Genomic DNA, 143,116 nt, shown 5'->3' with positions numbered 1-143,116 from the left:
TTTTTTTCCAAACTGAAGTCACTGATTTTTTGAGTAAACAGGTATTTCTGATTTCTTAACCATTTGACTTGTGATTTCTCTTGCCAGTAAAGATGCTATCTGCAGGTGTGGCTGGCAGGAGACAGCCCCTACCTGTTTCACAGTGTTCACTATCTGTTACATGATCACCAGTTCATGTCTTCAGCTGCTGGCTTAGAAGGCCACGCCTTTCTCAGCTTGCACAGCCCCAGTGCCAGGGACCCAATTTTCCATCTCTCAGATAGAATCATAGAATGGTCTGCATTGAAAAGGACCATAAAAATCATCTAGTTTCTGCCCCCTGCTATATGCAGAGTCACCAGCCATCAGACCAGGCTGCCCAGAGCCACATCCAGCCTGGCCTTGAATGCCTGCAGGGACGGTGCATCCACAGCCTCCTTGGGCAACCTGTTGCAGTGCTTCACCACCCTCTGTGCGGAAGAACTTCCTCCTGATATCTAACCTAGGCCTCATTTGTCTTAGTTTAAAACCATTTCTCCTTGTCCTATCACTATCCACTTTCATAAAAGATAGAATCTGATAGATCTGTTCTCCATGCCATGGCTGTGGGCAGGTTTGTCTCCTCAAGCTGAGAGGAAAGCCATATAGGCAGCAATTTGCTGTTTTAGGTTTTGCTCCACTGCATGCCATGCCTCACTGACTTGTACAGCTCTTTTCAGGCACTTCCTCAAGTTTTAATGTGGCACCACTTCATAATATGTAATAAGCAGCACTGAGGCTGATAGTTCAGTTTTGAACAGAGTAGATGTAGTGAGATCCCTGTTGCTGGAAGAATAAATAGGCTGAAAAATCCTCTGCACTTCAATATGCAGTATTGATTGCTGCACTGTGTCATAGTGTCAGCTGAAGCCTGCCTTCCTTCTCAGTTCCCACACAGTAACACTTTCTTTGAGGTGAAAACCAACTGCCTGTAGTTTCTGCAGAAACCACTCCCAGCTGAGACAGGTGCCTCCAGGGGCAGTAAAGGGAATAGAAATGAGAGGCAGGTGTGCATGGTTGTCATATCATCTTGCAGCATCTCTGCAATGTTGCAAATTCAGTCACATGTTTCTGGGTTTATGTTAAGTTTGTAGATCTGGACTGTATGACTGGCACCTTCTCTTGGCACGTTAATTCTGTCTGCCTCTCACTTCTACAGAGCTGGTTGTGCAGATGGAGGTACAGAAATGCTCTGCATCGGCAGTGAAGTGACCACATCTGTTAAGGAAGTTTTGAGCTCTAGGAGTCGCTGTGCATGGGAGGATTGAAAGGGTGTGAATTTCCCCCTTTTATTAACTCTGCTTTTCTGAAAGAAGTCAGCAAAAACAGGTACGGAAATAATTCCTTCTGGAGAGGGGTATTCTGGGCTGATTTGTCAGCTAATTATTCTGTTCTTTTTGGATACAAGCACATGTTGCTTGGCAAAATGTGTAATTAAAGGTCAGGATGTTTTGAGAAGGAATTAAGTCCTAGGATTAGTTAGCTGATGATAGAAAGAGTCATTTCTTTAATGTACTTCAATGTCACTGAAGGCAAGTATGGATTTGCATTTCTGAAGTCCTTTTGCACTTTTTTTTTTTTTTTTTTTTTGAAATGGTGCTGACTGATTTTATTTTTTTCTTCAAGAGCAGTAAAATGATGTTTATTCAGGGCTTAATGTGGCCATAGCTACAGGTTAACACACTGGAAATATCTTCATTCTGTCATCTCTCTGCTGCTCTATGGGGAGAGCAGGCTGATGTGGTTATTAAATCTGGCAGCTGTGTTGTGTGCACATAGGAATTGAGCAGAGTACAGCATATAGAAAACCAGTGGCTTCCTTTCACTGCTATGAGGCTTGAAAGGCAGACTAAAAAGCTTTCTCCTTTTGTAATCACCAGTTGCTGGAACAGAGCACAAATACTACAAATACAGTGGCAAACGTAAGTATTCTTTGCTCGTGCACTGCTTTCAGATTGCTAATGGGGGATTTCTATTTTGGTGTTCTGCTTGAAAAAGCAGAGGGTTGAAAGCTGAAGCCATCCTGAGAGTGAATGGTTCACTGCAGTTTTGTTTTGTCTTTCAGTGGAGGAGCTGCTGAGGGGAAGGGATGTGTGAAAGTTTTGCAAAAGAAATAGTTTGCAGTTGTTTGTTAAATAAAATGACTTTCGTTTGCTGTGGGAGGGTTCTGTCTTTGGGCTGATGACCAGGCAGCCTCTGTTGTTGTGTTTTGTGACTTAGAAACTTGCTAAAGATACACTGTAACCCCAGTGATATTCTCCATTCAGCAGCAGTGTATTAGGGCAGTGACTACCATGGCAGCTCCTGTGATGTCTACACAGTATTTGGAAGCTGTGACTGGGTCAAGTCCAAAGGAAGCCTAGCTCAACCTTGTGATCTGTGAGACTTAACTGCCCAGGATGATACAGCTGTTAAGCCTCACACTTTCAACTGTCCCCATCTGTAAACTGAAACCCAATGAAGTCTTAATTGGTGGTGTACAAGCTGAGAGTCATTTAAAGAGAAATTAGAAACTCTACCTGTTAACTTTCCTCTGTTTGTTACATTTGCAGATTGATCTTCTCATGCCTTTAGTTTTGTCTGTTTTAACTTTGCATATTAGTAGTGTTGCACTGCTGTCTATGTGCATCGATATATAGTTAAGTTTTTCTGAATGAGCATGGGTCAGTTCATTTTGCCTGATGTTTACGTTGCAATCCGGAATTCTAAGAAGAGATAATGTTATTCTTGGAAACTGTGACAGAGAGATGAAATAAATTTGTTGAAGTATTAATAGAATGTGAGGGGACATTCTTATTCCTAGGAGTACAGACTGCAGGTGATGGTTTTTTGTTTTTTTTGTTTTTTTTTTTTTTTACCTCCAAACTCTGTCTTGTCATACTTTCAGCTCTGGTTATAATTAATGTTAATGTTATTACCTCAGCTTGTGCAGTGTTGACTGGAGGCAGATTCGAGTGCTGATGCACAGTGAAGTCAATTTTAATTAAGCATTACAGTGATGTTTCCTGTCTGTATGGAATATGGTTGAACTTTTCATAATTTGCAGGTGAGGATGTCTTTTCCCCTCTGTGGAATACTTGAAATGCTGAAATCAAGTACTACAAGTATGTAAGGTTAATATGTAAGAGTACAAGATTGTCTGTATGAAGTTCCAAAGTTCAGCTAGCCCAATATCCTATGTCTAACAGCAGCCAACAGCAAATGCTTATTTAGGAAACATCAAACAAGACAAACTTGTAGTGTACATTTCACAAGACATCCTTCTGTCCTTGAAAAAGCTGCAGTTCAGTGCCTGGCTCAGCCTTAGAGAGCTCCCTGTGTTTAGCAGCCTTCACATATGTAGTAACTCTTTTTCAACATCTGTAGATTTAGTTGAGCATAAAATCCTGTGGTATGTTAATTACAAATTGCTTGAAGATATGAAGATGTTCCTTAGTTCATTTTGAGTCTTCTATCTAATGTCTTTGTGTGACATACATAGGAAGCGTGTGACATTTCATAGAAAAGAGGTATAAATTAATCCCTTGTTTATGTAACAACCAGAATTGGTCACCCTCATGGTAGAACAGTTAAGGAGAAAGAAACTTGCTCACTGAGTGTTGCTTGTTTACTGGATAAGTATGTAATGTAGGATATACAGATATCTGGGACTCAGTCCTGCTTCTGGGAGGTGTTTTTGGTTCTCTGTAACATTTAAAAACAGAACAGATATTTTTATTGTGGTCATTTTCAGAGGAAAAAAAAAATCAAAGAAAACAATATTTTAAAACGAGCCTGGCCTGAGAGACCTAAACCAATATTCTAATCACCTTCCTCTTTCGGAGCAAAATAATTGAGATTAAGCAGTAGTATGTGATTTTCATATAGTGAAGCTAGCAGCAGCATATTGAGACCTACTTTAATTCTGAATGTCTTTTGATATTTTTTTACTGTATGGTTTATAAATGTTTTGCTGTACTCTTCAGTTCTTGGAATCTCCAGTATTACTGGCACATAGGTGTTGATGGGATTTATTTTTTTTTCTGTTTAGAAATGTTTCAATACTTTCTGAATAGTTCAGTAGTGGAGGATAAAGCATTGCTAAGAAAAACATCCATGCTTCAGTCATCACTAAGTATTGAGAGTTCTGAGCTGTTTCCAGTTGTCTGCTCTGGAGCCAATACTAAAATATCTGCCAAGAGGTGCTCAGTGTGACTGCAGTGCTAAGCAGCTAGTGTGCTGTAAGCATCAGCTGCTGCTCCTGTACAGACACTTAGTGAATCTCTACGTGGCTCTGTGTATGGAATGTAGATGCCCTAATTACTCGTTTGTTGTATACACACAGACACTGTATAGAAAATGAGTGGCTAATGTGTATACCCAGATTTCTCTTTTTTTTCTGGTGATTTTTTTCTTTTATAAGCCACTGTAAAACTGATTCATTAAGGTATATAAGATGAAATATCTGTAAAAGGATAAGATGGGACTTGAAATTCTGGATACCTCCTATGACATTATTGGAAATGCAGTAAATGAATTATGATTTGTTCTTAAATCTTATTCACAGATACTTCTGCAAATTGAAGATAGCTCTTTCAATTTTTTTTTTTTTCAGTTGCAAAATTACATTCCTGCTAATCTACACATGAACTGTGAAAACACGAGGATTACCCCAAAAGTAATGGCAAGGTAATGGCTGTTTTAGTGAGGATCTCACGTGGATCGACTGCAACAAGGGATCTCGGCAGAGAGGTAAACAGAACCAACCCCCTAAGCTGCGGTGCTTGGTCAGCGCGGCAGCCCCAGATCCCCTCCTGGTCAGGCAAGAGCCGTGCCTGAGCCGGAGCGGAGCTGGGAGTGATGGCAACCAACCCTCTGCCTGTATAAAAGCAGCTCCTTTTAGGGAGCGCAGCAACACAGGAGCGCTGCTAGCAGGCTGTGCACACAGGGCGTGCTTGTCAGACAGGCAGTTAGCACAGGCAGTTCTCGCGGGGGGGAGGGGGGGTGGCGAGCAGGGAGGGGTCCTCTCCTCTCTTCCCCTTTTCTCTTTCCCCTCCTCTCTACTCCTTTGAAAACTCTAAAATGTGCTGCTGCCTCTTATAATTACCATCGTGGGCACCTGACACAGCAGCTGGGCTGAGGCTGCAATCCAGACTAAGGGGGGGGACAGCCTTTATGGGCTCGTGTGGGCATCCTGAGGGGGGAAGGGGCAGTCCAGACTGACTGTGGGGATCTCTGGTGTCTGGAGTTCCCCCTGGGTCCTGAGGGAGGGGAGAGCTGTTGTGAGTGTGGGTATGTTTATGTGTGCTGAGGGAACTGACAGGTGATTGCTGAACTGCTCTCTGTCATCTTTGACAGGTCTTGGAGAAAAGAAGAGGTACCTGAAGACTGGAGGATAGCCAGTGTCACTACAAAAAGGGCAAGGAGGAGGATCTGGGAAACTACAGGCCAGTCAGTCTCACCTCTGTCCCTGGGAAAGTGACAGAACAGCTTGTTCTGGTTGCACCTCCAAGCAATTGGAAGAGAAGGTTATCAGGAGCAGGATGGATCGGGATCAGCGTGGATTCACCAAGGGGAAATCATGCTCAACCAACCTCATAGCCTTCTGTGATGGCATCTCTGGCTGCGTAGATGTGGGGAGACCTGTGGATATTGTCTATGTTGATGTCAGCAAGGCTTTTGATACTGTCGCCCACATCATCCTGATAGTGACACTGAGAAAGTGTGGGATAGATATGTGGGCAGTGAGGTGGATTGAGAACTGGCTGAGCTCAAAGGGTGGTGATCAGTGGTGCAGAGTCCAACTGCAGACCTGTGACTAGCAGTGTTCCCCAGGGGGTCAGTGATGGATCTCATCTTGTTCAATATCTTCATCAATGACCTTGGTGAGGAGATAGTGTTCACTCTCAGCAAGTATGCTGATGATACAGAGCTGGGAGGAGTGGCTGACACATGTGATGGCTGTGCTGCCATTCAGCAAGACCTGGATAGGCTGGAGGGCTGGGCAGTAAGAAACTGGATGAGGTTTAATAAAAGCAGGTGTTGAGTCCTGCACCTGGTAAGAAATAACAGCAATTATCAGTACAGGTTGTTGCATGACCTAGAGAGGAGCTCTGCGGAGGACCTGGGGCTCCTAGTGGACCAAAGGTTGGCCATGAGGCAGCAGTATGCCCTTGTGGCCAAGAGTACCAATGGAATCCTGGGGTGCATTAAAAGAAGCATGGCCATCACATCAGGACAGGTGATCCTCCCCCTCTGCTCTGCCATGGTGACGCCTTACCTGGAGTGGACAGGGGAAATGGCTGTTAACTGGAGAATAGGAAGTTCTGTGCCAACGTGTGAAAGATGGAGGGTGGTGGAGCACTGGAACAGGCTAACCAGAGAGGCTGTGGAGTCTCCTCTGGAGGCATACCTGTGCAGCCTGCTGTAGGAATCCTGCTTTTGCAGGGGGGTTGGACACAATCTTTAGAGGTCTCTTCCAACCCCTAGGATTCTGTGGTTGTAGACATTAGGTGAGACAGTGATATTTGAATTGCATAAGGTGTAAGGCTTCTTCCCAGGTGATGTTTGAAGTTTCTGAGACCAAATTGAGATCATTTTGGATTTTGCAATAGAACCTATGTATCCAGTATTCTTGTTATGTGTATCTGTATGCATTTGTTAATAAAGTCTTCATGAGTTTGAATGATCTCCATACTTGTACTCAATCAATATCAGCTTGAAGAAAATCTGGCTATACTAATTCTGACATAGGGCTGTTTCACAATATGTACTTACTGCTGTTGAAGTATTATTGCTGAAGCTTAGACTTTTCTGCATTGCAGTCCTTATCAACCAATTTGCCATTACAAATTAGTAAATTAGTTGAGAACTGGCATGTTGTGGATTCCCATCTTCGGCACACACCACCACTTGCAGAAGTTGCCACTACTCAAATGTGTGAGATTGAGATGCGCAAGACCGTGTAGCATTTGTCTTGACAAATGTGACTTTGAATGCTAAGCAGAGGACCATCATGCAGTAGTGCAAAGAGTCTCTGTGCAGTGATTGTCTTCTCTTTCTATGTTTTGATAGGGCTGTATGCTGGCTGGGACCTGCTGGACTTCTTAGCATTTCCTCCATATTGCCTTCACATGTGAAATGGTAGTTATGGACCTCCTAGATTGTCGAACAAGTGGTATTTTTATTTGAAAATTTGGACCTAATTTTCATTATAATTTGCTCATTCTATGCATTGTGCAGCTCCTTTTTTTGCAAATTAGTCTTGAAATAGAAATTTATCTTCATATGCTCTCAGTGCACAAGCAACACTAAAGACACAGTGTCTACATTCTGAGTACGTGCATTATGCTGGATATATCCTTACAGCAACTTTTCTCCTAAGAATCGTTCAGATCTCCTCAGAGAGAAATGCCCTTAAAGCAGTGGTGTTCAGAGAGTATATTGGTTCTGTACAGGTTGTTTACAATTTAGTGGTCTGCCAAAGAATTCTTGGGAAGTTTTATTCTCTGAAATGTGGCTCAGTGACCTGCTATGCTCTTGAAATTCAACCGATGAGTTACTGCTGTGGTGATGCATATAGGTACTTTATTCAATCACTGATTACTTTATGAAGTCCTTTAGACTTACAAATAATAAAAGTCAATGAGATTTTTTGTTGTTTGCAGATGCTGAAAACTACTGTAAGTTGCATGAATAGTAACAGCCATATGTGATAGAATTAACGCTTGAAATTGCTTAAAGTTTCCTTGTACAATTAAACCTTAAAATAGCTTTATTGCTGGAGAGGGGAAAAAAAGCAGGCAGAATACTACTTAATTTATCCTAGTTATTGTGCTTTTGTCAGTATGGCTGGAATTGGATTCCTTTAGGATGAACTTAAACTAGAAGACAAACTCTCAGGGTCTCATCAGAGCATGAATCAGTTCTGACTGTAATGCATAGCAGAACTGAAAAACAAACAAAACCAGACCGCAGCAACAAAAAGATACCTGTACAATTGAATATAGGCATTGTCTAAAAGACATTGCTGGAGCTCTGAAACTAATCATTAGTGCAATAATCATATAGGATGTTATTCTTTCTTACAAATATCAAAGGTAGAACTGTCTGCTAGGGTCTTGGGAACAATCAAGTGAAAGTGACCTTCTGTCTCAAACTGTGATCATCCTATTCACAATGATAGCTAAGACTTCAGTTTGTCACTTACTTTCTATTATTCATTTAGCTGTAAGAACAAAGAAACTACAACTCTGATGTGACTTTTGACTCTGGATGTTAGAAAAACATCAGCAAATTGTTCCTGCCAAACGTGCAGAGTCTTTGCTCTCAGAAGCTATAAAATGTCTTAAGACAGACTCTTTAAACTCTATTGAGTCAGTGGGAAATCTCACTGCAAAATTTAAGAAGCCTGATTACAGTGCCCTCATTACTTGAGTCTTGCAAGCCAGACAGTTCACAGGAAAGGGACAAAGAAGAGGTCTAAAAGGATTACATTACTTTTTAATTGCTCTTTGTTATGCCTGAGGGAATACATCCTATCTTTAGAAAGACTTTATCATTCTGTGAAGGTTCAACTGAAGATGTACTTGTGTTGCACAACAGGTAATAGCACTGTGGCTTTGAGATGCCTGTTCTTGCCCATGGTTTAAGTGGTCTTAGGAGAAGGACAAAGGTCTTGAGACATCTTGTATTTACTGAAAGGCTCTTTAAAGGTGAGTAACCCAGCTACTCTATTTCAGGGCACAAACAGTTTGAGCAGCAGGACAGGGTTAAAGTTGTGAGGTTCAATCAAGTAAAGTGCAAGGTTTTGCACCATGGTTGTGCTAGCTCTTGCTATCATTATGTGCCAGGGGATGAAAGGATTTTGCACGGCCCTGTGAAAAGGATTTGGAGGTACTGCTGTACAGCAAGCTGAATGTGAGCCAGCAATGTGTCCTCACGGCACAGAAAGCCAACTGTGTTCTGGGCTGCATCAAAAGAAGCATGGCCAGCAGGGAAAGGGAGGTGGTCCTGCCCCTCTGTGCTGGTGAGACCTCACTTGGAGTCCTGCATCCACATGCGGAATCCTTGGTGCAGGAGAGACACGAACCTGTTGAAGCACATCTAGAGAAGGGCCACAGAAACAATCCGAGGGATGGAACACCTCTACTGCAAGGACAGGCTGAGAGAGCTGGGGTTGTTAAGCCTGGAAAAGAGAAAGTTCTGAGGTGACCTGATAGCAGCCTTTCAGTATCTAAAGTGGGGCAATGGGAAATAAGGGAACAGACTCTTTGGCAGGGTCTGTTGTGATAGAAGAAGGGGAAATAGTTTCAAACTAACAGATGGATGTAGATTGGATATGAGAAAAAGGTGTTTTAAAATAAGGGTGGTGAGGCACTGGAACAGGTTATCCACAGAGGTGGTGGATGCACCCCATTCCTGGGGACTTTCAAGGTCAGGCTGAACTGGGATCTGAACAACCTAACCTAGCTGTGGGTATCTGTGTTCATTGCAGGGGAGCTTGGAAGTTCCCTTCCAACTCAAATGATTCCCCTGCCAATCTATGCACTTGTCTTCCCAATAATAGTTCTTATGGAGTAATTAGCATAGATAATCATCCTCCAGAATAACAGCTATGTTCTATTGGTTCTATTTCTCTACTTTTCCAGAGTTCAGGTCTCTAGAGAAGAGCAAGAAACAAATAGGAAGAATGATAGGGTGACAATGGAAGGAGAAATCATTGCTGTTCTTCAGTATCAAGCTATAGATGAAAAGGGTACAGTCTTCTCTTGTGACTTTTCTGTAAAACTACCTGAGCTCAAGTAGGTGTCATTGGAGTGAACTACTGATACTACAGCTCTGCTTTGAAGCGCAAATAAGGCTGGGGCATGCCCTTCACAATGAGTATCTCTGTGGTAAGTAGGCAATGAATACTACCAGAATATGTCCAAACAAACCTTTAAGAGTTAGGTTACTGATTAAGGCAGCAACATATTCTAAAAGTTTTTGGGCAGAAGTTGATCTAACGTACATGACTGTTAAAGACCTGAACGCTCTTGAGTATTATATATTCATGCAGAATGGGAGCAGACCTTGCTGGATAACCTGCTGGTGCCAACAAGATCCATTTTAAGAACTGAATCATTTATATTTATTTAAAGAACTGTACTAAAATATTAAAATAAACTTCTCATGATACTGTACTAGAATACGTTCCTCTGTAAATGCACTCTGGAGTGCTTGCCACAAACTAGCAATGCCAGTTAATTTGAATACCAGAAGCATGCATAGACGTTGTCTGAACTTTCTCTCAGTGCCTAATCCGAGCCCAGCTGTGCTGCCCTGGGTCTGAGTGTTACCTTACCTTCTGCTATTCATCTAGCGGGCTGTTACTTTGTATTTTGATAGTGTTCAACAGCAAATTCTGCTGACAACAACCGTTACATTTTAACATCTTTCCCAACACGTGCCAGACAGTGCAAAAAAAAAAACCCAAAAAACAAAAGGCTTTTGAATTTCATGCCACTCCAGTGGATTCTGCTATTTTTTTTAATATCAAATTAAGACTGTAAAGTTCCATGATTTCGCTGGCCCCTTGTTTTACTTTGGTTTGTGATTGCCCTTGAGCAGTGAAGGTCAGCATATTTGTTGCTGCATTTCTTATTTTTCTTAAAAAATAAAAGCATTTATGTGGATTTCACGTAGTAGTGGAATTGACAATCGATGATTTTGTGATTTTCATATCCTCTAAAGAGAATTGATATTGTCAGTGAACACGTGCTCAATGTTGCCATTTGCAGGTAAAAGACAGGAGGGTGATGATCACTGAGCATAAAGGATGCTGATGTATTCACACAACATTGTTTTGAAAATAATATAAGAATTGCCATAAGCTAAGCTTCAGAAATGCATAACATCCTTTATCTTAAGTTGGATAACATTGTTTAACAAACTTTTTACAGTTTTGTAGGCGTCAAATCCGGAGATGTTTCTGCATGTGTTTCTGTCTCTCCGGAGGTAATTGTGCCACCATTTAGGAAACACCTGCTACTCTGCAACTTTGGTTTGTTTGTACAGATTTGTGCATTGCTTTTGCACCGGAGATTCCAGTGGGTTTGTAATAATTACCACTTCTGAAATCGTGCTCTGTGCTATAAAGATACATCGTGCTTAAAGGAAGAAAAACAGTTTGCATAGGGCGAGGAGCCTTATATACAGCCTATACTTTTAAATGGCACTTAGAAAACTTTTTTTTTTTTTTTTCTGTAAACAGGTAAGGTATAGGATAACTTGTCAAGGAAGTTTCTATAATTTTTGGCCTTAATGCTAGATAAGATCAAGGTAAGGGGGAACCAAAAAGGGCTTTGGGCTAAGGGAATCACCAGAGGCTTCTAACAGTTTGGTTAGCTGCCATTGACCCCAGGGTGCTTGCAGCCTTCAGTACAGCTTGACCCTTATTCGGAAGGGTTAAGCATCCTCTCATTTGGCCCTAGAGAGAGGCCTGTACATAAACACAGCATGCAGTGCAGCTCCCAGGCAGATGCAGCAGTTTCTGCTGCAGCTCATGCTTGTTGTTGAGCAGGTGTCCCTGTCAGGGAAGAAGCTGTGACCCAAAAAGGGACCCTACAGGAAGACCAAGTGACATGTGGCTCTGTTACTAATTGATACAGGACCCTTGTGATGCAGAACAGCAAAAGGGCTGAGTACTGAATGCTTCCTTCACTCAGCTTTTTACTTTGCAAGACTGCCCTCTAGAAATTATCTCAATGGCAGTAAACAGGGAAGAGGAAAAGTAAACCTCTTCAGTGTTTCTTTATACACAGTGATGTTGCTCTAGTAAAATGCTCTCTGGTGCAAGCCTTCCTTTACCACTTATTTTACAAATGCACAGAAAGTTCAGCTGTTATGTACATGACTCCCAGCTGAGTCATTGCTGCTGCTGCTACACGCTGTTTCGGCCTCGGTGGGGGCCACATATACTCTGTATCCACTGTTGGTCTCTTCCATACTCCTTGTTTGTCGCACTGCTACAGTGAGAAAGCACGCAGCTGGGGGCAGAAGGAAGGGAGCTGAGCAAACGCTGCAGAGCGCAGCCATCAGGTGAGCATTTCAGCCCCGGTGTGTGAACGAGGTACAAAATAGAAGCAGCTCTGCAAAGCAAGAGCATCATGAGCTGACAGATCAATGGCATCCTGTGTACAGCTGCCGGCTTGTTTCACCCTTTCCCTTGGTAAAGATATTTCTGAGCTCAGAAGGGGTTTGTGCTGTAGGGGCAGATGGGAGGGGTCACAGGGAAGAATTCCTTAAAAAGATATAAAAATATTTTAAAATTAAGTCGGTGGGGATCTGTAAGTCAGGAAGGACTGCCTAATGTGTATATGACTGTTAAAAGCAACGCTGAAATGGAAGGAACGAGTTCCACAGGCAGCTCTGCCAGGTGTGGGGCTGTGAGCTGAGATCACCTGTGGGGCGGTGCTACCCTGAGGGGCCGGGCGGCCACACCTGTGAGCGGGGCCGTGACCTGCAGGTGACCCCGGCCGTGACCTTCAGATGACCCCGGGCCGGCCGCCGTTAGGAAGAAAGGGCGGGAACGTCGAGGGGGACAGAGAGAGAGCGGCGGGAAGAATAGCGCGGGAAGCGACAGCGGCGTTCGGGGCTCCTATTGGCTGGCGGGCTGAAGGGACAGCTATAAAAGGCGTGCGCGCGGGCAGGTGGGTGAGACGCTCTCCACAGCGCGTGAGAAGAAGCGGCGTGTCGTGAGGGAAAGGCGGCGACGACGGCAAGCGGTCTCCAGAGCTGAGGTGCGGCGGGGCCAAGGTACGGCGGATCCGAGGCAAGGCGTAGCGGGGCCGGCGCGGGGTGCGGCGGGGCGGGGGCCGGGGGCCGGGTCGAGGGCTGGGTCGAAGCGAAGCGGGGCGGGGCGGGGCGGGGGACGCCGCCGCCGCTGCCGCGCGGGCTCCGACGGGTGGCAACCGAAGCCGGGACCGCCGCGGGGGCATCGATGGCGGGCGGACGGAGTCGGTGCTGGAGCCACCTGTGGGGCTCCGGTGGCGGGAAGGAGCCGGGGCTGGAGCCGCGTCTTATGCTCCGCTGGCGGGCGGGCAGAGCCGGGGTCTCCGAGCCGGCACCGAGTGCAGGGAGATCAGAGCGCGCTCCCACAGGAGGGGCGCAGGCGCGACGAGAGGGGCGAGTTGCCACGTGGAAGAAGACGCATCGAGGCAGCGGCGAGCAGCAATAATAAAACAATAATGACTGCTATTGCGGTGTTGAAGTGCGCGGCTTTTACTCTCTGCTTTCTAATGGTGTGGTGGAAATGAGGGAGGACACGAGAAGTGCGTTCCTGATGAAAAGGGGGAAGAAGCAAAGCAGTGTTGTTCTGTTTAATAATAGAAGTGTGTTAAAGAATCTCTATAGCAGCAAAAAGGTAGATGCTAAGACAAAAATTTAGCCTTCAGCTCCAAATTTTGTATTCTACTTTAAGATAATCCATGGCAGTAGATGTTATAAGCTGAAAATTCTGTTGTAACTTCACACCACTTATGGCTATGAACTGGTGAATGAGAAATGAGATGAATTTATAGCAGCTGGAATCTCAAATCAACCAGAAGAGGAGAGAAACACGAGGCAAAAGAACCTCCTAAACAGATGGAAAAGATTGACAACTCGGAAGTGACAAGACGGCACAGTGGTTGACTTTAGGCAGACCAATAAATATAATAAAAGCTGTTGTATTTTCAATGAAGTTAGAGACTGGGGGTCCACTGTAAGCAGGGCAGCTGACTCTGTGGCTGCTGCTATGTGTATTGCCAGATAAACATGGCCCACTCTGCCCAACTCTGTGATCCCCTGCAGCACCAGCTGGAAGCGGACCTTGCTTCAATGAGGTGAGAAAAGCTGCTCTGAGTAGTTTTTTTGGAATGAACGGGTGGGGCCGAAGGGGGCGGGGCAAAGGAAGGCAAGGCCTTTCTTGCCTGGGTGGTGACATGCTGAATTCCTCTGTGATGCTGGGTTTCCCGTTTCCTTCCGGTGGTGTGCAGGCTGCTCTGGAGGTATAATGGTGTCCCCGCTGATGTTTCAGGAGCTGCTGTGGAAGGCAGGAGCAAGCAAGAGGATGCGGAAGCGTGCAGACGCGGGGGGGAAGGAGAGGCACCCTGGGCAAAGCACCCGTCCCGTTAGCGGGGCCGCAGTCACATTTAGTCCCATTTGAGTTTGAGCGTTGCCGGCGCCTTGGCCGGCTTTGTGCTGGGCGACCTCCCTGTAAGCAGGGCTCGGGTCTTTGCTTTTGCTGTAGTTGGCCTTTTGCCTTGCTGCTCCTTTGGCTGCCTGGGGAGCGTGGCCCCCTGTAACGCAGGGCGCGAGCCACCTCTCCGCACCTGAGTGGGAAACGGAGCTCGCCGGACCCCGAGGCCACCCTGTAAGCAGGGTAGTGCCATTTCCCCGCCCCTCTTCCTCCTCCGGCCCCTCGGCATCGTTGCCTGGAGGTGGCCTGTCCATGCGACGGCCCCGTACTCGGGGTGTGCGTCACGGCATCTGGCCTTTGGCTTTAGCTGGGAAGCCCCTTGGCACGTTGAGGTCTGTGGCCTCCGTGCAGGCTAGGGACAGGTCACAGGCTCTTGTCTGTTGCCCGCGGTTGTGGGTTTATTCCCAGGGTTTGGCTGCGCTGGGTTGTCCTTCCCTTCGGGAAAGCCGCCTCTGTGTGTGCGTTGCCCTTCCTTTCCTTGTTTGTGTTTGTGGAGTGAGAGAGCGACTGAGCTTTCCCTTTAGGCCCCCACAAAGATGGCTGCGGCTTAGCTTCGACTTCCCTGGGGGGAATGGAGGACTGTGGTGCACGCCGCAAAAGGGGTGTTCCCTCTCAGTCCCGCGAGCGCAGCGAGTGTCCTGTCTTCCTCCTTTGTACTTGGTGTAGATCAGGGCCACGTGGTAGTTGTGTGGCCGAGGCCGCCCTGTAGCCAGGGCTTGGGCCTGTTCTTGCGTGGGCGCCTGTTCCGCTGGCGGCGTGACAGCCCCGTACCCGGGGCGTGTGTCCCAAGCTGCGGAGCCCTCTGTCCCCCGAGCGGCCCGCCCGCCCTGTAATCAGGCGCGGGGAGGCTGCGGCGTTGCAGCCGGCTGCTCTAGCCATCCAGCTGGTGGGAATGACCCCTCCCTGTCCCGTCAGAGGGTGCAGGTTGAGGCGCTGCTTTTGCGTGTGGGGCGACCTCCCCGCTCGGTGGGTCGAGGTTGCTCCCTGGGTTCCCAAAGACGAGAGGTTGGTGCTGTTGTGCTGCTGCCGGGCGGGCCCGCCTGTAGCTCAGGCGTTGGCGGGAGCCTCGTGCTCCGCGGGGCTTCTTGGTGAGGGTGGGCAGCGGGGGCACCGTCCTGTAGGCAGGGCTGCGCGTGCCCCCCGCGTGTGCTTGCTTGGTGAGCTGCGTTGTGAGAGACCCCCTGTACTCAGGCGGGAATGTGGCCCCGGCCTTTCAGAGGCACGGGGCCGCGAGACGTGGGCTTGGGCTTGCGCCCTCCCCGGAATCAGGGCTGGGGTCCCGACCGCGGCATTTGGCCGTGCCGCCCCGCTGCCTGGCAGCTGAGAGTCGCTCCCGCCGCTGGGGGGGAAACCGAGCTCTGTGGCTCCAGGGGTGTCGTCCACCCGCCTGTAATCAGGGTCTGGGTGCGCGAGCGCTTGTGCTCAGCTGGCAGCCTGTGTGGGGTGACCGCCCCGTTAGCGGGGTGCGGGTCCAGGTGCCCCCGGACTGGGAGAGAAGGAGCCTCCCGCGGCCGCTAGGGATGGGGGCTGCCCTGTAAGCCAGGGAGCAACAGTGCCCCGCAGTCCCAGGCCCTTTGCAATGGAGGCAGTGGCCGGGGGTCCCCTGTAAGCAGGGAAGCTGCCTCTTTGGCCGCTGCTGTGTGTGTGTGCCCAGCTTCATTTGCCCAGTCTGCCCGCCTCTGTGATCCCCCGCAGCACCGGCTGGAAGGGCGCCGTGCGTCAGTGAGGTGAGAAAAGCTGCTCCAAGTATTTCTTGCTGGCGTGAACTGGGGAGGGGGGATGCAAGGCCTTCCTTGGCTGGGAGGTGGCGTGCCGAGTTCCTCTGCCATGTTGGGTTGGTTTCCCTTTTCCTTCCGGTGGGGGGCTTGCCGCTGCGCGGCTCTAACGGTGTCCCCGCTGATGTTGCAGGAGCTGCTGCGGAAGAGAGAAGGAGAAGCGGCGTGGGGACGCGGGAGGCAGGAGCGAGGAAGCAAGCAAGCAAGCAAGCAAGCAAGCAAGAAGAGGATGCGGAAGCGTGCAGACGCGGGGGGGAAGGAGAGGCACCCTGGGCAAAGCACCCGTCCCGTTAGCGGGGCCGCAGTCACATTTAGTCCCATTTGAGTTTGAGCGTTGCCGGCGCCTTGGCCGGCTTTGTGCTGGGCGACCTCCCTGTAAGCAGGGCTCGGGTCTTTGCTTTTGCTGTAGTTGGCCTTTTGCCTTGCTGCTCCTTTGGCTGCCTGGGGAGCGTGGCCCCCTGTAACGCAGGGCGCGAGCCACCTCTCCGCACCTGAGTGGGAAACGGAGCTCGCCGGACCCCGAGGCCACCCTGTAAGCAGGGTAGTGCCGTTTCCCCGCCCCTCTTCCTCCTCCGGCCCCTTGGCATCGTTGCCTGGAGGTGGCCTGTCCATGCGACGGCCCCGTACTCGGGGTGTGCGTCACGACATCTGGCCTTTGGCTTTAGCTGGGAAGCCCCTCGGCACGTTGAGGTCTGTGGCCTCCATGCAGGCTAGGGACAGGTCACAGGCTCTTGTCTGTTGCCCGCGGTTGTGGGTTTATTCCCAGGGTTTGGCTGCGCTGGGTTGTCCTTCCCTTCGGGAAAGCCGCCTCTGTGTGTGCGTTGCCCTTCCTTTCCTTGTTTGTGTTTGTGGAGTGAGAGAGCGACTGAGCTTTCCCTTTAGGCCCCCACAAAGATGGCTGCAGCTTAGCTTCGACTTCCCTGGGGGGAATGGAGGACTGTGGTGCACGCCGCAAAAGGGGTGTTCCCTCTCAGTCCCGCGAGCACAGCGAGTGTCCTGTCTTCCTCCTTTGTACTTGGTGTAGATCAGGGCCACGTGGTAGTTGTGTGGCCGAGGCCGCCCTGTAGCCAGGGCTTGGGCCTGTTCTTGCGTGGGCGCCTGTTCCGCTGGCGGCGTGACAGCCCCGTACCCGGGGCGTGTGTCCCAAGCTGCGGAGCCCTCTGTCCCCCGAGCGGCCCGCCCGCCCTGTAATCAGGCGCGGGGAGGCTGCGGCGTTGCAGCCGGCTGCTCTAGCCATCCAGCTGGTGGGAATGACCCCTCCCTGTCCCGTCAGAGGGTGCAGGTTGAGGCGCTGCTTTTGCGTGTGGGGCGACCTCCCCGCTCGGTGGGTCGAGGTTGCTCCCTGGGTTCCCAAAGACGAGAGGTTGGTGCTGTTGTGCTGCTGCCGGGCGGGCCCGCCTGTAGCTCAGGCGTTGGCGGGAGCCTCGTGCTCCGCGGGGCTTCTTGGTGAGGGTGGGCAGCGGGGGCACCGTCCTGTAGGCAGGGCTGCGCGTGCCCCCCGCGTGTGCTTGCTTGGTGAGCTGCGTTGTGAGAGACCCCCTGTACTCAGGCGGGAATGTGGCCCCGGCCTTTCAGAGGCACGGGGCCGCGAGACGTGGGCTTGGGCTTGCGCCCTCCCCGGAATCAGGGCTGGGGTCCCGACCGCGGCATTTGGCCGTGCCGCCCCGCTGCCTGGCAGCTGAGAGTCGCTCCCGCCGCTGGGGGGGAAACCGAGCTCTGTGGCTCCAGGGGTGTCGTCCACCCGCCTGTAATCAGGGTCTGGGTGCGCGAGCGCTTGTGCTCAGCTGGCAGCCTGTGTGGGGTGACCGCCCCGTTAGCGGGGTGCGGGTCCAGGTGCCCCCGGACTGGGAGAGAAGGAGCCTCCCGCGGCCGCTAGGGATGGGGGCTGCCCTGTAAGCCAGGGAGCAACAGTGCCCCGCAGTCCCAGGCGCTTTGCAATGGAGGCAGTGGCCGGGGGTCCCCTGTAAGCAGGGAAGCTGCCTCTTTGGCCGCTGCTGTGTGTGTGTGCCCAGCTTCATTTGCCCAGTCTGCCCGCCTCTGTGATCCCCCGCAGCACCGGCTGGAAGGGCGCCGTGCGTCAGTGAGGTGAGAAAAGCTGCTCCAAGTATTTCTTGCTGGCGTGAACTGGGGAGGGGGGATGCAAGGCCTTCCTTGGCTGGGAGGTGGCGTGCCGAGTTCCTCTGCCATGTTGGGTTGGTTTCCCTTTTCCTTCCGGTGGGGGGCTTGCCGCTGCGCGGCTCTAACGGTGTCCCCGCTGATGTTGCAGGAGCTGCTGCGGAAGAGAGAAGGAGAAGCGGCGTGGGGACGCGGGAGGCAGGAGCGAGGAAGCAAGCAAGCAAGCAAGCAAGCAAGAAGAGGATGCGGAAGCGTGCAGACGCGGGGGGGAAGGAGAGGCACCCTGGGCAAAGCACCCGTCCCGTTAGCGGGGCCGCAGTCACATTTAGTCCCATTTGAGTTTGAGCGTTGCCGGCGCCTTGGCCGGCTTTGTGCTGGGCGACCTCCCTGTAAGCAGGGCTCGGGTCTTTGCTTTTGCTGTAGTTGGCCTTTTGCCTTGCTGCTCCTTTGGCTGCCTGGGGAGCGTGGCCCCCTGTAACGCAGGGCGCGAGCCACCTCTCCGCACCTGAGTGGGAAACGGAGCTCGCCGGACCCCGAGGCCACCCTGTAAGCAGGGTAGTGCCATTTCCCCGCCCCTCTTCCTCCTCCGGCCCCTCGGCATCGTTGCCTGGAGGTGGCCTGTCCATGCGACGGCCCCGTACTCGGGGTGTGCGTCACGGCATCTGGCCTTTGGCTTTAGCTGGGAAGCCCCTTGGCACGTTGAGGTCTGTGGCCTCCGTGCAGGCTAGGGACAGGTCACAGGCTCTTGTCTGTTGCCCGCGGTTGTGGGTTTATTCCCAGGGTTTGGCTGCGCTGGGTTGTCCTTCCCTTCGGGAAAGCCGCCTCTGTGTGTGCGTTGCCCTTCCTTTCCTTGTTTGTGTTTGTGGAGTGAGAGAGCGACTGAGCTTTCCCTTTAGGCCCCCACAAAGATGGCTGCAGCTTAGCTTCGACTTCCCTGGGGGGAATGGAGGACTGTGGTGCACGCCGCAAAAGGGGTGTTCCCTCTCAGTCCCGCGAGCGCAGCGAGTGTCCTGTCTTCCTCCTTTGTACTTGGTGTAGATCAGGGCCACGTGGTAGTTGTGTGGCCGAGGCCGCCCTGTAGCCAGGGCTTGGGCCTGTTCTTGCGTGGGCGCCTGTTCCGCTGGCGGCGTGACAGCCCCGTACCCGGGGCGTGTGTCCCAAGCTGCGGAGCCCTCTGTCCCCCGAGCGGCCCGCCCGCCCTGTAATCAGGCGCGGGGAGGCTGCGGCGTTGCAGCCGGCTGCTCTAGCCATCCAGCTGGTGGGAATGACCCCTCCCTGTCCCGTCAGAGGGTGCAGGTTGAGGCGCTGCTTTTGCGTGTGGGGCGACCTCCCCGCTCGGTGGGTCGAGGTTGCTCCCTGGGTTCCCAAAGACGAGAGGTTGGTGCTGTTGTGCTGCTGCCGGGCGGGCCCGCCTGTAGCTCAGGCGTTGGCGGGAGCCTCGTGCTCCGCGGGGCTTCTTGGTGAGGGTGGGCAGCGGGGGCACCGTCCTGTAGGCAGGGCTGCGCGTGCCCCCCGCGTGTGCTTGCTTGGTGAGCTGCGTTGTGAGAGACCCCCTGTACTCAGGCGGGAATGTGGCCCCGGCCTTTCAGAGGCACGGGGCCGCGAGACGTGGGCTTGGGCTTGCGCCCTCCCCGGAATCAGGGCTGGGGTCCCGACCGCGGCATTTGGCCGTGCCGCCCCGCTGCCTGGCAGCTGAGAGTCGCTCCCGCCGCTGGGGGGGAAACCGAGCTCTGTGGCTCCAGGGGTGTCGTCCACCCGCCTGTAATCAGGGTCTGGGTGCGCGAGCGCTTGTGCTCAGCTGGCAGCCTGTGTGGGGTGACCGCCCCGTTAGCGGGGTGCGGGTCCAGGTGCCCCCGGACTGGGAGAGAAGGAGCCTCCCGCGGCCGCTAGGGATGGGGGCTGCCCTGTAAGCCAGGGAGCAACAGTGCCCCGCAGTCCCAGGCCCTTTGCAATGGAGGCAGTGGCCGGGGGTCCCCTGTAAGCAGGGAAGCTGCCTCTTTGGCCGCTGCTGTGTGTGTGTGCCCAGCTTCATTTGCCCAGTCTGCCCGCCTCTGTGATCCCCCGCAGCACCGGCTGGAAGGGCGCCGTGCGTCAGTGAGGTGAGAAAAGCTGCTCCAAGTATTTCTTGCTGGCGTGAACTGGGGAGGGGGGATGCAAGGCCTTCCTTGGCTGGGAGGTGGCGTGCCGAGTTCCTCTGCCATGTTGGGTTGGTTTCCCTTTTCCTTCCGGTGGGGGGCTTGCCGCTGCGCGGCTCTAACGGTGTCCCCGCTGATGTTGCAGGAGCTGCTGCGGAAGAGAGAAGGAGAAGCGGCGTGGGGACGCGGGAGGCAGGAGCGAGGAAGCAAGCAAGCAAGCAAGCAAGAAGAGGATGCGGAAGCGTGCAGACGCGGGGGGGAAGGAGAGGCACCCTGGGCAAAGCACCCGTCCCGTTAGCGGGGCCGCAGTCACATTTAGTCCCATTTGAGTTTGAGCGTTGCCGGCGCCTTGGCCGGCTTTGTGCTGGGCGACCTCCCTGTAAGCAGGGCTCGGGTCTTTGCTTTTGCTGTAGTTGGCCTTTTGCCTTGCTGCTCCTTTGGCTGCCTGGGGAGCGTGGCCCCCTGTAACGCAGGGCGCGAGCCACCTCTCCGCACCTGAGTGGGAAACGGAGCTCGCCGGACCCCGAGGCCACCCTGTAAGCAGGGTAGTGCCATTTCCCCGCCCCTCTTCCTCCTCCGGCCCCTCGGCATCGTTGCCTGGAGGTGGCCTGTCCATGCGACGGCCCCGTACTCGGGGTGTGCGTCACGGCATCTGGCCTTTGGCTTTAGCTGGGAAGCCCCTTGGCACGTTGAGGTCTGTGGCCTCCGTGCAGGCTAGGGACAGGTCACAGGCTCTTGTCTGTTGCCCGCGGTTGTGGGTTTATTCCCAGGGTTTGGCTGCGCTGGGTTGTCCTTCCCTTCGGGAAAGCCGCCTCTGTGTGTGCGTTGCCCTTCCTTTCCTTGTTTGTGTTTGTGGAGTGAGAGAGCGACTGAGCTTTCCCTTTAGGCCCCCACAAAGATGGCTGCAGCTTAGCTTCGACTTCCCTGGGGGGAATGGAGGACTGTGGTGCACGCCGCAAAAGGGGTGTTCCCTCTCAGTCCCGCGAGCGCAGCGAGTGTCCTGTCTTCCTCCTTTGTACTTGGTGTAGATCAGGGCCACGTGGTAGTTGTGTGGCCGAGGCCGCCCTGTAGCCAGGGCTTGGGCCTGTTCTTGCGTGGGCGCCTGTTCCGCTGGCGGCGTGACAGCCCCGTACCCGGGGCGTGTGTCCCAAGCTGCGGAGCCCTCTGTCCCCCGAGCGGCCCGCCCGCCCTGTAATCAGGCGCGGGGAGGCTGCGGCGTTGCAGCCGGCTGCTCTAGCCATCCAGCTGGTGGGAATGACCCCTCCCTGTCCCGTCAGAGGGTGCAGGTTGAGGCGCTGCTTTTGCGTGTGGGGCGACCTCCCCGCTCGGTGGGTCGAGGTTGCTCCCTGGGTTCCCAAAGACGAGAGGTTGGTGCTGTTGTGCTGCTGCCGGGCGGGCCCGCCTGTAGCTCAGGCGTTGGCGGGAGCCTCGTGCTCCGCAGGGCTTCTTGGTGAGGGTGGGCAGCGGGGGCACCGTCCTGTAGGCAGGGCTGCGCGTGCCCCCCGCGTGTGCTTGCTTGGTGAGCTGCGTTGTGAGAGACCCCCTGTACTCAGGCGGGAATGTGGCCCCGGCCTTTCAGAGGCACGGGGCCGCGAGACGTGGGCTTGGGCTTGCGCCCTCCCCGGAATCAGGGCTGGGGTCCCGACCGCGGCATTTGGCCGTGCCGCCCCGCTGCCTGGCAGCTGAGAGTCGCTCCCGCCGCTGGGGGGGAAACCGAGCTCTGTGGCTCCAGGGGTGTCGTCCACCCGCCTGTAATCAGGGTCTGGGTGCGCGAGCGCTTGTGCTCAGCTGGCAGCCTGTGTGGGGTGACCGCCCCGTTAGCGGGGTGCGGGTCCAGGTGCCCCCGGACTGGGAGAGAAGGAGCCTCCCGCGGCCGCTAGGGATGGGGGCTGCCCTGTAAGCCAGGGAGCAACAGTGCCCCGCAGTCCCAGGCCCTTTGCAATGGAGGCAGTGGCCGGGGGACCCCTGTAAGCAGGGAAGCTGCCTCTTTGGCCGCTGCTGTGTGTGTGTGCCCAGCTTCATTTGCCCAGTCTGCCCGCCTCTGTGATCCCCCGCAGCACCGGCTGGAAGGGCGCCGTGCGTCAGTGAGGTGAGAAAAGCTGCTCCAAGTATTTCTTGCTGGCGTGAACTGGGGAGGGGGGATGCAAGGCCTTCCTTGGCTGGGAGGTGGCGTGCCGAGTTCCTCTGCCATGTTGGGTTGGTTTCCCTTTTCCTTCCGGTGGGGGGCTTGCCGCTGCGCGGCTCTAACGGTGTCCCCGCTGATGTTGCAGGAGCTGCTGCGGAAGAGAGAAGGAGAAGCGGCGTGGGGACGCGGGAGGCAGGAGCGAGGAAGCAAGCAAGCAAGCAAGCAAGCAAGCAAGAAGAGGATGCGGAAGCGTGCAGACGCGGGGGGGAAGGAGAGGCACCCTGGGCAAAGCACCCGTCCCGTTAGCGGGGCCGCAGTCACATTTAGTCCCATTTGAGTTTGAGCGTTGCCGGCGCCTTGGCCGGCTTTGTGCTGGGCGACCTCCCTGTAAGCAGGGCTCGGGTCTTTGCTTTTGCTGTAGTTGGCCTTTTGCCTTGCTGCTCCTTTGGCTGCCTGGGGAGCGTGGCCCCCTGTAACGCAGGGCGCGAGCCACCTCTCCGCACCTGAGTGGGAAACGGAGCTCGCCGGACCCCGAGGCCACCCTGTAAGCAGGGTAGTGCCGTTTCCCCGCCCCTCTTCCTCCTCCGGCCCCTCGGCATCGTTGCCTGGAGGTGGCCTGTCCATGCGACGGCCCCGTACTCGGGGTGTGCGTCACGGCATCTGGCCTTTGGCTTTAGCTGGGAAGCCCCTTGGCACGTTGAGGTCTGTGGCCTCCGTGCAGGCTAGGGACAGGTCACAGGCTCTTGTCTGTTGCCCGCGGTTGTGGGTTTATTCCCAGGGTTTGGCTGCGCTGGGTTGTCCTTCCCTTCGGGAAAGCCGCCTCTGTGTGTGCGTTGCCCTTCCTTTCCTTGTTTGTGTTTGTGGAGTGAGAGAGCGACTGAGCTTTCCCTTTAGGCCCCCACAAAGATGGCTGCGGCTTAGCTTCGACTTCCCTGGGGGGAATGGAGGACTGTGGTGCACGCCGCAAAAGGGGTGTTCCCTCTCAGTCCCGCGAGCGCAGCGAGTGTCCTGTCTTCCTCCTTTGTACTTGGTGTAGATCAGGGCCACGTGGTAGTTGTGTGGCCGAGGCCGCCCTGTAGCCAGGGCTTGGGCCTGTTCTTGCGTGGGCGCCTGTTCCGCTGGCGGCGTGACAGCCCCGTACCCGGGGCGTGTGTCCCAAGCTGCGGAGCCCTCTGTCCCCCGAGCGGCCCGCCCGCCCTGTAATCAGGCGCGGGGAGGCTGCGGCGTTGCAGCCGGCTGCTCTAGCCATCCAGCTGGTGGGAATGACCCCTCCCTGTCCCGTCAGAGGGTGCAGGTTGAGGCGCTGCTTTTGCGTGTGGGGCGACCTCCCCGCTCGGTGGGTCGAGGTTGCTCCCTGGGTTCCCAAAGACGAGAGGTTGGTGCTGTTGTGCTGCTGCCGGGCGGGCCCGCCTGTAGCTCAGGCGTTGGCGGGAGCCTCGTGCTCCGCGGGGCTTCTTGGTGAGGGTGGGCAGCGGGGGCACCGTCCTGTAGGCAGGGCTGCGCGTGCCCCCCGCGTGTGCTTGCTTGGTGAGCTGCGTTGTGAGAGACCCCCTGTACTCAGGCGGGAATGTGGCCCCGGCCTTTCAGAGGCACGGGGCCGCGAGACGTGGGCTTGGGCTTGCGCCCTCCCCGGAATCAGGGCTGGGGTCCCGACCGCGGCATTTGGCCGTGCCGCCCCGCTGCCTGGCAGCTGAGAGTCGCTCCCGCCGCTGGGGGGGAAACCGAGCTCTGTGGCTCCAGGGGTGTCGTCCACCCGCCTGTAATCAGGGTCTGGGTGCGCGAGCGCTTGTGCTCAGCTGGCAGCCTGTGTGGGGTGACCGCCCCGTTAGCGGGGTGCGGGTCCAGGTGCCCCCGGACTGGGAGAGAAGGAGCCTCCCGCGGCCGCTAGGGATGGGGGCTGCCCTGTAAGCCAGGGAGCAACAGTGCCCCGCAGTCCCAGGCCCTTTGCAATGGAGGCAGTGGCCGGGGGTCCCCTGTAAGCAGGGAAGCTGCCTCTTTGGCCGCTGCTGTGTGTGTGTGCCCAGCTTCATTTGCCCAGTCTGCCCGCCTCTGTGATCCCCCGCAGCACCGGCTGGAAGGGCGCCGTGCGTCAGTGAGGTGAGAAAAGCTGCTCCAAGTATTTCTTGCTGGCGTGAACTGGGGAGGGGGGATGCAAGGCCTTCCTTGGCTGGGAGGTGGCGTGCCGAGTTCCTCTGCCATGTTGGGTTGGTTTCCCTTTTCCTTCCGGTGGGGGGCTTGCCGCTGCGCGGCTCTAACGGTGTCCCCGCTGATGTTGCAGGAGCTGCTGCGGAAGAGAGAAGGAGAAGCGGCGTGGGGACGCGGGAGGCAGGAGCGAGGAAGCAAGCAAGCAAGCAAGCAAGCAAGAAGAGGATGCGGAAGCGTGCAGACGCGGGGGGGAAGGAGAGGCACCCTGGGCAAAGCACCCGTCCCGTTAGCGGGGCCGCAGTCACATTTAGTCCCATTTGAGTTTGAGCGTTGCCGGCGCCTTGGCCGGCTTTGTGCTGGGCGACCTCCCTGTAAGCAGGGCTCGGGTCTTTGCTTTTGCTGTAGTTGGCCTTTTGCCTTGCTGCTCCTTTGGCTGCCTGGGGAGCGTGGCCCCCTGTAACGCAGGGCGCGAGCCACCTCTCCGCACCTGAGTGGGAAACGGAGCTCGCCGGACCCCGAGGCCACCCTGTAAGCAGGGTAGTGCCATTTCCCCGCCCCTCTTCCTCCTCCGGCCCCTCGGCATCGTTGCCTGGAGGTGGCCTGTCCATGCGACGGCCCCGTACTCGGGGTGTGCGTCACGGCATCTGGCCTTTGGCTTTAGCTGGGAAGCCCCTTGGCACGTTGAGGTCTGTGGCCTCCGTGCAGGCTAGGGACAGGTCACAGGCTCTTGTCTGTTGCCCGCGGTTGTGGGTTTATTCCCAGGGTTTGGCTGCGCTGGGTTGTCCTTCCCTTCGGGAAAGCCGCCTCTGTGTGTGCGTTGCCCTTCCTTTCCTTGTTTGTGTTTGTGGAGTGAGAGAGCGACTGAGCTTTCCCTTTAGGCCCCCACAAAGATGGCTGCAGCTTAGCTTCGACTTCCCTGGGGGGAATGGAGGACTGTGGTGCACGCCGCAAAAGGGGTGTTCCCTCTCAGTCCCGCGAGCGCAGCGAGTGTCCTGTCTTCCTCCTTTGTACTTGGTGTAGATCAGGGCCACGTGGTAGTTGTGTGGCCGAGGCCGCCCTGTAGCCAGGGCTTGGGCCTGTTCTTGCGTGGGCGCCTGTTCCGCTGGCGGCGTGACAGCCCCGTACCCGGGGCGTGTGTCCCAAGCTGCGGAGCCCTCTGTCCCCCGAGCGGCCCGCCCGCCCTGTAATCAGGCGCGGGGAGGCTGCGGCGTTGCAGCCGGCTGCTCTAGCCATCCAGCTGGTGGGAATGACCCCTCCCTGTCCCGTCAGAGGGTGCAGGTTGAGGCGCTGCTTTTGCGTGTGGGGCGACCTCCCCGCTCGGTGGGTCGAGGTTGCTCCCTGGGTTCCCAAAGACGAGAGGTTGGTGCTGTTGTGCTGCTGCCGGGCGGGCCCGCCTGTAGCTCAGGCGTTGGCGGGAGCCTCGTGCTCCGCGGGGCTTCTTGGTGAGGGTGGGCAGCGGGGGCACCGTCCTGTAGGCAGGGCTGCGCGTGCCCCCCGCGTGTGCTTGCTTGGTGAGCTGCGTTGTGAGAGACCCCCTGTACTCAGGCGGGAATGTGGCCCCGGCCTTTCAGAGGCACGGGGCCGCGAGACGTGGGCTTGGGCTTGCGCCCTCCCCGGAATCAGGGCTGGGGTCCCGACCGCGGCATTTGGCCGTGCCGCCCCGCTGCCTGGCAGCTGAGAGTCGCTCCCGCCGCTGGGGGGGAAACCGAGCTCTGTGGCTCCAGGGGTGTCGTCCACCCGCCTGTAATCAGGGTCTGGGTGCGCGAGCGCTTGTGCTCAGCTGGCAGCCTGTGTGGGGTGACCGCCCCGTTAGCGGGGTGCGGGTCCAGGTGCCCCCGGACTGGGAGAGAAGGAGCCTCCCGCGGCCGCTAGGGATGGGGGCTGCCCTGTAAGCCAGGGAGCAACAGTGCCCCGCAGTCCCAGGCCCTTTGCAATGGAGGCAGTGGCCGGGGGACCCCTGTAAGCAGGGAAGCTGCCTCTTTGGCCGCTGCTGTGTGTGTGTGCCCAGCTTCATTTGCCCAGTCTGCCCGCCTCTGTGATCCCCCGCAGCACCGGCTGGAAGGGCGCCGTGCGTCAGTGAGGTGAGAAAAGCTGCTCCAAGTATTTCTTGCTGGCGTGAACTGGGGAGGGGGGATGCAAGGCCTTCCTTGGCTGGGAGGTGGCGTGCCGAGTTCCTCTGCCATGTTGGGTTGGTTTCCCTTTTCCTTCCGGTGGGGGGCTTGCCGCTGCGCGGCTCTAACGGTGTCCCCGCTGATGTTGCAGGAGCTGCTGCGGAAGAGAGAAGGAGAAGCGGCGTGGGGACGCGGGAGGCAGGAGCGAGGAAGCAAGCAAGCAAGCAAGAAGAGGATGCGGAAGCGTGCAGACGCGGGGGGGAAGGAGAGGCACCCTGGGCAAAGCACCCGTCCCGTTAGCGGGGCCGCAGTCACATTTAGTCCCATTTGAGTTTGAGCGTTGCCGGCGCCTTGGCCGGCTTTGTGCTGGGCGACCTCCCTGTAAGCAGGGCTCGGGTCTTTGCTTTTGCTGTAGTTGGCCTTTTGCCTTGCTGCTCCTTTGGCTGCCTGGGGAGCGTGGCCCCCTGTAACGCAGGGCGCGAGCCACCTCTCCGCACCTGAGTGGGAAACGGAGCTCGCCGGACCCCGAGGCCACCCTGTAAGCAGGGTAGTGCCATTTCCCCGCCCCTCTTCCTCCTCCGGCCCCTCGGCATCGTTGCCTGGAGGTGGCCTGTCCATGCGACGGCCCCGTACTCGGGGTGTGCGTCACGGCATCTGGCCTTTGGCTTTAGCTGGGAAGCCCCTTGGCACGTTGAGGTCTGTGGCCTCCGTGCAGGCTAGGGACAGGTCACAGGCTCTTGTCTGTTGCCCGCGGTTGTGGGTTTATTCCCAGGGTTTGGCTGCGCTGGGTTGTCCTTCCCTTCGGGAAAGCCGCCTCTGTGTGTGCGTTGCCCTTCCTTTCCTTGTTTGTGTTTGTGGAGTGAGAGAGCGACTGAGCTTTCCCTTTAGGCCCCCACAAAGATGGCTGCAGCTTAGCTTCGACTTCCCTGGGGGGAATGGAGGACTGTGGTGCACGCCGCAAAAGGGGTGTTCCCTCTCAGTCCCGCGAGCGCAGCGAGTGTCCTGTCTTCCTCCTTTGTACTTGGTGTAGATCAGGGCCACGTGGTAGTTGTGTGGCCGAGGCCGCCCTGTAGCCAGGGCTTGGGCCTGTTCTTGCGTGGGCGCCTGTTCCGCTGGCGGCGTGACAGCCCCGTACCCGGGGCGTGTGTCCCAAGCTGCGGAGCCCTCTGTCCCCCGAGCGGCCCGCCCGCCCTGTAATCAGGCGCGGGGAGGCTGCGGCGTTGCAGCCGGCTGCTCTAGCCATCCAGCTGGTGGGAATGACCCCTCCCTGTCCCGTCAGAGGGTGCAGGTTGAGGCGCTGCTTTTGCGTGTGGGGCGACCTCCCCGCTCGGTGGGTCGAGGTTGCTCCCTGGGTTCCCAAAGACGAGAGGTTGGTGCTGTTGTGCTGCTGCCGGGCGGGCCCGCCTGTAGCTCAGGCGTTGGCGGGAGCCTCGTGCTCCGCGGGGCTTCTTGGTGAGGGTGGGCAGCGGGGGCACCGTCCTGTAGGCAGGGCTGCGCGTGCCCCCCGCGTGTGCTTGCTTGGTGAGCTGCGTTGTGAGAGACCCCCTGTACTCAGGCGGGAATGTGGCCCCGGCCTTTCAGAGGCACGGGGCCGCGAGACGTGGGCTTGGGCTTGCGCCCTCCCCGGAATCAGGGCTGGGGTCCCGACCGCGGCATTTGGCCGTGCCGCCCCGCTGCCTGGCAGCTGAGAGTCGCTCCCGCCGCTGGGGGGGAAACCGAGCTCTGTGGCTCCAGGGGTGTCGTCCACCCGCCTGTAATCAGGGTCTGGGTGCGCGAGCGCTTGTGCTCAGCTGGCAGCCTGTGTGGGGTGACCGCCCCGTTAGCGGGGTGCGGGTCCAGGTGCCCCCGGACTGGGAGAGAAGGAGCCTCCCGCGGCCGCTAGGGATGGGGGCTGCCCTGTAAGCCAGGGAGCAACAGTGCCCCGCAGTCCCAGGCGCTTTGCAATGGAGGCAGTGGCCGGGGGTCCCCTGTAAGCAGGGAAGCTGCCTCTTTGGCCGCTGCTGTGTGTGTGTGCCCAGCTTCATTTGCCCAGTCTGCCCGCCTCTGTGATCCCCCGCAGCACCGGCTGGAAGGGCGCCGTGCGTCAGTGAGGTGAGAAAAGCTGCTCCAAGTATTTCTTGCTGGCGTGAACTGGGGAGGGGGGATGCAAGGCCTTCCTTGGCTGGGAGGTGGCGTGCCGAGTTCCTCTGCCATGTTGGGTTGGTTTCCCTTTTCCTTCCGGTGGGGGGCTTGCCGCTGCGCGGCTCTAACGGTGTCCCCGCTGATGTTGCAGGAGCTGCTGCGGAAGAGAGAAGGAGAAGCGGCGTGGGGACGCGGGAGGCAGGAGCGAGGAGGAACGAAGTTGCTTTTATTGTCATTCTCAATCAATCTGTTGTAGCCACAGTTGAAATGTGTGTATTGTTCTTTTGTTGCATTCTCTTCCCTACTTTGATGTTTTGAAATAAAATTTGTTTTTTTTTTTTTTTTCAATGATGTCTGCTTTTTGTCTCCAGCGTGAGTTGCATTTTTGTTTTCAGTTATTCTGCTGTTTCCGCTTGAAGCTGATTCATTCTTGTTGAATTGCCAGCCAGCCGTTAGTTTCTTTTCTCCACCCATGAGGAAAATCCTTTTGTTTGAGCTGAGATTTTTGTGGTGTTTTGTCTGGGGTTTGGTGGTGTCTGATATGGCAGAGCTCTTCTCTTGATCTCGCCCATGTCCTATTGCACACGGTCTCAGGGTTAGGTTTTCAGCCAAGCAAGCTGCCTCACTTCCAGGGACACTTGTGCTGAGCTCCTTTCCTTTGCATGTTTTCACTGTTGTCTGTCAACAGCTAGGATTTATGGGATGAATGGGATGTGGTCGTGGCTGGTATCTGTGACTGGTTTCCCACCGACTGTTTGTGCGTTTGTCTCTGCTGGTGCTTTACCCCTTCTCTTTCTTTGAAAGTGATCTTATTGCACATTCTGCCCTGCTAAGTGGTCATTTTGGTAATTTTGCTTCTCTGAAGAGTTGTTTAATTTGGCAGGAACTTTATCCCTAGGCAGTTTCTAGCTACCTCCCCTGCTCACCATGGCGTAAGAGTAGAGTCTGGGGTGGGTGGGGGATCCAGTAGAAGTAGTGGACTGAGGTTAAAAACAATTTCCTAATGTATCGAAAAGAAAGGGAGAAGTGGAGAATGGCTATGATACATACACTCGTGTATTTATGAATAGCAACTGATGCCCACACAATTGCTCAGCCCCACTGATGCCCAGCCAGTCCCCACACACCAGTTGCCCTCTGGAACTTTTTCAAACTTTCCTTACGTATCATGGCATAGGCTGGCATGGCATGGAATGTTGCCTTGGCCAGATTTAGGTCAGCTGTCCCGATTCTGTCCCAGCTCCCTGTGCTGCTCCTAGCCCTCTTCCTGTACGGTAGGAGAAGCTGAGAGAAAGAGCACTGTTCACTCTGTTCAGAACTACTCTGTAACAACTGAAAACATTGGTGTGTTATCAGCATTGTACTTCTCCAAAACGTGTCATCGTACCAGCCACTTTGAAGAAAAATTGCTCTGTCCCTGATGAAACCAAGGCGATATCCACCCCTTGTCCTGTCCCATTTATGTTATGCTGGGGTCTCGTAATAATCTTATACGTCCTAACTATATACTATCTCCTGTCTTACTTTTTGACGTGTGCACCCATCTAATTCCCATAGTCCGTGGTCTATCCATGTAAATTGTCTGTCCATGGAGTTCATTTAATTCACGATTTCGGGCTCTATCTGTCGTAGCAGTCCTTCAGTACACGAGGGAGCATCTGTTGCTGGATTTCTGCTTGCTAAGCTAGTTCTGACTTCATCAAAATTCGTTCTTCAGCTGGGGTGGTTCTAATTGTAACGGTGTTGTCGAGCCTTATAACAACCATAGCGATGATGGCATGCGGTATTGTGTAGCAACTGATACACGATATGTATCTTCGTTTATTTTTACACAGCATCAAATCCCTTTGAAGTACACAACAGACACCCACCATCCTGCTTTACCCACCACGTGCCTGCAGGTCCTTCAGAAAAAGTAATCCCACAAATTGAGGCAGGAATAATCCAGACTGCCTTGCTCAGCACGTTCTTTACGTGCACCACGGAGCCTTTGTCCCCTTTTTGTGGCACACAGAGCGTCTCATTGGACAGGAGCAGCCCCACTGGCAGATCCCCGAGTGCTGACTAACCAGGCGGCTTTTGCTGAAGACGTGTGCCAGTGCTTGAATGGCTCTTAGTAGTAGTCTTTCATAGGCCAACGTATCATCTGATTTTTCCAGATGCTGTGTGTGGCAGGGGATGTGATATGCCAGCTCAGTGCTGTGTTCCTCTTGCCCAGGTGATTATGAGATTGGTTCAGAAATGAGTCCTGTTGTTTGACGCAGTTCATTTCGGGGTGCCATGTCACGAGAAGGCACACTTTGCTTTTCAGGGCCCAGGATAGTACTTCGGGCTTTAGGAATGTGCATGGGGTCTGCTTCCAGCCATCCGGTGGTTGCTTCCACCTTTGTATGCGTGTGGTGCTCGGCTGGCCAACAGCTGTAATCTTTCGCACGTCTCATAGTTCCCTTAATGTTAGGAGTCGGAGTGCTTCCAGTTTCTTTCTTCTGCCATTTTAGTCATGGCCTTGCTCCACCTTATGAGCTTCTCTCCTTGCTAAACATTCTGGCTTTTGTAGACATTTTTCCTTCTTGCTTAAAGGAGACAACAGTCACAGGCACTGGTTGGTTCTCTGATTGAACTGCCGGACTTACGATAGGGATTGGAGCGACCACAAGGCTCGCTGCGAGGGTCATGGCGGCTGTGGGGCACTTTAGGAGGGTCGCAGTACCCACAGGTCCATTACAAGGACTGAAGCAATTGCGGGGCCTGTTGCAGGGACTGGAGCAGCCACAGGAGATGCGTTGCAAGGGCTGGAGCAGCAGCAGAACCCATCACAGGTGCTGGAGCGACCACAGGACTGCAGAGGATGCAACTGCCTGTTCTTCATCGCTGGGTCATCCTGCTTTGTTCTCAACTTTTGGAACTGTGATTAAATTCACTTGTAGCCACTATTAGATAATGAAAGTGAATTAGAAGCTGCATAAGTCTAGGCATCAGTACTAAGCGCTTGTGTCTGTGGCCTAATATCCTCAGTATGGTTTAAAAGAATAGTAAGAATAAAAAAAGTTTGTTAGTTTGCCAAACACATAATAAAGAAATCACGTTCCAAACTAGGTTCCTTCTGAGAAGGTCGACTCATGCTGTCTGATACTGCTCATTTATCTCATGTCTTTATGGAACGGATACGTTTTCTAAATTAAGCTTGTTAAGCGTTCTTTCAGCGTTGCTGCACTTGGCACACAGCCTCTCATAGCAGCATTTCATAGCAACGGCTTGTCGAAAGTCAGAAAGAATTCTCTCTTACATCTCCTGCCCACACATACAATAAAAGATAAAAGGAGAAAAAATCCTCTGCTCCTTGTATGTCTGCAGTAAGATGCGCTGGGAGTTGGGAAGGCAAAATCCTTGCAGTCATCCCCCCATACATGTTCATGAAGCCATAATGGATCATTAAAGTAGAGCTACTGATCGTTTCTTTGTTGTTATCCTTTTTTGTTGGATTTCAGATGTTGGATTTACTGTTTCTTCATCACATAAAGAAGAGAAATGTTGTTTTTCTGTTCATGTGGAAACGGTTGCCAGGAAGTGACCCACACCACGTGCCTGTGAAAGATGAAAATTTCCTTGTAGTGACGAAAGCAGCAGGTATGCATTAAGTTGCTGTTGTGATTCTGGATGCATTCATTATCTATTTCCATTTGCCTTAGCACTTGGAATCCTTTTGAGCTCCTGGCCTCGGTTGCAGCTTCTGAAAAAGATTTCCAAAAGCTCATTAGGTTCGTGTTGACAGCCGCTTTGTTTTAATATCACTCTCTGTTAGTTTCACTGGATGTAGCCTTCTGGAGTTCTGAATTTTGAACCGAAATGCTAAAACTAAACAAAAAGCTTAGAGCAGTTTGCAAATGTGTGAACTTTAACTTACCGTCTTCTGCAAGACCACTCAGACCCCATCTCTTAAAACGCAGTTATTCTGGCCGGTTATTCTCAAGGTCATTCTCAAGGAATCTTTTCTGGTTTTGCTATGACCACACCTGGTTATCTTATCCATCCTATATATTTTCAAGCAGAAAAATCCATGACAGTTCTCGAAACAGCACCTTTTGAAAAGTCTTCCCTGCTCCATTCAGAGCTTTGAAATACCGTTTTCTTTTCTGAGTAGCAAAGGCCAGCACTCATTCCTCTGTAGCGCTTACCGAATCTCAGTCCTGAGGTATTTAGACTTCAGGAGGAGAAAAAAGAGTCAAAGCCATTCACTTCAGCACCTAAGTTAATTTTTATTAACATGTTCTAAACATATCAATTTTCTTAGCATTTCTAGGTGAAATGGACACACGTGGCATCACTGTTAGAAGCACCTAAGATCTTTTGATTCTTCTGATGATTTTTGTTCCCCATCAAAAGCGCGATCATCTGTAATACTGGAAAATGCTTGGCATATTCAAGTGCAGAGAAATCTAACCAATTTTAAAGGGGATGTCAGTCTGCTTAGGAACTTCCATTATGTTCTAGGGCATAAAGGCCACTGCTTTTCATTCCTTTGCAGCTTTCTTTCCTCTTGTTCATTTTCTACTTTCATTACAGGGTACTGCTTTTCTGAAGACACGTACAGTGAGCATTACTCAGTGTTCACGCAAACTTTCAACTAACAGGCTTTAGCAGGGGATTGGAGCTTGATGATCCTTGTGGTCCCTTCCAACCCAAACCATTCTATGACCTTATGCTTCTATGATCTCATTATCCGGTCATATTTTTCTTCACTGGCTTTTCAGGTCAGTTGTTTGTTGTTGAGAAGAGTTCCCCTCTCAATCAGTATTTGTAAGGTGTCATTTCAGTGCCTACATTTACACAGCATCATCCTGCACAGTGACTGCCACATTTCAGTGGTACGCATAGTTCTGTCAAATAAAGTCCTAAACACGTCCTGGCATTTTAGCCAGGAGAACAAACCAATCCAACTTAAAACCTGTCTCCTTTCTATTTTTTTAGGAAATTTTCATGCCAAATGGTGTCTCAAAGATAGAAAACCACAGCAGAGCAACCAGGTTCTGGTTGTGTGGTAGGGCTATGTTATAAGAAAATTTTTTGTTTTCCTTTATGGTACTTTTAAGGTACTAAGCTCTTGAATTCAGTAGGAAAATAATTTGAATTAAACAAGACACAGCGGAGGATTCCATAGTCTGATTTGCCTTCTCGTGCGAGAGGAAAGCACGCACTTGAAGTGGGGGTGATGAAGTCAGCTTGTCTCAGGTTGATCTGTTTCCAGCATTGCTCATTAGCAGCTCACAATGTTTGCCACTCATCAGAAATCAGCTTAATACAATATTGCTTCTGGGTCCTTTAGTTTGTCTTTTTTTTTCTTCATCTCACTTATCTGGATGCGATGGAAGTTTATGCTACGTCAGCTGTCTTGAGCACATTTACGCTTTCTTTTCCCCCACTTAGAACTCGTGATGTCGCTCAAAATGTCCAAATAATCCATTTTAGAAAATGATTTTCAAGGAGGAAAGATTGGCAAAGAGTGCAGAAGTGTTCATCCCAATGCTTTAGTGCTTTAATAGCATGCTTCTGTGTAATCTTCATCTGTTCAGTTACTAGCTCTGCTTTTGTCAACATGTTGTTAGTTTTTTCTTCTCTGGTTTTCCTATAGGCTGGATTCTTTTCCACTTGGTGAGTTGTTTTCCAACTGGTGAGTTGTTGCTAGTGGAAACATTACTGGTGTTCAAAGGGGAGGAAGTGTTTGGGATAAATCCGTCAGCACATTGACAGTAATCCTGCCCTGCAAGTGTATTTGATTCAGGTTAAGAGAAACAGCAGTGAAAGACTAGCAGAATGCCACGCTTTAAAGCATCAAAAATACTTTCTTTTAATTTTTGTATCTACCTCAGAAGACATTGCATTGCATGTGCTCCCTCTGCTCTGCTGGCTTTCTCTTTTCCTGAGGTGGTCAGCAATTTATTTCCTGCTGACCTCCTGCTGATTTGTTTGTTTCAGCTGTACAAGTGTCCGCAGCAAATATTCCTGTGAAAGAGGGGCCAGTCAATCAAAGAGACTTGTTTGTAGCTGATGGTACTGGAGAACTTAAAAAATGCTTGTGCAAGTCTTGATTGTCTCTGGTTGCTGTAGAGCCTGATATGCGACTTCACGTGAGCACAGACACTCCCAAGGGCTGCTCTGGAACGTGCCGGGGCAGATTTTGACTAGCATTCAGGCTCTTGCTCACTGCTGGTGAAAATGCACAGCTAATGGTGGAGACTATGTTAAAAGATAGCATTCTGTAGCTTAGAATGTGCTCTATTAAATAGTGTTATTGTGCTCTTTGCATGCACTGCAGTTCCCATGGCAATAAATAGGAAAAGTTACTTTCAGAGCAGGCTATGTATCTTTGAGATAGATAGCTAGATTCTTCAAAGTCCACCAGTGTTTCAGTTCTGGAAGCCAATGTGTTAAAGACACGCACATTTTACTGCTTACTGGCTGAAATAATCTAGCGGTAGTGGAAATGCTGAGTCACAGCCGGAACCACTGATGGAGCACCTGCTGGGAAGGCAGGGCCAACCAGGAGAGGAGAGCTCAGGTGCAACCAATCTGCCAGATCTCATTTAAGGGTTGGCAGTGGAGGTGAGGGTTTGTAACACAGAGATCCCTGCTTATCTCAGGGCCTTACAGGCTCTCTGAAGGTAAGCGTACCTTCATTTCAAAGGAGAAAGGAGAGTTGGGTTTGGGATGCAGGTATCAGTTGTGCTACTTTGCATTGGATTTTCTTTCTGTAAGTTTCAATTGTGGCGCTAGTAAAGAACAATTATAGTGCTAGCTGAGACAGAGTTAATAGTGTACAGGTGGTTTGGTTGTTGCAGAATGACGAATGCACGTTACTAGCTGTCTCTTTCTTGAGTTTCTTCACTTCTATACTTCTTCAGCTGTGCCAGCTGAAGCTTACTAGAACTCCAGAAGTGGCAGCCTAGGGCATGCGTTCCTGCCACTTCCTTTGTCTCTTTTCCACTGAAGAAGAGGATAAACTTGTTTGCATTTTTTAGCAAGTTCAGGTACTACAAGTTTCCCCATAGTTTTGACAATGATTTAGTATCCACATCATTGCTAGAACAACAAAACCAGAGATATTCAGAGAGTGAAGCAAATCAGCAGGCAAGGCTTATGCATAGACTGTCTTCTAAAAATGGGAGATACTGACTTGTTATCCACCTTCCAGACTGAAAATCACCTTGGAGATAAATAGATGAGCTAAAAAGCCCTGCAACTGGAGTGTTGGTGTACTCAGATTTGGGTAGTCCCCACTGAGTCTTCTGTTTGTCTTTGAGAGGAAAAATTATTCAAAGACAATAGGTAGATTGCTACCTTCAGTAAGATCAGCAGTTGACAGGATCTGTTTGCCTCAACTGCAAGCACAAAATGACTGAGGTAGGAAAGGGCTGCTGGTACAGAGCTCACTTGTTGACTGAGAGGGAACAGAGGGAATCCAGATGGTCTTTCTAGTGAAGTCACCTCCTGTTTGCAGAGTCACAGGTGTTTCAACAGGGATTATGTAACATTTTCAGAGTTTTGGTTTTTATTTTTTCCTGTTGCTTGTTTGTTTTTTTTTTGTTTTTTTTTTTTTTGAGCTTCTAAACTAGGGAAACATATTTTCCTTAGAGAAAATTGCCAGAATGTTGAAGGTGGTTCTGTTTAAATAGGTTTTTATCTGTTCCTATGGACTTTGCTTTCATACACCCTACATGACATGAGAAGTGATTACCTGTGTTTGAAGAGTAATGTTTAATTCAAACTTACTAACTTTATGTTCAGTTCTTCTCCACGTGGCTCATTTACACATCTTTTTTTAATGCAAATCAGTAGCACAACCACACAGACCCCAAACTGCACATAAGGAATGAATAAAAGGCATTAAAGTGAATCAGATCAGTCAATGCTGTACTAGATGAAGCTACAAGAAGAAAACATGGTGAGAAATGTTTCTTCAGCTCAAGAAAGCAATGATCAGCAGTTGAACAGAGCAAAGATCGACACTTCATTTCAATCATTGAAGTTTCAAGGCCAATAAGAAGGAGTACAGGCAGAGGTTTAAAAGCATTAGTTGCTAGACTCTGCGTGGTTAGGAACAGCTTCAGAAGACAAGCTGGGAAATGAGTAGATGCTGAAGGCAATTCTTCCAGTAGTGCAGCCTATGCTGGGGTGGTGTGAGTTGACAGAGACAGTATTTAGAAAGCAACTATGATTTTCCCAGGGAGTTTTTCCCTTCTCAGTAACGTGGCTCACTTCTAACTCAACTTTCTCATTCAGTGTCTTTTCTCACTTCAATGATATGAATTTATAGGCTTCTCCTGAAATAATACTAATACATTTGAAAGGTTGAAAATGAGCACCAGTAATTGTCCTCGTGTCTTTCATACGCTGCCATTCCAACACAAATCCACTGGAATCCTGGCAGCTTTTCTGTTGTGAAGATAGCGCCAGTCTCTGGAGAACTTCAGAACGTTAAAACTGGTAGATTTCACAAGCAACCACAGCAGCCTTGTCCTTCCTAAAACCTACTAGCATCAACATCTCAAGAGGGTACGCGTAGCTCTGTATGCTTTGCAGTGGAAAATAGTTTGGTATCAGTAAATTAGAGATGTAGCGTGGGCTTCCATTCCAACTGCATCGTTAGTCCCACCTACACCACTCAGTGTGCTTCCACTGCGCTGTGCATCTTGACAATCCAAACAGGCCGCTGAATTCACACAACCTGTAGTGATGTTGCTCTGCACTGTGGGCACGGGGAAAAAAACCAACTACAAATACAAAGAAACAATGGAGTAAGCGCAGGGAATGTATTGCGAGCACCAGTGAGGAGAATCATTTACCATTTTCAGGTGAGGTTTATTTCAGATTACTGGGCTGTAGAGAGAAAAGAGCTGAACTACCAGCTTTGAGTGTTATCATATTTATGGTAGGAAGAAGCAGCATTAAGGCATTTATTGAGGTTGATTAAACACGTGGAGAAGTGCATAACCTCTATGAGTGCAAACATAATACTGCAATGTTATGTCATTGGATAAAACAATAGGTAAAGATAACTTCTGTACCACAGCTGCTAAAGCTGTATTTGTTTTCTGTTTGCAATACTGTGGCCTAAGGACAGAAAGAGTTGTACTTTTAATGAGGGCTAAGCTGGGTACAACTGGAAGTCAAGCATTAAATGCTTCCTTTGCCATATATATATGTGCAGAGAGTGATGATAAAGGTGCCCAAAATTAGGTAAAAAGGAAAAAACGCTCGGGGCAGAAATAAAGCTCCTCTGAAGGGCAGATACTGAAAATCTGATGGGTAAGGCATAAAAGAAATCACCTTTTCTTATGGAAATCTCTGCCAGTATTCAGTAAGGAATGATCTGCCTTCTCTCCTAATACTGCACAAGCCAAGAGAACTTCCTACTCTGCCGCGTGGTGTACTCTAAATTATGCTGTGCTCTGCTGGTATATCCTTTAGGTTATGTAAACTTCAGCTAAGTACAGAGCACTGTGGGATTTATGGAAATTCCATCCAAGGAGGATTCTTTTTATGTCAGTGACAGCTTATCTGAAAAGCGTACTTCTGCAAGAACTGACCTGAACAGTAAGTGCTACTATCCATCTGTGGTAGCAATGTGGATGCTCAAAAGGAATGAGTAATGTAACCCAGAGCACACACAGCAAGCAGGCTCATCCCTTGCCATGTTTTGTGTCTGAGGTTTTCTTTGAAGTACAGATTGTGTGCAGGTGTCCTGGTACCTAGGAAGCCTCTGTGCTGTTTGAGCGCTGGAACAGATCTCAGCTATATGTAGATCTTGAATTAGCTCTCATTGCCAATCAAATGCTTAAGGTCAGATATTCAGTCAGAAATACACAATCACAATAACCGGGGTTACTCAAACTACTTCAGTTTTATGCTGTATTAATTTAGATGTGAATGTGACTGTTAAGTGAAATCCTGTTGGCCCCCAATGGGCAGCACTCACTGGTTTTTACAGAAATATTTGGTTCCATGTGCCCCACAGGCAACTGCTTCCTCCAGTTTAATGTATGCTGAAGGTTGACCTTGTTCTGCAACCATGCTTTGCCCTGCCCTCATCTGCACCACATTATCTGTGATGCTGTTCCTTCAGGTCACAAGCCAGTACTTAAAAAGTATGCTGTGGTGTGGATATGGGAAACCACTTTTGGTGTGCTTAAGTTTGGAGGAACACATTAGCGAGAGAGGGGGGAAAGTGAATAAGGTCTGTTGCTTTTCACCTAACTGTTTAAAGGAAGCTTTTGGTACTGGGTTCATGGTGGCTTTTTATTTTTTTCCTTGCTTTTTTTTTTTCCATCCAGCCAATAAGATTTTCCTTTTAGCTTTGTCCTTGATTGTGCCGAATTGCTGGCAAATCTTCTGCCTTGTTATACAAAGAACTTTTTACAGCACTCAAACTGGCACAGCCCTTTCCAGCATACATCCCTCCTCCTTCTGAGGAGGAGAGTGAAACTTAGTTCTTAATGTCCCTGAAATTCAGTTGGAGCCGCTGCTTTTTGCAGTGCTCCTGCCAGCATGGAGCACTGCCATATCACCACACTGCACAGCAGAAAGTCACCAACCACTCAGATCTGTACCAGCATTTTGTTTATTGCCAAGGAGACATTCTTTTCAGCATTTGTCTACAGTTCTACATTTTATAAGACAGGTCTTGTTTTATAAAGCAAATACCATGACTTGCAGTGTCACAGTGCAGTTAAGACTGGCAAATACTGACTTTCTAATTATTTGTTTTTTCTATCAGAGGTTTACATTTTAGCACCTTTGAAACACCTGCAAGACTGGTAACTTCAGTGCTTTGCTATTTCTAGAATGCTAGTAACTGTTTATCCCCCAGGCAGTATTGCTTCCATTGCTGATAGAGCCCTGTGTTACTTCAATAGATGCTGACACATTTGCGGCGTACTTGGACTGCCAAGAAAAACGCAGGTAAACAAGACAAAACAAAGTCCAGGCCGGCATACACACCCCAGTGAGCAATACAGGCAGGCTGTTAATAATAGAAGAGGAGAAAGCTGAGGTACTTAACACTTCTGCCTCATTCTTTACTGTCAGCTGCTGCTCCTCACCGCCCCCCTGAGTGCAGCGGCTGAAAGGTGAGGACTGCATCCCTCCCACCGTAAGCAAAGATCAGCTTCGCAGCCGCTTGAGGAACCTGGCGGGTCCCAACGAAACACATCGCAGAGCCTTCAGAGAATCTGTATACGTAGCTGCCAAGCCACTCTCGATGGGATTTCAGGAGTCAGGGCACTCGAGTGAAGTCCTCGTGGTGGCTGGAAAAAGGGTGACGTCCTGCTGATTTTTAGGAGGAGTATAAAAGAGGGACTTCGGAAACTGCCAACCTGCCAGCCTCGTCTCCATGCTGGAGCAGATCATGGAACAGATCCTCCCGGCATCCGTGCCAGGGCACACGGAAGAGAGAAATGAAATGAGACCAACCTGGCTTCAACAAGGGTGGATCCCACCTGAACAATCTACTGGCCTTTCTTCCTCCAATGAAGATGGCCAGGCTGTTCAGTGGATGAGGAAAACAAATCAATGCCTAGAAGCCAAACAGTGATGATGCTCTTTAATACCTTCATCAGTGACACTAACAGTGGGATCAACTGTATCCTCAGCAAGTTTGAAGGTGACACCACACTGTCCAACGCAGCTAATGCATTTGAGGAAGAGGATGCAATCCGAAGACACCCAGACAAGCTCAAGAAGTAAGCACAGAGTATTTTTGTCATTCACTTTAGAGCTCAGCCTCAGCTGGAGACAAAGGTTCACAGTAATTAACTTCCCAAGATTCCACACAAAAGGGCTTTGCCGAGAAGCACTAGTTCAGGTTACCTAGGAAGAAACCAGAGAGCGCTCAGTGAAACCATCTTAAAAAAGGAAGAGTCTTTTTTCCTCCTGCAGGACAGTTGCTGCCACTCCCCTCTCCAGCCAGCTCACCCGCCTTTGAGCCCAGGAAGCTCAAGAAACTTCTATCCAGAAATACAGCTGCAAAGATACAAACACTGGCACCATAGCAGGTGACTTCCATCAGTGAGTAAAGCCAGTCTGACACTTACAAGTTACTTACTGCAGAAATGCAAGTATTTGTTACTAAGTCTATTAAGTGTTTCTTTCACAGAGCTTGCCGTGCCAAACAGCCGATTGTTTATGGGATCACTTTTCTCCCTTCTCGTGTTGCCCACAAAACAAGATCAGCAGCAAGGGAACAAGGCTCAAGCACAGGAATAGACACCGCATCCTTTTCTTTTGGAGGTAAGCAAGGATTTACTGCTGCTTTCAGTCAGAGACACACAGGTACCCACTTCACCACAAGAACTTGAGTTAGCTGAGCCTAGCCACTCCATTTTAGCACAGACATTCATAGGCATTCCAGTTCTCACACACAGCACAGGGCATTCACATCTGCGGTAGAAAGCCATTGCAAAAAGCCTTCATAGGCCAATAATTCTTCCACAGAAAGCGAATTATCATCACTGGCTTTCCACCTCACAGAAGCAAGCTTACTTACCAGCATTTTGGGGGCACATGTTGAAATGAGAACTATATTTAAAAGACTTTCTCTCATTTCTTGCCAAAGTGAAACTGAAGCAATAGACTTTTCAAAGCAGGAGACTTAGCTTTTCACTATACATTTAGACAATTTAAAGTCACCTGTCCAATGATTCAATTGGGCACATTTTGGAGGAAGCATGCTCTTAAATACCGAGTAAAACCTTACCCACAGAAGAGAGCTTTATACATTTATATAATAACTGAGCTGGCCTCAGAGAGCACTCTCAAAAGGAGCTTCCATGAGCACTTTCACTTTATTTTCCTTTTAGACCAATCTCCAAGAGGAGATGGTAACAAAGGAAGAAAATTGCTGCTGTGACTTCTTTGCCATCTCAGCCTATTCAGCCTGTTGATACTGTAAGCCAGCCATAGCATATGCAGGACATATACTGAGACACCACAGGAACCTTTCACTTCCATCCACTTACCCAAACCCTGTTAAGAGCAAAATGCCCCCTCGCCCCTCCAGGGGCATTAAATTACTATAGAGCAAGCACCCTCCCATGTCACAGTTTCAAACAGGTTTTACTTGGGGCTTGAAATAAACCAAGTTTTTCCTCCTTCAGCAGGACACAGAACCCAACTCCATCTCCTACCTTCAGGACTGGGAAAACCACCACAGAGCAGCCATCACCACATAGGACCCACTCCAGGACCCAGGGATAAGACCCCCAGATAAGCAGGAGGGGGGGGACCAGATAGGCGGGGGGGGGGGAGGGGGAAAAACCAGATAGGCAGGAGGGGGGGAGGCAGGAGGGGGGACACCCCAGGGAGGGAAAAAAAAAATCCATTACTGACCTGCACCCACCCCCCACCCAAAAAAAATAATCTCTTTGAGATAGCACAATTTTCAGTCAACAGCCCCATACCAAGGGGGGAAGAGGGCAGCCTGCACACCTAAGTGTGCAGGCTGCCCTCTTCCCCCCAAAAACTTAAACCAAGCAACAACCAACTTCCATACTAACAAACATAATCCATGAATAAAGATTTGTCAGACACAAACTTAGAAGACACCCAAAAAAAAAAAACTTAGGCCAAACAAGTTACCACACCAAAGAACAGCAGAAAAGCTTACCTTTTTCCAGGCTTACTGGGAAGACTCCAAGAGATCCTTCCACACTTGTAGTCAGCTCTTAAATGGATCTCCACCCCTTCCAGGAGGGCAGCTGAATTGCCTTTACCTGTGCTCACATAAGTGGACAGAGGTTCAGACCATCATTCAGCAGTTCCCATACACTAACCAACCTCCACCTCTACACCCACTAAAGGGATCCCAACAGGGGCTCCCAGGTCAAAGGACTACACAGACACCCACCAAGGACACTGACTGCCTACCCAACACACCACAACAAACAGTGCCTACCTGGGGGCTCTCCTCTGCTCCTTCCATGGGTGCAGCACACCTGCCAGCCAAGGACAGGGACTTTCCTCTCAGGATGCCTGCTGCAACACAACCTAAAGTAAAAACACACCCTGGCCAGGGTGGACCTCACCAAGCTCCCTGCAGGAACAGGTGACAGAATCCTGCAGGCTGTGCTTCTCCCCTCAGTCTGTCAATTCCATTCTTCCAGCAGCAGAGCCACCACACACACCTGGAAGACTCAAAAAAGAAACCACACACCCCAACACCCTCAAACAAAAACTTGTGTCCCCTGGCACCCGATCCCAGCTGGACACTCCAGCCCGGAGGCAGCACGCACAGATCAGGCACCAGAGGACACCGCTTACCTCACCAGCACGATCCCCGCTCCGGCCCCGGACACGCAGAAGAGCTCCGTGAACCGCTTCTCAGAGGACGCTGGGGGAGGGCAGCCCTCGGGTCGCCGATGAAACCGCTCCCATGCTCAGGCGGATCCTCGCTGCTAAATGCTCCGTTGCGGCACTCGCCCTGCGACGATGTCGTCCGGGGCCTCTTCCCTGTCACGCATCACCCGGAAAAGCATCCGGACGCAACCTGCAGACCCCCGGAGAAGGAGACTCCGCAGCCTATTCTATCGCTCTCGCAGCACAAGCGGTCTTACTTCTGACGTTCCGGTCTGTGAATGTTTCCACCTCACGCCTCCTGTCGGTGCCTGAATGAGCCCGTCGTCACCGTCAGCAAAACTCCTGCAGTTCAGATAATTACCGACAGTAAGATATTCCCCCCATACCATCCGCAGCCCTCCTCTCGTCTAACCAGTCACAACACTGAAGGCTACCTCCTTGGTCCAGCATCATTTCCCCTCGCCGAATTCACCGTGACTACTTCGAAATTTTTGCTCATCAGGTCACTTGGAGCTGTCACCTAAACCCAAGCTGTCCCATCACCTTGTCTTGGAGGGAGGGGAGGCTCAGTACATTCCAGTTCTCTCACCGGAAGAGAAACTCACCACCTCACCCTTTTGTCTCTCCTATAAGGAACACAGCCATCCACAACAGCATTTCAGTCATGCAAGCTCTCCCACCACGTCTTCATGATAGGAACGAGATCAGGCTCCTGAAGCTACAAATAAGTGAGAGGGGGGGAAGGAATATATCATCTCATCCGGCTCGCTCCCACCGCTGGAAGCAGAAGGGGCTGAAGCACCCGCAAAACCCTTCTCGGGCAGTTCGGCGGCGGCGCCGTGCTGATCCCAAAGAAGCGTCCGAGCGGTGGCCCTATACGAGCCCCAACAAGAGAGAACTTACCTAGTGACTCCCAAACACTCACCGCGTCGGGATGACGAGAGTTCCGCTGCAACCTCCGCTCAGCCTGCAATAGAAAATTTGTTTCAGCAGCCCTTCCCGTTGCTTCTCGTTCCCAGCACAGAGGCCGGAGGAACGCGGCCCCATCCCCCTCGCTCCTACCGATAAGACCGGGAGAAACTGAAGTCCCGCTAAAAAGCCCCAAAGGGACTGAGAGCCCTCAGGACCGCGTTGGCACTCGGAGAACCGAGCGGCAGCTCCCTCCGAAAAGGCGACGGCAGCCGGGCGGCGATGTTACGCGGGCTCCGAGAACGAGAAGCCGGAGCAGTCCGGCGGGAGCCCCGTGCCGGCCCGCGGACGGACCCGAGCGCCGGCCGCCCCCACGGTCCCGTTGCCACCAGAACGATTCACCGGTTCGCCGCAACCTGAAACAAAACAACACAACAAGCAGAGAACGTTACAAAGAATCCCAAGGTCCCGTTTTTAAGAGCAGCCCCTCGCGGAGCTTTGCAATCCCGGCGGCGTAAGGACCGGACAACGGAAACTGAGCCCGCTCCGGCTCCCGCAGGCGATGCACTCCGGCAGTCCTCTCGTGGCTCCCAGCGGCCTCCGGCGGAGCTTAAGAGGCTTTGGGGCGGATCCGCCCCGCGCTGCGAACGAGGAGCAGCTGTGCTCGGAGGCCGCGGCCCCTCGGCAGCTGGGAGTCGTTGCCTCGTTAGCGCCGGTGGGGCTCGTTAGGGCCGGCCGGAGACTCTGACAGTTAGACACGTGGACTCTAGATCTGAGTTAAGGACTTTAACTGCACTTTCCATTAAAGTTTGTTACGTGCTACTCCTCACCTCACTGCGAGATTCACTAATAAGTTAAATAATAGTGTCTAATTCAAACGGATCACTTTGCATCTCACGCGACGCCCTTTCAAAGAACATCTTCAGCCTTAACAGCTTCCAGAGGCCCCTGCTGCGTGCTGTCTTTGCTCTGCTTTCCCTCTCCCGTTATCCAAAAATAGATAAATAAATAAATAAATAAATAAATTGTTAAACATGTAAAAACTTTGTACCTGATAGCGAAAACGTGACAAGGCAACAGTGGAAATGTGGGAGTGGCGATCTGACAAACGCCCAAATGGGTGAATGATGCACATGGGAAAATTGCTGATCAGTGGAAATCAGAAGCGGAGCTTCACCAACGGTTATGTATGGTACAACTCCTCGGCTTATAAAGGAATTATTTACATGTGTCCCTTGCTTTGAGAACCTGCTGTCTGTGAATGGGCATGTCTGCTCAAAGGAAAGAGGTGCCAGGTATAGAATCTGACCGAGAGGCCTGAAGAAGTTGCCCATGGATTCCTCTCAAACCTCTTTGTGCCTGCAAATCACCGGGTGATTCAAAGCTGCCCAAAGCTGTGGTGAATAAAACAGAAAGGGCAAGGTATCACCCGATACCTTACCTAAACAGAAAGGGAAGGTACAGAAGGGGCCTGAGAGCCTTCATGTGCTAATGTGGGATGAAAAAGGCCAGAGCTGTGATCTTAGGGCATCCTCCTTCAGCTTGTGCTGATACTCCCCATACTGAGGAGAACCAGGGAGGTCTGGGATGGGCTCCCACTGGATGACAAGACAGCAACTTTATCCTGAACTGGAGCTACGAAGCAATCCTCACTTTTTGTCTTTGGCAGCCAGCAGTCTGCCCCAACGATGCAGAGACAACGTGCAGAAGGGCTCCGGACTCATCTTGCATGTGCACATCTCCATCCACATGCTGTGCTACAGCGTCAGATCGTTGTTTTTCTTTCTGTACACATGCTCTAATTGTATGATACTGGCAAAGGAGAGTTAGGACTGCGGATGTATTCACTCATTGCTTAATGATGCTTGCATAATTGGTGACATGTGGGATCTAAATGAAGATTACATGCAGTATGCTGTTTGTCTAATGAGAAATTTAAACTGCATCTTTTCGTGGTTCATCGTGTGATTGCTAGGAAGGCTGGAATTAGTGAAATTCCTACGTGACTGAGAGAAGGGCTTTCTGTCATTCTGTGTTCGTAAAGGTAAAATTTGATTTAAAAAGCTCACGTTTCTTTTCATGGAGGTACGAGAGTTAAGGACTCTGAAATGCACCTAGCGTCGATCTAAACAAGAGTTACTAAAAGCTCAGGAGTCGTTGTCTTGCAGAGAGTGGAACCTCTCGCCTGTGATAAATTATAAATATTGGACTATCTATTTGTACTATTGTACAAAAAGGAGTTCTTAATGATGTCCACTTATTCAGGACCCCTGCAAACCCACAAACAAACCACAACCTGCTTTTAATTGAAGACTTTTTTCCTCAGACACTGTAGGTACACGCTGGCTGGATTTGCTTTATTCTGAAGTTATTTTAACTCGCTGTAGACTTCTGCATGTGAAGTAAGGCCCAGGAAAGTCAGAAACACTGACTCTCCTTCCCCGTAGCAATGTTTAATAGCCCAGCCTGTAAGATGCTGCTTGCGCCCTTAGAAACAAGTCTGAAAAAATCTGTGTATTTTCAGCTGTAATCATTAAGCCTTAGCGTTCCTCAAAGGAAAAGCAAGCGAACCAGCTTTCCTCTGCTAACAACACAGAATTCTCAGTCATTTGGTGGCATCAACTCTCAGAGCTGCCCTAAACTAAACCCCTATAATTCAGCTTCACAGAAGGTTACAGAACTGCTTTTTAGATTAAGTCGTGAGGAAAAAAAACACTGGGAGAGCATTTAACACTTAAATAGGTTTTGGGTTTTGACTCCCATCCCTTGAAGGACCTATGTTTATTGGGCTGATGATGGAATGTCAGTCTCGGCCTTAACTGCGGAGCAAATACATACGAGCTCCTCACAGTGATGCTGCTGTGTAATTTTTCCTCTGAAGTGTTCTGTCTTGCTGCAGATACCCATGAAAGCATATTGGTGGATGTGCAGGCTACAAGGTACAGATTATGTGTAAGAGCAGTAGGAGCTGCTGCCCACGAAGACTTAACAGAACGAGATACTTTTGCAAGTGCTTAATAGTATCTAGTCGCTAAAGGGAAGTCATTAAATCTCTACCCTGCAATTTGGATATTGAAAATCACACTCGGGGAAGCTGCATTGTGCTGCTAAGAAATAAATACAGAAGATTCAGATTAGTAGTGACCATATTTTTGAACGTGAGCTAGATGGCAACATGCAGCTTTTAATAAGGAGGCCGAAGAAATTACAAGTTGCTAAAATCCAAGGAAAACTAGGCATTCCATTTTGCCAGCCATGCTTTTCTCTGCCAACACCAGTAAAAATGGCATTCCGTGACGCTTCCTTTCAGCGTAAGCAGAAGTGTCTGTGAAAACAAACCCAATGAAATAGTCACTAAATAATGCATTTTTGTTTGGTTCTAGAGGCTGGCTTGTGTGAAATTCTTTGGAGGTGAAGTGCAAACTGCTATTTTGGCTATGGTGCATTCCTGGGGAAACACAGCTATGAGAACACTATAGTTCACAATGAAAGCAGTTCATTTCTCAGCTTGAATTATGCATATTCTTCAGTAGGTGGCCTTCTTCCTTCTTCAGTGGTACAGAATCAGCAGCCTGGCATAGTGCTACTGGGCGCTTTGCTGCTTGATGTGCCGTCCTTCAGAAGACAGACCGAAAGCAAGGCCTCTTTCCTTTCTGATTTTGATGGCTCTTAAAGCAATTTTTTTTCCCCTACGTTTTGCTTTGGGCAGTTTTAATTTAATACGGTGTTCTTCTTCTCTTCCTTCCTGCCCTCCGTTGTTTTGTGATGTTGCTGAGCACCGTAAATGACCACCGTATTTTCTCTGAGACAGCTGCATTTAAGAGGGGAGTGAGGTGAAGCCTGCAAACACACTTAGTGAACCATTCCCAGAGAAAGAAACACAAGATCACTTGCAATTGTTACACGCCGATACACCTGGACAAACTCCAGCTTTTCTGCACCCCTGCCGTCTCTCCTCGAGAGAGCGTGAGGCTCGTGCTTGAGAGATCTTTCTGGGTAGGCTGGTGGCTTTTATCCTTTGTCTGAGAACCTGAGTCGCCACAAGCAACCTTCCTCCACGACAACATCAGTTAATTAGCTGCAGTGCAGGCCAGTTTGTCTATGGCTGCCTTCTGTCTGTATCACCCCTCTTTCAGGGTCAGTCTGTCCTACCAGGGGAACTGCACAAGCCTCAGCAAAGTTTGTCTTGTTACACCCAGGGCTCGCTCTTCATCTGATGCGTTCTGATGAGCCCTGCAGGAGACCAAAATGTCAGAGAGTTTCTGGCTTTAGCTTATAAAGCAACTTTCCTGATGAACTTTATTGTACGTAAACTCAACATGCTGAAGTTTAGTGTTCTGACTGAGAAGACACAGACGCAGCGCCAAGAAAAATAAGTGCTCGTAGGATCTAGCATGTGGATGGGGCTGGTGTGGTGGGAGTCCGGAGAGGAAGGAGCAGACAGATCTCCTCATAATGAGAAGCATAACGCATCCTCTGCCTTGAAGATCGGAGCGGCAGCTTCCCAGTCATTAACAGGGAGACCTTCCCCACGGCCCAGGAGCTGCGGCCCACTGCCACCGTGACCCCAGAGCAGCGGAGTCTAGACAGCACTGTGGGCTGATGGCTGTCAGTGCCTCTCAAAATGCTTCAGGACTTTCTCCTCTCCAAAGGATGCCTGAAGCAAACAAGTCCTCAGCATTCCAGGGGGCTTTGAGCCAGAGCCTTTCCCGAGCAACTGCCAGACTTTCGGCCGGACTCTTCAGCCAACAGTTTGGTATTACGGTTCTTGTTGCAGAGGCATTTTCTTAGGAAGGGAAAGTATTGGATGAATTTCCAGCATGCTTCAGACTTTTAACTGCTTGTCGGTTACTCTGGATAGAGAATGAGAACCTTAATCCAAGTGTTAGAAGCCTTCAAAGGATCAGTGCCCAGCTGTGCCAATGAACAGGTTATTCCTGTGTCACCTCTATTTCGGTTTGTGTAACCAAATGCGGCAGAGCTACTTTTTGAATCTCGGACTGATTTTGTGGAGAAGAGAGTGCTATTTCTGAGCCGCAATGCTTGCAAGGCATGTTTTACTTGTGGCAGAGAAGATGTGCCTTTGACAAAAAATACCAGCCGATTGGTTTCTTATGCTCCACACCTATGATTGGTGATCTCCCACCATAGCAGAAGAGAACTCTACTGCTACGCCAATCTCATTACTCTAGGTGGTGCTTGGATATAATCACGGGAACTTCTTGGGAGTATCTTGTACAAAGTGGAATAAGCATTCTGAATTGCACAATAATGACTTCTTGACATTTTCACAAGCATCTTCATTTTTTCCTCAAAAAGGCAACAACTCATCAAATTCCAACCAAAAACTCCAGTATGTATGTAAAGCCACACATATGTTTTGAAGGCGTAGTTGCTGGGTGTTCAGAGTGGATGTCTGGCTAGTAAAAACTGCTAGAACTGGAGAGAAAATCTGTTGATGTTGGTGAAGCCTGCCAACCGAGCTATATTTTTGCTAGTTTTTCTAGGAGGACCTTAACATTTTGAAGAAGTGTGTTCTGCCATTCAGAGTGAATCCCAGGAAGAACTGCTAGCATGCGCTATAAACCCTCAGACAAGCAGTAATGGTGGGAAATACGGTTCAGCAGTGAAGATCCTTGCAGGGAAAGTAGTTTTTACCATCCTTTTTATAGAATGGAATAGAGAGAAAAAGGTTGGCACAACCTTATCTAAGTCTGAATATCTTTCCTGATCCGTTGACCCCATTTGCTTTGTGCTCAGGCTGGGCTGGGTGGTCTCTGAATCTCTGCGTCAGAGCACAAGGGATCAGATTTGGGATGCTGTGTTGGATCAGGCTATGAGTAGTACATCTGGAGTTTTCCAGAAAGTCAGTTTATTGCTCTCCCCATTTCATCAGTTGATTGAGCCCTGGCTTTATTTGGGGCAGAAAAAATAGATAGCTGCTTGTATAATCAATTCTATGGAAAGCATAGTTTTGACTCTTGGGGTCAGCACGGGGGATCTGTGTTATCTGAGATGGATAAGCCATTGCAATCCTTGGAACATGAAACATTAACTGTGTGCTTAATTATTTCACTAGTGGTGCTGTGGTATTTTTCTTTTGTTAGCCTGATGCTAGCAAATACTATGAAGGAAAAACCAATGCAATGCAAAGGTGTTTGAGTCAGCTCTACGTTACACAGTACAAAAGGGAACACAGGCAGTGCAAGATTATGCTTGTGTTACCTGAACAACTTTTGCATTTATCATTTGCTTTTAAAAGATGAAATAAAAGAAGTTCAGAGCAGCTGGGACAACAGAGAAGTAGTCAGGGATTTTCATTTATTTATTTATTTGTTTATTTTTGTGGGCTTCTTATATAAGGTGGGTAGGAGTTCAAAAGAGTGACTGCAGTCTCAGCCGAGCTTTGAATAACAGCTCTTATGCGCCAGGGAAAACATTGGATAAAGTTTCTTCAATATTGTCTTTCTTACTGAAGATGGAGTATTTTAAAAAAAGAAAAAAAAAAAAGTCAATCATGCTTACAAAAATTCTTCTTAATTTTATCTTTCTGGAGACTCAAAACTTGGTCTGAAGCATGATCCAGAAAAATGTGTTGAGATAATTTGTTTGTAAGTGTACAGTGTGTCAGCATCAGCGCTCTCTTATTATGACTTTTGTGTTACATATTTTGGAGCCTCGCTCTAAGTCTCCTGGCAGCATTCAAGTTTGGTGCTTTCCATTTTGACTGAATTAATTAGAGTCTCCCGACTGTGCAACTGTTAGGATTTTTCTAACATAATGTTTGTAAAAATTATTTTTACTCTGGTTAATATCAAGTTGGATATCCGACTGTGTTTCTGTATTGGTTAGATGGAGAATGTGTTGCCCTTAGGAAGTAAAGGAAATGGTAAACCAGAACTATTTTTAAGTACTTACCTTGCCTTAATGTGAATCTCCTGTTACTACTCTCTTTTGATTTATACCCCCTTATTCTCATTAGAAGCAGAGCTGCTTACATTGTACATCTCCTGCCTTCCCTTCGCGTTTTGCTCTTACACATGACCCGGATCAGAAGTAGGGATGCTTCTCCTTTACAGCCTTTGTGCTGTCCCTCTTGTTTGCCGCACCAGCCCTAGTGCAGTTCCGGAGAGATTTCTGTTGCAAGTCTTGTGTCTCTGGGTGCGAGGAACACAAACGGCGCGAGCTGCTGGCAGAAGTCAGGAACTGCGTTTGAACCAGGCTGCTTAGCAGACAGCGGAAAGAGAAAACGTTGTCATTTACTCTAAGCTTCCATTCCTCTTTCTTCTCCTTTTCTTAGCATAAGAAAGAGCGGCTGCGAAAAGGATTTTAGATAAGAGAACCGGTCAAATTGTTCATACATATCTCCAAATGGCAAATATCCTCATTGAAATAACGAGATGCCCAGGGAATGGGGAGAACCAGATAGGACAAGCCATTCAGCAGGTCTGCTCTGGAGTTCTGTACCTCTTTCCTGTTTGGTAACCTTACTGCAGCTGTCATCTAGCACTCAGAACAAGGTGGAAGGTAACACTGCCAAAACGTGTGTCAAATGTATAAGCCTGTGTAAGCCTAAAATTTCAAAATTCTTGAAATAGAGATGCAGTGCTTACTTTTAATGGGATTTCCATCTCAATAGCCCCCCCTGTTGTGACCACAAAATTAATCACCAGAAAAATTTCTATTTTCTGTCTTATCCCTGCTTACCTCAGTGACCACTTAGGAAAATGAAACGTGCCAGCTATGTCTGTCAATTTGCATGTCCTCCACGGCACACAACAGAAGTGACCGTGGACTCTACTGATATCTGTTTCTATGTAAACTGAATCCATTTTCCTCAGTTCTCTAGCTAACGAAGCACTGTGTGAACAAACCAATCAGAAGCTTGGGAATTACTCTCCAAGGAAGAATCCCAGTGGTTTTTTTTTGTTGTTGGTTTTTTTGTTTTTTTTTTTTTGTTTTTTTTTTTTTTGTTTTTTTTTTTTTTTCCAGAAGCTGCTTTATGCTCTAGGCTTGCTTGATAAGAGCCAACAGTAACAAGGCCTTATTTTGGACCGAAGTTTAAATAAACAGATACGGAATGTTTCTGCCTGCCTTTGAAAGCTGATACACAGAAATCTCAAAGAGTATTTCAGAAAAGTCTTTTTTGTTTTGTTTTGTTTTGTTTTGTTTCCCTCGTTACAGCAAGATGCTCAACCTGGCGGTAGTAAGGTGTTAGTCTCATGAAATAAGGGAGAATTTGGAGTCCCAAATGGAAACTTAGGGAGCAGTGTTCCTTTTCCTTATTTACCTCTACATACTGACAGAATGGGAATAGTTTGGTGTTTTTTTTTTCCCTCAATCCTTTGCCAATTTCCTTACAAGAAAGAGACAAAACTAGAAGGTATAAGGTAACTTACTCAACAATATTTGGATTTCTAGTATCTGTTGATATTAGATTTATTTTAATTTTGCCATCAGAGCATCTGAATTGTCATAAGTGGTCATATGTTGGCTAAGTGGTTTGGGACTTGTTGGAGAAGGCTGTAGTGGAGGCACTCAATGACATTAGATTTACTCTGTATAATTCCCACAGTGTCCTTTGCAACTGTTCTTGTACACTTAAATTGAGTGAGCATTAATGGAGAACTTGTGTCCAGAAGGCCTGTATCTCTGGTCCTCTGGCATATGCAAGTGAACCCAGACCCCCCTGTCCCCATCTGGCCATTCTTGCCCTGATGTACTCTGATGGAAGAATGGAAGAGAATGGGAAGCTCTCTCCCATAATGATTTCACTACCACAGAGAACACCAGCTTCTCTGCAGACATGCTTTTAGTGCCTTAGCTTCTGTCTGTTAAACTGAAATCAACGCGTGTGCTATTTGATACTGTTGCTTTGATCTAGGAGGTGCTATTTGCAGAAGCCTCTTGGCTTCCCAAGACTAGTTTTGACTGAATACCATTACGGTATAAAGATCACATTATGATAGATAAACGTATGAGAAAGATGAATGATGCTGTCCGTTCTTGGGTATTACTAATTTTTATCCCAGGCTATGACATATATTTAAGAAAAATTTCAGCCCATCATCTTACATTCTAAAACCTGCTGTGGATCTGGCAGGATCTAATGTGAGAGAGGGCAGGACTCTTTGTCTTCGGTCTTTCTGCTTCATGCATTGCTCTTCTCCCTTCACTGAATCTTATCTTCAGATCTGTCGTTCTGCTCAAAATTTGTAGTTCAGCTTTTTATTAAAACTCAAAGGAACAACATGATCCCATGTATCTTAGAATCCCAAGCGAAGCAGGAGCCTGCTTCTCTCTGCCTGTGTTTTCTAATTGCCACTTCACAATGTCATGTTATTGGCAAAAATGTCAACAGGACACCAAGGAAATGCTAGTTAATGCACAGAGAGGCACAATTAATCTGCATGTAAAACAGGATAGCTGCTCAGTCTTTCATATCCAATACACATCATAACAGGTGATGTGCAACAAGATCATCAGCTAAGATCTATATACAAGTGCAATAACAGATCAGATCTCTATCTTCATAAACTCAGAACAAAACTGAAGGAAAGTAGAACCAGTGTTGAGCACCAGAAACAAAACGAGCAATTAATTCTCAACTCCAAAGATAAATTAGAACACTGCAGAAACTGGTTTCCCTAGATGCAAGCATAATAAAATGCAACTCGTATTTTGTTAAATGCCTTTTCTGAGGTCCTGGAAAATCGAGTAGGAGTCTGAAAAAGAAAAGCATTAAGACAATCTCGATAGTAAAACCATTAAAGAGCAAGAAATTTTAATATAATTGAGAAAGTATTTGAAGGGAGAAATAGGCTCCATGCCCATTTCCTAAAAACGTGCACTGCGCAAGGAAGTGGAAAGTAATTATTCCAGGAACATCTGTGGTAAAATCTTTAATTACAATCATTCAGATAAAAGTTAATTGAAAGCACACCTGTAATGTAGCAGAATGCTTTTCCCTGCGCAGCACCATCTGAGACTGACTCTCTTCGGCCCTCTCCGTTATTAAATTTAAATAGGAACAAGCAGCTGCACAGGCACTTCTAATTTTTTCTTATTTGCTGAACAAAACAATATTGCCTGTTCCAAGAGGGTGTTGTGCAGAAGGGTGTAGTCTTCCCCTTTGACAAGGAAAGAAATAACTGCTTGCTGTCTAATGGTGTTGAGAGAAGTTACAAGAGTAACTTGAACATAGAGTTCAAAAATAAACAAGCCCGTACACCATTGCAATTGCCCATGTTTCCAGTTCACAAAAATCTGACTAGTCATGAAAGGCATCCACTTTATGCCCCCAGAAAGTCAGATACATTCTGCTAACAAGCACAGTAAGACAAACCAGTTCTGAAGCTTACAGGTGAGGCATTAGCGAGAACTTTAGAAGAGACCCAAAGGGAAATGCTTGAACACCTCTGTCTCCAAAATATTTGTCTAGCTTGCTTGCAGCATGTCAAAATTACTGTGCCCTGTGAGAAGATGTGTCAGTTGAAATTTGAGGCAGGACGGTGGGCAGATTAAATTCCAGCTGGGTTTTTGCTTAGTTTTCTCTTTGCATAATAAACACTTAGTAAGTGTGGAAAAAAGCTATTGGCTTTCAGAATCTTTGATGAAGTTTCATTTTAAAAGGATTGCACGGGGTACATGAAAACAACATTAGTGTAATACATTCAACTAGTAGCAAGCTGGTATGTAAGTTGCTCCAGAAGTAATAGCTATTTATTTCCAAGGAAACTACCACAGATGCAAAGAGCCAATGAACACTATTGGATAGAGCAAGTTTTCAGCTACAAATGACTTGTTGAACTTAGCCACTACCATTAGCTGTGCATTTTCACCACGTGGAGGAATTAAATTCCACTCTTCCATGTCAGACTGCTCCTCTGCTGTCATCTGTCACACAGCAGCAAAGTGTAACAGAAAACTGATGGAAGGTTCAGCCTCTACAGCCATACCACCAACATCCACCTCTGATATCGTGGACTAACATAACAATATACAAAGAATTAATCAGCATTAGAAAACTAAAAAATGGCCTTAAAAAAGACCCACTCACCCCACCCCACAAACAAAACCCACAAAAAAAACCCACCTTTGCCCTGTTCTTTCCTGCTTAAGACCAGAGGAAGGACACTACACTACAGCTGGTGCATAACAGAAGCATCTTCCCAACTTCCACTTTCTGGCTCTCTTAGGCTGTACCCTAGGTATCTCAGGCATTAATTGCTGGTAGCAAGTTAGCTCGCATTGACAGAACCTCTTACTGACCTGCCTGGGAGGGCTACTGTATTAAAAGCAAGTAAATCCACATTAGAGATGTCAGTCTCCAAGCACTCAGTAATTGACCCGGAGATCATGTCAGACAAACACAGGCCATTAAGTACAGATAGTTCATTTATTGAGAACTGTGAATGACAGTCTGCATCATAATTGACGACAGCTCCTCACTCTTTCAGAAACGTGAGACCAAGCGCTCAGTCTCTCACTCTCCCCCACCAGCACTGCTGCAGCTAGGATGGCCAGAACACAGCATGGAGGATCACAACAGGGGAGGTGTGGGACATCTCCTGGAAACTGCTGTTAGACCACATGCCAGATTAAACTTGTCTTAAATGCATTCAGCTACTACTCTGAGAGGAAAAACATTAGTCTATGCTCATGACATCAAAAGGAACCAGAGGCTGCTTGAACATAAACAGGCCTTTAGAAATTAATTTGATAAAACTATAAATAGTTCTCACTGCATATTTGGTTGATCTGTAGGACTGATTTATAACATAAAAGCTAAGAGACATGCAATCATGGCTGCAATCAAAATGCTCATCTAGTGAAAGTGATAAGGTACTCCGGGTAAGCTTGAATATCATTAAATACAATAAACATGGATGGATTGTTCACATTATCAGTTGAACTGTCAAACAGATCCACACTGTTGCCAACACTCTTTACTGCTGGAGTAATTGCTCCTTGTGTCCCCTGGGAATACTGTCCAACAAGGACTCGAGCCAGGTACATGTGCTTCTTCCCATTGGCATCTGGTTTTGAGTAGGTGTCATTAGCAGAATAGCTGGCATTAACAGCAAAGTAAGTTCCATTTCCGTACTGTGCAGCTGTAGACCAAAAACAAACAAAAAAATTAATTAATAGCAACTGCTCTCCAGATATTCACAAGCTCTGGAGGTGGCAATTTTGTTTTTTATTTGCAACAGAGAGATTTAACAAGTTAAACAGTTTTGCATACATGTCAGCACTACACAGGTAGTGTAGCAAATGATTCCTAGCCCCATCCAGGAAAACAAGTAGTTCTGAAATTCACACTACCGTGCGTTCCAGCATAGCTGCGGTTAAATCCATAGCTGTTAATGAAAGTTAATGACTCTGCACTTGTCCCATGGAACAGAAACTTCTCATTATTGTTGTTGCCATTTTTGGCATCCATTTGACACTTTTTTATTTGGTAGACTTTCCACAAAGATGGGTTCTGTACTCTTTCGATCTGCAAAGTTTGAAAAGAAGACATTCATTTCTTCTTGTTATGAAAAACATCAGTGTATCGATCACCCAGTGCTCCAAGATTCTCCTCCCAGCTACAACACATGGATACTAGATTATAAAATATGATGGGCACGTGGCTCCAGGCTTCAGCGTGGCAAGCAGCAGAATCCAACCCAGAATGCAACAGAAACAATCCATAGGAAACTACATGAGATAGTCTTGCAGGCTTCTAGATCATACACAAATCAACCACCTGCTGAGCACACATGGCTTAAAGGAAAAAGTGTTCTGCTCTACTGAAGAAAAGAGCACGCTCACCAGGGGCATCAGAAGTAACTGCTGAAGACTTGTACCAAATACCTCAACTGCAACATCAAACCAATGCTCCTTTAAATCAGTTAATCAGATGACAGTGCTGTCACTAATCTCCTGCTCTTTGGGGGAACATCCTAAATAAATTCTCATGCAACTTGACTGTTGAGCAGTTGGCTGCTCTATAGAAGAGATGCTTACACACAGATGCACTGAGTCCCCTGTCACTCCAGGAATAGATAATGCTTGAAACTCACAGCTTGAGCCTGAAAAATTTATTGGGGAACTAGATGACATCAAAACTGGGTTCATGTAACCAAACCAGCTCAAATCAGAGCTACCCCATTGAGGAGTGACATGTTAGCAAGCAATCTTTTATACGCTTCTACACTGCCAGAAGTGAGCAGTACATAGTGCTGAAACAACAAATATTCATGAAGACATCAGTAGTCTTCACTACCTTCACAACCTTCACTGGCAAGTTGCTCTACATTTGTTTCTGGATAGTGAATCCTCTCCACTTGCTGTGTTTTGCTATCTGATCCAGTATCTGATTCTGTGGCCTTTCCCACTGCAGAGGGGTTGGAACTAAATGGTCTTACATGCCCTTTGTAACCAAAGCCATTCTATGAATAAGCAGAAGAAAAGAATGTGTAGTAGCTACATGAACAGAGACAATACATATAGGCACTTTAACGAAAATTGCCATATTCTGCATTTTCTCAGCATCATAAAACTTGATTTCATAAGTAGTTTCCTATTGGGAGCAGAGATATTTTACACCAGGTTTGAAGGTCATAAGGATCACAGGCACTGAACAACTGTGTGGTTATTGATGGTTTTGTTCAATCTTCTCAGATAGTTGCTTAAATACACACACACATACACACACACACACACACACACACACACACACACACACACACACTTTAAGTCAATTAGGAAAGCAGATAAAAACTGTGTCCCTTTCTTTTGCTGTAAAGACTTGTCCAACAAATTCCAACTGAATTTATTTTTTTCCACTGTTTACCATCATTACTCATTAGCTGTATTTATGCTTAGAAATGATTACATGCTTTTACCTTTTCAATTTTTAGATTTAGTGACGGAGTGGTCTTCAGAAACCTTTCCTCCACTTCTTTGTAGTCTTTTGTATCTGGTTTCAATTTCACTATTTTGAGCTGCTGATTTTGCATATCGTCCCATTTTTCAGGGAGTGCTGTTGATTCCTGATCTGCAGAAGAAGCAAACCAATAATTTACCCAAATCCACTGCTCAAAATGAAATATGCCCCGCTGCAAACTCCTCTGAAAAGCCTATACTTATTATAGCTTATCGTTATTGCCTGTTCACTTACTGTCAGCCACGAGTCTGTCTTTTAAAAACAAAGAAACAAAACCCACCAATGATCCAAACAAAACCCAGAAGAGTAAGATGCCTTCTTTTATGATGTCATCGCACTGACAACTGATGTCTTGGAAAGGGGTAGCTCCTAGACAAATCTGTTCTCCTTCACCGTTAAAAGAAGGAGCAATGTCTTTATTTGTCTTCTGCCCACACTGGGGAGGGAACAGGCACTTAATTCTAAACAACTAGGAGCAAAGCATCTGAAAAAGGAAGACGAGGTTTGGAGCTCCAATAATGTACTCTTTGCATGAAAAGCAGAGGTGTTCCTTCCTCTTATTTCATATTCAGCTCTGTTGTTGAACACTAACAATGGGTGACCCATTCAGTGAGCACATCTAGCATGTTAGGTTCCGTCAAATCAAGAGGGTATCATCTTCTCAAAAGCAACATCTTTTTCGGTAATAAAGCAAAAATAAACAAACATCTGACAGAATATGTGAGGCACTTGACTTCTGTTTCCAAGTGTTAAATGGAAAATAAATTGATCCCGTTAAGATATAACATGAGCCCCTGTAAAACTGGATGACAGCAGGGTGAAGAAAAGTAATCCACCAGGAAGAGTCCTGTAAGGACAGGAGAAAAATAGCTCTTTGTGATGAAAATCACTGAAATAAATAGAAGAGGGCCCATCTTGAGAATACAAATGATTTAGAAGGACAAGTGCTACAGGCATGTCTAATCATTGCTAGTAAGCCTGTTAAGAACCTCTGAATGCGTTATCTATATTTCCAACAGTTTCAAATTTCCCACTCTAACACCTTCTCCAGAAATGGACAAAAAGTATCTCACAATATTCTACATATTCTTCCTATTTCTTACTCTGACTCAGCTAGATGCAACCTAGCTTTGTGTGTGAATATCAACCCAACTCATCAAGATGCTTTTACTAACCTGCAGATTTATCAGTACGTGTGAGTGTTATACGTTTTCCTTCCTCATCTGTAGCATATCTACTTTCTATATTCACCATGTACTTTTTCTTGTTAATGACGACTGAAACATCTTTCTGCTTTCTTATAAAAGCACTTTCCAAGCACATATTTGTCATACTGTCAAAGGACACGTAGGAATCTTTTTCCAAATATTTCCACTCAATTAGGTTTTGATAAAGTTCTGCCTTGATCGCTTCATATTTAGCAGTTTTAACCCTGTGGATCATATCTTGGATACTTGAGTAAGCAAACCAGACATCTTTGCTAAATCCTGTAATTCGAATGAAGTTGTCTCCCAAGAACAGAGCAATATTTAATCTCTTCTGTAGGTCACGCAGTTCCTCATTCTCTGCCTCATCAAAATCCAAGATGGAGTCATCCTTGATTTCTCTTTGAAACTGTTCCTTCAGAATTGTACTTTTCAGCAAGGTTTCTGCTTCTTCCACTTGTTTCTCGTTTTCACCGCAAATCTGAACAACAGCCTGATCAACTTTATTTTCCAAAACTGCTTTGCGTTTTTCCTTTGGAGGATGCTTCTCAGGGATCAGGAATGCTACAACGAGAGACACAAATGCTGTAAGTAGCACTAGCTGGGAACGTATAACATAAAACGGATTGGTTTACTGCCCCTATTTAAAAGTGATGTCTACTTACATGCCATCCTGGAAAGAAATGATTTTGATTTTGTTTTACCAGGATTTTGTCTTTTTTTCATGCTTGTATGGAACACATTCAGCAGATATGACTGAAAAATGACAATTTTAATAGTTTTCACAGATGGAGTAGAGTTGCTCCTTGCAAAGTCAATTATTGCATCCATCATCTCATCAGCTACTGCATCTGGAAAACGGCCTGCCTGACCTGGAACAAGTTACAAATTGTTAGCCTTGAAAAGGATTATAACATCTTTAACAGAATAGTTACGATTATTCCCGTAGTCACATGGGTCACAAGTGATGCAACTAACTTCAGGTTGTCAATTTGGAAATGGAAGCTTACTTTTGCTGACACAGCAACTGATAAGGTAATGATGTTGATAATATGGCCTGGGTACCTATACCTACTGACAAGCCACAGGACTGGCTCTCAGGGAACTCTTTACTCCTAGAACAGCTCTAGTTTTATTCACACAAGAGGTTTCTTCATGTTGAAACTCTAAATCTGAGTTCTCTTACTGTAAGGAATTTTGCTGCTCTAATGAAAAAAATGGAAGCAAAAATGGCTAATCTGACATTTCTGACGTGCTCACATTCCATCCATGTCACACCCACTTGTGTGTCTGCTAGACAGAATTCCATCATCTACTGACTTCACCGACAGAGAATTAGCTCCCTGGGTTTAACCAATGAGTTGCTTCACATACCATGCTGTAGTACAAATACTTCTGGTTCTCCATAAACGTATGCATATATTATAAATAAATTTGAATCCCTGTTATCAAGAAAGAGTAGCTTTAGAACACTCATTACCTACTATCTAACTGCAAAGATGAAGTTTTCCAGTCTCTTCATAAGTTTCCAGTGACGGTTTTGAAGTTTGCAGTTTCTGAATATATTCTTATTAAAGAACTACCCTTCCGGACAAGCTAATTGTTTCAGCTCTGAGATCTGCAGAATTGCATGCACTGAAGCACTTCAAAAAGAAGAGACAAACCTGTTCCAATCGCTGGGAAGGTAACAGAGGTGCACTGCTGTAATTCGCATTCCCGAAGCACTTTGGAGACTGGCACTTTAACATCATCTTGAGCAACAAAATGGATTATTTTTTTGCACGGCAAGCTTCCTGCTTTGGTGGTTATATAGCCATCATTAGGCTTCAAGGCTGAAACGTAAGCAGGAGTAAATAAACAATCAACAATTCTTTACAACATATATATGTAGTAATTGTCATTAGGAGATAAGAAACGATGACAAGAACATCCCAGGATGAGCTCCAAGTCTCTTTCCCCATGCTGATAAATACCCCTTCTCTTTATTTTTACTTTCTGGGATTCATTTTATGATTATGAATTATTTGCCTTGTTTGCTAAATAAAGTTTTGTGTGCCTTCCTTTTCCAAGTTTGCTCTGCAGCTGTAGAAAACTTCATGCAGACTAAGTACTACAGTCAGTCTTTACACGAGACTGCTCATCTCCTCCATGTAATTCTTTCCTTTTGTTGGTCTTGTGAGTTGACCTCCACACCAGACACTTTCTCAGTTCTGTTATCAAAATAAGGGAAGCTTGCAAACAGGTTTTAAGCCAAATACTTTTCCATCCTTACATCCCATTCATTGTACTTGCTGTTCACTAGCTCAATTTCATCCACAAACGCCTCTTTTAAGGCAGGAACCCAGATGCAAAGATTTTCCCTCTTATTCATGCAGAGGGAACAGTAGTGGGTTGCTGTTGAAGACAATGGCAAACATTTTTTCACTCAGGGATAAGAAAAGAAGTTGCAGGCACAGAGTTACTCCCAATGAAACATAGCTTCTCTACTAAGAGTTCCGCTAACATCATCCCCAACTCACACCTGTCTTCTCTGTGGACTTGTCTACATCGCTTAAAAGCTTTATTGGAATTAGAGGATGCAATCATAGGGAGATCTTGTCCTTTACCAAGGTTTAGATGCTCTTTTGACTTGAAAATACCTCTTCCCTTCCTTGCTAGATGTTTTACATATATCACATTAACTGATTAAAGACAGGTGATGTAACACAGTGCATAAGACAGATAGGTGTACAGCAGGCACTGAGAAAGAATTCCAACCAACTCCCCGTCATGCAAGCGAGCCTTCAGAAAGGACAGAAAAGTTGCACCGTACCTAGTTCAGCACATTCATTTTCAACCTCTTTCCCAGCACCTTCCAAAATTGCTTTAGAGACACCTTAAATGAGAAGAAGAATATGATTCCACAGTTACTACTGTTAATTCCTGCCTAAGGCAGAATCAGATACTCCATACTCTCTCATTTTTGGAAAAAGCACAGATTATAATTAGATAGTACTGTTTAAATTTCAGGCTTATGCTTTTCAAGTAAAAAAAAAGACATCTTGAGAAACCTAAAAAGCTTCACTGAGGTAAAAACCACAATAAGGTTCATCTTTTTTAATCTAAGAGATGTTCTGTGAAAAGATTCTATTGAAAAACTCAAGTTATTAATTTCACTTTTCTGCAAGTCTTAAAACACATTATCCAGTAGCTCAGAATAACAAGAAAGCTTCCCACTTACCTTGTCTAGTCCTCCCAACCACATGCACTATATCCACACATAATACCAACAGAAATACCTGTTTTGAGGTTGAAAGATTTGTTTGATATGTTTACAATGACATCTCCAGTTTCCTTGGTAATATCACCAGCAGCCACCTGGAACTTGATGGAGCCAATTGTCATTTCATATACATCCTGTGCTGGGTTTAAAATGGGACCAAAGAAAGCTGCAGGACAGAAATACAGACACTGAGCAGAGGAGCATTCATGGGTACAGTGCCTGCAGAGACCACAGTTCATCTCTGGACTCCACCTGTGAGAACACTGCCCACATCAGTAACTGAAAATCATTCCTTCTCATGGGAGTCTCAGACCAACATTCACTTACTCCCATCATCGCTATTTACACTGAAATAGTAGGAAAAAATCAAACTTGTTTTACCACATTCCTGCTATAGAAATCTCACTCCTTTGTTCCTGTCTCAAAGGGAGTTTTTGGGCAGGTTCTCTAACACATGATAGCAACTTTTAGTCTATGCATTATTTCTGAAAACTGAATCGAGTTTTCAACAAATACTCATTTTCTACGCTCTGCAGCCCCATTAGACTGGACAGCACTGAAGACATTTCAGGTTGGTTTTGCTGTTGATCTGACTGTAGCTTTGAGAGCATTCCAAAGAGGCCCCGTTAAGACACATAACCGGGAACTGACTAGTTCTTTCCAGAAGAAAAGGGAAGACTGCAGCAGGAAAAGAAAAGAACCTCACTTGTGCCTTCTGCTATCCTTACTGTGTGGACACTACATCCAGATAATGAATCACAAGCATGTTTTTTCCTTAGCATCGCCAGCATCGTTTCAGACGTTACGCTCATCCTGAAAATACTACATATTGCCTTTACAACATGCACGTGGACTTTGGGAATAGCACGTTCATCACTTATCTAAGTATCTATCATGAATACGCCACCTGGAAAATTTAAAAGCTAATAATAATAATAAACTTACCTGTGCCTTCGCTAGCCTCATCTACATCATTGCCACACCGTCTCTCAAATTCATTTGAAAATGCCTAGAAAAGGAAACTACAGTCAACCCTTGTAGTAACTTGAGTAAAAGCAGAGAAACCTGTTCTAATGTGACACTGAAAAAAAGTGGGATGCAGAATACTGATTTGTTTTCCACTGGAGAATTTTACCAGCATGCAATCTTAACATCATTATTCTTCTTAGACTTGATCTAAACCCGTGGAAAGTATTCCTTTCCCAAGAGTGAAGACATCTATGCAGAAGTTGCAGCAGGTCTGTCTGCAGGTGAGCCCTACGTATTGAAGAATCAAGCAAGTTCATAAGATAGAAAGAGTAATTACACTTTCATCTGCATTATTACCAGGAATAGAAAAGGACAGAAAGCAAGCAGGGCTGTACAGGACAAGCTGCGTGCAAAAGAGATTGTCAGCAAACTGCTCTATGCTTTATATGACAACAAGCAGCCTGCAGATTCTCCGGAGAACAACACATGGCCACATACCACGAGATAGGTCCAAAAAGAATAGCATGTAATTAAGAGAGAAAAGCATGGTAACTCACCTGAAGATTATTTACATCTTTTGGATGCAACAGAAAGTGAACTTCCCGAAGAGAATTGGTTTTCTTTTTATTACTGAACTCATACACCGTGTCAAACAGCAGTTTAGCAACAACAGAACCTGGGAAACCTAAGATCCCTGTTCCAATTGCTGGGAAAGTAATGGACTTCAAAGATAGTTCCTCAGCAGATTGCAGGCATTTTGTGACGATCCGGCCCAAGATCTGTAAAGCACAATTATTTTTTCCATTACTGAAAGTTAGTTTTTCTGGAACGTGCAATTTAGCTAAAAGGGAAAGTACTGTCACTTAGCATGGAATTATGCACATCAGAAAAACATGATAGTCAACAAGGTGCGAGCAACACAGCTAAATAAATAGCCCAAACTCACTCATATCCCAGGATAGCCTCTCTCATTTCAAAGAAGTTGCATTAAATTTTCTATAAAGCCCATTCAAATTAAGAGTTTAAGTAAATAAAAACTCTTGTACCTTCACTGCAGATTCACTTCCGTCTGACCAACTAGGTGCAACAGCATGAAACACATAACTGCAACTCAGACTGTAGCCTTTTGTTGTGAACACAGATCCTTCACCATGTGATTTTCCCAGGCCTTCGTCATGTAGGTCTGCCTGAAGCCTTGGTCCTGCCTTGCTTAGCAAGGCTTTGGCAAGTTGTCCTTTGTCAAGCTGTAGATCTCCACCAACACTGATGACGACACCATCTGTCTGAAAAACACACAAGCAAGAACTCCAGCTTTAAGTAAAGATTTTAAAGGTTTGCATCAATTCATCAAGTAGAGCCTATCTGCTGATTTGCAAGTAAAGTTCTAGGGCAGCAATTGGAGTTAACAAGGCTTTGGAACAAAATAGAGAAGACATATGCTTAGCTCTGGCACCATGAGCCTGCTTGAAGCAGTACAGAAGCTGCGTTAACAGAGGAATAAATTTCAACCTGACAGAACAAAAAGTTAAAAATTCTGCATTCCCCATTCCCCAGGTCAGTACCCTACAGGCACAGGGTGAGCCGGGCAGCTTTGGGCCGAGGACTCAGCAATACAGGCATGGATCAGCTGTGCTGCTATGGGACACGGTGGGTCCAAGAGCAGCCAAGCTGCTCTCCTGTGGCAGGACACTCCTTAAGTGGCACTGGGCGCCTGCTTTAGTCTCTGCACAAGCACCATATTTTGGCTGCATTCTTGCAATCAGGACATCCAGATGATGGACACAGGGATTCTGTTTGCTGTACTTTCTTTTTAAAGTTTTGTTTCATTTTTTCCCCTTTACATATTTAAAAAAATGTGCTTCACATCAGCCCGGACAAACAGCCACTCAAAACACTTACTGTGACATCTTCAATGCTTCCTTTTTTCAGCATGATGTCAAGGCCTTCCTCAGTTGTTACCAATGCAAAGTTCATGCCACTTTGAGAAGCTGTCCTTTTGCTAGGCTGACGAACAATGTTGGTCTGAGTGTTAAGAGATTGCACGGGGTCGTTAAGAGGTACATCATCTGAAAACACTTCTTTCAGTGCCTTGATGAAAGCCTGAACATTATCCTCTATGATATCCACAAGATGAATCTCCTTCAAGTTGCTTTTTCCGTTGAATTCTTCCAGGGTTTTCTTGATGGCTGACACAATTGCATTTACACACTTGTGCAGCGGGAAGCCAAAAATCCCTCCGCTTACAGAAGGGAAAGCTATGGAGCGATGATTATACGTTTCAGCCAGCTGCAGGCTCATTTTAATGGTCTTTTTTAACAAGTGCATACACTTTCCTGCATCCTGCTCCTTCCACCGGGGCCCAACAGCATGGATGACTTGTTTGCAGGGGAGCTTCCCCGCTCCCGTGATCACCGCACACCCGGCCTGCAGACGCCCGTTCTTCCTCACCACCTCATCGCACTCAGCCTGCAGCTCTGGACCAGCTGCTTGGAGCAGTGCCCAAGCGAGGCCACCAATGTGTTTCAAGTCTTCATTTGATGCGTTCACCACAACATCAACGTGATGAGTGCACAAGTTGGCTTTATAAACCTCTATTAGAACTCCCTGCACGGTCATCTGTGTATAGCGCTTGCCTACATGAGTGTGTGCTTGTTGTTCTTCCAGATACTCTTCTGGCTGCTCTTCCAGTCTGATTAGACAGTTACACTCATGTTTTACACTGGCAGCAAAAAAGCGTTCTCTTTCTTTGAAATACGACCTGGCTCCTGGCTCATTAATTACCACACGCTTGTAATGCAGCCCGGACAGCATTTGCTCAATCAGAGTAGTTCCTTTCAGCACCTCTCTTCTCGGTCCGCTCAAGGATATAACTTTACTGAAGTCAATTTTCACACCTTTATTCTTTAAGTCATCCAAGACAGAGGCCCTCTCTTTCTCGATGTACATTAGGACTACGATGGGCTTTCCTCCGATGACTTTTTGTACTTGTGTGTTCTCATCTACAAAGTTAAAAAGCTCTTCAAAGGCTTTCGCTACTGCTTGAGAAAAACCAGCAACAATGATCTCACCCTCTTTCTGAGTGACTGTTACGGCTGCATTACAGCAGTTCTCCTCAGTGAGCGCTGTCCATTCCTCCTTCTGGAGGATGGACTCATCTTCTAAAGTAATGCTTTTGTAGTCCAGTTCCTTCTTTAGCTCTTCTTCTGCTTTTAGGAGAGTTTCGTCATCATTTCCTTTCAGAAGGACAGCATCTGGGCCAAGCTCATAAAAGGCACTGATGTGTTTTGACAAAAACAGGCTCTGTGACAGGGTTTCGTTATCAATACGCTGTAAAAACTGGAAAACAAAAGGGTGGAGAGTAACGTTTTTTTTTGCCATTTTTTGCATATTAACCAATATCTCCCCTTTCACTTTATAAACTTCCTCACGCAGTCCATATAGGTTAATTATCTTCTGCAAATGATCGTAAGTTAGCTGCAGAGTTGGGAATTCCACGCAAATCCTTTCTTCAAGACCAATGTTCTGCAAAATTGCAAAATCCCCTGGACTCAGAATCACTATTTCTTCAGTTGTTTGCTTTTCTCTTTCAATTTCTCTGGTGACTTTTTCTATCTGCAATTTCAGTTCTCGGACAACATTCTTCAGAATGTCTTTGTGGCCTATTACAACGAGTAAATCCTTCGAAAGATGTGAGATCATCAAAAGTTCATCGTGGTTAATGCTGGTTCTAATGACTTCCCACACCTCTGCGCTTACTTTAAGCTTCTCTACTTTGTACTTTGATATGCTGTATGAAAATGTTGTGGAAGCCACCGCATTCCATGTCCTGATCAACTGAGCTACTGATCTCTTCCTCTCAGACAAAGCAGCTGAAGGATGCAGAGTAACTTTTGGCTCTGCACAGTTGCCTTTAGGCCATTCTATCTCACAATGACAATTTGCCATCTCAGAACATATCGCTTCGATGAGGGTATTTTTTCTCCGTAAGAACTGCCAGATATAGGGGTCCAGCGGCACTGTAACTGGATCCGGTTTCTTTATTTGTGGCCCTTCTTTTCCATATAGAGCTGTTCCCAGCGAGACATAGTAAGGATAGACAGATATCGGTCTTTTGCTGAGCGAGTGCTGCTTTGACAAGACATTGTTTACATCTAAAACAAACAAAGCATTATTATTGCCAACATGTAAACCCAAAGATCTTTAAAAACATTTGCTTACTATAATGTTCACATGCAAGAAGAGTTTTACGTGAATCCTCCTCCCTTTTCAGACAGCAGTAACTCCAAATTACTGAAGAGTTACTAGTTTCAAATGCCAAAAGCTAAATTAGGAAGAGGCAGCTAAGAACTAACACTGCCTACCTCCAGGATAAAATGTGTACAGCACAGCACTGCCTCTGTCCCCATCCCTGTTGTACTCTACTCAAACTGCCTAACTCAGTTGCCTGGGCTACTACTCCGTTTTATCAAGTTACAGCTTCTTTATGCTAGTCCATCAGAGCAAAGCAGCCATCTCTTCAGAAAACTCACATTTGGGTCTTTAAGTGAAAGGACCACAAAGAAATAAGGGCTGAGCACCTCCACATTACCTTGATGGTTCTTGAACGTAATGATAGCTGCACCTTCATCACACAGTTGAAGAACGTCCACCACTTGTGCACCTCCATTCTTCTTGTTCTCAAAGTAGATGGATATATAGTCACTGGGTGTGTTAGGTGGTATATTTTCAGCTCTAATACAGTTTGTTAACTCGAGGAGACGTGCACTTAAGTTTTGCTGCTTTGCTCTTTCGCTTCGATTTAGCTTCTTAACAATGTCCGCTGTAGCTAGAAAGAGAAACAAAGGAAAAACCAACCAAGATTGAACCAGCAGCTCATTCTCTGCTATGATATAAATGGGCTGTCACTGTATTACAAGCCATTTGTCAACACAGTGGTGCCCATACAGCTACATCTTGCCACACATCCAGCGTGTGAATAGATAATAGTTTCTGTTATCTATCATTCACCAAATGGTTGGTCACAATTACTGAGGCACATCTACCACAGCCAAAAGCTCTCTCAGACTTTGTTCAGTAGCACTTGATCTCTTCAAAAGAAAGTGAAATTCAAATTCATTAATACACAGTCAGAAGGAAGTTGGGTTTAAATATTGGTTCTTTCAGTTTTATGATAAATTCGTTCTATGCTTTTGCTATTTCCCACCCTGTTATCATCATGCTAAAAACCAGGCTAGCCACTTCTAGGTCGGTCAGGCAAACATGTATCTAAGTGTTTAAAGGATCCACATATTTTCTCAAGTCTACAGCAAAAATTTGGGAAAGGGCCAGGAAAACAGGCAAATCCTTTCTATCTTCTACAACAGAAAACTCTATGAGCTTTTCAAAGATGAAAAGCTTATTTGGTTAGTTATGCCACTGACTAATTCTTTGACAACTTCAAGATTTCAGAGCAACTCCATTCCTACGTGTTACTAGTACTACAGCCATTCCCACAAAATTGATTTAGACTCACATATCACTTCTTTTCATCACATCCTACCTTCTAGAGAGACATTCAGTTTTTCCTGCACAGAAAAATGTTTTCTTTCTTTCCACCCTGACCTCTCCTCAACCCAAATCACTGTGTTCTTCTAAGGGCTCAAGCAGAGCATCAGTCACAGATGCAATCAGTTTCCTGCTGTCAATTTAATCAGTTTCTTCTGAAAACAAAGATCTATTTCCTCCACATCATCATCAGCCATGGTGCTGGCTTACAGCTTTTCTGAGTCTCACTGTACCACTTACTGAAGCCCATATAAATAACAACACCCATAAGTCTTGGCAGGAACCAGGACACCTCTCAGTTTCTCTCTGGTGAGAAGCAGAAGCAGACAAATCCCTCTCTCACCTGGATGATGCCTGCATCATCGATCACCAATAAAGCAGAAAAAGAAAACAAATCCACAATAACAAATCACAATGAGCATGCAGTTGCTCCACAACTAGTTGGTGTTGCAGCATCAGGTGAGTATGTGGTTTAATTCCACAGGAGGCATCAGGGGAACAGCTTTAAGATGCTACTGCTTCCCTAATTCTCTCCATACCTCCAACCAATTTTTAGTACAGTAGGTTCTGCAGGCCTGATGTGGTGTTTACAAGGTTCTGTCCTAACCAGTTTAGTTTTCTCTTGAATCCATGCAAACTTATTACACACAACACACTTTGGCAAGTAGAACCTTTATCACTGATCTGTTCTATGACCCACCGTATCCTCTAATGGCTTGTACACAGCTGACTTTCAGCCCCACCCATATTCTATTCATTATTTTCACTGGCCTTTATACCTTACAGATAAAAGACCTCATTGATTGCATCCTTTGAAATGAGGGCTGGGTCTATAAGAGTCTATATGAGACTTTTCCTTAAGCCCATGAGAGGAGACATTGTTTGCTTCCCACTCGGACTCTCTCCCACGAACACAAAAGCAGCAAGGCAAGAAAAACTCATAATTACTCATAATCCAGATTCCTCCTTACCAGCATTTCCAGTAAAAGCAACAACAGCAGCCTGCAGTTCAGGTATCATTTCCACAGTGAAGTCACCATCTTCCTCCGACAAGTCACTGATGTTCTCCACCAGCATGGTTAACATGAAACTGCTTATGGTTTCCTGTACGTTTTCAAGCACAATTAAGGGGGAAGGAAGGGATGCCTCAGAGCTTTCCATTTGCCACGGTTCTGGGGCAGTCTCCATCTGACCAGGCTTCACAACCAGCTCGGTTTTCTCAGCTGATGGATGCTCCCACTGCGAGGCTTCTTGGGCACCTAGCTCCGTGCAGAAACAAACAAGAAAAATGCCACTCTCCCCTTCTTCCCACCCAGGGCAGGAAATTTTGACATGAGATATTTTCCTCATATGGAAGAAGAAACACAAATGAGGCAAAGTTACATCAAAAGTTTGCATCAGAATGAAAGCAACTCCGTGATGTACGCAGCTCAGCCTCCCCTAAAGAACAAACCAAGGTGGGACAGAGTCTTTACGCTCTTTAGGAGGAGGTGCTGCTGGCGGCAGCCGGGAAGGTCCCTGTATGGGTATCCTTAACACTCACCGTGCCCCTCCGGAGGCGCTTCCTGAGGCGGTGGGCGCTGCGGCGACAGCCCCGATCCTGCGGCCGCGGCGGCATCGCGCTCAGCGAGGGTGGGCACAGACGGCACGGGCTCGTCAGCTGCAGATAACAGCGCACTCTCAGCCGCTGCGTAAGTGACGAAGAGAAAGCTCAGTGCGCGTACTCCAGAGCTAGCGCGGCGTGAAATTCGCTTCTTTTCACGCAGGCAAAGTCACAGGCTGAAATATTTTGCCTTTTTTTCCAACCACACGGCTGTAGGAGCGCCCTCTGAGCTCGCGGAGCCCCGGCAGGAAGGAGGGGGGCGGCGAGCGAGAGGCGTCCGTCACGCAGCACCGAGCTCCGAGGGACCCCCCGCCCCGCCGCTTACCTGGCGCCTCGGGCTCAGCGGGCGGCTGCTGCGGGGAACGGGCGCCCTCCTGCGGCGGCGCGGTGACGAGCAGCGACAGCTTCCCGCGGGGTCCCCACTCGAGTTCGTGCGCCGGCCGGTCCAGCACCCGCCGCATCACTGCGGACACAGCACGCACCCGTCAGTGGGGGGCTGCCGCCACACGGCCGGCACCGCTGCGGCCACAGCCCCCCCCTTCCATCCTGGCTCACCGTCGGGTTGGGCGAAGCAGACGAGCAGCTGCCCGGGTCCCACCCGCAGTTCGCACTCGCCGCCGCCCGAGCGCTTCGGGCTCTGGAAGTAGAGCAGCAGCTTCTTGCGCAGCGCGGCCGGCGGCTCCGCGGTGCCCCAATCCCCGCGCACCAGCAGCGGGAAGGAGCCCGGCCGCGGCCCCGCCATGGCTGCGCTGCCCCTCCGCCGCGCCGCTTTCGCTTTCGTTTCTCCGCCGGGGAAAGCAGAACCGCCCTGCTCCGCCCATCCCGCGGGTTACATCCCGACATCCAGGAAAATTTTGGTTTTTTTGGACCTCATTTCTGGTAGACAACGCCAGCGTCGTCTGTCAGCGGAGTTTCCCCACACTTTACTCCCAGAGCCATCGGAGCAATTAGGGAGCCCTGCTAATGGATAGTGGCATTCAGCATTGTGGTTAGTACAGCTAGAACCACTGTCACACATCATATTTACAATCGCAGTCCAGATCTCCAACAAGCGATTACATGAAGGACAATATCACAAACTAAAGAAAGGTAATCTCGATTCCCATCATTCAGGGGCAAAGTGTGTTCATCTGCGTGTAAGCCTCAGCAGCGCAGGCTGTTCCACTTGCCTCTGTGGGCTAGGTGCCTTCTTTACCCTTGTGTAAGGAATCCACAATTCCATCCCGGCCATTTGCATAGCTCTGTGTGTTGTCCAAACCTGCAATGAGAAGATAGAACCCTTCCTAATGACATCTTTGCCCTTACAGTAAGACAAGGGGTCTCAGGTGCATTTTCAAACTCTGATCATTCCTCTCTACCTAACCATTAAACTGCGGTCCACAGGGAATATTGCAGATCCCATATAGTACTCCAAGAAGGTCACTCCCTCGTGTTTCTCCTGCCAGGCCTCCAATTCTTTTGCTAATTGGTTCTCACAAATAGCGGAGCTATTTCTAAACCCTCGATCCCCACCAATTCTCACAGAGTCCTCAAGTTAAACTGCAGGGTGAGGACATGTTCAGGACCTTGGGTGCCCTGCCTTAGCAGTGCCTGCTCTGGGCACTCCATTTTCCAGTATCCATATTCCAAACACACACATTGAGGACCTGGCATCTTCGTCCCGGGTGCAGGCTGCCTCCTAAAACACTGATCCCTTCTCGCCTTCCGTGACCTGTGCTCTGTGCTCTGGCCCCACTAACAACTTCCTTTCTCCTTCCTTTCCTTAGCCTTCTCCACCTTCTCTCTGTTGTGACACACCTTCCAGGCAGCTTCTAGTAGTTGATTTAGGATAGTCCTCCCCCTCCATTTAATGTAATTTTCACTTAATATGACCAATAAAAATTCATGCCAATTGCATAGCTCCCCTCTCTGCCTCTGGATCCAAATCGGTATGTTTTCTAGCTACGGTTATAAATCCATCGAAAAAGACAGAGGAGTTCTGTCTTTACCTTGTACTGCTTGGTATAACGTCCGCATGGTTTCAGCACTGTCCAGACGCTCAGCTTTTGGGGTAGTGCATTTCGGCCTCGCTGGAGGCGCAGTTCCTCCCCCTCCCCGCACGATGGCGCTTTTCCTCGACCCGTCCTCGGCCTCTCGGCTGCGGTCATCTCCCCTCCATTTCCCAGAAGTTGCTCTGGATGGACTCAGCAACAATTCCAACCCTTTGCCGGGTGCCCGTCTATTACACGTTTCCCCAACGCTACCTGCAAAACAGCGTCTCCTCAGAGCCCTCGGCTGCTCCTTCTCCCACACTGCTGCTGAAGGGTCTCTTGAAAGTAACCCACAGTCCTTGAGAGCCTTCATGTGATTTCTTAATTCAAAGAATAAATCCACGTGGGGGACCTCGTCCCATTTCCCTTCCTTTCTACAGAATAGCATCAACTGCAACACTGTGTTATCATTAATCAACCCACGAGTGGGCCGTTTTTCCTCATCTTCAAGCCTATACACCGTCCACCAATGATTACAACACTCAATTTTCTACACGTAAGCAGACCTCCTCCAAACTTTTCCCAGAGGTTTAAAATGCATCCCGGAGGAGAACATTTGGGGCTCTGTTCCATATCCAACTGCTCCATTTCTGAATGTTCTTCACCCAGTTCGGTGGGCTTAACACAGCCCAACTGACATTAATACACCAGAAGCAACAAGCACAGCACAAACACCCGTTGTTGTTCTAACATGCATGCAACAGACTGGATGATCTTAGAGATCTTTTCCAACCTTAATGATTCTGTGATTCTATAAAGGCTTGGCAACTTCCTCTGGGAGAACTCTTCCTCCTCTGCTGGCTCTCAGCCACAGACAGAATGGTCCAAATCACTTTGTTTGCTAGGAAGCTCCTAAATAATATATATGTATAACAAAATGCCTCTAAAAGAGGAGGGATATATTCTACTGAAGAATGCAACAGTGAGCAGGTGGTAATTTTATTTATTACACACAATGGCCTAGACAAATAGTTAGATTCATTAAAAACTACGGCTACTCAGGTAAAACCTGTCTTCCACCAGCACAAAGGCAACTGGCAGCCTACTCAAACAGCAACAATAATGACATTATATTTTTATTACAGAATTTAAACCATTTGTTGGAAGCAATGGGAAGAATAGTATTGTTACACGCAAAGCTGACTTAAAAAGCGATGTTTAAGCCTAAATACAAGAAGAGGCACAGAGTCAGGAGTTCATTACCAGAGCTGGCCATAAGCACTGTCACTTTCCTTTTGTTGCAAGGAGGCTCTCTGAACATTCAGCATTTTTTGGACACAGTTAACAACACAGCAGCAAACAAAAAGTCTATCACACACCATTCTCAGTGCCACACCACTAGTGCCATTTCTACCCTGGAAAGAAAAAGCAGTAAAAGATGCTGGCCATGTACAGCTGATACTGCATCACACAAAATTCCTCCAGCACGTAGGCTGAAGGCTTGTGGGAAAAACTGCAGATCAGATTCACTGGTACAATGAGAAGACAACACACAATCTGCTGTCTGATGAGTGCAAGTACAGATGCTGGACTCACAGGTCCCGAATTCTGTAAGGGAGGAAGTACATATAGGGAAGCGTCATTCACAGAAGCAAGCCGTACAAAGGGAACAAACATAGTTTGACCAGAAAAGATAACTTTTCTTAGCTCACAGGGAAATACAAGTAACTAAAGTATAGCAGTTGAACAGACCAACTTCTCTCTTTGTAGTGCCAGAACAGTAAAAGAACTGCTGCATGTTGAGTTATCACACTTCAGAGTTGACAGCTGGTACATTTCCTTACTCAATTCCTCTTGCTTTCAGTTCTGATCGAACCCTCTTCAGATAATCAGGGTCAGGGTAACCAAAACTAGAAGAAGAAAAGAATAATTTGGGATACCTGTACAGTGGGGCACTTGGCAGTTCTACAAAGCTTGCTCATCAGAATGTCTTAAAATAATTCACAAGTTTTATGCATGTGCTTCTCGCTATAGAGAAGACAGACTCCGTGTTACAGGTGAGATAAATGGTACAGAAAGAGTAAAGCTAAAAGCTTACTAAAAACAAAACAGCTGCTGAATTTGGCCGCCCAAGCTTACCCTAGGAGCCTCACTTTCTACGCTGCCAGCTGTCTCACTAGCAAATGACTGGGCATTTGGGTATGCAACTTTCTTAAGAACAGGTTTAACAGAAGGGGTTTCCGTGTGAGACTTCAAAAGGCAAACATAATGACACCTCTGCTTTTCAGATGGCTTATCAGCGAACGTGTGTATGAAGCAGGTGATAAGAAGAGAGCAATGAGCAGAGTGGGAGATAAAGCAAAACTTATACTTATTGTTCTTTAATGATCCTCACCCAGGAGGGAGAACGTAACTCCAAGCACAAACCTTTAGGTCTTGCAGGAAGACACCTGGCTCTGAGAGGCTGTAACAACCCTGAAGAGACTGTTCCAAGCCTCCCTCTCATCTCCAGGCTGGAGCCTGAGATGTGAAAGCGACATATTTATGCTCTCAGTACTAAAACATGCCCAGTTTTGACATGCAGGTTTGTGCGTTACTACAAAATGAACCAATATTTTACCAAAGTGTTCACTGTTGTGCACAAAAAAAGCACCAGATCATACACTGTCAATATTTCTCTCCATGGAAATGGAGAAAGACTTAAAGGCAGAAAGTACCATCAAGGAATGGCTCTTTCCGACACATGCTTGAGGGACATAGGACTGTTATATCTGTTTTCCTTCCAGAGATAATTTGTTCCTGTGCTTTCTCACCACCGCCAGGTTCAACAGATAGCTGTGCTCCAGTGCCTGTTTTTATAAGCAACAGAATTAAACTAAACCAGAAGCACATCATGGTTTTATGATTTTTTGTTATCAGTATTCCATACTGTAACATCACGTAGAGCACTGGGAGTTAAAGAGTTAATGCTCCAGTTGCATCGACTGTTGGTATTTCTGGGCACTTGGTTCTCAGAAGAAAAGAACTACATCTCCCAGAAGACTTTCACTGTTCCTTTTTCCATTTAGAGGGAAAGGTAAAACTGCTCACAAGTCACAGGACGTCTCCTACTGCTCTTCTCTGCAGTGTGTGCTCCCTTAGCCACCTTGCCTTCAGCATTACGGTAAGGCCTTCGGTTTTGGACACTCTCTCATTTTCTTTGATTTATTAACCTCAATTCCAATTATATTGTATTATTGTGTTATCTTGCATTCTGCTATCATATTCAGTCAATTAGTTTTTTCCCTTAGCTCGTTGCCACTGTTTTGTTTTCAGGTCCATCTTCATACCTTTTGCCCTTCTTCCCTTTCCCCTTCTCCTGGGGCGTGGGTCTGTGGGTCCCCCACCCCAATTAGTCACAGAAGCGAGCTGTAAATCATTGACAAAGCATTATAAAGGCTATGAAAATGGTTCAAGTCTGGATCCACAGTACTTCCACAATCACTGCGTAAGTAATAATCCACAACTGATAAGATTTGCTAGTGGCTTGCAGGGCCATTGGCAATCTGAAAGGTATAGTGGAGAAAACATACAGGGAAGCCTTCCTGCTACCACTGACAAGTTCTATAATAACTGAACAAGAAGACTACTTACTTCACAGGTCCACCATACATGGAGGTTTTGTGGTGAATATCATTCCATGTGATAACATCTTCTGCACCAGTAGTACGTGAATTCCCCACTGTGAAAATCAGTTTTTGGTTAAAGGCTCTTCTGAGGAGCTGCAGAACTTTCACCCCTTCCTCATTGTCAGGCAAATATGCCTTCCGAATAATTCCATAATAAGGTTTCCCTGGGTTTGGATGGTTCTGCTGTTTTGTAGAAAAACAAAAAAAAAAAACACTTTGTATATCACAAATTCTCTGCAAGTGTGGCAATTGCAATCCCAGCTTTTATAGCACTTTGTATCTCCATCTTTGATGCATTCAGGACACAACGTGACTTACGTGATACTGCTCCATAAATTTCAGTGCAGTTATTCTGAATATACAGTTTTCAGACAGGTATCTCATTCCTGCCACATACAAAATGGAGGGCTACCAGTGCGATCCCTACAACATGACTTCATTGCACTCAAAATTACAGAACTACATACTTGCAGACTTGTACGGAAGACAGCAATGTCTCTCCTGCTCAGATATGATGGAAAACACTGAATTTTGCACTCAGCACTGGTTTTGCTGGGGGGAAAAGTATATTTCATGAATCTTCAAATATACTTACAGTTTGAATACCGCTCTGCATAACATATTCAATCTCAATAGTACCACAACCAGGATAGCCAGGGAGAGGTGTAGAAATCCTTTTATACTGCATTCTTCCCTCTGGTTGATCTCCTTGCATGACTCCATAGACAGTATTACAAACAGGACAAGTTTGCTTGTATTCCAAAGCCATTTTGATGCAACTTTTGCAAAACGCATGTTTGCATTTTGTCAGGATCTCTTTATCATTAATTTTCTCCATGCAAATAGGGCACGTATCATCGGTGTCTTCTGTCTTTGCCTTAGCCTGTTCCATGGAAGAATAACTACTCTTTTCCCTGGCACCGTATTTCTCCCACACTCCTGAAGCTTCTTGGTTGTTGAGATCAGAGGGCAGTGGTGTCCTTTTTTTAGTTTCTGAAGGCTCTTCAGCATTGAGAAGGTACATAATGTGCTTTTCAGCAGCATGAACATGGTTTGGTAAACCATATAAAATTAATTTGTCTTCCTTCTTCTTTAGCTTTACATACAGGCTTTCCAACTTCTTTTCATCCAGAAGCATATTTAATTTCCTTTTCTGCTGTTCTGAAAGCTTCCAGCTGACGAGTTTTTCTCTTAGCATTGCAAAGGCATTCTGAAATCCATTGATGAAACTTTCAATAGAATGTAAAAGCATATCAGAAGTTTTGTTCCTAGGTTTAAATACTAAGAGCACCTTCTGGCCACCTGAGCTGTCTGTCTTTTCTATTACAACATCAAAGCTTTCTTCAATGTCTTCAATTTCTTTTCTCAACACAGGTGCCAACAGCTTAAACACAGAAGCATCAACTTCAATTCTATTCCTGTTGGCCGTCAGTTCAGGTATTTTGGTATCCTTTTCATCTTGGCTGTTCCCCTTTTCCTCTGCTAGAAATATTTTGGCAGCTAAAATCTCATTTCTTGGACCACGGAGGAGCAACTGATTATCTTTCTGTTTGATGAGAAGATTAGTAAATTTAGCATTTAATTTCATTATTGTCTCATCTAACTGGTGAATGTTTGCTATGGGAATGTCTTCCTGTGCCACATCTTTGGCAACCTTCTGAAAAGCGCTGGTAAAAAAATCAATAGCTCTTCGTATTGACGTGGGACTTGTATCAGAAAGGAAGGATATTGATGTGTTCCCATTGTAACAATCCTTACTTTTTACCCACACTCCAAAACGTTTATGCATTTCTTTAATCTGTTCTTTGCATGTATGACAGAAATATTCATAGATAGCTGATGGAACTGTAAGTGTATTCATTTCTTCGGTATTCAGACCATTCTCATCTTCCAAACCTTTCTTACTTTCAGAATGCAGGAAATCACAGTGTTGGTCGTTGCCTGCAAGGACGTCTTTAAAGTAACAATAAGCTTTTTCGATATCTGTATAATCTCCTGTCAGTTTCTCAGAGCCATCAACGTCAGGATTTCCTTCTCTTCTTAAGTTTGGACAAATAATAGCAATTCTCTCCCTTTGCTGTTCAGTGAACATACTGGTATTCAACACTGCGGACACTGTAAGAAAAATCTGAAGAGGAGACAAGAAGATATCAATATATATATACATATATATATATACACACACACGTTTCCTAAGGTTCTCAGCTTGGTACTTCTAAGTTCTGAGTAAGGAAAAGCTCAATGCAACTTTGCATGGGGCCACATTAGTACTGACAAACTTGTATAGTGTTTCTTTTATGTCAGGTATACAAAAATGATGTATATGTAAGTAGTTATGATATGTTCTACATGCCACGCTCCAAAAGCTTCATCTGTGCTACTATGCAGAGCAGGACAAGCTCTGTGGGCCAGATATCTGACTTGGCAGAGCCATAGCAGCCTCACACAGCGCAGAGCACAGCTCTATGGCTTACCCCAGGACACAGCCGATCTCTTCTGCATGACTTTTAGTTCAAAGGGTCTGAAAGGCCATTTGTTGTCTGCGAGAGCAGGTTTTTTTGTAAGACTGAGGTACTCTGCCATAGTTTTAGAGGTCTCACCACTGGGAGCAGTCTTTGCTGTGCCAAATCTGACAATGCCAAAACCATGCTAGGGAACGCAATTTGTGCTGACGTGCAGATGGGTTGTGGCAGAGCACTCTGAAGTCGCTCCCCGCAGTGTTGACAAAGCCACCACGGGTGAGCAGTGCTCTGACATACTGAACCGTGATGGAGAGCAGCACGATAAAGCACTCGGCGTTCCCTCCCGGCCGTGCAGGACACCGACGGCACAGCGGTGCTGCTCCGCACGGCTCTCCCCGATGTACCTTTTTGGTCAGCACTTCTGCTGCTCCATTCCGGTGTCCCTGAGCCACCCGCAGCTCCGCAGATCCCGGCGGGGAGAAGTGCTGGGCTTGGCCGCGGTCTGCCTGCACCACGGCGGGGCTTTTGCTCCGAGCCCCTTCCAACGGCTGCAGGATGACCTTCAACACTTTGCCCCCCAACTCCAAGACGTGATCCGCGCGGGACTCCACTCTCTTCTTATCTGCGGGCGTTGGAGGTGCGATAAAGCCTCGTGAGAGGGGCGGCGGGGACCCTTCGCCCACCCACAAGATGGTGCCTCTCGGCGGCCATGCCGCACCCCCCGCCCGGCCGTACCTCGCTCGTGCTGGAAGTACACCCGGTAGGTGCCGGGTTCGGGGCCGGCCCGCACCTCGCACTCGCCGCCCCCCGAGCGCTTGGGGGACTGGAAGTAGCTCTGCAGCTTCAGCATCGCCTTCTCTCCGCCGTCGGGCGCGGGACAGAGCCGCACCAGCAGCGGTACCGCCATGGTGCCGACCGACCGGCTCCCGCTTTCGCTTTCGGTTCCCTCGGTTCCCCGCCCCGGGCCCCTTTCCTCCGGAGAGGTAATGGGCATCTACCAGGTAGGAGAGCGGCCCGGGGAGCCGAGCGGCCCGCGGCCGGTGAGGGCCGAGCCGGGTGCGGGGCGGCGGGCGGGCGGGCGGGCGCCCAGCGTCGCCGCTGGGCGCAGAAGGGGCACGGCTGGCCCGGGCTGCAGAACGGCCATCCGAGGCCGCTTCCGCCTGGGGGTGGTGCAGCCTGAGGAGCTTCACCTGCGGCTGACAGGCGGTTCTCCCTCCCCGGCCCGGCTCCGCGTTACCCCGCGCCCCAAGGAACGCGTGGGCTTCGGGCTGCGGAGCAGCGCCGCTGTCCTGGGGAGGTGAAACTGCCCGGCTCCGCGTGCCCACCGCTCGGCTGCGGTGCCGTGTACGGTAACGTATTTTCTCTGTGCTGTTTTTCTGACAGAGCCAACAGTCAGAGACCCCGGAAGACAAGCGCGGTCCAGGTAAGCCTCTCCCTTTGCCATCTGGCAGCTGTGCTTCACTGAAAATTGCAACTGGAAAGCGATGTCATGGAACAGCTGAAAGCAGCACGGAGAGTCCTAGACAGGTTGGAGCAGTGGGCCCAGGAGAACTGCACGAGGTTCAACAGAGCTAAGGGCCAGTATCAGCTGGGGAACAAAAGGACAGAGCGCAGCCCTGCTGAAAAGGACCTGGATGTACTGGTGGACGGCAGCTGGACATGAGCCAGCAGTGTGCCCTCGTGGCCCAGAAAGCCAACTGTGCCCTGGGCTGCATTAAAAGCAGTGCGGCCAGCAGGGCGAGGGAGGGGATCCTGCCCCTCTGCTCTGTGCTGTGAGAGCTCACCTGGAGCACTGCATCCAGAAACGGAGTCCTCAGTACAGAAGGTACATGGAGCTGTTGGAGCATGTCCAGAGGAGGGCCACAGAAATGACCCCAGGGATGGAACACCTCACTATGAGGACAGGCTGAGAGCTGGGGCTGTTCAGCCTGGAGAAGAGAAGGCTACAGGGAGAGCTGAGAGTGGCCTTTCAGTAACTAAAAGGGGGCTGTAAGAAGGAAGGGACGGAGTCTTTAGCAGGGTTTGTGGTGATAGGATAAAGGAAAAGGGCTTCAAACTAAAGGAGAGGAGATTTAGACCAGATATAAAAGCTTTTTTCACTTGTGCAGAATCTTGAGAGGAAAGGTGGAGCTACCAGATGGAGTGGTGACATGGATGGAATTGCGAACAAAAGGGCTTGGTACCCAAGTGGAGCAAGCATAGCCTTATTAGTGTAGTCCTTCCCATACAACAAGGTCCTCAATTTGTGTATTTTGATTTCTTTGCTTGATTGTGCTTTCTAAGCCTTTGAAAAAGGGAGACAAAAGATCATACTATAAAAAAAATACTAGTATGCAATGACAATAATAAAATGTGGAGCTCTAAAATGCTTTCGTATATGTATAAAAAGTTTTGTCAGTGGTTTATTGGATCTGAGTTTATATTATTCTATGTCCTAGGGCCAAGAATGGATGAGGGCACCGTGACGATCCCCATCAATAAAGATACTTATGAAGTTCTTAAGAAAAGAGAGAACAGTCTACGTAATCTCACTTACAAAAAGTTTGCCTGTACAATGACCTGTACAAAATGTGCTGCTGAAGTATACAGAAAAGTATTAACGCAGGGAATTCACCTGTCGGTCTATAAGGGTGATCTTACAAGTCACAAGGTCGACGCTGTGGTGAATGCAGCCAGTGAAAGCCTGGACCATTTAGGAGGTCTTGCTTTAGCTCTTGTGAATGCCGGAGGGCCAGAAATAGTAGAGGAAAGCAGAAGTCTTATTAGAAAATACGGGAAAGTCGCAACCGGCAAAATAGCAGTGACAGGTGGAGGGAAACTTCCGTGTAAGAAAATTATCCACGCTGTTGGTCCAAGGTGGTACCCATCTGAAAAGGATAAATGTTGCGTTCTACTTGAGGAAGCTGTTGTGAATGTTCTGAAGTACGCCAGTGACCCAAAAAACAACATCAAGTCTGTGGCTATCCCAGCAATGAGCTCAGGGGTTTTTGGCTTCCCACTTAACTTGTGTGCTCAAGTGATTGTAATATCTATAAAGCTATTTGTTGAGACCACACCAAGCTGCCTCAAGGAGATCCGTCTGGTGAACATCTGTGAGCGTACGGTAGCAGAAATAAAAAGGGCCTGTGAGATGTTTCTGGGTGAAGGCAGCTCGCTGCAGGAGGCTGTTCCAGCTTCACTAAGCCTGCCTGCACCTGTCATCAAACATGGAAACACTCAATTGCGTATCATAAAGGGACACATTGAAGATCAAAGGGTAAGTCTGTCCTGCAGTGTGACGAACACAGAGCTGCCTCCAAGCCTCTGCAGGCTTTGGAATCTCAAAGGGCAGAACACGCGTTGTACTGGCCCACTCAGTTTGATGAGAATTTAGAAAGGGTAAAAAAGTGCTGTCCACAAACAGTTATTATTTAAAATGGGTAATGAGCATTAGAATTGTTTCTAATAGCATTGTTTCTTTCTAGCATACATGCTACTACTTGATTACAGTAAGCAGCAAAATACTGGATGATTAGTAATAATATATTACTATGTTTAATCTTCTAATAACATCGTAGGAGCTCACATTTTACCACGCATTCCCTAGAAGTTAATTCTGTCTTGTCTTCTGTATTTTATATTCTTATAGCTGTCAGCTGAAAATAACTTGCAGAGGCGATGATGTGCACCTTACCTTTAAACATTGCAACATTCAAATTGATGCATTTAATTTGCTGGACAGAAAATTTGACGCAAAAGATGTGAGCTTAGTCATAGTATTCCAACAGAGGCACTGGACTGACAGCTGCATCACAGGAAGAGCATTTGCTTTTAGTAAACGTAACTTACATTAAAGAGGTACCTTTATTCTAAGCTTACAAGTAGTAAACTTGAAGTTTCCTGAAACTTTGAATTCTTTCCTTCTAGACTACAGCTATTGTTAGCTCTGTGTCTTTGGATGGCAAGTTTTGCTCTCAGATCTCAACGCCAATGCTGCAAAAAGCAGGCCCAGCCCTTCAGGAGGAAATTCTGTCTCAGCTGAAGCATTTCTGCTATTATAAGGAGATAATAGTAACAAAAGGGTATAATCTACCCTGTGAGTTTGTACTTCACGTCATATGGCCACAATTTAACCACGTGGTACTACTGTGTGAGGTGAGGATCAGTTAGACTGGATTTTAATTGAAGATTTTAACATTGAGTGATGTGAGGACTAAACCACTTCTTTTTCCTGCAGCAACTGAAGGAGGCAGTTAATAATTGCCTGTGTTTTGTTCGGGATTATCCATCGCCCTCAATTTCCTTTCCAGAAAAGAATTGGTCACTGATGCTGCCTGAGGCTACGGTGGCAGAGACCATGATTGAAGAGGTGTTAGAATTTGCCAGGAAATATCCTGAGAAGAAAATAGATGTGCAGTTCGTCCTTTGCCCAGATGACAACGCTACCTATCAAGTAATACATTTCTTGCTAACTACCGATAAGTTGAACCCAAAATAACTGTAAAAATATTCCAGATGACTACAAGCTAAAATAATGTGAATTCCATGCTATTTATAACACTTGTGAGCGGCTATTTCCTCAGCAAACTACTTGCCTCTCAGCATGAGATATTATTCTTCACAAATATTTTTCCTCACTAACCTGTCATCACCCTGTGACCTGATAGCAGGGAGAGAGAGCTCTGAATTTGTCACATCTGCCAGCAGTTTTATGGCAAGGAGTCTACTCTTAACTATGCTAGTTAGGGAGTAAGCATATTCTTCATCAGCACATTTCTTTGAGGGATATTTTTGTTCGAAGTCTCTATCAGAGAAGGGCTTCTCACAAACTTCCATAACGAGGAGTGTTGGGGCAAAGGAAGGGGGCACACTCTGTTTTAAAGCTGAGTAAAGATTCATTAACATTAACCTGCAAATAATGTAATTACATCTGGTGTGGCTTTGTGAGCTCCATTGTGACACCAGAGCCGTGGGGGATTGGGAAAGGTGCTGTTTAATGTGTACATGTGTTACCTTAAGGGACTTGGAATTGCAGCAACGCATTCGAAGAGTCAGATATAAAATTCTGGCCAAAGCTGACAAATATTAGCTGTAACATCAGAATTGCTTGCAACTGCCAACTGCTTATCTAACAGATTTTTGAAGAGACTAATAGGTTGCAAACTGCTCCTAAACTTTTCTCTTTCAAGATCTTCCAGGAAAAAATGAATTTAGCAGCAAGCAAACTGGAAAAGAAAAACAACAGAAGTGATTATTTGAGTAAGTAATGAACAGAGGGGGCATTTCAAGTGAATAAGCAGACCAGATCTAAGGATCTGAAATCACATTCCTTTACGAATAACTTAGTAACTGCATTAACTGTCACAAGCAAAGGAGAAGATGTAAGCATGTGAGAAATACAGTGCCAAGACACAAGTCCCTTGGCTTACTACCATTAGGTTTCTGTTATAGCTCTGCTTTTGGCTAGGACCTTGATGGCAGTCAGTGGAGTTGATGACTGCATGTGATGGATCACCTTATGGCTAAATTTTCAGTTCACAGAAGTGAAGTTCCTTTAAGTTTGATTAGAAGTCACCGAAGTGATGTAACTGCTTTAGGAAAAGTTTGAACAGAGAAGTCATGCAGTCACTTCAAGCATAATATAGGATATGTATGAATAAAGTGTGTAACAGCACAGATTACTTCCTGCTTATGAAAAAAATATACCAGATATCTTACTGTTCCAAAGCAAAATTTCAGAAGGATATGCTGTCATTGTTAATTTTGGCATTACTTGTCAGTATCACTTGAGACCTGTCATTTTTACATTGACAGGAATGAAGCTGGTCACTTCTTTAGAAGTCTTTCAAGAAAAAAACAAACAAACAAACAAACAAAAAAACACCAGCCCAAGCCAAACCTGTTGCATTCATTTAAAGGAATGCAAAAAAACCCCACAAAATTCTATGTGTTGCTTTGTTGTTTTCAAGGAAATCTTCTGGTATCTAACCACCTTTTTGAGCAGATCAGAAGAGCAGAATGTTTCTTGACTGCACGCTTGGGATTACATATAGGAATTTGTGATGACAGCACTTAAAAGTTCTTCACTCTTTTGTTCCAGGTACAGAGTCAAGCAGTCAAGGCATAAAGGAGACTACAGATAATAAACTGGCCATTGAACTTCAGGGGAAGACACATTTCACATTGAAAGCAGCAGAATTATGGATCCAAAGCTTGATACAAACTCGGGAAAGTCACTCTGCTGTCATTGAAAACAACTACATTTTTAGCCTTGGTACAAAGGAATATGCAGAACTATCTCGAGTGAAACATTCTAGTGTGTCTGTGTCAGAAAAAGTGAAAGATGGGAAAGCAAGCCTGGAATTTCATGGACCCCCAGATGCTGTGATTGATGCAGTGCTCGCAACTGAAAAATTACTGCTTTTTATGCAAAAGCATACTACAGCCAAACAAGAGGAACTGCTGCAACTAACAGGTGTGTAAAGTCAACCAGTGATTAAGTAAATAAGCACATAAATAAGGTAAATTAAGCAGCAGCTTATACCTGTGTATTGCTGAGAGTGGACAGACATGCACTTAATTCACACATACACTGAATGCTAGGTTAACTGCTGATAATACCATGCTTTCACCATACAAGCCCTTGAAAGCCCAGTTGCTAGCTTTATGCCCTCAGCAACTCACAGCAACAATATTATGAATATACACATAGTTTCCTCTCAATATTAATCTCTGGCATTACTTCGAAGAATATTTAACATTGCTTGTTCTTCACTGAACTACCAAAAGGAGTATTGGAACCTTCCACATTGCCTTCGCTTCAGCTATTACCATACCTGTTTTACTTCCTTATTTGTTTCCAGGCCAACCAGACACAGATCAGCTTTCAGAAGGACACCTTGACAAGACAAACTCTACTAGACAGTTTCAGATGCTACAGGTAGACTCACACCTTCAGGCATTTAAGGACAGACAGAAACAGTTTGAAAGGACTGGGCTTCACATCCTTAAGGTAAATAAGGCATACATGGCAAAATTAAATCTCAACTGATATATCTGAACTTAATGCAAGTTCTCAAAACATATATTCACTGCTTTCAACTGACTTCAGTGAGAGGTGTTGGATAGTGGCGTGGTTCTTTTTGGGATTAGCTGCACGCTTCAGATACCTTACCTGCTTGATGCTCAATGCATACAACCCAAATCAGTTTCTTACATTGGAGTGCATAGCCTGAACAAGAGCACTTGCACATTTCATGGGTAATTGTCTGTTTGCTTATTTGTGTTACAGATTGAAAAAATACACAATCCCCTTCTATCTGCTGCATTCCAACAAATGAAAAAAAATCTAGAAGAAAAAGGAGTTACCTCCAAAGGCTCCCACAAGTTGTACCAGCGTGTTCCTGCTCAGTTCTGTACCTTGGTATGCCAAACTGGATTTCACAGGATATATTCTCCACCAACAGGTAATATAATTTGCCTCGACATCTTTAATCAAAACAAACAGTGACTGACAGCTGAAGTTGGATTAAAATCAGAAATAACGACTATGCTGCACCAGAACTGCTTCTTACCAGCATTAAGAGTCTTATGAGCTTACTGCTTTCTGTCCTGACACTGCAGTCAGCAAGGCTCTGGGAAGATAAACCTGGATTCCTTTCTAACCCAACCACCATTTGCAAAATTGTTAACGTACAAATAATGCCACGGCCAAGTTTTACTTTGTTGCAGCAGTCTTTAAAGAAGGTCCAAATCTCTATTTACTTGCTGCACATGCACATATTCAGCAGCCTGATGAGAAGCAAACTTTCAGTGCTACCACTCCAAAAAGAACCAAATGTTAAAGACTTTTTTCCTTAATATTTTTTTGTTTCTTTTCCAGACCAAAGATACGGAGCTGGCATCTACTTCAAAAGGAACCCAAACAGCCTAATTGAGGATGACAGGAAGGAAACAGACTCTAAAATCTATGTGTTTGAGGCTGATGTACTAACAGGGTTATACACTAAAGGCAAGCAGTCTTACATTATGCCACCAGCAGTGGAAGGAGATGCCAGTATGTTTTATGACAGCTTAGTAGATGATACAAGCAATCCTGACACCTTTGTCATTTGCAACAGTCTTCAAGCCCTTCCATGTTATTTGCTGACTTGCTCCCAGGTGAAGGAGAGTCCCACGGACCTCTGAGGAAACCAGCAGCGACCTGAGGAGAAATTAGTCAGAACTGTGGCTCTTGGGATGCCCCCCTCAGAACAAACTCTACTGCTTAGATTTCAAGAGGGTGCTCTGCCTACTCACATGCTGTGATCTAAGGGCCTCTTGACAGCTCTGAAACAGCCTTGAGGAAAAGTAAGCTGATAAGATTAAGGAGATTAGGACAAAGTGATCTAGAATTAAAAATGAATGGAAAACATCATAAACTAGTTTAAAATTGTTTATATGTCTTATAGTATTCTTAGCATGTGAAGCATGTGACTATCTATTACAGGTTTGCATTTTCCTTCTTTCATGACACTGTCTTAATCTAAAGGTACTGCATATAGTTTTGAAACCCAAGAAATCCAGGTTGGTTTGATTCGTACACTTGGGAATGCACCGTGATGTGTGAAAGCATCAAGTGAATGCTGTTTTCCACTGTTGTTGGATGCTGTTTTCAGGACTTGTTGTTCAGTAAAGTTATGACAAACGTGAGGCAGTTCTTCAAGATTTGTAACAGTAGTTGCTATTAGTTTTTATTAGTTAAGAGATTTGAAGCAGTATAGATTCATATATTCAAAATAAAGAGTACAAATAATACTATCAGCTTATCTGTTATTTTTCCTCATAGTATTTAAAGATGGGACTTGAACCGTATTTGAGGTTGAGATTTCCCAGTGCTGTTCAATCTTTTTGAATGGCTACCACACAGGTAGAGAAATAGTTCAAACCACGACTCCAAATTGCTCTCCAATAAGGTGCCTTACTGATATGTTGTAGAGATTATTTCACCCTTACCATAGCTAGGTACGTCCACACTACTTCCACAGCAACTTGAAGGCAGTAAATGCCCAAGAGCTATTATTCTAATTTCAATTTAAAAGGATTCAGTCCAGCTCTCAGGAATTCTAAAACTTTCTGCAGTAAAGCCTGAAGTTACATCTGGCGTTAGGAGAGTTTAAAACAAATCCACTGTCTGAAACTAAAAGCTATTAGCAGATTTGCCATTCCACAATTCTGTGAGTTGTACAATCCAAAGAATTTAAACCCATTATTTATGGTTCATCTGAACACCTTATCTGGTTGTAACAGTGGTGTAATGCAGAAATAAGGGCTTGTCAATCAACATCAGATCTGCTTTTAGACTGAAAAGTCACATATGGTTAAAACTCTAATTATCTGGGGAGAAGGGCCTGCACAAAACTATTAAAAAAGCCCATGATATTGTGCTAACAGAGTTTCTGAGCCCTAAAACATAGATGTGATCCATGTTTAAATAAGATATATTTTTTAAATTGCTAATGAGTTCCAAGCACATTTGTATTTTACTTGCAGTCCCTAAAATAGCATTCATAATGTTCACAAACCCCAAAGAAAATAAGTTATAAAAGTCTAATTCTGAAGTCTGAAGGGAAAAAGTCTGAAGTGGAAAAAGTTTTTTGGACCGCTGCAAAATGATACTCTTAAATAAAACCATTATTTTTTTAAAAGTGGTTTATGTCTGCACTGTCACAAAACAGGTCCCTTCTGTAAGGTGAGCCTAAGACAATGTTAAGTGGCAGTGTGCCTCGTGCCTCCCCCACACATAGCTTCTAAAAACCACCTGAGGCAGCTGGAATTTGAGAATATTCTGTTCCTGTCTCAACTTTCCCATTAAAGCAGTCAGTTCTTCTTCTCCAGTTCTGACCTGCATTTCCTCGTTTCCTTATTCACGCACGACTGCCAGAATTGCCACACACAATTACCTACAGACAGCTCTAGATTAAAGGTTAGGCTACAGTGAAGAGGTTCTAATGTCAGCTTGCCTCAAGAGGTTTCATTTTTTAAAGGAGGACCATGGCAGAAAACTTCTTGTTTGGTTGGATGGGAGGGTACAGAACTTCAGAACAAACATCATTTTACAAAATACCTTTGGGTATTTTTGGCACAGCATATCACCTTTCTTCCTACTGTGAATAAACAACAGTTTTCATAGCTAAGTAAAATTTTAATACAGTTACACAAGGACTGGTAAAAATATATTTCTTTAATAGCCTTTTTTATTAATTTATGTAACTGTTTTCCTGACTGCATTTGAAGAACATTGGAAGTACATAAAAGAAAAAATAGGGAGAATTTTAACAGCTTTCTCCTGTGCTCAGCATGTGTTCTCCCTCCATATAAAGTATTCAGTATTACTGAATATTGTGGGTTTTTTTTCTAGCATACAATTTCTACTTAAGTTCACCTGCCCTCTCTACTTAGCAATATAATACTTATTTTCCTATGTAGCTTTTTAAAAACTGGTAGTGCAAAGTGTTGTACATAGTTATGTTTGTCTGGTCCTCAAAAAGATGAGTTTCATGGACAGAAGCTAGAAAATGAACCCAGCAAAAACTAGATGTACCATGTGTTCTACATGCAGTAGAATAGTTCAGCTGGAAGGAACCTACAATGATCTGTATGTCCAAGTGCCTGACCATTGCATGGCTAACTGAAAGCTGAGGTGTGTTATTGAGGGCATTATCCAAATGCCTCTTATTTAAATAATTACCACAGTAATTAAAAGTACCTGATCTGAGTCCTAAAACAATCAGTTAACTAGAAGCTACTCCACAGCCTCTGGGATCTCTCTGTCATCCACAATAAGAGTGTGAATAATTCCTTCCTTTCGTTTTCCACTACTGACAGCCTTAATGTAACAGCTGTGATCACCAACACTGAAGTGAGTTTCTGTCCCATCTTCTACGAATTCACCCTAGAAGAAAGGAGACAAGAATAAAAACAGATGCCCTTTTCAGTAAAATAACCACTCAAAGCATCACCCGTTTCCAGGTCACGGTCACGTGTAGCTCTCATAATCACTGCAGCCATAGGCAGCTGCTCAACAAAGCTGCAGAGCTTCAGGCTGCCAGTTAAAGAATTTGGGTTTTCAAAGGACAACCAACGTTTCACACGATCAGTTTGTTGGTGCCCTCTGCAGCAGGATGAACAGATCCCCAAATTGAGTACATGCTGTGCAGTTTAGATGCACAGCTCCTAACTTTCCCCTTTGTAGATGCAGTTACCTAACTTCTCATTTTGGAGTATGCATACACCATAGTGCCAGCTCCGGTGAGAAAATGCACCCTCCAGGGATGGGGAAGCCTACATAGTATGCATAATAAAAACCTTCATAAAGTGAAAAGACATCAAATATATTAAGAGTTTTAAGAGTCTATCTGCTATGCATATTAATGCAGATATGACAAAGATTTTATTCGCTCCAGCAACATGAACTAAGCCTGAGGTGCTTAGGGATCATCTCTAAATGGACAAAAATCAATTAAAATTAAAGAGCACAGGTGTTCAGCTTTCAGTTACCACTAAGGTGAGCAGGTCTGGTTGAGGTGGCTCTACAGTCCACATCAAACTTAAGTCCCTCCCACTCTCCTGAGCATTTTCTCACTAGAAACCCTGGACAACTGACCCAGAAGATTCATTTGTCCGAGAAGTATAGCACTGTATATCCTTATATGGACAGACTTTTGGCATCTTAACAGGTAATCCAGGAGACAAAGGATTCTGTTAATAAATACAGCAAAGAACAGATCATCAGCATGCAGGTCTAGAGGTTTACCCACGCTCCACACCCAAGTGAAGCAACATACTCCTTGCTGTGGCTTAGTGAGCATGACACAGATAAGCACTGTGGCTTACTTTGCTTATATTAGAGCCATGGTCTATGAGAAACCTGTGGAAATGATCACGTACCGCTGTCTCCATTTTTTTACCGTTGCACCACACATCCATAGTGTCCTTTTCTGTGAATGAAAGAAAAAAAAAGTAGAAAGGACTCTCCCCCCTTCTCCTAGGACAATCTAAGGATTTTACAAGCTTACTCTTTGATGTTATATTTAATTCCCCGGAGAAGGTCCCAAATAACCTGAGCTGCATAGTTTGTTCTTACATTGGAGAGACAGAAGGCTCTGCCACCAGTGGGCAAACAATTTTTGCTATGAATAAATACTCGACTCTAAAATTAACATTACAGAAAACGTCCTTGTGACATAGCAGAGAGCAGAGTACTGCTTGTCTTTTAAGTAATTATGGAGAGAAGGATACTAGGCCATCTCTTGGCACTGGAACTGCCTTTCTTTCCCCCCAGCATCTTTATCTCAGGGCAGTTCATTCTATCCTTAGGCTCAAAAAGAAACCACAGTCCAGTGTGTCTTGTGCCCATGTATACAGCAATACCTAAGTGGAAGTTTCACCACTAGATGCCTGGACAAATTCCTCTGTGGATCTCTTCCTCCCATCTTCTAACATACTTTGGGCAAGGGAGCAAAGGAAAAAAAAGAGTATAACCTTGCAACCAAGAAAGTACAAAAACATTATCTGAAGGTTATGGATTAAGTTCATAGTTAAGCAGCAGTGCAGAAAACAGCATGCTGATTAGTCTATAAAAACAACAGTGACACTGACACACTTCTTCTCACGACTCCTTAACTTCGGTTTATTGTTTCTAAGGGAAATCGTTACTGAGTTAACAAACAACAGTGCTGTATAAAACTACACAGATATAACAAGATTACCATTTTTCTGTCTTTGGAATCTACTTCCAGTGTTCTCCAGACCACACAAGGTTTTACACTGCAATAGTACTAGCCACTTGTAGCAATTGGACAGATCAGTACAATAGGAAAGGCACTGCAACAAAGGTATGATGACAGAAAAACCAGCACAATAGAAAGGTGCTATAAAGGAAGGGAAAAAGATTGCTCACCCGTATCAGAAGGCTCTAGGTTCACAGGGAAAAGCTTCACCCAAGAGGAATCTCCAGAAAAGGATCCTTCCCCCATGGCAGTCAGCCCTTAAATGAGGTCTAAGAGAGATGCAGCCAGGCTCTACCCCTTTCAGTTGCACACCTGAATTACCTTCACCTGTGCTCCCACAACTGACCAGATCCTTTCCCCAGGTGCTCAGTGATTCAGGTCATGACTGAACAGTTTCCATACACCACTGAACTGTGCTTTCTTTTAATTACCAATTGCTAAATGCATACAGGCTTTTTTGAAAACAGCAAAGTAAAGTCATTCCATATTTACTTACCCAAAACAACTCTATAGTCTGTACCACCCAAGCTCAGTACCCAAGTATTGGTTGTTTTTGACCTGTTCTCCATATATTTCTTGAGGCTTTTTCCATTGATCTCCAAAGTATACTCATATGCAAAGCCACTGACTGCATCAATGTTAATTGTAGCTCTTGTTTTGGATGCTCCGACAGTGAATGTTTCTTTACCCACCAATTTAAACATCCATTCTTTTCGTATTTCTTCCTGTAGAAGAAAACACAGACAATAGGTATTAACTGACAAACCTGAGAAAGTGTTTTAGTATTTCAGAAAAGCGCACCAGAACTCAGGAAACAGCTCAGTACTTAACTGTCCTTTTTCCTCAAGGTACGAACATGCAACGCTTTACAAATACAGAACACTTCTGCCCAAGGATGGCAAAGCACTTCATGATACTCACACCTTAACTGTAACTGAGACAAGAATGATGTTCACAGAATCACAGAATGGCCAGGGTTGGAAGGGACCTCAAGGATCATGAATCTCCAACCCCCTGCCACATGCAGGGCCACCAACCTCCCCATTTAATACCAGACCAGGCTGCCCAGGGCCCCATCCAGTCTGGCCTTGAACACCTCTAGGGATGGGGCATCCACAACCTCTCTGGGCAGCCTGTTCCAGCACCTCACCACTCTCTTTGTAAAGAACTTCCCCCTAAAATCCAACCTAAATCTCCCCTCCCTCAACTTAAAACCATTTCTCCTTGTCCTGCTGTTATCTACCCTTTGAAAGAGTTGATTCCCCTCCTGTTTATAGGCTCCCTTTAGGTACTGAAAGGCTGCAATCAGGTCACCCTGCAGCCTTCTTTTCTCCAGACTGAACAAGATCAGCTCCCTCAGCCCGTCTTTGTCGGGGAGGTGCTCCAGTCCCCTGATCATCTTTGTGGCTCTTCTCTGGACCCTCTCCAACAGCTCGCTGTCTTTCTTGTACTGGGGGCTCCAGACCAGTACTCCAGATGGGGCCTCACCAGAGCAGAGAGGGACAATCACCTCCTTGTCCCTGCTGGCCAGCCCTCTTCTGATGGAATGCTGTTCATTACATGAGACAAAGTTAGCCAAGTGAATACACCTCACGTAGTAGTTTTTTGTCTGTTCTGTATGGAAATGCACTTATATAATTATATTATAGTGAATGTTGAGCATATAGCAATTTCACCTTTCCGTCAACATAGACGACACGTTTTCCTGAAGTGGTCCCATGCTCAAATTCAATTTTATGAATACCATCACTTAAAGCTACTTCCCAAACAGCCACCAAATCTGTCATCTTCTCTAAGTGGCCGTACCGAGACCTATGGAAATACCAATAAAGTCAATTAATTGTCATTGAAAGAATTCAAATACTGACGACTACAGCTCAAAGTGTTACTGCTTTAGGGCAAGTTACCTTTTACAACTGCAAAACAAGACATGAGAGAGTAAGCTTACACAATTACTTGCACGTCCCTGCTTTAGAAACATTAAAATATGACAAAACATCACAAAAACAGGCAGGTATGCTGGCTCACTCTGACAAACACCATAAAAAGATACATACCCATCCAACCTCTAGAGCCTCTGGGTCAGGGGGCAGTATAGTTAAAAACCGTACTTAGAACTCAGATGTTCCTTGCAGTTCTTTTTTGACAGGCTTTAAAGTGCAGCATTTCATTTGCTCCCTGAGCAACTGCTTCAGCCTTCTGAACTTGAGAAGTAGTTATAACAGATAAGCTCACCATCCATTGATTCTAACAGCAGTATTACCTACGTCATTTGGGAACACAACTCTGCACACACAAACACGCACAGGGAAGGAGACTGGAAAAGATATCCTTCCATTTAGGACATGTTCCATGTTCGGTACAGCCATAAGTGACCGCAGCAGCGGGGGATATCTTTCCAAAGGCCGTACATGCTGCAGCTCTGCTGTTTTACCTTACTTCTTCTTCACTGAGGGTAACCTCCTCACGGGATGCCATAGTAACCAAAGGGCTTTTAATCCAACCAGCAGCAAGAAAAGAAGAAAAGCAGGATAGCGGCAAGGAGTGCTGAGAATGGATGGAGTTGTGACTAATGGATTTGCCCTGCTGTAATACAAACATCATTTTCCCTACGCAAATAGCTATGTGTAAGAGCACCAAGGACGCGGCTGCCCAGCAACCACGCCGCTCCCACAGAGCTCCCTTCAGCTGCGAGGGAACCACACAGCCGCGATCCATCAGCCTCAGCATCAACGCCAGAACCGCCACCGGGACTCACACCGCCTCCGACATCAGCTCAGGGCCCCGAGCTCATCCCGCACCGCGCTGCACGGAGCGAGCTTACAGACACAGCTTTCATTTCGGCATTACGCCGTGACACGCCCGCCCGCCCGCAGTCCCTCCGCCGCCTGCACAACCCCTCACATCCGCACACAGCCCCCCACACCCGCGCCCCCGCCTACCCCGTTCCAGCCGCTCGGGTCCCTCCTCCCCTCCGCCTCAAGATGGCGGCTGCCCGCCTCCCGGAGATGACCGTTACCGCCACGGAGCTCAGAGCCCGCCCTCCGCTCCCGTTCGGCCGTTTCCTTTCCTTTCCTGTTCTTCCTTTCCACCGGCGGATCGCTATGACGGAGGTACCGCTGCACTGACACAAAGCGGCGCCGACGCAAAGCACCCGGCGCCCGCCCCGCCGCGCTCGGTTCCTTAGAAAGCACAAATCCGGCTGGCTGGCAGCCGTTCTCCCTTCTAACGGCCATCGGTACGACCGGAGCGTCTGCGCGCTGTTTGCATGCCGATCCTCAGCGATCCCCAGGTTTCTGCCTCTTCCCATCTGCGGCAGGAGGAAGCGGAATGGGAGACGGTGAACGCGCTGCTGCTGCGCCATGGAATGCAGCCCCTGAGCATCGCGGCGTCCCCGGGCGGCGGCGGCGCGCCAGGTAAGGAGTGCTGCTGGTGGGGGTTCCGGGGCAGCACACCTGAAGTCACGAGGCACTGCTGAAGCCATCGGTTCCAAATGGTAACGGAGATGCGATCTTCAGGTACCGAAAGCCTTTGGTTAAGGCTTTGTTTGTGATGTGTACTTCCAGATGTGATTGCTTTGGACGGTCGGGCCTCTCTAGGAATAAGACTTGCATTAAAAACGTTGTTGGAAGACACTGACCGACAACAGAAGATGATGTACGGGCTTATGGAGAGCAATCGTAATCTTAGGTAAGGTGCTGTGAAGGGAATTTACAGGTAATGCAAAGCAAACAGCACTGTCGCTGTTTACTGTCATATCTAAGGCCAAAGACCTTTTTTTCTGGAGATTTTTGTCCAATATGCAGCAATATGCTGTATAAATATCTGCATAAAAGATCTGCTTGAGCTGTTGTCTTAACTCATTTGCTGCCACTTCCCATAGCGGCGTCTTTCCTGTGCCTGCTGCTGCAGTCTGGCACATCAGATAACTGATGTCATCAGTTAACTGGGCACCGTCAGATAACATTTGCCAGGCCTGTGCTTCTTTCACTGCACTTAGTGAAATGAGTGTAATTTAAGTCAAAGATTTATGTTTCTAGAGATGAGGTACGACAGGAACGAGGTCGGGCATCTCGAGAAGAGAAAAGGGCTAATGAATTGGAAAACGTGGTGGAAAACATTAAATCAAAAATCCGTCAGCTGGAAGATGAGACAATAGCTAACGTTTGCCGGCAACAGAATCAGGTCAAAGAACTTCAGAAAGATCAGCTGGTTTCCCAGGTAACTCAGCACTCAGCTTTTGACTTGTTTTGGCAGCTGTAGAAGTATACACGTTGGTCCAAATAAACATGAGTGTCATGTCAAAGTTAGTACACTATTTTTAGCTAAGATTTTACATTTCATGACTAATTTTCTAATAATAAATTAGGAAAATATATGGACCTTTCTTCCACTTTTGGTTAAGCTTCCTTGGGACCAAGTGCCTGTGTTGGCAGGTGGAGCACCATCTCCAGCTTGTTAGAATAATTTCAGAATGCTCCTGTTATCTCTTCGCAGGCAAAATACCAACAGCAGCAGCAAAAGCTACAAGAACAGGAGGAGATTATTGCTCGTTTGCAGAGGGAGCTGTGCAAAGCTGGGGAGGAGGAGCAGCAGCGTGTTGCCACTCAAACCAAAATGTTCTGCCGGTTTTGCAAGAGAGCTCCCAAGTCCCTTCTAGATCAGCAGTAAGAAATTTTGTTATATTGGTGAATGACTCGTAACAGTAAATGAATAAATGGATTTAAAGTGACTGTTCTTGATACTTACATGGAAAAAAGTTGTCGATCTTAGGAATGCAAGCTGAATAAATGCATGGCAGAAGATAAAAATCTCAGCCTCTGTATCCAGTAGGTGTCAGCAAAGAGGGTGGAATGGTTTGTTCTGGAAACTGCATTTGCTATGGTGATTTTGTTAACGTTTTAGAATGTAAATTTAAACAACAAAGCAAAAAGCAGTAACAACAAAGTCAGTTTGGGAAAGCAGCATTTGTGACTTCTAACTGCAAACATGCTTTCCAGGCACTTTGTGCAAGTTCTGAAAGTATTCTAAGCCTACATCTCCTGCAAGAAAATCTCCATCCTTCAGCTATAGTCAGAGATTCGACAACTTACAGGCCTCAGGTGGCTGTTGCCTTATTGTGCTAGTGTAGCTTGGTCTGTCCAGGTCTGCCTAGGATGTTTGCCTAGGAGAAATTTTAGAGGGATTATATGTGTCCCTGTGACTGTTTCTTGTGCCCTCCTTAAACAACAAAAAAAGAAGCACTGAGATTGGTTCCCTGGCATTTTTTACCTGTATATTCAAAACAGAAAATCTCAGAGTGCTTTGAAAGGAAATGCAGTTTCTCACCCATGCGTTTTTTCTATGGCTTTATTTCCTTGCAGCCACTTCCTTAGAAAGCACCTGTAGTTTCTCTGGAAGTGGAAGTTCTTTAGGCTGTGTCTGACCTGTGCTCTTCTATCACCTCCAATGGTCCCTGCAGCCCTACAGCTCAAGAATGTGCCAGCTTGTTAAGCTTGCTGGGTGAACATACCCACGAGATGTGGGGGTTGTCAGAAGGATTTAGCTTTGGTCTCCTCTTTTTGCCACTTTTAATCTAATAGACAGTTAATGTCTCTACATTTCTTTTTTGGAAAACTGTGACTGATATGAGAGAGAAGGGTCACTTTTAAATACAGTGCAGCTGTATAAGCTATCCTATACCAATAGGTCAGTAACAATATCTTAAATTCGAAATACCATTTTTCCTTTTTCAGGTTTCTTTGTCTAATTGATTACTATGAATCTCAAATTAATCAAATGAAAAAGGAGCTAAGGTGAGTCTCATCTAATGCATCGTGGTCCTACAGCTCAAAATTTTCTTTTTCCTTGCTGTTCTTAAAACTTGGAATGGCAAATGTTCTGTTTTCTAGATGTCACTAAAATATAAAAAAATACAGCCAAGGCCTGTAATGATCTTGGAAGTTTGGATTAATCCTGGAAATAGCTCTCAGTCAGTCTGAGCAGCTGCTCAGTCAGGCCAGCGCAGCCAGGAGGGCGTTGTATTTAGACATTAGCTATAATCCTTTGTTTGTTTTTCTACTTTTCCTTTTGTAGTAGTTTACAGGCAGCACTACTGCATTAGCTATGCTCAATTCACTGATTTCCTAAAAGAAAGAAGGGGAAAAAAAAAAAAAATAGGAATGCCAGCTTCTCAGCTCCACCACATTGCTTACATGATGCAGAGCAACAATCAGATGCCTGAGAGACATTCCCATAATTTGAGATTATCATCTAGAAAACTGAAATTGGATTTGCTTGCATTGTAATTTATCTTCAGGAATAAATGTACTCAATTAGTATATGAGACATCTTTCCAGAATAATAGAGAAGACCATGACAGTGTTTCTAATCTGATCATAGTTCAATTTATAGAAATTTTGTCACGTGTACCTGCAAACTAAACAACCGTGGATCTTTGTGGCAATTGAATTGCAATAAGCTGAAGCAATTTATTTTCCCTGATAGGCAATATAAAAAAGCTGAAGATCATATACAGAGAGAAGTAAAAAGCAAAGAAGAATTCTTAAATCTAGATGCTACTCCGAATTACAGAGCACTGCTGACGGTATGGAACTGCTAAGAATAAGTCCATGCAGATCTCTAACGGTAACCCCTGAAGAGCCACATAAAAATGCATGTGTGTTTGGTTTCTGTCTGCTTGTTCTTATCTTCAAAGTTTGTAAACTCACTGGGCAGCATTCACTGTCTTTATCTCAATATGCAAAGATTCAGTACTTTGTTGAGTTCTCTGCTTCTCTACCTGTGAGCTAGTACAGCAGGCTCTTGATCTTAAAGAGGTCTGTTTCCTCACCTATGCTGTCTTACTATATAGAGCAAATGGGAATCTTTCTTAACACCTGACATGCTTGAAAGTGTTCAAGCTTGTTGATTATGGAATGAATGAAATAAATAACACAATGTATGCTGCAGTCTTTTCAGAGTCAGCTTGTTGAAACAAAAGCCAGGAATGAACAGCTTTTGCTTGAAAATACAAATCTCAAGAAAGATTTGGAAACAAGGTGAGAAAGGATAAATATCATTTTTAAAAGCACATCACTAGGCTTTGCTGTACAAAGAAGGAAACTGAAAGAGCAGCAACTGTGAAAATGTTGTGTGAAATCTGTCTTTAAAATCCATTCATAAAATAATTAGTATTTTAATAGGGCAGCAGCCATCAACCTTTCCTCCCTATGCTGCTGATACTAACAGCTATTACTGTACATTGCATCATGTTGGACAACTGCATTGATACTTGCACTTCATTCAGTTAAAGCAGTAAAAAATGCATGTGGGCAAAATTGTTCTTTCCATTGGCAGTATTACTGCCAAGCCTGATTTCCACTTAAAAACTGCTGGACAGGGTAGAGAAGCAGATGGTTTTAGTAAGAAAGCCTGAACGAGTAAAATAGGTTTAGGTGCTATAATATATCTGTATTACAGTTACTGCCACACAGAAATGTAGAATTTCATTTCCAGAATGAAGTTATGGCACTAGAAGAGCGTTCTTACTTTTTCACTTGGCTGAATTTTATAGCTGTCTTTCAATGCAAGATAGATAATATGGTATGTTTTCTTTCCAACAGGCCAACTGCACAGGAATTAAAACTTTACAAGCACCGAGTGAAGAAACTAGAGAAAACTTTAAAGAAAACTATCCAGTAACTATTTTTCTTCAGTATCTTTCATGAATCCTCTGATCTATATAAAGGCAAAGATACTCTGCAACAAATCACATAGAGAGCAGCTTACAAAGCACGTACCTTATCACCACTGTCCATTAGAGCCTGGTTCGTGGGCAGCAAATGCTTCTGTATCTCCAAAGACACCCTGTGCATCTCTGAATTGGTAGCATGGCATCCAAACTGGTGCACAGCACTGTCTCTTAGTAGTTCTATTTTGTCTTTTGGGATGGGAGTGTTACCATGGGCAGTATGGGCAGGACCAAACTGTTGTCTGCCCCTTCTATGAGCTGTAAAACAAGTTATTAGCTGCATTGTGGATTGAGAGTGTTGTGAGAGTTGGTGAACTGTTGAAGATACCTGAACTGAATACTGTCCATATTATCCTTAGAAATTTACTTTTTTTTTTTTCCCCCCTCTGGATCATTGCTTAGAAAATACTTTAAAGATAACAGAAATCTACTACTGACGAAGTCTGGAATTGTGTGCACTGAATACTACATATTTTTAGCACTATACATTATCTGAAAAAGATACTGCTTTAAAAATTTTCACTTGTTTGTTTTACATTCTGTCTATTTAAACGGCCCTTTCACTCATGCAGTGAGTACAATTCAGTAGTTTCAGACTGAAAGCCATCCAAGTATGTATTTGGCCTACTGATGACCTACTGTATGTATTTGGCACGCAGGTCTTCAGGGAACAGTACCAGAGAAAGAACAGAAGAAAAGAAAGAACCTGGGAGTACTGCAGAGGATCAGCTGCATGCAGTTTGCCAGCAGTACTTACAGGTATGCCAACTTCATTGGCACTGTGTATATTTAGCACTTTCATAACAAAATATGAGCTTTGCTTAATTGTGTAAACTGAAGTATGCTCTTTTGAATCCTGGAGGAAAGAACATAACATGTAATGTTCTGGCTATGGCAGTTGATGTAGGCTACCTTAATGTAAACTACCTAAAGTTACAACAGAGGAGAGACTAGCTTGGCAAACCTCCAGTTGGTGGTTTAGCCTGAATTCTCATCAGGATGGAGGACAAAGATCAAGGTCTTGTGCAAAGCGTACCTTTCTGTTACGCTTTTAAGAACTGCTGAGGAGATAGTAGCTTTTTATTTTTCCTTAAGTAAAGAAGGAGCAAATATAGTAAAGCTTAGCAAAATATAAACTGTGGAAGTAACAAAGTTGTGAGGAGATAAACAGAATATTCCCCGAATGGGAAGTCTACTTGTGTTAACTTTTACTTTTCTTCTACTTAGTATCTTTTTAAATCTATGACATATTGAGTGCATCTACAAAAGTCATTGATAGTAACTTACTGGAGGTATTTATGATTTATTGTTTAGATTATTTGACTGGTGGGGGCGAATTTATAATAACATGCTTAGTTTGAGCAATAACTTTTTTTCTGTCTGTTATTGAAGGTGTTGTCCAATATTGACTCTATTATACGAAGTCCAAGAGCTCCTCCATTAATATATAAGCGCAGTAAAGGGCCAGTGCAAAATGATATTAAGGAGAATGGACAGGAATGTGGATTTGAACACCTCCCACTCACTATAGAAATGTGGGCAGATCAGCTAGTGGCCCTAAAGGTAATGCACTCTCATGCTTGGCTTTGTATTCCTCCTTTAGTCTGTTGAAAATCTCACAGTGCTTCTTTATCCATTGCAGAGTGTTCTTGTGTGTTAGTTTTGTTGTCTGACCTAATGTTAAATGGACAGAATATTTAAGTAGTTACTACAATAAGCCCTGTATCCTTTGTTTTAAAAGGATTTGCACAGGTCATTGAGAAAACTGTCTCTGGAATTGGTGCCTTGGCACATCACGGATCCACAAGATAACAGAGAATCCATACAAGTTCAAGACCTTCAGTTCATAGTAGATACAGTGTTAGACGAAATAGAAAACAAGGAAAAGGTAATTCTTCACATGCTGTTGACTTCTGCATTTCAAAGCCTTTTGGGGTTTAATAAATAGCTGTGTGAAGAGATCCAATACTCCAAGACTACTTTCACATAATGGATAAATTCACCCTGGGGAAGACTGCTTTAATGAAGGTCTTTTGACCATGAATTTGCATTGCCCTGTAGTGCTAGATATTATCCTGTTCCATCTTTTTCTCAGTCAGCATTCAGAATACATAAACAGACTTAATAAACAACAGAAAACAAAGCTTCCAAAAGAATATTTTTTCTTAAGAGTATTTTTGGTTTGCTGGATATATCTCTTGAGATTTAAGGATATTTGAAATGCTTTGATTTACTAATGGAAGTTACACCTGTTTTTCTTTGTAGACTAGTTTTAAAAATATCTCATGGTTTAAAAGAACCCTTGCTTTGCTAAGCAACAATTTAGAAAAGTTGCCCTTTCTGTTTTCTGCAGAACAGCCAGACACCATCCTTATCAACACTGTTTGCCATGGTCTCTCACTTCCAGAAGTTGTTTGATGTGAATTCTCTGAACGGCATTTACCCACGAATGAATGAGGTGTACACAAAACTTGGGGAACTGACCAATGCAATGAGAAATCTTCATGAGCTTCTGGAACTAGGTACAGGCTTATCACCTAGCACTTGTTCAGGCTATTTCCAAAGGGAAAGCTTTGTTTTATGAGCACTGACTTACTAATCAAATTTCACAATCTATTTGAAACGCAAGGTTTTTTTGTTTGTTTTAACTTGTTTTAGAATAACAGATAAATAATCTTTGCTCTAGATTTCTCCTTAGTAACTCATTCAAAGGTATGTCCAGTCCTGAAGAACTTCCCTCTTACAATCCTAAAGGCCTACTTATTTTTTAACTATTCAGTGTCAAGAACTAAGTGCCACCAGTAGTCAGAGGCCTGTGTAGTTTCACTCTCTTCTGGTTTTGCACTTCTGAAGAACAGCAGCTGCTAATCTTCCCTGAGCTCATGGGTTTAGAGGCTTGGCTGTGCTGCAGGGTACAGCCAGAGGGAAAGGCTCCTGAACTACTGAGGCCTTTGAAGCCTCATTCAAAAGGGAAGCAGACTTCCTGCCTGCCACCAACAACAGGAGGTGAAGAAGCTTCCCATCTCCCTAGTAATTACAAAGCAATGGAGTTCAGTCACCTTCTCCACAAATAGTTCCTCTGAAACTGAGTGAGGAAAGGACAAAGAACCTGATACCTTTTTACCTTTCATCACAGTAGCCAAAGCAGGTTAAAACAAGCAAACAGAACAAGTTCTTGCTGCTAACAAAATATCAGGGAACAGGTTCCCTCTATGAGGTACTTCTGTTGTGCTACAGGAAGCCAATGAATACCCTCTCTGTATACAATGGCAGTTGACTGCTTTCCAGTGACAGTATAGGACAGACTGTAGTACCATTTCAGTCAAGAAAATATCTAGCTCTATCGTGTTTTTAGCTACTGAAGGATTAATGAGAGATTCCTTCCTCCCAGTAGTATCAGTGTATTTCTCAACACAGGCATTTTGTTTTCTGTGAATGATGAAACTTGTATGCCTAAATACGTGAAAGTTGAATAAATTCTGGGCACTTGTAAGAATTGAATTATGTCTTCTTTTCCTGTTGTTATTCTTACCAGAAGCATGAAGTCTTTGTTTTCCAGATAGTTCAGTTCCACCCACAGTGGTGGTGGATACTGTTGGGAAACTGTGTGACATAATTAATGAGAATGTGACTGAACAACTACAGAGGCTTCTGGGGACTCAAGACATCCACAGGTATTTAGATCTGTTCCGCTGGCAACAATTCTGCAAACAGGAATCTTAGGAATTGAAAGAGCTGCATAAGATTGATACTGGAAGAGATTTTAATCACTTGCTACACAGGCAGCTAGCTGTGACAGTAAAGGATTGACTACTAACCTACATGGAATAAATCTTGAACACTTTCAAAAGGGTATTGGTGGTAAATAAAAAAAAAATTAAGGTTCCCTTAGCACTAGCTTGTTGATTTTCATGGATACAGTGATCAAAAAAGCCTCTTAAGCTTATGTTTCATAAGGAGACATAGCAAGTGCTGCATGTTGGTGGGACAGGAAACTGCTTTAAGGTTGCAATATTGAAATGTATTAGTTGCCGAGAGAATGTACACCTCAGGCTTCCTAGAAATCTTTCGGGTGCTGGACAAATCTTATTATCAAGTGATGAGAACATAGAGGTGATAGCAAGCTGTAAGAGCTTGCATTCAGAATGTGCTGTACAAACATACAAAGAGATTAACTGCAGCAGTAAATTTTAACAGGCAAAGTTAACAACACCGACACCATCAACCTTTCTGTGCTCCTTGCAGCTTTAACTATAGACAAGCTGCATATAATATTCTTGCCTCCACCTCTGTAGCAGTTATACTGCCTGGGGTGGCAGATATATTTAGCATATATATATAGGCTGCTGCTCCAGTCCAAAAATTACATGACATGATAAAAGTAGGAATAGAAGAATGTATACTGGGCAGAAACAGTGAAATCAGAGATAACCTTTTGACTTTTAACAGTTGTTGGCTGTAGGTTTCAGAATGTGAAGATGCATTTTTGGTGTAGGTGCATTTGTATATAATAAGTAACGGTATTTTCAGAAAGCAGTGACACTGTATGGCAAAACAGACAAGAAAATGAACTTAATATGTTCTTACATTTTTGAGATAATGGTCTTACTTACAAATTTCAGTATCATCAATAAGTTAGAAGAACACGAATGCTTCTTTCCACCATTTCAAGCTCTCATTCAAGATTTGCTCTCTCTTCTAGGTGAGTAGCATTTGCAAGTTGTAATTATCTTCATGACAAAGTTCCCTGCCAGGACTTTAAATAGCTAACACACTTTGTTTACTCCTGGTGTGCAAAAAAACATAAGGGAAGTGTGAGAAAAGGTGCTTTGCCTTGCTCTCCTCTTTTAAGAAAGTGTCTGAAATAACTAGGTCTTCATTAAAAATAGGGTCAGTTACATTCAACCATAAGACTTATAAGCTAAAATAACTTTTTTCTTCCCCCAAAAGCATTAAAAGGTTTGAGGAATTTATTCTCTGCAGTAGTTTTTTGCTGACATTTCTAACATTTCTATTCTATGTATTTTAACATTTAATCTAGAATTTTGGTTGGACTTAGAGGTGTTCTGTATACATCTCATACAAATTTGCTTTTCATTCTGTTTCAGAGATCAATAACCTGGATGATATTTTACCTACTGTACGAAAGCTGAAGTTGGTAACTAGTTAAGAGTTAGTTTGGTCAATCCTGGGAAGACTTAACCTGTGAGGTGGCCTGTTGATTCACATGCCATTACAGCTACCCCTAATCTCTGTTATCTAATGAACAGTTTTAGACTTTTGGATATATAAATAAAAATTTGGCTTGGCCACTGCATTCTTTTAGTTTCTCTGCATTCTTACACTGAACATGAAATAAGAAAAATAACCACAGTAACCTGATCTGTCCTGGAGAGAGAACCAACACATACTGTGTTCATCTAGGAAACTGAAGCCAGCACAAAAGCAAAAACCACAAAACCACTTACCTTTCTGAACGTTGCTCATCAGCAGGTATGAGATGACATTGCTCAAACTGCCTTTAGATGTAATACTTCCATTATTACTTTGGTTGTCTTGAGAGCCTATTTTAAAATGATGTTTACATCTCAGCTAGGTTTGGGATTTGAGTTAGGGACTATCCTCTGTTCAAGTACTGCATGATTTCACGCTTCCTGCTTTGTGTGTTGCTCAGTGAATTTTTTTTTCCTTTCTGGTTATGGATTTAAATACACTGGGTTAATGTAATCTAGGCTGAAAATATTCTAAGCCTACTTCAGAAAGTGGTTTATTGCTTTTTGCCTAGAAGGGATTTGAATTTACTACGCTCATATTCTACTGTCACTTTTAGAAGGGCATAGATAAAGTTCCTTAAGCAAGACATGTCAAAGTTTATTGTAAACAAACAGGTACACCAAGCTTCCAAAAATATTTTGGTATATTTCATTCCAGTAAAGCTTAGTCCAAAAAACTCTGCTGTTCCTCAGGCAGAATGATTTACTATCAAGGCTTATGATATGCTGAAATGTTGTAACAAAGAACAAAACATGTTAAGGCTTTACAAACTATAAACTTTATGACATCCTGGCAAACTGATCTCCCTGCTTTTGGAATCTCATCATATGCAGACCTGCAGCCACAATCTACTAAGATGCTTTTCAGAAGCAGAATATCAATTTCTTGGTTTCTCAAGAACTGCTATTAGTCTTGCAGTTTATTTTAATCGGTTCTGTAGCCTTACAGATGAAAGATGCTGTTTAAAACTTGATTCTTCTAGAAGTGTAATGCTTTCATATGTCGTTAAAATAACATGAATAGGCTCTTAGGGAAATGAGACGGAGAACAAAGTAATCACACACAGCTGGCAATCTAAAAATATCTCCAGGTCCAACACTTCCTTAGGAGCGTATTCATATGTAAGGATTCTTGGGGAGGAGATACACCAGAAACATCAAGAACAAATGATTTGTTTTTAGAGAGAAATTATTCCCACAGTCTTTTGTTTTGTTTCCTTTCTTTTTGTTTTACTTCATTGAGAACTCATGTCAGTAGGATCATTCAGGGCACATGTCCTGAGCAGCAGATGGCTTCAAGTTTGCAGTGAATGTTTCAAAACACTTCAATTACAAAAGAGATATGTACAGTCAATACAAAGCTTAAAAATTAATAACTTATGTACATGAGAAGAAATCAGTTTTTCTTGCGTCTACTTCTTGTCAGCTCATACCTGCAAGACAGATACAGAAAGCAGTTTAAGACTTTCTTTAAAGAGTTTAAACTGTCATAACAGAGAACTTGGGCTGCTTTATTGCTTGTGCTTCATAGGCAGGAGGATGGCGAAGGAGGCTTTGGAGAGGGCCTCAAACTTCAGCCCTTTACCAGGAACTCTGGATGAGTCATTTTTCTCCTACTGCCATAATTGCTATATACTTCCATGAGACACACAGAAGCTGGGCATGGGGAACTTGGTTTCCCTACACTGCTGACCACACTACTGGGAAGCTGCTGGGCTACACTCACTGCATTCCTCCACCTCCTTCACTGAAGGATGAAGGAAGAATGACTGCCATTAACCTGAGACTGAGAAGGAGAGAAAAGAAATGGTTCTTAATCTTTGCCTCAGACCAGTACTTAAGATTGACGTCTGAACCATAATGAACATACAAGCAGAACTGTGAGTGGCTTATTAAAATAGCTTCTAAAAATGCTTTGTAATTAGCTTTTTATCATACATATATATTGCTGATCAGAGTATTAATTTAGCTAAGATCTTTATCCAAGTCATTTGTTGCAAATTTACTTTAATAAACATAATTCTTTATTTATGTAACCCAGTGGTTTTTATGCAATTCAAAATATGCTGAAGACAGAATAATTGACGAGGAAGCCTCTTATTAAAACCCTTTCACAGGATAGATATCATGCTATTAACCAGATTAACATAAAGCTTAGATAAAACTACCAGATTAATTCAAGTTAGTCCTGCACTTGCAGGTAAAACATTATTGTTGCTTACCAAAAGACACAGCCTTTCTGCCATCACCCCAACAACACTCATACAGTCTCTCAGCAAAGCCATTATTAGCAGGTTAAAAGATGAAACAAACTTACCACTGTGTAAAACCCTTGATTAAATCCTCCTGTGACAAATCAATCCGCACCTTTAAAAAACAAAGTTTTATTGGTATATATATAGAAAAATATATATAAATGATGTACATGTTGATGAGCTAAGTTAGCACTCTTCCACATCAACTTTCAAGCTCTAAGGCTACAGGTGAGGCTCAAGGGAGATGAGACTCAATGCATTCCCAGGATAAAGGCATCACACTAAGACTCAGTTTCTTAACAGCACTGCTTGGAGATTTATCTGTCACTGAACACAGGATTCATGTTTGCTAGTCACAGCAAAATTCATGAACTGTTGGCAAATTCTGTGTTTTAATGACATTTTTCTCAGTTCTACATTTGCACTATTGGACCTATCCCCAGACAGACAGCTGGACATCCCAAGAAACACATTTCAATTTCAGGATGGCTCCTTTGAAATGAAGCAGCATTGACTATCAATTACATGAGCGCATGTGAGATTCCAAGGTGATAAAGCCCAATTTCAGACTAAAGTTGTTTCCATGTTGCTAGTTCTATTATTCAGATTTAGCTACCAGAGTTGCAGTTCAGGATTACAGGATTCTCTCAAACTCTGCAACTCTATTTAAACCAGTAGCATAACTTGATTAAACTTACTTTTCCCAGCTCCTTTTTTTCCTGTGAAATGAATGGCCTGCTGTTTTTCACTGCAACATCCAGTGTCCTTCTCTTGACTTCTTCCAAAGATTCAAAAAATTCAAACCTGAAAGTAAAGTTTTGAAAGGAGTGACTTAAGTCAAATACTGAAGTCCTGTAAGTCTCAGTGGTCAAAATACAGCAGTTTTAACAGAGAAGGAACACAGCTTCATGGAACGACCTTTACAACCAATGAATTGCAGCCAAAGTTTGAAAAGGTTTTACTGTCCATTATAAACTTTGAGAACACTGGTGCCAACCACAGCTTTAGCAGAGTTTGAGGGCTGACTACAAAACACACAGGAACACAGCCAATTCCCCACTGAACATAAAAGGCAATAATTTAGGTTTTATTAACATTGTAAGAAATTTCTTCCAAGTCAGCTTCTTCCATGACAGCCTGCTGGTCAGACCATGCCAGGGGGATGAAGGAAAGCGTGCATCCATGATGAAATGCTGTTTAACAACCATTTTTACCCTTCATGGGAGATCAGCATGTTTTCCATTCAACTTTCATTACTCAGAGGAAATAGCCATGCCAATCCCCCAAGTTTACAAAGTAGGCTTATGCCACATTAAGAGAAGACAAAGAAATAAACCTGTAGCAATTAAATTCTTCATGGCTCTGACTCATGGCTCTGGCACACATCATCAAATGTCACGTCAATTCTGTCCATGTTAAATCATTCAGGTTCTGCCCACCTGAATAGTTCCTCCTCAAGTCAGAGTTGTAAAACAGGTAATGTGTTTTGGAGCTAAGTATTGCTCAACCTATTACACTTAATTGAAGATGTACAGGACATGCCAATTCTGGGGATGAGGGGGAGGATCCTGCTCCCAACACCAGTGCTGGCACTAAGTGTGTACAGTTCACGAGAACAGGCTGACTTACCCAGGATCACATTCAAGTGCGTACCTTCATTTACATAGTGGACTAGAACTGCCTCTCAGACAAACTCTACTTCTAATTAAGTGCTACTGCCATTAGTTTTATACAGAACACGTTCCTCTTCAGTGGCAAACCTGTAGAAGTGTCAGCTATCAGCACAGAGGTGGCAACACATTAAGTTGCTCCCAGCAGCACTCAGTGATGGCATCCATCTGTCTCAAAATGCTTTGTATATGCCTGCCTTTGACTTTTGAAAAGACGTCAGATGAAACATCAAGCAAAGAAGTATGAACAGAGAAGTAGGCTTTGGGAGGTACTCACATGGATAGATTGCCTCTGCAGTGACATGGAGTTAAATATGTTGAAGGGAATGTCTGTGTGCAAAGAAGAAAGTGCAGTGTGCATCTGCTAAGGTCAGGAAAGGAGGAGGGAAGATGTGACAGTATTGTATGCAGAGCAAAGTCCATTTAAAGAGCTTATACACAGATACAGTGCCATTTCTCTCCCAAGACCTGTAAATGTTCACAAACCAATCATTAAAGCGCAGCATGTGCACACCTTCTGTGAGCCCTTGCACGTCACAGAGATTGTAACATAATTCATGAATTATAATCAATGTTTTCTTACTTTTCATCATACTGGGGGTTCAGAGTTTTTTTCTTAACAGAAGTCTTCTTCCTACTTGTCCATCTTCTATCTGGAAGCAGATATATACGGACATATGGATCCACTCCACGATTGGAAGAGGGTATTAAGTTTCTGTTAAAAGAAAAACAGTGTTGACAAGCAAGGCAGCTTCTCCCACGGTATGCATTTTAATTCCCTGTCTTAAAATCAGACCCACCCTTCATGGATTCATGAGCTAAATGCATTTATCACGGGAGCTGAAACATAAGCAAATTAAAATCTTATGGATGACAAGACAAATTCCACTACTGAACTCATGGGTTCCTAAATTGGCATTTACAACATCAGTCAGAGGTGTCAGTCCTTGTCACGACACTTAAATCTCCTTCAGACATCCCAGGACAAGTGTCAGTTCTCAATAGCATTCACTTTGGCCAGGCAGCTTACACTTTATGTGGTTCTGCTCCAGCTTTCCTGACACAAGCTCAGAGAGCTCCTTCTCTCTTCCATTCATATAGAGGCAAGCAATTGCCAGCATTACCTGCAGCCATTCACCAGCACAACAAGGCTCTGCCGTATGGAAGCATAGCGCACTGTGAGCTGAATCTCTCCCAGAGGCATTTCTGTCCCGCTGTAAGACAGGAACACAGCAAAAGCTTTAAACACAGGTATCTAATAGACCATACGCATAAACCTTACAGCATGAAACAACACACGAGCTCCACAAGTTGGTGATGCATTTTCAACTAGAACCAATTCTCAGTGCACTGCTCCTCCTTATGACATCTTATGGCAGTTGGACCACAGAGGATGCACAGAAACAACACTCCTGTTGGTGCCAGCTCTGTCTGCCTTCTGCACAGAGCCTTGTCCTCACACCCGAAGTATAAGTAGCCAGAGAACAGCACCCAATTGGCCTGCTGTAGATGGAGCAGCAAAGCACAGATCAGCATGTGTTTTGTATGCTGTCTGCATACTAATGGATGCTTACATATGCAAAATGGGTTCTTTTCTACATCTCATTCTGCATGTTTCCAAAGTGGTTTCAAATTCAATTTTAAAATGGTTTACCAATGGTTTATAAATGAAGTCTTGCTCAGAGCTAAAGAATTTACCAGTCACAAAGTATTAGATTAAGCTGATTCTACAGTCTGGAATTCACGTGTATGCAAGAGACGCTTACAAAAAACAAACTTTCTCAAGAAGAGAACAATTCAACTGGAAGAACCACCTACTTATGAAGGTCCAGATTGCTGCTACTGAGTTCAAAGCAAGAGGAAGGCAGAGAACCCAGTGAAGTAACACTGGGTGCAAGCCTCAGTTCTTCTACAACTGGCAATGTGGGCACTACTGCTGCCCTGGTGTGCAATGCTGATGGCACACGATGCTCTAGATCTTGGTCACTCTCTGTCTCATCAAGACTGGCAACAGTTTCACTTGCTGCAGGCACTGCTGAACTGTTACTTGTGTCCAGGTCTTCACTGTTGTCTTTTTTTGGCTGGGATTCCCGCACAGCAGTGTCTTTGCTCACAGGAGGTACTTTTGAGACTTCTAGTTTTGGTGGGGAGACAAACTCCTGCTGGTTTCCACCTTTCTCCATGACATGCATGGGACCTTTCTTCAAGGCGCTGACACCAGTCTTGACTCTCTGTGGATCAGGTTCCTCAACATTCAAAGCCTAAAAATCACCAGGGAGAAAAAATGAGCACTGCTGCTGAAACGCTGGTGTTAAATTTCATTACAATGCGACTTAGAAAGCAGGAGACTACATTTAGAGATGAAAGAAGGCTACGGAACTAGCTATTACATTGTCTTCCTTTGTCACACTGTGTATTTACTTGTGTAAACACTGTGAGAAAACAATCCTTAAGCACTAGAGCCTCTCACTGCTGTGCAGTTTTGATTGCCCAAATCAGATTTTCTCAGTTCCACTCTTTAACATCATGAGAAGGTTCTTGGCAATGCTGCTGCACTAAGCTTTGGGAAGCCTCAAGGCAGAGCTCTCATCTCCACCATCAATTGCAGCTAAGGATCTTGTCACACTTCACCTTTACTCATTTTTGAAGTAAAATTGCATTTCTTCTCTCCTGCATTTCATTTTTTGCTTGGCTAGATTTGGAAGCTTTTCTGCTGGGAAAGCCAAGTGAAAACAGCAAACAACTTACCCGCAGCACGAGTTTAATTTTAATGAAGCTGTCTGAACTGGAATGGTCCAACTGAAATCTCTGATCCAGAGTCATGTTTGGGTCCTTAAGTAAGTGGGAGAGACATACCACTAATGTTCCCAGACAACTATCCTGATCCTTGTCTTTTATCTAGAAAATAAAGGTTTTATTAGATGACAAACTGGAAAGCACACTACAAGGAACAGCAAAACAAGAAGGCATTCCATACAGATCAAAATAAGCTTATTTACTTAGGAAATATCCCTTGTTTTGTACCAAGATACTATTAATTACTTGACCCTAGCACAAAGGTAGATAACAGCATCCCCTAACAGAGAACTGTCCACACAACAACACACACTCCTTCCACCTTTTAAGTAGGATGACCCCAGTAAATGCAGACAAAAAGAACCTGCACCAAAATCACATCCACTACGAATGGCTTCCAAAGGAAGGGCTTTTCTCTCACCTCAACATGCAGTGATTGGGAATGAGCACTGTGGACAAAGAAGGTGAAAGCCTGGCCCCACTTGGGATCTTTGTTGAAATTGCAGGTCTGCAAGAAGAAGATTGTGGCATATATTTTTTAATTTGGTCTGTGAGCAACAAAGAATACTGTGGCATTGATCACTAGAGAGGGTTGCAGTGATATATTTATCTATTTTAATTGAGTGATGCTACATCCCAGCTATACACAGAGAATGAAATTCCCATGTCAGAAGTGTGCACAAGTGGAGTCTCTGGCAAAACCAGAACAAGCTCTGAGAGATGTGGAAATGCTGCAGAACAAGTCAGGTGAGCTGCAGTTGGCCCAAGTTGGTGTTGGCTGGACCAGCAGCTTGCCTCAGCTGCAGCAAAGCACTGCTTCCTTCCTCCCACCTCTCTACCAGAGAGACAGAGCAATGCTTCCAGCCCATAGACACTCAGAGCCAGCTCACAAACCTGCAGCATGACAGCAAGGAAGGATAAGAAAGGTAGAGGGGCAGTTTGAAGGATGTAGAGCTCGTAGGAAGAGCGGGAGGCTACAGCTCCAGAGCCATCCACTTAAAAGATAAAGGAGCACACCCATGGGGCTCTGCTTGAGGCTGCTCAATACAACAGTTTCTTCTACCAGGCGACAAGTGCTGGCAGCAGGAGGAAAAGAGCGGGGGAAACTGGAAGTCTGATCTAACTAGGAAGAGGCAGGAGGCATGGCAGAGAAAACTGAAAACCAAGAGAGGTGAAAAAGCAAGCAGAACCCAATTTCTGGGTAAACAAAAACAAAGAAAAAAAGGTGGCAGTTCTAGGAGCTACTTGGAGTTTGTCACCTGAAAAATATTTAAGGAAAGCAGAAGAGTCAAACTTACCTTGCTTTTTTGAGTCTTGCTTCCTACTGTGAGCAGGACAAAGGAGGAAGGTTCTCGTTCTGTCTTCTGCCATTTAATACAAGAAGAAAAAAAAAAGAACAATTTATAGATTACACAAAGCAGGATCAAATCACTACTCTTACTTGAAATACATGACTGGAAAGCTGGCAATAGTTTTCATATGTAGGACATCTGAAGAGCATGACATGCAGGAAAGACTCCAGCCATAACACAGCAATCTTACCCTCTGGCATCAAGACATTACATTTAAGCCAGAGTTTTATCGGTTTAGGTTTCAATAGGTGAGCAACTCAATGTTTATTAGAAGCTGCGAGGAAACAGGTACAGAAGTATTGAAGGCTTGTTGGCCAGTGGGGAGTTTTCATCATTCTGTGATGAAACTGGGCTCTCAGAATTGGTTTCTTAGGCTCAGGACATGTTGCACAGCAGCTAGAAGAGAGCCTATAGAACCAGGCAAAAATTCCTTCCCAGAATTATCAATACTGAACCTCGAGTACTACGCTCCTTCACACTAATGCTGCAGAGGCTTTGCCAAAACCAAGGAGATGGTTTTGCCACTTAAAAAAAAAAAAAAAAAAAAAACAAACCAACAACAACAAAGAAAAGTGTATACAATAAAATTCAGAATTAAGGATTATCACATGCCATGTGTATCATGACATAGGTAACTCATGAAAATGTAAAGAACATATTTAGAAAGGGAGGGAAGCTTCATTCACTGCTCACAACTGTGGCTGTGCATGGCTTGTTCAAGAAAACAGGGAGAAAGACATTCTTTCCTACATCTGCAGTTCTCACTACAGCAGCAAGATCCAGTATTTAGGGAGTTAAAAAGTAACTTAAAGGGGAGGCATGGATGACAAAATGACTTCCGAATCTCTGAGGATTCAGAGGTTAAAACACAGAAGGAATCTGGTGGTTTGGTCTCCCACCCTTCTACTCCTAGTGGGGCAAAATGAAACAGCTTGGGATGGGAAGAACCCTTGAAGCAGCATGAAGAGTAGCATGACTTGGTCTGATGTTGGAGGCTTTCATTCTCCAATGTATAAACTTAATACAATCCCACACACAATCAAATATTTCTGTGCTGCATTCCCCATTTGATCACCACTTATTAGTGCAAGGCTTCTCAATCACTACCTTGAACCCGTGGTCACAGATTCTGACAGTGGAAAGATTATTTCTTTATAACAGCTACTTCCAGTTGCTATGATACAATATAATCCAGAAGGTAGTTTAGAAAGCATGGAGGAAGAACATAAATTTTACCTTGAGGTACTTGTTATTTTTGATCTTCTTTGCTCCACATTCACCATTTGTATACTCGAAGTGGTTTTTCTGAATTTGTAAGAGTATTTAAAAACAATTAATTTGTGTGCTTTCTTAAAAAAAGGGGGGTTGGGAGTGAAGGCTGTCTGCATGTGATTTGTACTTACTGGGAGGTTGAAAGCGCTGTCCAAGTAGACTATCAGAATTGCTGTAGACAGGCCCTTCTTATCCTGCCAAGGCCAGGAACATAGAAGAAAACAAAACACAAAGCAGGTATGATCATTCACCAAGGACAATGTACAGCACAAGATAAACTCAAAGGAAAGTTTCTGTAAGCTAAGTAGCTCTTTGCCTTTCTCCTTAATCTTGGAATTCAGAGGAGCACAAGCCAATACCCTACAACATGAGGGCTTTAAGCAGACCAGTAAGAAAAGGCCCAGGTCTTTGCTATTCATCACACTTAATGACCTTCAGTTTATCAAGTGCAGAACTGGTCAGATTCCCTAGGACAGCAAGTCATCTAAGCCTGTGCTCAACTCTATACATTGTCATCACTAATCTAGCATCAATAGAATAAAACCTCGAGAAAAATGAAATGTTTTTCATCTCAGCGAACTCCAATACTTTTTGGTTAACTATGAAGAAAGCAGCGACCTTGGAAGATGCATCCAAGGAATTCTGCAGATTGAATATGACAGCATTTGTAACGATGGCCCTAGCAAGTACCAGTGCTGGTATTTTGCTGTGACTAGTACAGGTGCACAGTGCTGGGATCCTACATAAGTTTTAGATGAAGAGGAAAGAGAAAAATAATCAAAGGAGAGAACTGTGAGAGGTCACTCTGCAGTCAGCCAAACAAAGCTTTACTAACTTAAGTAAAAACAGCTGACAGATTTTAGTTGCTGCTGTATTGCCATGGGATCTGAAGCAAGTAAACACCTCCCTCCCCAGGAGAAACCAAAACAACCAAACCACCAACATGTCTACACTTTGTTAGACAAAATAAAGTCCCATGCATTTGCCTGAGGTTCCCAATTTCACATCCTTCTTTGTTGATCACTGGACAAACATCAAACTATCTGGATCCTTTAAGCATACTCACCTCATATAGCTTTTCTTGGTCATTTACTAGTGAAAGCCATTCCAGCTTTAAGTGCAAGTGTCCAGTTGTTGTCTTGCTTAAGGGAAACCACTAAGTGGAGACAATAAAAAGCAACTTGAAAACTGAGACAGGATAATTTCTATATATTTCAGCCTCTGGGACTTAAATACAATAAACAATATGAATTGTACTTCAAACTTCTTAAATTGAATTTTTGATATATACATCGCAGAATGTCCATCTACTTGGGAACATGAGCCAGAAACACTGAGAGCAAGATTTCTACAAACATGCAGTGCACATTCTGCACATTCTGCAGCAGCAGCAGCATGAAGCAGTATGAAGTAGGCACTCCGGAACTGTTTGCAGAACACTGAGCTGCACAATGAGCCACAATAAGACTTGATTATTTGTTCCCTCAACAATCAGACTGCTTCACCAAACTGATCTGTAGCCTCAGAGGAATAAGTGATAGACACAGGGTACATGCTGTTAACACAAGATACTCCACTGCTGGTTCAGCATAAGCTCAGGGCTGTCTGAGGTTGCCAGACTGACTGTGAACAACAACTGTAATGGCTACTTCGAGTTTTCTGAGCAAAGAGAACTTCACAAAAAGAAAACACCGCAGCGCAAGTAAGCAGGGAAGCTTCAAGCACACAGAAACAATGCAGTAGCATACACAAAGTATGAATGAATACATGTAAGTATACAACACAACTACATTGAAAAACAAGCTGTGATCTTTACCTCATCAACTGTTTTGTCATTCTTTATATCCAGCAGGCTTATAAGCAAGCTAGAAGACAAAAAGCAAATGTTTCAGTGAACGTTCAGGCATACAGCGTACTGTCGATTAGTGGACAAATGGGGAAAAAAAAATAAAAGAGAGAAACCACAACTAGTAAGTAAAAAGCCACAACCAAATCTGTCCCAAAGAGCAATTTCCACACTTTATCTGTTGGCACACAGTGGAACACACGCTTCTACAGTACCTTCTCCCTCTTGAAATGCTTCCAAAACTAAAATATAATTTAAACAGACCTTGAGTCCAGCAGCAATCATCACTTTTAATGGCTTCCAAAGATTTTCTGCAAGAGTCTGAGCCCACCATCCACCCTGTTCATAGCTGGTTGCACTAGGAGCTAATAACCTGATGTCAATATTCAGACAGAGCAAGTAGACTCCTTCAATATTAAGCTTCCTATGTGAATTACTTGGGTGTTCTACTTCAGAGATTACCATAACTGTGCAAGGCCTGGATTGTTTTCTTTGTTTCTTGGGGGTTTTATTTATTTAAAACCAAATAAATGCAAACACAGCAGCAAGTCCAAAGAAGTAAGATCTGATGTACTCATTCAGAAGGAAATCATGTTCAACTCTGCCTTTCCCTAAGTGCTAATGTTATCCATAGAACATCACCGAAGCTGTTCCACTTGAGATAACCATAGCTTAAGAAGCAGCGCCCCTCTTCTGTCTGTCATCTGATATGATGAGGGCAGTTCCCTGGCTGCCAATCACTTCATATTTGCATTTTCTGTATGGAAAATGGATAGCAAATGTTGCTATAAGGACATATCTCCATTACAAAACTGCAAAAAAACTTAACCAGAACAAAGAGAAAACATTCCAGTTAGACTGCAATTAACTAGGACTAAAGCAATGAAGAAGTAAAGGATTTAATCTTCAGAACTGTTTTTTCAAATCTGTTGAGCAGATCTGTCAGATCATTACATCCCTTCAGAGAGCAACCAGAAGAAAATCTCACTTTTACCTGCCCATGAAGTCATCTTTATCTGGATCTGCATCATACAAGTCCACTTCTAAGTCCTGACCAAGCACTTCATGAACAACAAACTGGAGAAGAAACAGGTACTGATTAAAAATTAAAAGCACTCACATAGGTTCACAGTTGTGTAATGTATGAAGCACAATTCCCTGCTGTTTTGTGGCTGATCATATTATATGATATGATAAGAATATCTTAGAAGAAGTTTGCTTGGTTTTGAATTAAAAGTTAAACTCAGTTAATTTTGCTCACAAAATTAGAAAAAGCTACAAACATCCCATATACAAAGTAAACCAATTCTAGAGTAGAAGACACTTGCACAATCAGAATGCTGCACTGATTGATATTTAAGGCAATGCTTTGCACCTCCTCCAAACACCCACATATGTAAAATCAGATTAACCCTCAGTGCCATTTCATGTTTGCAATGTAAATTTGACTTGTTTAAGGGACAGGAATGCCTCATCAATGAAGCAACAAGGAATTCCACCTGCTCCACTGCAGTCAGGTAAGAGAAGGTCCTCCAAATACGAGCATGTAAATAGCTGTGCATCCTAGAGATGGAAAGATCAAAAGGTTCAGTACCTCAAATGTCTCATTCCAAATGGGATTAAGATCTCTGGAAATTGTCTTGCTTCGATACTGCACCGTGCCAAGCCGAAGAAGAGCGTATGGGTCAGACTTCCCCCTGATTGCACCAAGGAAATTATCTTTCTGGACAAGGTTTTCAGCTTCTAGCAGATGAACCCTTATTACTCCCTGCATAGGAAAAGACACAAAATCAGTTGTGAAAATGTGATATTTGGATAATTATAACGTGCTGCCTCCTAAAACTGTTATTTCAGGCAGCAAGGTTAGTCAGAATGACAGGTTTGCAAAGATATGCATTTTGAGGCAGTATGTAATAAAACAATCACTTTTCCTATCATTTACCACGGGGAAGAACTTGCACAGATACACAATCCCATCCAGATAGCTAGGTAGGAAATAGTCTTCAATTTATTTTAAAATCAGAAACATACAAATACACACAGGAACATACATCACGAGCAAATTGATGGTGGAATCAAGATCAATTCCCACTGACTTAAGGAGGAACTAAGCAGCCAACGGTTGGTTCTTATTTTACTGCAGAGTGGCCATTCAAATTCAATTTAGTGATGCAAGTTTTGCAACAGGAAGCAGCCCTTAGTCATTCATTAATGTCTTCATTAATTAATATATCTTAGGTATTCAGAAGGAGAAGATCAGAGATGTGAATGTATCAGATATTTCAGAGATTAGGGTTGGATTTACTGTTTTGGGATTTTTTCAAAATTCTTTTCTTTAACATACAGATGTCATCCTCTGAGCTCTGTGTTTACACCTGTTCACAGAATTACTAAAGAAATTAAGTAGCCTGTCACTTATGGATCATGTATTCACTTTCTCTAATTGAAGACCTGTGGTTTTCTAATGAGACTACTGGTTTAAATTGGTAAATGTCTCCATGTCTAAGCAGACTTCTTATGCCACATATAAGCACTCCCCACCCCTCAAAATTAAAGAGCTAGCCAATATTTACTTGCATATTTCTGAAATACTGCCTACAGAAAGGCTATGATCCAGGCTGAAACAGCTGCTGAGAACTGGATGTGCAGTAACCCAACACATGGGTGTACATGCACTTGCACTACAGCAAACGCACATTCAGGTAGAATCACATCCTCAATGAAAAAAGAAAAACTCACATGTGGGATAGGGAACCTCAACTGGGCAATGCTCATGTTCTTCTTCAAAGGCACCGTGATCCTGTTTGGCAGAACTAGCCGTGCAGCAATGTAATCTTGAATCAGTGAGTCAGACATTACACTGCAGGACAGAGGAAAAAGGAAAACAAACAAATAAATCTCTACAACCAATCACCAGCCCAATCAGAAAGAAAAAATAAGGCACAGAACCAAACAAAAGTTGAGATTCACGTTCCTGATATATTTTGCATTAAGAAGGGAAATCTCATTTCCAGGTATTTCAGGTAACGGGCTGGACCTTCATTACACTGGAGATTGTCTGAACTGAGGGTGCTGTCCATTTTGGACTCTAGGGAACCTTCCAGTCTAATCTAACGCTTATTCCTTTCCAGCTTTTCAGTTTAAAATCTTTTATTTGGAATTCCCACGTTTGTATGGCAGGGACAACTGACTCAACCTGCTTCTTCTGAGCAAGGAGTACACGGCTATCACAGACCTTCTGTACCCTCTGGGTGATTATGAGAGGACTTGAACCTAATCCTACAACTCAGAAGAAGCAGAAGAAGTAAGAGGGAAATGTGGCTGCACCAAACATCTGGAAGTCTTTTGCTTCCTTGATAAATCTAGTGCTTGTAAGGCAACTTCTCAGGGGAGGACCACGCAATGAAATTGTCGCAGTTCATAGAAGGAGCTGGATTCATAGAGAAGAAATGGCTTCTCCCACTCCCAGTGCACAACCAGAAGCCTGAAAGCTCCTGGCCAGAGCATAGGAGCTCCTGACAAAATCCTCCCTGTGGCAAGGTGACAAACTGTCCCTTCTCTTGAGTCTGAAGGTGCAGCACCAAACTACACACAGCTAGTTTGTGAAGACAAATGCCTGTGTGCAGCATCTTTGGTCTTTTAAGCAGGAGAATAAAAAAAGGGAGAGCTCTTACTCAACCTCACAGCAGGCATGATTTGCTCATAGCTTTCATGTGCTATGTTGATGAGCGAGCAAGGTTTTCTATGTTCAAATCCCTGTGAGAGAACCAGAGAGTGAAGATCTAGGACACCAAATTTGTATTTAATTATATGAGAGGTTGTAGGCAGGAACACCTACATACTTCTTCTCTGGGAGGATTAAGGAAAGTTGCATTAGAAAAGAGCAGATTAATTCCTCTGATAAAAACTGGAGCTCTCAGGGCAAACTTCAGGGCAAAAAGCCACTCTGGACTCAAATTAAGAAAAAAGTCCTTACTCTCACTCAACATCAAAAGTCTTCAGAGATCCTTTATTGCATCAACTGGCACCTAAAGCAATCAGTCACTTCCTGTGCTGAGTATAAGTCTGCAAAGCATGTGGTGGAAGAAAGCAGAACATTACTGCCTGCATTCGCTTTTACAGAGAAAAAGGCAGTGGCTGATTAACCACTGTGTAACCATTTTGTTCCTGACAACAGAGTTTTCTCCTTACACTGAAAAAAACAAGGAAAAAGCAGATCTCCAATCTGGTGGAGCAGATTAAAGCTTACAGTATTGAAAACTGATAAGATTTACACCCTTGCTGTGCAAGCCTTATTTACAAGGTCAAAGAGGCCCCAAGAGGCACTGGGGAACAGTTGGGTTTCTTGAAGTACAAGAATATTTCTCCTTTGAATATGCTGCAGTTTTCACTATCATGGATTTGATTTGAGTTTGTCAGAGGGCTGCAGCCCTGTGACACCTGAACTTTTTCCACTGTATGGTAACCAAACATAAGCACAGATAACCAATACCCAGATCTGCTCAACTATCTTTATAAGCAACTGCCACAAAGAAGCAAAAGAGAAAAAGTTTGCTTTTTCCAAAGTACAGTGGCCTACTGTCAAACTAAATGCCAAAGTGAAGTGATTAAATCAATTTCGACATGATGTAAGAGCATCCTACTCAGGGTTTGCCAACCCCACAGCCAGATAGGATGATGGCACATCAGCATAACAACTTCTACATATCGCTCTTGAGAATAACTTCTGGTGATTGCTGGAAAAAGTTTTCCCAATTGCCAAACCCTTTTCAAAAAGGAATAAAATGAAACAAAACAGACACTCACTTAATTCCTGGGACATCCAGGAGGTTGCTCATTCCTGCCCAGTTGAATTCCAAGTGCTATAACAAAGGCAGAGAAATGAAACAGGACCATTAAAAGTTATTTCAGGACAAATGCTGACTTTAAAGGAGAAGCAAATGCTTCTAAAACAGAGCTGACTGTTTAAAAAAGACCATACCTGCACTAGTAAATAACTGTATTTATACATTAAAATCAACAGCTGATAGCAATTCCCTCACCTGTCCTACCTGAAATTAAGGGATCACTGGGGCTTATCCTGCAAGCACAGGAGAACACAGCAGACAGCCCTTGGCAGAGGCCATTGGCAGATGCCCCAAGGTCGTGCATAGTAAATCTGGCAGCTCTCCCTAGACTTTGAAGTTGCTTCCTCACCCTTTCACTTGGAGGTTGGCCTGTGCTCTCAGGCAGGGGGATTTACAAACACAGATTTCAGGAATCTCTTGTTTATTGTATGAAGAGAAATTAAGTTTTTCATGAATGAAAACAATGCTACTACACATAAAATTCATGACTTGAATGATTTAAAATGCATCTAAAAGCATATGAAATGGCTCCTGTGCTGTTACCATTGGAAATTCCTCCCCTTCTCAGATGGAAGCAAACAACTCTTTAGGCATTACTGCAAGAGAGTGAGACAAACATATTTCCTTCCCCTTGGAATTGAAGATGAGCATTTAGTAATCAGAAATTTGCTGTTCAAACACCTGCACTGCAAGATATTCAGAGTTATGCAGGCTCGGTTACCAGTAATGGACAGCTCATGGCATTCACCACAGACCATCCATATATTAAAACTGTCCCAGAGCCAAGAAGGCTGCAGAGCACAGCTCCCTTCTGACTCACCGGTTTCTGCATAAAAAACAAGGTCACTGCTCCAATGAAAGGGGCATCAGTGAGAAGAGGTTCCAGTATCACTCGCAAAGTCCCATACAACTGCAAATACAACAGATCAAGGAAAACCCTTTGAAGATATGCTCAGGTATAGTTTCAAAACTCAGTTTTTCAATGAAGTAAATGTATTTTAAAATCCCACTTCAAATAACTTCAAATTACTTAGAATTTAACAGCAATAACCTCTTTTCCCCCCAGACTATTGTTACTGTTACCAGGTGATGTTTTCTAATTTCACAGAGTCTCTCTGCCATCCTGACTGCCATGTAATGCTGTCCTACTGCTTTCAATACTATAAGAACAGGCTGTAGGTCTAATAGAAAACACTCACAACTGCCCCAACAGAACTCTCTCTTTTGAAGTTCTCTACCAACATGCAGCTCCTCCAAACTCCAGTGGCAGAAGCTGGCCCACATGAGCTTGATGCTCTAGCACTGAACCTGTCTAAGACTAAGAAGCTTAAAATAATATTTAGGTGCTCTGCAAGGAAGACATTATTTCCAGAGCCAAAATACAAGGAGATAAAACCATCCATCCCAAGCCAGGAGCAGCACTGCACTCACCTGTACACCTTTCACCCCAAGATTAAATTTCGATATGTCCATGTGAATCTCGCAGTCTCCTACATAACTGAAAGAAAGTTCTCACATTATTCCACAGTTTGCAATAGTTGAGTGAGCAAATTCGGGCTGTACAGAGTAGAAAGGAGCTTAACAATTGCAACATGACACCCCAGGCAGAGAAACTGAAAAGGTTAAGTTGAGCACATTAAGCAAGAGTAAGATCCTCACAACAGAAACCCTGCGGTCAGCTAGGATATTGATTGCCTGCAAAATGTCAAAGCGTTTGACATTTGTATTTCAAGGTTACTATCTCATTCTCAAGAATGGCAGTTGGTTGGGGCAGCTTGCTGCTAGCAGGGAAACAACTGGCTCACTGGAAATTCAAAGCCATGGCAATAGCCCTCTTGCTCCGCTGATCCCATAGCATAGCATGGTGACCAATCTCCTGAGTCATCTTACCATCACCAATGGGTGCTGGATTTTATACTTCACCCTTGCCCACAACCTAAAAGCCCATCTGAAGGACATACGCATCACTAAAAATAATATGGTTTCCCTGAAGCTGAATTAAAAATCAATGATTTACAATGGGATCTTAGTCATGGAGAACATCAGGCCTTAAATAAAATGAATGCCAAGAGTGGCACTTTCACAATTTAGAAATCACCTTAGACTTTAAAGCACAAACATCATCTCATGCTAAAAGCAGTAGCCACTCCCCTGAGGCAGAACCCACTGATTTGTTGATGCCTCTGGCAGAAAACAATTAAGAGCTACCAAGTTCCCTTCCAGTCCTCTGAGAAATAGCTCTTTTTGGGTGCAGACACACAAACACACTGCAGGCAAAGCAGAATGAAAGGTACCAAAGCAAGGTGAACGTGCATTGCTTGCTGCCCCTGTGCTTACCTTCAGCCCACAATCAAAGGAAGATTTGTTTTTGCTCTGACCACAGGCAGATGGACAAACAGCGAAGTTACCACTAATTCACACTGCAATTTGCGCATAGACAGATTACCTCCATCCCCCCAAAATAAAAACCTTGCCAAGAATGCGCAACTTGAATTTGTCTCCATTTCTGCAAACAAAGTTCCTGAATTTTTTTTAAGAGTCATTTAGCAGAATATAGGAAGTTTATAATGCTCAGATTAAAGCCTTTAATGTTAGAGCATTTCTCATTTCTTCAGTAGCCAGCCTCACAGGCCATGTCAAAATTAACACAATCTTCCCTGCAGGCTAGACATATAATTAAGAAAACTTATTTTAACATGTATTAATCTCTACAATTTTGACATTATCTTACAGTTCATTACACTGGTTGCTAACAGAGCCTTGTCAATATAAAGTCTAAATGAGAAGCCAAAACGAGTCCCTTGATTTGCATTAATTAGTCCAAGAGGATTTAATTCAGCCGTTGCCAGTGTCCAACACAGCAAACAACACTAGTGGTGTCTCATTTTACAATCCTTACGCCTCTCCACCGTCAAAAACTCTTCCCACCCAGTTCTAGATACCTGCCTTCCCTTGTAACATGTCAATATGTGCAATCTGGTTTTCAAGTCTAGATGTCAAAGCTGCCTTTGCCCCTTTTATCAAAGCCTAAGTCTTTAATCACCTTCAGGTCTGCTTCAAACAGGCACCACTCCCACACTAGGCTGCCCAGTAGGAAGGATGCACTCTACTCATTAGTTCTACTCCTCATTAGCTCTACTCCTCATTTCCAGTTCAAGTTGCTTATGCTTTCACATGCCCCACTGCTGTGTAAGCTTGCTGTGCTCTCTGCTCTTCTCCCCTAGACAGAGAATGCCTGAGCTGAGCTGCTGGGCTCCAAGACTTGATGCTCATATGCAGAGATGAGCCCCTCTGCTGGCATCCACAGGACCATGCTTTGCCTGAACGTCAGGGGTGGAAAAAGAACTTGTTTCTGTCCTAAATCATATTACTGCACAAGGAAATATGGACAACACAGCTATGCTATGGATGAAGATTGAAGATAAGCTTGTGAAAGCATGCTTATCCATATCACACCTGCATCCATCTGGAAAAGCTGGGCCCTTAACGTTGAAAATAGAATCGCTGTGGTTGGAAAAGACTTTTAAGATATCTGGTCCAACCATCAACCCATCTTCCCTGTGCCCACTAACTATGTCCCTCAGTGAGATATCTACATGTTTCTTGAACACCTCCAGGGACAGTCACTCCACCACCTTTCTGGGCAGCCCATTCAATGCCTAACCACTTCAATGCCTCTCCTCTTTCAGAGGAGAGATTTTTCCTTATATTCAGCCTGAGATGCAATGGTAATCCCGCAGGCTTAAGGCAGGGATGCCACAAGATGTCCCTGCACTGTTACAATTACTGAGTGTGCTGAGATCTCTGGATGCTACCTAACACAAAGGGTTATTTAACACCTGAGCAGGGCAGAGGCCGTCCACAACGTAACAACACCCGCTATGATGCAGCAGCTCAGCCTTCCCAATTGCGGCCATCCCAATCAGCACTGCAGACAGCGATGAGCCAAACAGCAGATCAAGTTCACGTGGATTCACTAGTGAGGAAACTCCCACAAAATTACACCCGTCAAACACCAAGGAGTCATGCTACTAATATGCAGACACGTCAGTTCTATAGTGTTCACTGCAACACAGCAACACTTGTCCAAAACCCAAAAGGGAATTTAGTCTCAGCATTGCAAAGTGCACTACAGCAACACCACAGCAATTACTCCATCCTCCTGAGTTGTTACACCAGGACTCAGCTCTGCGGGCAGATCCAGCCACTTATATCTCACCTTTGCCCTTAGAGGGAAAATGAGAAAGGAAGCAGGGCCAGGTGAGAATAGAGAGCTCTGCTGTTAGCACTGCTCAGAAGGCTTCTCTACATGAAAATGAGGTCACTGATGTATAACTTTATCCCCATGCACCCTTCACCTAGAAAATAATTAAGACAAAGTGCTTTCTCTTCATCAGTGGGAAGTCATAATTTAATTTTAATTTTAATTATTGAGCTGGGAGCATTGATTAAGAAAAATTGTGATGCCTCCCGTCAAATATTAATTGGGAAGAGAGCAACAAAAAAGAACCGTCACCAGCAAAACTGGCTGCCTGAACAAATACAAATCCATGAGATAATCTACAGGTGTCTGAGATCACTAATGAGTTGGTCACACATTTCCACATCAGTACAGATAACGCTCATCTATTTAGATTGTGAGCATCCACGCTGTTCCTGCTTTTGTTGAGGCTTATTTCCAATCTGAGCGGTAGCCACAGCAACATGTGGAAATTCTCATGGAACCCTCTTACACAGACATCAGCTCTCTGTGAGCAGCCACAGAGACAAGACTGCACAGACACACGTGCCAGGCAGCTGTGGGTATAATCAGCCACCCAAACCTGACTCACCAGCATGCAAGGAGAGGTAGTGCCAAGGGCTGCAGCCTCCCATTGGGGCAGCTCAAGTCCATCTCCTCTAACCAGCTCTTCTCCTAGCACCAGCTGCATTAGTGCAGACACACAAAGCTATTCACATACCTAAGAGAGACTGTTTTGCAATGGGAGTTGCCTCACTCCGGAAAAGTAGAGGTTGCCCCTTTCTTTGATTAAGGAAAGGCGAAAAAAAAAGAAGAGAAGAAAAAAGAAAAACACACCCCAAACTTGTTCCTTTAGCAACCTGGAAAAAAGCAGGTAAATAACCATCACTGCCCATGGATTTGCTTTTTACCATTCCTGCAAGTGATGCACTATCTCCTGCAGCAACTGTACAATGCACAGCACCTTGGTCATTTGCAGAAGCTGAAGTCAGAATATTAACATAGGAGAAACAAGGTTCTCAGAACAGCCTAGGAGAAGAGTTCCCCATCAGAGAGACAAGGCATGCTGAAGGCTCTTGTGTGAATACACGAAATACCTGGGTTATCAGATGACAGTTCAAGCTAAATTACTGTCACAAGGAGGAACAGAAGCGAGAGGCCAGTCTGGAGATGCTGATGGGTCTGCCAAAAGGACAGGAATGAGGAGGTGGGGGAATCCCTCTGTAACTCATCGTTAAGGCAGTGAAAATGAGTATGTGGGAGAAGCAGCCTGGAGAAGTAGTTTAATAGAGAACAGTATCTACCTCCCACAGAGCCTTCAAGGCATCAAAACCCTCGATCTCTGTGTGGAAAGCATGATTGATTTGCCACAGGCCCTAAAACTGGTCTGGCTGTTACAAAGAGCACTTTGCAGACTATGCTGAAGTACAACATGGCTGAAAATGAAATACATTGTCTTGCAGGGAGAGAGAGTGCCCTGCCAAGGATGGGGATGCTACCATGCCACTGCCTGCTCTGTGCTTCTGCCAAGACAATCTGCAGTTTTACACTGCTTTTTCCTGGTACTACCATGAAGAAAAGCCATTTATATTGGGTGGCCCATTCACCCACCACAGAACCACAGCAGCATTCAAGTGGTAATTCCCCCACTCATTCCATTCTCCAGGCAAAACCAGAGGAAGGTTTAGTTCTGCTCAATGTTAATGAAACACACAAGCTCATTCAAATCAGCCTGGAAGGAATCAACAAATGTTTTATCTAATATTTTTGTTGCTGTTTATAGAGTTAGAGACAGTTTTCTACTAAAGAACAGCTTTAATTTTAAAAAGAAAAAAAACCAAAACACACTGGATGGCACATGCACATAGTGATTAAAACGAGAGGAGTAATTTAGGGGAAAGAATGAAAAAATAAATAGTGCAAGTAGTTCCGCAAGAACTGGAGAGGTTGGATTGAAGAGAAACTACATGGGTGCAACTAACAGAAAAGCAGTTCCAAGACTCAGATTCTTTCTGTTGTGATGGAGAAAACAAGGGACACAACTCCATGTTCATGACAGCAATGGTAGGCCAGCACAGGTAACACCTGTATCTGTGCAGGTGATAGCATGCTCTGACTTAAAGGCTAACGCACAACATCTCACTTCTGCAAATAACATCCAACTGGGAACTGATTCACTCGTATCACTCTAGGCTGATATCAGGCAAGCAACGCCACGCTGACGCTAGAGAACCATGTGTTCAGTCTAGCACAACAAACCACACACATTTTGCTGGATGGACAGTGAATTAAGGCATAATCAATGATGCAATGTTACCATATCTGCAGGTCTAGGATAACTTGTCTTCTGTCAATTTCTTTGGTGTAGACTTTTACTCCATTGATTCTAGGGCACTAAAACAAAGACAGACGAGATATGATATAGTTATTATCTATTACTTGAAGTCCAAGTGAAGAGTCCTACCCAGTTCACTCAGTTCAACTACAGTAGTGTTCAATAAAGACTTTGAAGAGCTGCATGTAAAGCACGAGTAAGGCACACAAGTTTTTGTCTTAAAGACCTAATGTGAACAGCCCCCAGATATAGGGCTGGTTGTGAGCGGTTCATGCTTCAAGTCTTAGGAAGCACTTAAACTTCCTTCTGTAAGAAATGCAGACATGCCTCTTTTTGCTATTTCCAGATGCATGACATTGACAGTGACAAGAGATGTATGTGTCTCCTCTATCATCTTTCTTTCACTGTGAAGATGCTCAAGTCAACGTGAGGAAGGACAAAGGAGGCAGCAGCACCGTAACAGTGCCACTTATTAAATGCACAGAGCTGTTAAAGAGCTGAACGTCAGAGTCCCAAACAAATGTTCTCCCCTTTTCATCTGAATTTTTCACAGAAACCAAAGTACAAGTGTTGCAAAGCATTCACACTACCTTCTCACCAAACTGGATCTTGGTAAAGGTGCATGTTTTCAGATGTACACTCTTTGCTCTAATTTTTGGTTCCACAACTTCTTTAAATGTTTTTTCCATGATTGTCCCAAAGTATGGCCAAGCCTGTTCAAGGACCTGCAGAACAGCAAAAGCAAAACATCTTATATAAAGTGTCATTCGTACATCTTTAGTCGAGAAATAGATGCAGATTACTGAACATGTGACAACTAATGCATGCCTGCCCTTAACAAATAGAAAGTGCACATCTGTGCTCTTAAACCACTTCTTATGGAAAGATCCATCCCAGCTCCTCAGAAAAGGAAACTGCTTTAGGAAGTGAATACTGAGTTTTCAACCCTATGGAGTCTGTTGACTGCTTCTAATCACATTGGCTGAGCCAGCAAAGCCCAGGGTTAAAGTTTCTAAAGCACAGCAGTCTCTAATTACTGGGAAGTGTCATAAAGTTCCCTGGAGGTTTATTTGAGGAGGAGAGAGGTGAGCTTTTACTTCAAAAGAAAGTTTCTCAAACAAAAACAAGATAGTTACTAAGGTGTAAGTTGAGCTGTTTTGCTTTGTGTTTCAGAGCCCAGTTCGAGGGAGAGCCAGATTCTAACTGCTGATGGGAACCCCTGCTCTGAGAGCATCACTGGCAAAAGGAAATACCTACTACTGCTTTTGCTAAAATAATAATACAGCCACAAACACATACGTGCATGTGTACACATGTGCACATGCACTTTTGGTTTTAAAATCTCAGAATGAAGCTGTGTGGTCAAATTCATCATATCTGCATCAGCCAGGTGCACACATCTGGCTCTCACCAAGACTTGTAACAACTCTAGAAGCTCCAAAACTTAAATACAGACGCTGCTGTGACTGAACCTTGTTGTAGTGACTTACTAATCTTTTTAGGCTTAGAGTTTGTGCTGGGATTCAGCTCAGACCACACAGCCTCACAGACTGGAGTTCAAAGCTCCTCACCTTGTTCAGCCACTCCACTCGCTCAACATCAGGGAAATGGACCTGGAGGCAGAGAAAAACAAAGTGAATGCCACATGCAATCTGTTTTGGTATACTGTGTCACATGCCAAAGATACCACAGAGTGTGGTAATCTGAGATCCCTCTGCTCTCATACACACAACTTTTACCATTTATTGTTTCTATACAGTAGTAGAAAAACTACTAAATTGTAAAAGGCAAAAGCAGACAGGTGTGTTGATGCACCAGTATGCCTCTGGGCATGTTTATGTGATTAAAGCAAGTGTCATATCCTGTTCCTCATGAAGCAGCATTGGATTTCTCACCCCTCTTGGTCATGCAATGGGAAGCCACAAGAAGCTGCTTCCCTTCAAGATGATGAGATGTGAGGGCTCTGTTTCCTGCATGGACTCACCCTGATCAGGACACTGTGCTTTGGAAAACAAGAACCTGTCTAGAAAATTCAATTGACGTCCAATTTGAAAACACGAGCAAAGGTCCACAACTGCCTTACTACTCATCCTTCTGGGTGTAGTATTTTCTGCCAGTGCTGCGGGCTGATGGGTATTACAGAAGGGAAGGACAGGATGGCAGCTTCTCAGCTCTGCAGACACACTCCAACAGAAAGGGACTCCTTACACTGTCATCTAGCCTGATGGGCAGGACAACACGTTACCTCTAAATACAAGAGCTGTAAGCTACACTCTTCAGTCAAGGGCTTTTTGTATAATTCAGCAGCAGGGATGTTTGGATGAAACAGAAGATATTTGCAGATAATGACAGGACAAGGAGAAATGGTTTTAAACTAATGGAGGCCAGATGTAGCTTTAGATATTAAGAGGAAATTTTTCACTCAGGGTGACGAGGCACAGCTGACCAAAGGAGCAGTGGGTGCCCCATCCCTGAAGATGATCAAGGCCAGGTTGGATGGGGCCCTGTGCAGCCTGAGCTGCTGGGTGGCAACCAGCCCATGGCAGGGGGTTGGCACTGGGTGGGCTCTACAGTCCCCTCCAACCCTGTGATTTTATGATAGGATCTTATGAACTGACAGTAGTTTGCCTTTTTTTCTAGCCTGATGTGTGATTTCAGAACCTGTTTCTCTTGCTCAAATAATGTTCCAAACGATCTCCAATTATTCTGTTTAAAAATCAAAGTGATATTGGCGTACTGTTTACAAGCAACTTCCTTTGATGCTCTGAACAGCAACTTTTCCACTAAACAAGATGCGAGCTCACTGAAATGTCAGCCTACCCAGCTTTATTTGCATGATAAAGTGAGGATATTGCACCAGAAGGGATAATCAATACTGATAAAACGCAGCTGACATTTCACAAGAAGGAGGGTGATGTGAATCCAGGGACCTACACTTCACCCGCCAGCCCTCCATCTCCCAACAGATTACCCTGTGCCAGCATACACAAATACAGGGTGGCCCAAAGGCAGCTGGTCCCCAACTCCAATGCACTGATAAGCACCACAGTGTTCTGCAGCATCTGCAGGACTGTCCTGGATCAGTCACAGGTAGAGCAAAGCAGAGATGGAAGTGGTGTGGCAAGCCGTCCTTCAAACGGCCTTCCAGACAGAAGAGGGGATGTGATCCAAAAGAAAGAATAGACCAGGACTCAGGACACCACTTAGGCCTCCAGATCCCAGTAAGGAAGTCACAGCCCACTTGTGAGACCCATACCATTAAATGGAGTACAATACAAACCCCTACACTTTGCTAGAATTATTCACTGGAGCCAGAGCTACCAGAGGTGCAGCTGTAAAAAGTATCCAAGAAGTGAGGCCAGTGGCCATTAGGCTGGAGCAGTACCCAGGAGCACCAACCATGAGATGGATGTTCCAGCCGGACTCACCTTAAAATAAAGCAAAACAAAAGTAACTGAGCTATAGACATCTAAACTGAACAGCCCAGGGCAAACCCCAAACAGCAGCCACCACGAGTCACCTGTGTCATACCTGTGTCACACCCCAGATCACTGCAGCAGGACTGATGATCTTTAAGGTCCCTTCCAGCCTAGGCTTTCTATGGTTCTATGATCAGGGACATTTTCCCAAGCTTGCCATGGTACAGCATGGATAAGAGAAGCAAAAAGTACTTCTTGCTAAGCCCCGAACCAGCCACCAAGAGCTGCCAAGTTCACATGGTCCCAAAATAAACCTTACTCCATAACCTTGAGTAAGCATGCTGTCAAAAATCAGTTTTCCTCACCTACAAAAGCAGGCATGCTACTTGCCAATATTTCAGGAATGCTTCAAAAATTACTTAGCGTTTGAAAAGACCTTTGAAGATCAAAAATAGGAGGTGAGGGCCGATTACCAGCAAGTAAGAGAAGTGTAGGTTTCTGCAAGGCTCCACCTTGCCCTGGAGCAGGCCACACCAACCATCACAGCAATAGCAAAACTCAGGTGAGACACAACAGCACCATTCAAATGCAACACAGGAATGTATCCATAGGGGTTGCTTGTCTTTTGTTGTTTCCTTTGTTTGTTTGTTTTTAAGGAGATGGGTTTCTCAGCTCCCAGTGCAGGGGTGAAGAAAGAATGCCTAAAGAAGCCTTTTGCATGAGGAAGGAATTGGCAGACCACGCTTTAGAAAAAGGCTGTTCTTTACCTCTAATATCAACAACTTCTCACGCAAGCGGTTTGACATCTCGATGTACTGGGACCAGACTGCTGAACACAAGCCAATTTCCAACCTGATTTCCTGTGGAAGCACAGTCTGCCCACGTAAGTGTATAGCACAGGAATGCTTCCACTCCAAACTCACCATCTGCTTTTAGCCAAGATACTGGTTTTTGGAAAATAACCCTGCAAATTCCCTGGAACAGATGGTTGAGTAGATGAGGGAAACCCCCCTCATGTCTCCTCCAAAGGGAAGGCTGTGATACAAACACATCTCCTAAAAACTGAAGAGCTTGAGCCTGCACTGCTCTTGCAGAGTAGTTTTTAACTAAGTGGAATCATAGAGTCACAGAGCCGTTTGAGTTGAAGGGACCTTTAAAGGCCATCTGGTCCAAATCCCCTGCAATAAGCAGGGACACCTACAGCTCCATCAGGTGCTCAGAACACCATCCAGCCTGACCCTGTGCATCTCCAGGCATCCACCACCTCTCTGGAATCAGTCTTAACTCCTCCCTGAATGGATCATCCTCACTGTACAATGGGGCACCCGAGAGGACAGCTATTTACCCATCCCCTGTCCCCTAAGATGCTGCCAACGTTCCACACCAGCAGTGTCTTTTCTAAGATTACACTGCAGCTCCAACTTGCGCTCCCACCTGAGTTTTATTCCTGCTCCCACCTCTGCACGTCAGGAGAGAAGAACAGATGGGACATTTTTAGAGCTGTTACAATTGAATGCTTTAGGGCAAAATGAAAGATTAAAAAAAAAAAAAAAGATGACACCACAGACAATGAGCTGAATAGGCAGCAGGTGAGGAACAGCCTTCAGGACTGACACGGGGTGAAAGAAGCAGAAAATCGAACTGAGGGAGGGAACAGAAGGAAAATTGAAAGTGAAATATAAAAAAAGCACCGAGTTTAAGCTCACTATGCAAGCAAACGCCAAACTGAGCAGAGCTTATCAACGACGAAAAGCAAAAGGAGGAGATGCGGCAACGCTGATAAATGCCAAAACCAACACACTGCGCTCTGCTGCTCCGGGGGGCTTTAAGCACTGTGGATGCGAACCAGCAGAGCCTTCGTGCCGGACGGGCTCCTGCGGCTGGTGGGAAACAGCCCCTGCTGGGAGCGGGAGGAACTCAGCTGGGAGCTCCATCCCACGGGCGCGCAGCTGCCGGCCGCAGGAAGGCGCACCGAGGGCTGCAGGCTGCGCAAAGCGCTTCGCTGACCGTCGGTGCTTTCACGGAGCGCTCCGACAGATGCAGCTCTTTCATACTCTCTCCCTGTTTCCCTTTTAGTCCCCGGCACGTTTATGAACGCTGAGCAAATGGCTAAGAGACACGGTCGATCCTTCTCCTATTAGGCAGCAGGGCACCGAGCAGCCGGCCAGCGGTACTGCACGGATAGCACTGTCAGGCTGTCACACTCACTCGCGTTAAAGCCTAGAGGACGGCCGGCAACGAGGAACAAGCAGGGGCTGCTTCTCCGCACCAACAAGAAAGGCAGAGTGCGTTGTGCTCGTAGATATACGTATTACTTCTTTCCAAACGGCAGGAGAGAGAAAGGAAAGGTAGAAAACTTTATCTAAAGCATCTCCTAATCTTCAACAGCCGGAACAGCGCATCTTCGGAGGAAGATTTCTCCGGGATACTTACACGAGCGATCGCACAACTTCCAGCTCAGCTGTCCCTTTTCCCAGCTCGGGACTCGGAACCGCGCGACCGTCCCCGCCGCCCGCCCCACTCACCCATGCCGGCAGGTGCCGGGCGGCCAGGCCCCGCCGCACCGCTTCCCGCTCGTCCTCCAGCAGCACCGAGGCGGCCGCCAGCCGCTCGCGCTTCCCCCGCCGGTTGCGCGCCCAGCCCAGCGCCAACGCCAGCCCCAGCAGCAGCCAGCTGCCGCTCAGCCCCAGGTACCCCGCCAGGTACACGGGGCCGAGCCACAGCAGCGCCCAACCCGCGGACGAGAGCAGCGCCCGCTGCGGGGCGGCTGGGCGGGAGGCGGCGGGATCCATGGCTGAGCCCCGGCTCCGCGGGGTCCCTCGGCCGAGTGCGGAGATCCCGCGGCGAAGCGGCGGCTGCCCCCGCCCGGCGGGAGGCGCGTCCCGCGCCGCCTGCTGCCCGCCCGGCCCCTGCGCGGTGCCGCGGGGAGCGCCGCGTTGTGCCGCCGCGTTGTGCCGCCCCCTGGCGGGCGCCCCGCGCATCTGCCCCGAGCCGTTACCGCCGACCTCTTCTCTCACATTGGCGTAACCGCGAGCCGCCGCTGGATGCTCCGTGCGGGAGGCAGCCGTGCTGCGGAGCAACCTGTTGGTTCTGATCTGTTGGTTCTGACGCTGGCAAGGGTCAGAACGCTCCGTGCTCCCTCTCTTTTCGTTCTGATGGAGATGCCGTCAGGGATGTCGCATTTTTAAACACTGAGAATTACGCGTTAGGGAATGCGGTGTCATTTGGGAACCATCCATCAGCTTTGCACATGCTTTTACTTTCAGGAATAGCGATGCTGTATATTTCTGCACAGGCTCCAGGAGACATTGTAACTGTACAGTTCCACATTGTGTTCTCCACTAATGTTTTTCCCGTCAGGCAGAGGCTCCTCTTTGTTCAGCAGATGAGCCGAGAACATCAGTGCGTGGTGCCAGCTTTTATTGTGGCTCCTTTTTCACAGTGGCTGCACAAGGCAATAAATGAGGAGCCAGACAGAAACCTTCGAGAAAAGGAAGCTAACCGTGACTGGGGAGAACGAGGTTCAGTCCCCATAGGATTTGTTAATTGTGGGTCAGTTAAAAATCAAGCAGTACTGCAAGCAATCCTTGTTTGTATGTTACTCATTGCACATGGCTGATCTCTGATGGAAATCAGTTCAGGCAGCTGAAAAAAATCGGGCTTCAAATGCCTCACATTTGACAAACTGACGTGTGACATCTGCTGTTGCCAGGTACTTTCAGATACAGCCCCCTCACTGCATGAGGGGGGACATGTTCCTCCTGGGATGCTGCAGAGGCAAATCAGAATCAACAAGTACTCTGTGCAGCGGGCAGCAAAGCCTTGCAACTTGGAGAGGCAGCTTCAAAATGGGAGCTAGAAATATTCAGCCCAAACTCATCTACAAACAGTTAAGATATACCTGAAGGTGGCATCTTTATGAGTATGAAAAACATATTGGCCAATTTCATAAATTATGGTGTCTTTTTTTCTTAGTCTTCACCCAGTTGATCAAAACAAAACAAAACAAAACAAAAAAAAAAAAAAAAAAAAAACCTGTGCTCAAATTAAAGCACAATAAGAGAACTCTCTGTACAAATGAAAAGAGCATTTCCAGTCCTGCGACATAGTCAGCAGCTGCTGCTTTGTGAAGAAGATGCTTCCATGAAAGCAGAACTCTGTGTCCTATCCGTTTAAAGAATAACAGTTTCCTTCTGTTTTCTTAGGGAAATATTGAATCACCATTCAAGAGGCCAAGACCTATCCATTTTCTATTGGAGAAAGTACGACCCAGACTGTGAGCGGATTGCTTTCACACACCACATTTTGGAGCCACTTGAAGGTGGTCTCATTCTCAATCACAAGGAAATTTCACAATGTGTCTCTCAGTGTTTGCAGGACAGTTAGTAAGATAACGACCCAAAGCTTTGCTCTGGCACGTGTGGCTTCACCTCTGATATAACTTGACTATCAGCACTGTAGTGCATTAGAGCTGTGATGAAAGCATATGTGGTAGCAGAACATGACACAGATTTTACAGAAACTGCAAGCCTTTCAAAGTGCATTAGTAGTGAACTTGCTGCCTCTTCAGCTGGCCACTGTAACTAAGGTAACCTGCTCTAAAAGTGGGGAGTTATGAAAAACCACTGCCAACGCCTTTTCTAAAAGAATGAACTATGGAGATCACGTAAAGGAATTAATCCAAAACATCCATGTATAGCAATGCAAGATCAAAGGGTTCAGTGAAGATGACTTTCTAAGTTTCTTGTATCTACAGGGCTTGTGACCAATTCCCACATTAATGCTAACAGTAGAGGTGAGCTGTCTTTTCTCTATGCACCCACAGCAAAATAGAAAGCACTTATTTAAGGATAAAAGCTTATCCCCTGCATTAACAGAATTACTTCTTTATCAAGACCCGATTACAGCATTTGTCCTCTTTGGCACTCCATGTCATATGACAAGGAGTTATTGCTCAGTTTTCTCTGGGTTCACGCTCTGCATCCACACACAGTCCACCCTGTCGAGCAAAACATCCCAGAGCAGAGGGCAATCCCCTTATATCTACTCTTAGCGGGCGTTCTGCTGAGCCTGGAGAGCACTTCCCCAACAGCTCTGCTTGGGAATATGTGCAAAATAGGATCACCTGATGCTGACTTTTAAAGTCTGCTTCATTGTGCTTTCACCCTCATGCTGTGCTTTGTATCTGCCTGGTTCACAGCTCCCATCTCTGCTTTTGTATAACAGAGAAGCACTGAACAGCTGGTACTTTTTGCAATATAGTGAAATAAGTAAGAGCAATTTAGATCACACAGCCACTTGCTCTTGCTACAGAGGGGCCACTAATATGAGGGCAGAGCAGAGGGATGCAGGGCAAGCACCTGGAGGTAAAAAGGTGGTGTGGCAGAGTGTTCTTGTCCTTCCTACCAGCAAATCCCACTCTGCTCTGACATTGAAGAGTCACAGCAGATATCTAGGTTAGCAGAATTTGGAGAAAAGCTATGCCTTTTATACACAAACTATATATGTACATATACATACTGCATATATATATATACATACATACTATATATATACACATACGTATATAAACTGCACAGATGAGAAAGTGAAATAATAGAAAGCACAGTCTGTGACAGCAGTGGTAGGAGAGAAAAAATAAACTTCCATTAAAGAGAAGACAGCATTTTCCAGTGTTTCCAGAGATGGACTTCGAGCTGGAGCTGTCACTTTGCTGGCTCTGGGGACAAGACACACCATTTTCCTGGCTCTAGGAACGACTCTGATTTACCCTCGACATCAGCGCACCTCTTTCTGCTACTGTGGAGCCCACACTGACCCGTAAGCAGCTGCTGCCACCTGCTGAACACAACAGCTTTTACTTCAGGAAGAAAGGCTACGGAGAACAGCGCAGGAGCTGTCCGAGAGCAGTTAGATCTGTCTGCCCACGACAGACCCGCGGATGTTGTCACAAAGCAGCTCTGCATCCCATCATTAACATTAGTGCACGATTTGGAAGATAATTTACAGTCTGGATTGAATAAAAATAATTTATCAAATTAAAAGTCTGTACTTAGAAACTTGACTGTATTTCACAAGCAGCATCAGCAGAGATCTGAAATAAGCCAGAGGAGCTTCAGTTTACTTTCAGACATCTTTGCAGAGTACCATTTTATTAGTGTAGAAGACATTTTAAACTCAGAACCACAGCCTGTTAAACATTCTCTCTTCTAAATTTCTCCACTATCATGGATTTATTGTTTTTTTTCCCTCCTGTTTGAACAATTATATTTGCAATAGGATAGGTAGAGGCTACTGACACACACTAGGCTGTGAAAACTGTCTTTCAAGTGCATGATGAAGTTACTGAACAACCCTATTAATAATTTATAGCTTAGTCTGCAATCTGTAGAACTTACATTTTGCTGTATTTCGAGTGCTTAAAGGCTTTGACTGAGCTCACAGAAACCTCTTCTTTGAGGAATTAGAGTGCTCAACCCTTGTGAAACATATTAAGTGTCAAGCAGCGAGGAAGCTAATTTATGAGTTACAGAGCTGCCGCCCTAGTTGGTACCTCTCCATCAGAGGTGAAAGCAGGAAGGAGAAACTTTCTTGTTAAGTTTCATAGAGAGTTGTTTCTTCTTTAGCATCTGAGTGTCACAAACCAAAGGGGTTTGCTGATAATCTATACCTGCTTTAACCAATAACATATTGAAGCTATTTTCTTTGCACCCAAACTTTTACAAAGTAATAGATTTTTCATCCAGAAGGAAAGGAGGGAGGTAAACACCGACCCTTTCTGCTCCTTTCTTTCTGCTGCAAGGCTGCCATAACTGCACCTTCAGTAAAGTCCATCTGAAGTGCAGATTTACCTGAGCGCTCTTCACGTCTTCAGTGTGTATTTGACAGCGTGGGACACAGATCACACTGGGGCATGCAGAGTTAACAGCAGCAGGAATACATGTGAGACTGTGAGGAACGCCATTTACATTTCTGCCTGCTCAGAAATCCCTTCATCATAATGGATCCTGACATGGGAACACCTGCCTGTTGTGTCCCACTTGGACAGTGGCTGCCAAAGATGGCACAGCTTGCAGCAGCACAGCCAGGCTGGCACAGTGTTGAGAAATCAGTTGTACAGAAGCCACATTCCTAGAGCTGAGTTATTGCCAAGGAGCAATGACAGCACATTGCCTCCCAGCTTCTGCTGGGTTTCTACGTTGCATGTTTAGCCTTTTCTGTGAGAAAGACAAATGTGCACAGCCCGACTGACTCCCTCTGAAGAGTTCCTACCACCTGTTTGCGGGGTGTGCTTTCAAAAAAGAGATGAAGGGTTGGATTCTGGAAAGCGCTGCCTTTAAAGCTCCAGAAAGTTCAATGAAAACCTTGTTCATACCAGATTCAGTGCTGAATCTAATAGTTAAGAGCCCTGAAAACCTCCCTGAGCAGGCAGCTCTACTCAGTGCTACAGTTTTGGACTCAAAGACATGCACTGGATGAGTTTTCAGATGAATTTTCTTAGCTTGTCATGAGTACATGCAGCACACAAACAAACACAAGACTTAAAGGAATCGCACAGTACTGTGGAAGTAGCATAATATGAGCTTAATACAAAATGAAAGTTTTTTCTATCAACCAAATCTTTTGTAAGTGGTAAAAGTGTGTAAGTGAAGGGCAAGGTGACATACTGAGATCAGTGCTTGAAGTATGCCATTATGCATATGAAGATAAGTGCATAGAAAAGCAAATAAATACTCAGCACTGAGGGGCAGAGTAAGTGACTGCAAACAGATTATCCACTGTTTTGAATTATTTTGGCTCCATTAAGTTTAGTGGAGTCAAATTAATAGAGAAGAGCTGACTGTCTGACCTGCAGTTCGACACACACAACATTAATGCCATTAAAGCTCATTTCCAAGAGCAGAAGCTTGGGTAGAGAAGTTAACAAATGTCTCACTCATATAATGAGGAATCCTAACTAGTCATTGGTTTCCAAGCTAATGTTTTCAGCATTTGTGGCCCCAGTCTAATTCAGAAAGCAGGAGAGACAGCGTTACTCAATCAAGGAAGCCAGCATTACCTCTGCTGTTGCATTAACTGGAATTACCATTTCCTGCTCCAGTGCTTAGACTTCTAATGTTAAAAAAGACATAGAACTGCCGAATGAAAACCATATTTCATGCTTTAGGAGAAGGCAACTGTTGATATAGTCTTGCTGTGTTATGGGTTTCATTTCAGATGGCCAATACTGCTCAGCCTCAAGGTAAACCCCATTGTATTTGAAATGCAAACAAATGAATGTTTAGGGAATAGCATTTCAATGTGGCCACTTGGAGCTCTGGACATCAAATTCATATGCTTTCACTGCATACTTAAACTAAACCATTTATCTGGAAAACTACGTCACATCAACTGCTAGCTTCTGCCACTCTGCTTCTAAAACTTCAAGCTCAAAACATTAATTTATAAACATGCATTACTGGGCTGGTCAGATTTAATGCACACAAAATTTAACGAATAGAATCTTTTATTTCTGAGGAAGTTTTTGTCAGCACTTCTAACATGGATTCTCACACAGTGTTTCACATCTGTTCACCCACTAAGCACAGTTTCAGTGGGAGACAGGAGTCAAAACACACCAAGACTCACTCTCAGATCACACTAGGATAACTACTCCAAAAGCAGACAAACAATGGAGGCTTGTAGATGATAATGAAACTTAGAAATAAACTGAAACAGGAAAGGCATTTTTGGTAAGGATAAAGGACAGAAAGTCAAGTTTACAGGTGTGGCATTTTGCATAAAAGGACAGTATATAACAAGGCCAGAAAACACAGAGCTGATGTTATATATAAACAGCTCCTATACACTTAGTAAGTTTGCAACTGACAGCAGCAGAAAATTCTCTCTAGAGATCACTGTTCCAATATAACTCCTTCTTTCGGACATTAAATATTTCTGACAACAAAATTCTTGAATGGTATAAATGAAAGCCATTTAAGTCCAGCTCTGAATGTGCTTGGACTTAAAAATGAATCATCTGGTGAACCTTCAGCTTTAGGTAGTGTAATGGGAATATCATAAAGACGACACTGACTGGGAATGTGCACGGCCAGGAGCAGTGTGCTCTTTCAAGAACAGCAGTTTTATGATAAAAGTGTGAACAGAAGTGCTCTCAGAGAAACAGAAAATACCATTTTGATTACTCTGCACTTCAGCTGAGAGATCCTGCCAAAAAGACTGCAGAAAGCATATGTCTGCTATTATCCAACCACAGCCCCAAACAGAGCTGCTTTCCTAGTGTTCTCCCTAACTCAGTGTAAACTCAGTTTTCCTGCTTATTTTTTTTACTCTTCTAATGCTAGAAAGCTGTAATAATTCTTCAAGCTGCTGATGAAATACTATTGTTACCATATCATTATAAACAGATATTCTCTTTTGAGAATATTGAGGTTTTTTCTGTTGTTGTTTGCTTTCAGCAACACTTTTTCTTATCATCGAAAATTTAAGTCAGATTGAAGTGTAAAAAAAATATATCCACTGGAGGGCAGGCCTGAATCTGGCAAACATGATGAAAAGGTCTTGAAGGAGAGATAAAAAATATTATGTTCTGCTGAATGGAAGTTGTCCTGAGTCAATCAGGACTCAATAATTAAGAACACTTTTTTTTTTTTTTTTCCAAATCAGTTGTCCCACAGTTTTAGATGCATAGTCCAGAAACTGAGACTGTAACTGTTCACATCTAGTAATGATTCTAAATGAAGACTCTGACTTTGATTATAACTAAAATAAACCGATGATGACATCTGTCAGTCGAAATCAGCAAACTCCAAGAGGACTTTCACTTGATCAATCATCAGCTGAATTCAGTGGAGCTGAATTTCAGGATTGAACTCGGCCCACAGTTTTATTGTTCTCAGAGCAGCACTGCCTATCAGCATGGGCGTGCAGGATTCAAGCTCTGAGCTTCCTGGGGTGAGAGGTACTTCACAGGACAGTGCTTGCAGTCCCAAGGCATACTGAATGTGCTCAAGACAAAGTGGTGCCTGGCTCCACCTCAGCCTCACAGCCAGACCAGACCTTGGGCACACACAGGAAAGGGCTGTTCTAGGTGTGCACCTGATGTCCCACTGCTTGCATTTGCAATCTGTGCACACTTTACTGCCAGATCCCCTCCCACTGTGGAGATAGATGGCTCTGCCTTAATCACATGTGACTGGAGCAAATACTTCATAGTGCACTTATTTCTAGAAGGGACTGAGTTTGGCTAAGAAGTTTGAGATGCTAAACTTTAGACAACCCAGATACCTTTTGATTTTAATGCCATCCGTATCACAGCAAAAGAATGTATTATTTTATAGGGCAGCTGAAGATCCCATTTTTAACATTGCCAGATCTTGAAAACCCAAAGTTTTCTTTCAGACAAATTGAAAGCTCAATTTTCTCCTTGAAGTTTTCCTGAGTGCATATTAACTGAACTTCTCTTTGTATCAGTGACACACAGGAAACAAGCCATTCCCTCTTATATTACTCTAGTAGCTGCAGAAAAATAAAAATAAATAAGTCAAAAGCAGCCTGGCTTAGTGGGAAGCGTCCCTGCCTATAGAAAGGAGGTTGGAACTGGATGATCTTGAAGGTCCCTTCCAATCCAAACCATTCTACGATTCTGTGAAAAGATTTTAAAACGTGTTACCTATATAGCTCAGATACTGTCAAGCAGTTCTATGATACAAATTAATGATTTTTAACGAAATGACTCAATCCAAAATTCTGAAATTGACCAAAAATTCTGAGTGCCTGACTGGAGACACCTTGCATTTGTGTAGAGTCCTTAATTTCACATTTCTGTCATGCTGTCAAACAAAATATCTGTAGCCTTTCTTGCCTATAGAGATTCCATTTTTTATGAATTAGTATCTGTTTTCTGCAATACAAACTAAAGTCTTACCTGAAAATGTGAATAAGGTGATGACACAGGTTAGCACTGTGTTTAGAGATGAGCTGTTGGTGATAAATTCAAAGAAAAGATACTAAGAAGTCCCCAAATAAGCAGCTGGAAACAAGCTGGGCCTGAGAAATGGTCAGGTCTTTCCTCTTGAAGAAAACCAGAAATATTATCATATCTTTAAGCAAATTAAAAAGAATTTCATAAGAAACTAAACATCCCCTGGCAGTATCTACTATAAGATAAGAACTGTCACGTTTTATGCCAGTCAGAAGAACATGCTTGAAAAAGACAATGTGTTTGAAAAAGGGGAATATTTGCAAAAGGCTTTAAGTACTCCTTAAAACATCCAGCAGTTTAAGTGTTATTACAAGTGCCCAAGAATCCTTCCAGCTGAAGGAAAGTCCATTAGAGCCAAGTAGCTGCCTAAGAGCTGGCTACCACGAATGAGGACAGAGTGACTAGTGATTAAATTGAATAATAAAATTCAAATATTATCAAGGTCTTCTCCACCCAAATCTAGTCTCCTCGATCATTCTACTGTTGGCTGTATAAGAACTCACCTGAGAGGTATTACCTTTAAATGGACCTCCCATACTTTCTCCATGACAAGAAGGCATTATCCCATCACTGTCAGTGGAAAGCTTTGTGTTGTAAGACTTCTGTTGGGTATTTATGGACACTTTCTGTTAACCATAGCAAGTAAAACAGTTACTCAAATGGAACAAGATAAGAGATAGGCAAAATATAGAAATTACCAAAACTAGAGCCCATACATACGCAAGACTTTGGAGTGTTAAACTCTATATAAATGACTTCAAACTGATAAGAGATATGCCTGCGAGTTAAGCAAATAATTGTTGATTTAAACAATATTTTTGTTGCTGTGTTACAGTGTCTGGATTTCTTTACTTTCAGGGACCTGAAAACAGGTTGTGAACTTCACTTTCTCATATTTGCATACTTTAACAGAGACAGGCCAAGATGGATTCACAACAATGTGTTCAGCCTCAACCAGTAACTTTTGCTTAGAGCCAAAAAATTCTGTGACCAACCACAGACATGCTTGCCATCATAGATGCCTCCTTTGGTTTTCTTTATCAACAATTTATCAGAGTTGTACTGTTTTGATTTAATGCAGAGGCTATTTTGGAAAATATTTTTCAACTGGACCACTCATAAAATTTATCTATTCTCAACTCATGGTTTTGGGAATACTTTCTTTCCTTATTCCCTTCACCTCTAATATTTATTTTATCCTAATAGGTAAGATCCACCTTAGTAGTGACATTCAATTGTACATCAATCTCCAACTCCTGGAATGGATGTTACAGACACTTAAATAATAACCATAATCACAGCAATAATTTGTCACATCTTTCTTGAAAGTACAGGAATGGCTTCACTTCAGTGCCAGATTGTCACTGCACACGGTGGGAAGTTTTGTCATCTTTTATGGCACTTACAAAATTATTTTTATTAAAAAGGAGATTTTCACCGTGTTCTGGTATGTTTGTGAGGTTGGGAGAATAGGCAGGATAGCTGTGCTTTCACATTGCCTCCTCCCGGATATTTTTCCATAGCTTTCTGGTTATTTTTAGAGTGATTATTATAAATTAGTAATGTCACTCTGCCCCTTTGGCAGTATAACACACTCCAGAGCAGCAAGAATAAACAATCTGTGGGGCCTGAGAGACTGAAAGGAGGACTCCGTCCACAATTAGCAAGTTGCTGCGATATCTGAGGTTAAAGATTCCTTTGTTTGCATTCTGACGTGCTCTCTGCTCAAA

The 143,116-nt window shown here is 45.3% G+C and overlaps 6 protein-coding genes across 6 annotated transcripts; 2 read left to right on the top strand and 4 right to left on the bottom strand.

Annotated features, from left to right (window-relative positions):
* Nucleotides 1-55,754: 55,754 nt before the first annotated feature.
* On the bottom strand, nt 55,755-71,258 carry LOC306949354 (protein mono-ADP-ribosyltransferase PARP14-like; the record flags this gene model as incomplete). The annotated part of the gene is made up of 17 exons (XM_079539218.1): nt 55,755-56,113; nt 56,325-56,499; nt 57,893-58,044; nt 59,109-59,702; nt 59,804-60,010; nt 60,803-60,970; nt 61,951-62,013; nt 62,417-62,566; nt 63,346-63,409; nt 63,927-64,148; nt 64,416-64,652; nt 65,269-67,520; nt 67,958-68,194; nt 69,885-70,172; nt 70,457-70,600; nt 70,842-70,979; nt 71,072-71,258. 17 exons carry the CDS (start codon nt 71,256-71,258, stop codon nt 55,824-55,826), a joined length of 5,568 nt encoding a protein of 1,855 aa, XP_079395344.1. The 3' UTR covers nt 55,755-55,823.
* A 3,068-nt stretch (nt 71,259-74,326) lies between these two features.
* DTX3L (deltex E3 ubiquitin ligase 3L) lies at nt 74,327-79,911 on the bottom strand (the record flags this gene model as incomplete). Its single annotated transcript, XM_079538759.1, has 5 exons — nt 79,352-79,911; nt 79,021-79,238; nt 76,750-78,282; nt 76,120-76,337; nt 74,327-74,396 (listed from the first exon to the last, which is right to left on the bottom strand). The coding sequence occupies exons 1-5, from the start codon at nt 79,608-79,610 to the stop codon at nt 74,327-74,329; spliced, it is 2,298 nt and encodes a 765-aa protein (XP_079394885.1). The 5' UTR covers nt 79,611-79,911.
* A 194-nt stretch (nt 79,912-80,105) lies between these two features.
* PARP9 (poly(ADP-ribose) polymerase family member 9) lies at nt 80,106-86,782 on the top strand (the record flags this gene model as incomplete). Its single annotated transcript, XM_079539217.1, has 9 exons — nt 80,106-80,265; nt 81,055-81,872; nt 82,523-82,750; nt 82,833-83,048; nt 83,785-83,854; nt 84,696-85,070; nt 85,459-85,607; nt 85,887-86,061; nt 86,478-86,782. 9 exons carry the CDS (start codon nt 80,106-80,108, stop codon nt 86,780-86,782), a joined length of 2,496 nt encoding a protein of 831 aa, XP_079395343.1.
* A 2,596-nt stretch (nt 86,783-89,378) lies between these two features.
* Nucleotides 89,379-93,843, bottom strand: FAIM (Fas apoptotic inhibitory molecule; the record flags this gene model as incomplete). The annotated part of the gene is made up of 5 exons (XM_079539146.1): nt 89,379-89,528; nt 90,524-90,573; nt 91,862-92,090; nt 93,042-93,177; nt 93,800-93,843. 5 exons carry the CDS (start codon nt 93,841-93,843, stop codon nt 89,379-89,381), a joined length of 609 nt encoding a protein of 202 aa, XP_079395272.1.
* Nucleotides 93,844-94,633: 790 nt separating this feature from the next.
* On the top strand, nt 94,634-104,267 carry CEP70 (centrosomal protein 70; the record flags this gene model as incomplete). Its single annotated transcript, XM_079539108.1, has 15 exons — nt 94,634-94,781; nt 94,932-95,055; nt 95,406-95,586; nt 95,863-96,032; nt 97,101-97,160; nt 97,852-97,951; nt 98,317-98,405; nt 98,970-99,044; nt 99,757-99,856; nt 100,490-100,660; nt 100,839-100,985; nt 101,451-101,619; nt 102,657-102,771; nt 103,720-103,799; nt 104,206-104,267. 15 exons carry the CDS (start codon nt 94,634-94,636, stop codon nt 104,265-104,267), a joined length of 1,791 nt encoding a protein of 596 aa, XP_079395234.1.
* A 1,499-nt stretch (nt 104,268-105,766) lies between these two features.
* ESYT3 (extended synaptotagmin 3) lies at nt 105,767-133,194 on the bottom strand (the record flags this gene model as incomplete). The annotated part of the gene is made up of 23 exons (XM_079539284.1): nt 105,767-105,803; nt 106,688-106,737; nt 107,324-107,429; nt 108,879-109,010; nt 109,420-109,509; nt 110,114-110,556; nt 111,044-111,193; nt 111,513-111,599; nt 112,390-112,455; nt 113,680-113,748; nt 113,847-113,909; nt 114,782-114,871; nt 115,532-115,580; nt 116,556-116,638; nt 117,156-117,329; nt 118,301-118,421; nt 120,368-120,423; nt 121,229-121,318; nt 121,840-121,906; nt 126,966-127,042; nt 127,574-127,708; nt 128,555-128,596; nt 132,928-133,194. 23 exons carry the CDS (start codon nt 133,192-133,194, stop codon nt 105,767-105,769), a joined length of 2,544 nt encoding a protein of 847 aa, XP_079395410.1.
* Nucleotides 133,195-143,116: the final 9,922 nt, after the last annotated feature.

Source organism: Tetrao urogallus (assembly GCF_951394365.1).
Source record: "Tetrao urogallus genome assembly, chromosome: 8".
In the NCBI taxonomy this organism is placed as follows: Eukaryota; Metazoa; Chordata; class Aves; order Galliformes; family Phasianidae; genus Tetrao; species Tetrao urogallus.
This window is presented reverse-complemented; position numbering and strand designations above follow the sequence as displayed.